Source organism: Entelurus aequoreus, linkage group LG05 (assembly GCF_033978785.1).
Source record: "Entelurus aequoreus isolate RoL-2023_Sb linkage group LG05, RoL_Eaeq_v1.1, whole genome shotgun sequence".
Classification (NCBI taxonomy): domain Eukaryota; kingdom Metazoa; phylum Chordata; class Actinopteri; order Syngnathiformes; family Syngnathidae; genus Entelurus; species Entelurus aequoreus.
Genome location: NC_084735.1, coordinates 46734628 through 46856523, shown reverse-complemented (window position 1 = coordinate 46856523; position 121896 = coordinate 46734628). Strand labels below are relative to the sequence as shown.

The following is a 121896-nucleotide window of genomic DNA, read 5'->3' as shown; positions in this document are numbered from 1 at the left end:
CAACTTTCACTGGAAACCATTAGATAAAGTGTAACCATTTTTGGAGACCATTTTTTAGTTTGCACAGTTGGACCTGATGTGACTTATAGCGTTATAATTTTGCCACACCTCGTGTGTGTGTGACAATCATTGGTACTTTAAGTTTAACTTTAACTTTATTATTGTGAAGGCCGTAAGTTCGGGTGCGTAAAAAGGAGCCCTTGACGGAGTTTGAGTAGGATCTACATTAGTCCAGATAAAGCTGTTGACAAAGAAAAAGTGCCTCTGGAGTTTTTGTTTGGCTTGCACTACATGTTACCTCATGTATCAAGCTTGGGTACGCACAAAAACGTATGTCCTTTTTCAAGGCAAAGTTGAGATGTATCAAAACTGATGTTGACGTGGAAACGTGCGTTGCCTCATGCCAACTTAATAGCTATTGCACACACATTTCTACAGGCTGTGGATACTTTGGTTACACACGTAAGTGATGTTGGGGAACAGTTCACGTAAAAAAGTGCCAAAATGTACAATATTTTTTCTATTTCCGCCTGTGTTCAGTTCTCGGAGACACGGTGGTATCAGGCTGACAATTGCTATGCCGTTTGCTCGTAAAAACAAAAAAGAAGCACCCCTACTGCCTTATGATTGGTCAGACCGTGCCGCGCTCAAGCACATGGCTATATTCGATATAGTTTGCATATGTATGAGGGGGCGTGGTCTGAGCATGCCAATCCACGCACGAGTTTGCGGAGTATTCCAAGTAGATTGCGATGTAACAAAGAAATATGCTTGGATTTGTGCATGCGAACACTTTAATATGTCAGAATTTTTACTAACGTACGCCATTTTCTGGATTTGATCAAATGTCCACACAGTACTGAATGGGAAAGCCGTGCAACTCTCTGTACATGAGGCCCCGCATATAAAGATTTTAAAAGTTAAAAAGTTAAAGTACCCATGATTGTCACACACACACTAGGTGTGGCGAAATGATTCTCATACCGTAAGGAGGGGTTGAAGACCCAGCAGCATCACAAGTTACAACTGAGAGACCAGCGACAAACATGAGGATGATAAGCCTTTGTTATCATCGGCTAATTTTATCGGTCGATTTGCCATTATCGATGTGACCTTATTATTTCTTTTCATCGGTCGAGAATTTTCAGCTGCTGATATTATTGTGCATCCCTATTATAATTTAGTTATTATTCTTTAGTTGTTCCTCAAAGTCCTATTTTAGGTCCTCTCTTTTTCATCCTTGGGCTATTCAGCTGGTTTGTTCAGTATATATGCAGATTATTCACACCATTTATTTTACCGTAGATTGTTACCTGAAAAGTGCGTGTTGTTATCCTGTTATTGATCAACCTACTGCATACGTCAGTGCAAAGATAAGTGAGGAGACGCCGACTGTTAATGTAGTGTTTTCAAATAACACATCCAAAATTCCTGTGTGACATGATGGCAAAAAAATTGCATTTGTGTCAAAATATCAGGGTCTATTTAAAAAAAAAAAAAGTTGAATATACAAGCGAGTAACAACCTGTGATTAATCAAGATTATTCCAAATTGACAAACACACACACACACACACACACACACACACACACACACACACACACACACACAAACAAACACACACATATATATATATATATATATATATATATATATACATACATTTAGCAGCACTAAGTCTTCACAGATGATAAGCGTCCTACATGCGCTGGTTGTCCATTTAGAAAAGGCATTGTTTAACTTATCTGTGTTGAAAGTAGATCAACTCAGCCAGCATCGTTTGTTGTTCTCGGTTTGCTGCCCATGTAGCATTCATGCATGTTCATGTTTCGTTTAAAGGGGAACTGCAGTTTTTTGGGGAATTTTGCCTGTTATTCACAATGCTTACTAGGAAACTTACTAGGAAATAAATGCAGTCAAAATGGAGCCTTTGGGAGTTGCTTTATTCCGCCCATAAAGCCCTTAAAAACATGCAAACACCTCCATGAAGGTTTTATATACATAATGTAAGTATATATGTAATGTAGTAACAGGCACATTTATAATACGATGTAAAATGTCTGTATTTTGCTAATTTTAAGCATAAGCGGCACATTACAATACCGACTGATTATTACTCAATGCAGACTTCATGAGAGCCGACAAACATAATAAAACATCACTTACTGTACAATGTCTGCTGTCATTAGGATGCTGACTGATAGAATTTTGTTATATTCCTGGTTAGATGTAGAATGACTCATAATCCTTGCAAAGACAAAGGGGGTGGAACTGTAGTGGATTGTCCGAAGCTTAAACAGGCAGCAAAAGTAGTTTAGTACAACAAATTTATTTACCCATTATCAGAAGTGCAGGTTGAATTAAGTTGGCCGTGCAGACAGACCACATGTTACTCCGGAGTAAACAAGACACACACAAGCCAAAATCACTGTCGAGTTCCGGTCTTCTGCCATTTTTTATATGTCTCTTGTGCGTCATTGTTTGTTATCTAATGCGTCACGATTGTTTTGTTTTGGTTTTGTCTGTTCCAAAACAACCTTGTATCTCTTAGTCATATTTGGAAATTCTAAACATTCTGTAGACAGGTTGGCACAACTCCATATTCACCTTTGTCCCACTGGCACAGAATAGAAGAGAAATTAAATGAGCGTACATTCTTATAGACATGCAATATAGGTCAAAGGTCAGAAATTCTACTACAGAACCAAGCGTCTTCTTGTGTCGGTCTCACCATTCTGTGTTTAAGTCGGCTGACAAAGTGTAGCAACTTGTCGGAATACAACCTCATCCTTCTACTATCAAAGTGAGCAGCATGATTTATGATCTTCTACAGTAAACTTTTATGATCACAGAGGCAAGGAAACAGCTCACCAGACGATGATGTCAACATAGTCACACAAGCTAGTGATCACGGCGCCGCTATAAATAATTTGTCTGCTTTAGCGCTTATAATAACAATATCACTAATACTTGGTTTATATTCAAGTCACGACATGTAAATGGAGTATTGTTGGCAGTTTTTCGATGTTTTTTTATTGGGTTTCATGGGCGGAATAGAGGACCTCCCATTGACTCCACTGTAAATGTTATTCATGCTTTGCATTTATTAAACTTACTGTGCACTGATGATAAGAAAGTTTGCCGCTGCAATACTAACTAATTAACTCAGTTTTATCTTAAGTTCCGTCTGAGTTTCTTCTGAAGGGCGCATACAGAGCACATTGCTTTATCAGCACAGTGGCGTGTGACGTGATAACTGCCTGTGCAAACAGCGGCACCTTCCGGAGGTCTAAACAAACACTGTGATAAATCTTCATTTATATATAGTAACCCAATAATTGTTTTTATTAACCAAATGCGTCAACGTTGAAATACCTTATATATATATATATATATATATATATATATATATATATATATATATATATATATACATTGGCGTTGTTAGGCCTATTTTAGGTGTTAAAAAAAACAACAAAAACAACTTCTTTTTTTTTTTTTTTTTTTTTTTACAAATACTTGCCGACATATAAATTATAAAGTGGCCCGAATATGACTTTAAATAAATAATCATATAAACTGTCATTATTCACTCAGTTTCCCCTCACTTCATAGCGTAAGGTAGAGAGCCCCTTTAGTGCGTTGGTATCCAATCCATTCCACTTGTTCATATAGAAAATGCCCACATCACTCAAAATCCAGTCCGCATTTTCTCAGCGACCTTGCTTGCGGAGCTGCGGTCCTGCAGGTGTACGAAGCACATTAGCACACAGCACTGCAGAACAAGAACGTGAACGGATGCAAAATGGACACAAGAAACTTTTTCAAGAAAGTAAGTATTCATCACTGCGTGTAGTAAAATGTATTAGCTCCACTTTAAACCAGGTCTGTGTTTGACAAAAAGTTAAATTCTCGCTCTAAAACAATGCTGCTGCTTAGTTAGCTAGTTAGCCTGAAATGCATCATAAAGGTCCTGGTTATTTATAAAGTTAAATGTGCACTCTTTTTTACCATTTGCCAGAGGTGTGGACTCGAGTCACATGACTTGGACTCGAGTCAGACTCGAGTCATGAATTTGATGACTTTGGACTCGACTTGACAAAATGTAAAGAGACTTGCAACTCGACTTAGACTTTAACATCAATGACTTGTGACTTCACTTGGACTTGAGCCTTTTGACTTGACATGACTTGCTACTTTCCCCAAAACCCAAAGATTAAAAAGTTATTTGGGAGCGCGCCGCTCTGTATTTTTCATTTTCTTCGTCTGTGTCTATCAGCGTGTTGTTCCTGTCAGCCGGTGTGCTCTCAGTACAACAGCCAATCAAATTAGATCTACGCTGTTTTCATCCCACAGCTCTCATCCAATCAAATTGCAGGACAACCAATGAAGAAGAATTGTCAAACAATGCGCCAGTGAGAAACAATTATGCCGAAGTTAATTTCGTTCGGGTATTAAAACTACGACTTTGTCAACAAAAAACGAATTGCCCAATGCAAATCATGCAGTTCGAATATTTTAGACGGAGACGGAGACGTAACAACTTCCAACTTCGTTTGACATTTGAAGATGCACAAAGAAGGGTAAGTTTTGAATGTAAGCTAACGTTTATTGGCTAAGTAACGTGACTTTTATTTGCTGTGTAGTTAAATCAGTGAGGCTGTAAACTCACTGCTAACGTTATAACCATAGACATCTTATAAGGGTACGCAGCATCGCAGTAGCCTACAGGCGCAGACGAGACGCGGGGCCGCCATCTTGGAGTGGTGATCCGCTCCACTAGTGCAATTCATTTGGCAGGAGCAATGAACTGTCAGCACATTTAATTCATCTTACCTCACTGAATACCACTGATTTTCACGCGCTTTTTTGTTATATGTGTAGCTATGATAAAGGACACATGTTTTGGCGTGTTTTATTATTCATAGTTTGCTTAACAGTAATATAATATTCTTATACGCTATAAGTGACCAGACGTCCAAGATCAAAACTGGGAATATAATCCCAGAGAAGGGGGAAAAAACGGTCAGCTATTTTTAAATTGAAGAAACAATATGATTAGGTTATATATACATGCGTATATCCTACATAAACAATGTATGAATACATTAGATATCTATATATCTTATAGACTGTAACTCTGTTGCTGCAGCAGCAGAGAGTTTATTCTGTCTTGACACTTTGTATTGATATTTTGTATTACATTCTTCCCTTAAATGATCATGTTTACAGTCATTGTTTTATATGTATTTTTTATGTATGTCGCTTTGGATAAAAGCGTCTGCCAAATACTTCAACATAAACATATATAAACACCTGTAAGTCTTTATATCAGCTAAAACCACCAATCTGTTTCACTGGATTCAGAATAAAACCAAATTCTGTCTTACCCAACAATGTTAGTATTTGAATATTGTTACTTGAAGACTTATTCCTGGTTACAATTATACTGTTAAGAAAGTATTGTCTTATATTTTGCCTAAAATGAGAATGCATCATAATCAGTGGCGGCTGGTGAATTTTGTTTTAGGTGGGGCTGAAAGTTTGTAAACCAAACCCCTGTAGGGGGGTCATCCTCCCCCAGAAGATTTCTTTGTGATTTTCACATACAAATATTAAAGATCTTTGCTCCTTCTCAACTCTGTGGTAATATTATTTTCATAAAATACAACCAATAGTACATTAATGTTAAATCTTACTTGTGAAAAGTAATCACCCCATTCCTATTTTCAAAAGTCCGCTCATTTGTGTAGGAAAATGCTGAACACCATCTTTGTTTTCTACCTGTCAACTGTCAGTTTAGGCTGCTCGCCGGCTCCTCATCACCACTTCAAGATGGCGGCCAAATTGCTCGTGTCACAGCAGCCAATGCTGCGTCTACTTATAAGATTTCTATGGTTATAACATCATTGCAAACACGGCAATATGTTGCGTCCACTGCAGTTCGCTACCTTATTCATACTTTTTGTCAGGTGATTTTTTTTAAGCAGGGTTGCATGAGGTACCTATACATAACGTTACGTTAGTCAATGTATCACACACAGTAACGTAACGTTAGACGGCGATCAGCAGCACCGCGTATTTTAGCCACCTACAAAAACACAAACATAGTCAAATAAAGGTCAGTTAAAATGTATATTATATTAAGAATATGTGAACATATTGCATAGGGCCCTGACATCTAAAAAGTACAACTCTGTTAATTGTTTTGTTCATGTTTTTGTTATGTTTTTCATATGTACGCACACATCAACACACATTCAGTATGAGATGAGATCAATGAGATAAGGTAAGAACAGGATAGAAACTGCTGTGGAACTAGTTACAATGCAATATGCCATGGAAATACAATGTTAACACTTTTGTGCAAATAAGTACAGTTGCACTTGTTTTTTCAAATGTGTTTATTCTGTAAAGGAATGAGTTAAATGTTTAAAATGACTGGATAATAGTGCTATTATGAAGTGCAATGTCAGCACTATTTTTTTTCCTGCAATTTCAAATGCACTTGTTTTAATAAATAAATACAGCGTTTTAAAAGCATACACAATCTGTGTAAATATATTAGTCTGTGGTTAAAAGGACTTGAAAGGACTCGAAATTCAAAATGCAGGACTTGGAACTTGACTTGAGACTTTCCAGTCTTGACTTTGGACTTGACTCGGGAATTGCCTGTCTTGACTCGGGACTTGACTCGAGACTTGAGGGCAAAGACTTGAGACTTACTTGTGACTTGCAAAGCAATGACTTGGTCCCACCTCTGCCATTTGCTATTACCCCTATTGACCTGTAGGAGTCAGGGCAGAGGAGCACAGAAAGTGAGAGGAGAGAGGCCTCTACTGGAAAGGTGAGTGGGAGAATAATGATACATATAAATAAATATTAAAACATTTTTTTTTTAAATGGCTTATCGATAAGCCATTTGTTTTATTTATTTCTGGGTGGATCATGTTGACTATTGGTCCTCCTAATTGTCAATCATTCTGGTGATGTTACGTAAGGACATATATATATATATATATATATATATATATATATATATATATATATATACAGTATATATATATATATATATATATACAGTATATATATATATATATATATATATATATATATATATATATATATATATATATATATATATATATATATATATATATATATATATATATATATATATATATATATAATTTATTTATATAATAGATTGTATTTGTAATCTACTTTACATTTGATTCCAAATCTCAAAGTGCTACAAAATTACAACCATTGGCGTTGTTAGGCCTATTTTGGCGTTGTAATAAATAAAAAAATAAAAAATGGCTTATCGATAAGCCATTTGTTTTATTTGATATATATATATATATATATATATATATATATATATATATATATATATATATATATATATATATATATATATATATATATATATATATATATATATATATATATATATATATATGTCCTTACGTAACATCACCAGAATGATTGACAATTAGGAGGACCAATAGTCAACATGATCCACAACATCCTCTAGTATACCTTTAAGTCTTTCATATATATATATATATATATATATATATATATATATATATATATATATATATATATATATATATATATATATATATATATATATATATATATATATATATATATATATATATATATATATATATATATATGTATGAAAGACTTAATATGTATATATATATATATATATATATATATATAAGAAAAACCCAGACACCATCTTTGTAGTCATTTTTCTCCTACGTGGACTTCCGTCTTCCTTTACAATGAGTGCAGCTGCACGAAACCTTGTGTCTGCAATTGTAAATAATTTAGTTTTTAAGTTTTGTGTTTCTTGTAGAATCTATATAAAGTAATATACATTAGCCTATTGTTAAAATAATGAAAAAAACATCATTAAATATATTTGTTTTATTGTATTGTTACATTAATAGCTGTTGTATTATTATAGGATGGCTTGTTAAACATTTCATAGGATTTTCAGAGGGAGGAAAAACCAAGACATTTAATATAAAATGTAAAATGAATAAATACATAAAAAGAAAAAAAAATGGTTAAAAGCCATCGTCCCGGGGGGCATTTAATTTCGTCTCGTGCATTTTTTTTCCGTCCCTGGGACGACGGGACTAGTTAATCTCAAGCCCTGGAAGTTACATTTTATTGTTTGCATTATTTGTTCCAGCATTGCACTTTGAAGATGGTCCCTCAGCTCTTTGACAGCTTTGGCCCTTTTTCAGATCAGCAGACGGACTCTAAGTCTTTCTTATTTACAGTATATATAAACCTTTCTCATTTCTATTCAGACTTCCATATATATTTAATTTCCTTAACGGCTTGCCATAATATATATATAAATATATTATATATAAGCCAAATTATCCCGATCCATATATTACTTTAATTCAAGTAATTAAGTAATATTTCCAGGGCTTAAATTTACAACAATTTTAGTCACATATGTGCCCAAAATGTAACCTGTGCAATTTAAAAATATTTGGGAACAAACAATTATTGTATTGTGAGCGAAAGTCGTGGCATAGCCTCTATGTTGTGAATGAATAACATAGAGGCTAATGCCATGACTTTCATTGTGTTTCAGTGTATCTTGAAGGATCATGCAAGTAATTGTTTCTTGTTGATGCTGTAAACAAAATGTCACTGTGCAAACCCATGTTTGTTGTTGTACTGAACACAGATTGAAAATAAACTCACTGAAATAATAATTATTTCTATAATATATAATATATGTAATAATAATATAATATAATATATAATATAATATATAATATAATATATAATATAATATATAATATAATATATAATATAATATAATAATATAATATATTATATATATTATATATACTGTATATAATAATAATTTGTAAGTCTTTGTTAGCCGTTTGTGAAGTTTTGTGCTTGTGCGCTACGTTCGCTCGCATCCTGTACATCTCCTGGGGGCTAAGCCCCCCCTGTCCTTAAAAGCTAGTGACGCCCCTGTGTATATATATATATATATATATATATATATATATATATATATATATATATATATATATCAGTGGCGTGCGGTGAGGTTAATGTCTGGTGAGGCACGACTGCATCATCACAGTCAGATTTACAAACATATGAACCTGCAGTGCAGGTGTACCTAATGTTGTGTCCCTGCGGTCATTCGCGGCTCCTGCAGCGCGAGCATTGTTGTTTTTGCACTTTTTGGCTTCTTGTTAAGTGACTTTTTTTGGGTGGATTCGGTCTTGCACGTGGAGGGTTTGGGTGTGGGCTTTGGTTGGTGTGGCCACGGCGCTCCCGTCGGGCGGTGCATTCTGCGGTGGAGGTGCTTGGCACCAGGAGGCGGGGTTATGAGACGAGCCTCACACAGTGTGTCTTCGCAGCAGAGTTTTATGAATGCTCAGCACTAAAAATACGTTACACACATACAGTTGTTGACAAAATACACTGTACATTACAGTGGCGTGCGGTGAGGTTCATGTCAGGTGAGGCACTGACTTCATCACAGTCAGATTTACAGACATATGAACCCTAAAGAGTATCTTATTCACCATTTGATTGGCAGCAGTTAACGGGTTATGTTTAAAAGCTCATACCAGCATTCTTCCCTGCTTGGCACTCAGCATCAAGGGTTGGAATTGGGGGTTAAATCACCAAAAATTATTCCCAGGCACGGCGCCGCTGCTGCCCACTGCTCCCCTCACCTCCCAGGGGGTGAACAAGGACATAGGTCAAATGCAGAGGACAAATTTCACCACACCTAGTGTGTGTGTGACAATCATTGGTACTTTAACTTTACACTTACAAACTGTAGCACACAAAAAAGCACATTTAATAAAAAAACGTTATTATGGTCTTACCTTTACTTATAAGTGCGGGAGCAGTGGTGTTCGTGTTGGAAGAGTTGTGAATGAATGAAATATGAAATTCGCGCTGCAGTCTGCAGGTGTACCTAATGTTGTGTCCCTGTTCACGGCTCCTCCGGCGCGCCACACGAGCATTGTTGTTTTTGCACTTTAAGGCTTCTTGTTAAGTGACTTTTTTTGGGTGGATTCGGTCTTGCACGTGGAGGGTTTGGGTGTGGGCTTTGGTTGGTGTGGCGCTCCCGTCGGGCGGTGCATTCGGCGGCGGAGGTGCTTGGCACCAGGAGGCGGGGTTATGAGACGAGCCTCCAGTTTTATGATCGCTCAGCACAAGAAATACGTTACACACATACAGTTGTTGACAAAATACACTGTACATTATATATACCTCAGCTAACTAAACTATGGAAATGTATAATATAATTCATATAGCAATACAGTCTCACTGCACAGCAGGCCAGCAGTTAGCCGAGTCATTGCGCACAATTCATGTTGAGGCACAACGCAGTGACGTGCCTCAACTGGCTGCTGATCACCGCACCGTCTCTTCTCAGTATTTGAACGGCAAATGTGAAAATAAAAATAAAAATAATCTAAAACTGGTGAAGTTAAATGGAAAATAACTTTAGTATAATCACTGGATACATATAACAATTTAATTAATTTTTTTTCTTTTTACTTTTTTTTTTCTTTCCATGATGGCAGGTGAGGCCGTGCCTCCCCTGCCTCTAGTGACTGCACGCCACTGGTACATTATATACCTCAGCTAACTAAACTATGGAAATGTATAATATAATTCATATAGCAATACGGTCTCACTGCACAGCAGGCAAGCAGTTAGCCGAGTCATTGTGCACAATCCATGTTGAGGCACAACGCAGTGACGTGCCTCAACTGGCTGCGGATCACCGCACCGTCTCTTCTCAGTATTAGAACGGCAAATGTGAAAATAAAAATAAAAATAATCTAAAACTGGTGAAGTTAAATGGAAAATAACTTTAGTATAATCACTGGATACATATAACAATTTAATACATTTTTTTTTCTTTTTACTTTTTTTTCTTTCCATGATGGCAGGTGAGGCCGTGCCTCCCCTGCCTCTAGTGACGGCACGCCACTGATATATATATATATATATATATATATATATATATATATATATATATATATATATATATATATATATATATATATATATATATATATATATATATATATATATATATATATATATATATATATATATATATATATATTTATATTGGGGTGTGGGGAAAAAAATCGATTCGAATTCGAATCACGATTCTCACGTTGTGCGATTCAGAATCGATTCTCATTTTTAAAAAATCGATTTTTTTTAATTTAAATTAATTAATTATTATTATTATTATTATTTTTTTTTAAATTAATCAATCCAACAAAACAATACACAGCAATACCATAACAATGCAATCCAATTCCAAAACCAAACTCGACCCAGCAACACTCAGAACTGCAATAAACAGAGCAATTGAAAGGAGACACAAACACGACAAAGAACAAACCAAAAGTAGTGAAACAAAAATGAATATTATCAACAACAGTATCAATATTAGTTACAATTTCAACATAGCAGTGATTAAAATCCCCTCATTGACATTATCATTAGACATTTATAAATAAAAAAAAAGAACAATAGTGTCACAGTGGCTTACACTTGCATCGCATCTCATAAGCTTGACAACACACTGTGTCCAATATTTTCACAAAGATAAAATAAGTCATATTTTTGGTTCATTTAATAGTTAAAACAAATTTACATTATTGCAATCAGTTGATAAAACATTGTCCTTTACAATTATAAAAGCTTTTTACAAAAATCTACTACTCTGCTTGCATGTCAGCGGACTGGGGTAGATCCTGCTGAAATCCTATGTATTGAATGAATAGAGAATCCTTTTGAATCGGGGAAAAATCTTTTTTGAATCGAGAATCGTGTTGAATTGAAAAAAAAAAATCGATTTTGAATCGAATCGTGACCCCAAGAATCGATATTGAATCGAATCGTGGGACACCCAAAGATTCACAGCCCTAATATATATATATATATATTATATATATATATATATATATATATATATATATATATATATATATATGTATGTGTGTGTGTATTCGTTAGGTCAGGAAAACACACAGAGGCTATGAGTTTTTTATATATATATATATATATATATATATATATATATATATATATAATATTATATATATATATATATATATATAATATAATATATATATATATATATATATATATATATATTATATATATATATATATATATATATATTATATTTAAATTATGCACTATGTTAAGTTGTTTTGTGTTAGGGTTTTTTAATCAGCTGACACCGATTTGTATGGTTTGGTTTATTTGTTTTAGTCATGCTTAAAAAGTTACATAAAGGAATATCACATGGTTACATTTACAAAATTCAACACTTCTTAATAGTAATCCTGTCGGAAGAAGCAGAGTTGATTTAATCTTACCCCTTCTCAATAACATACATTTGCATACTTACGTATATCAAGCATCGGCAAGGACATGAAAAACAAAACAATTAACATATTTATCATATGGTGTGTAATGGACCATTAAAATTGTGATATTATTTGCGGTTATCAAAACATTCTGTCGCGATGATAATTCTGAGCATTATTTCGTGGTCACAAGCATTCGCAGTGGTAAAATATCTTCCACCCATTGACCACCAGACTCCAACATCTTCTTCCACAATCTAGCTTCTCCCATCGTGGAGTCCATCCAAACCACATCAATTCCATAACTCTTCCCTGCACAGAAAACAACACAAAAACAACACAATTTATTTATGTAACTGTGTTTATGATCAGTGACGTGTGGTGAAATTAGGAACTGATGCCATTTTAGGTTCTTTTAAACTTTATATTCAAATGTTCTAATCCTGTGTTTTTTAACCATTTTGTTGGGCCGCCAGCACACCCTAGGGCCCCCCAAAAATATCTGTTTTTCAGCTTTGGTACCGATGGGCTGCAGCGGTTCTTAGTTGCAATACACTTTTCCACCACTTGTGGCGGTAATGGCAATATCAAACACACAGAAGAAGTCTGGAACTAAAGATAAAGTTAAAATACCAATGATTGTCACACACACACACTAGGTGTGGTGAAATTAGCCTCTGCTTTTGACCCATCACCCTTGATCACCCTCTGGGAGGTGAGGGGAGCAGTGAGCAGCAGCGGTGGGCGCACCCCGGAATCATTTTGGTGATTTAACCCCCAATTCCAACCATAAAGAAGTTTAAGTGCAAGAATTATGGCTAAAGTGGTGAACCTGTACTTTCATTTGCACTTTTATTTGATTAAAGGTTTATTTAAGAAATATAAGTTATTATTTATTGTTATTAGTTTAGTGAGAATATATTTATTTTAGCACTGCGTAATTGTATGTACATTTATTTTGTATTTGTTTATGAATCCCTTCACTTGCATTATTTCTGATTATATTTATTTTTGTAACTAACCCAAACTAAGCCTTGATAATAATCTTTGTGATCAAAAAATGGTTTCATATCATGTGACAATGTTTTAAACTGTAAGTAGGTTAGATATAAATATTGAATACAATTAAAATCAAGAATAAGACAGTGTTAACATTGGAGTGGGCACCGGGCCTCTCTGCAGTGGAAAAGTTGGGTACCTAAGTCAAAAAGGTTAAAACTCCACCTCTAGTCAGTGTTAATACAGGTCGCTTATTAATTATTATTATTATTCATTATCACCTGCATGATAATGTTATCAAACATGTTTTACTCCCATTTATTTACTTTTATAAAGTTCAAAAACATTTAACCTTTATACCGGTATTTCTCCAGGAAAACTTACTTTCTTGTAAAAGAATGTATGAGGAAATGTTCTGTATTTGGACCTATTTGAATTTTAGTTGATGACCCCTAATGTAGATATTGAAGCTATATCTGACTAGCAAATGTGCTGCTGCTTGCTGTCTGAATAGATGCTGTCAGGTTTAATCATTACTTATCTTAAAGAAAATGTACATAGTAAATGTACAGAGTGTGTTTCATTATACTGTACATCCATTTGTATTTTTTTTAAATTATATATATATTTTTTAATTTGTAGATCCTGCAATTTGGTGCCCCCTTCAACAGATGGCGCCCCAGTCTAGTCCCATTTCCTGTCTGCAATGCTGGCTCTGACTCTTACTTATAAGTGTGCCAGATTGCCACTGAATGTAGCAATAATTTAACTGTACAAACATTGACACCACTTTGACAATTCAACTCTATACAAAATAACATATTAAAGATGCATGATACCACAGTGACTACAATAAAGCATTCTGGGAAATGCCTCCTCCCTGAACTTGCCAATTCTGTCTGTGTGCACATAAGTTAGCTTTTTGCCAAGATTTGACAAAGATACAAGGAGACGGATGATCAACAATGAAACTAAAATGCGCAACCACTCAAAATCAGCACCTATTGCTTTTAAATTTTTAAAACTTTTACGTCTTCAAAGAATCAACAAACAAAAAGAAACTGCTGGCGTTTAACATAAACTGAGTTGGACATTTTTATGTTTTTATTATTGTTTTCAATGGATATTCCTTATTTTATTTCCATTTTATTGATTGGTTCGTTTTTCTGTGTAAAAAAATGTACAGTGTTCTGTACTTTTTGCGATTTTTCTTTCTTTCTTTTAGCTTTCTTTTTTAATTTATACAGTACTTTGGGGCAATAGTGCCTCTTTTAAAATTGTGCGATACAATTATTTGATTCCAAATTACCATTCCAGTTCTTCATTTGGATTGCGATTCGAAACGATTCTCGATTCTAATTCTTTTAGGAGGGGTCAAAAATGTACTCTCGTGGGGCATTTGCAAGCAGTATATAAATATCAATATGACATTTATTTCCACAGGAGTACACTTTCACAAAAGTTTCACTTTATTTGTGAAAATCTGATTAAAAAAAACATTTAGACATATCCTGTTGTTCATGTGTTAGAGATAGAGCTGTTCCGATCAGGGGTTCATACTGCAGATTCTGATCACCTGTGAGTGAAAATAGCCCTGATAACGAATTTTACAAAATGAATTATTCACAGTATTATTAACAGTGTAACAATGTCAACACCATATTTAAATTAGCCCCTTATTGCTTTTATTACATACAATTGTTTGATCAAAATGATTCCAGTTCCGTTCGGACATGTTGGATTGTGAATTTGTAAACGGGAGATTATCCCAATGTAACTTTATAAGCAAGTTTGAAATGAACTAAACAAAGTCAATAGTACATAGTAACTAAACGTAAGCAAAAACTCATATCTATTTTTTACTAAAATACTTAAGTTTTTACTCGCAAAGTTCTCCTGTGTCCACGGAATTATTCACCGAGTTTGTAAACATTAACCCAAACGAAATAGTTCCTACGGGAGACACTGTCTGCAGGCAGCAACTTTTCCTTTTAATGCTTCACATGGATCGTGATTAATTCTTCATCTAAAGTCTAAAGTCGTCATCGCAGTGAGAGCCGACATTGTACAGTAAGCGATTGTTTTATGAAGTTTGTAGTTTGTTTTTTTGATTAGCACTTAACCGTAGTGCTACATGATGATTAGTGTTTCACTATAGCTAGATCTGTTTAGCACACAGCTTCTAAAACTTGTAGTTCATTCTCCTTATAATCCGGCAAATATATCAGGTTCTGGATCATCATTTTTCACAAAGTAATTGTTGTTGGCCCTCAGAAAGACTGCATGATTAGCATTGTTGTTGGTGGGGAAGAGATCGGTGGTTCCCACCTCTACGTCACAGATCACAAGACTGGACTTGCTCATTATCTCTTAAAATGGCTCGGAAATCTTCGTGAGATTTATACTATTTTGATCATGTCTATTTACTCGCAAACTTTGTGAGTCTTTTGGTGTTATAGATAAGATATATCTGTTTATAGCTTCAATATAGAGACAACTTGCTTTTCCACTCTACTGGTACTATAATTCCGATGAGGAAGAACCATGGGAAGAACAAACAGCGATGTGGGCCAATGTTCCTCCTAATTTTTCAAGTGTCTGAGCAAACTCCCTGACCATTCCTTGGACCACATGTGAGCAGCATCAGACGTGCACACCAGCAGCACAGCTGTCCCCTACCTGACATCATAATAGGTTAAATGTTTTAATATAATAACAAACGCTTTTCATTTAGTTTTCGCAGCAGACCACTCTATGATGTAAACATAAGCACACAGGAAGTGATCACGTCGCCGCTTTAAATAGTTAATCTGCGTTAGCGCTTATAATACAAATATCCTAATACTTGGTTAATATTCAAGTCGCGAAATGTAAATGGAGTATTGGTGGCGCTTTTTGAATGGTTATTTATTGGATTTTATGGGCGAAATTGTGGAGCTCCCATGGGCTCCACTATAAGCAGACTTTTATTTATATTTATTTAAAATTTAGAATGCATTGAAAAAAATCCATCCATCGTCATGTCTTTTATAATGCTTGTAAAAAATAGGCAAAACTCCCAAAAAAGTGCAGTTCCCCTTTAAAACAGTGGTCATCAACCTTTTCGAAGCTCAAGATCCCTGGCCTTAGCCAAAAACCAAAAGCAAGATTTACCCCAGCGTCAACTATATATATATATATATATATATATATATATATATATATATATATATATATATATATATATATATATATATATATATATATATATATATATATATATATATATATATATATGTATATATATATATATGTATATATATATATATATATGTATATATATACATATATATATATGTATATATATACATATATATATATATATATATATATATATATATATATATATATATATATATATATATATATATATATATATATATATATATATATATATATATATATATATATATTCCTATGTATATATTACTATTATTAAACATTTTAATATAAAAAAATACATGTCATGTCTGTGATTATGTTTTGTTTTATTCATGTTCGGTTTTGGTTTTGGACTTTTTGTGCACTTTTATTTGTCACCATAGCAACCATTAGTTTCACCTGGTTCACATCGTCATGTCACGCACCTGTTCACATTTAGAGTCACGCACCTGTTTTGACTGATCATGTCACTATATAAGTTTTTCTGTTTCTGTTGTTCGTCCTGGCGACATCACACTCCTGTCACTCTGTTCACCCTCATGATCCATGCTGCTCTTTTTTATGCCCCTCTTCTCATGTCAAGTAAGTTTTGTTATTGTTCATAGTTTTTTTGCCTTTGTGCTATAGTGTTTTATTTTCATAGCCACGTTTTGTACTTCCGCCTTTGTGCACGCTTTTTGTTAATTCCCTTTTGAGTTAAAATATTAAACATGTCCTCACCTGAACGCCACGTATGGTCCAATTCATTTGCACCACTGGAGAACCAACCACGCCACAGACCAAGTCTTGACAGATGTCGCCAGCAAAAAAGTTCTCCAGCAAGTTTGGACGAAGGAACGTGGGAGGTCCTGCGCGCCATGGAAGCCGAGACACTTCGCTATTCCCCCATGGAGTGCAAGGACCTCATGTGGGGTCCGACCGGCAAACTGGTGCCGATCAGCTCCGTTTGGCCCGGGGACGTTGGCGTGTCATCCCTGTCCCGGAAGCGCCGCTCCAGACCAAGAACGTCAGGGAAGGTGAGCGGACAGCACGCGGCGCTCCCGCAAGCTCCTCCCCCTCCGGTCGGAAATGGGCCGCAGCCTGCCCGGCTTACCCAGGATGACATCACAGACCAGGATTTTTTTTTTTCTAAATTATTTTTCTTTTGATCACCCGCCTCCAACCAAGGACTCTAAAAACATGATAAGACATTACCAGGACGTATTTTTAGAAATCAGATCCTGTCAAGCCAAGCCACCCAAATTTCATGCCCCGCCCCCCCAAGACTCAAGCCACGCCCATGCCACATGTTTCTTTTTTTTCACCCACTCAATCCCAGGTACAAAAAGAAAGACATTTTGGACAATTTATAGGGGAGGATTTTACCCCCCTCCTGACCTCCCTCCACCCACCCAAGAAAACGGTTCCAGACCGCGTCTGGTATCCGCTCCTTGAGGGGGGGGCTAGGGCAGGCAATTGTTCAGGTGGGGTGGGTCAGCATCGCCATGCCAAGCCACAGCCTCCAGCTCGGCCACCACCACCCGTCTTTCTCACGCCAAGCCACAGCCTCCAGCACGACCACCACCACCAGTCTTTCGGCCTGCCAAGCCGCAACCCCAAGCTCCACCACGCCCAGCTCCACGCCAAGCGCCGCCAGTCGCAGCTCCACGCCAAGCGCCGCCAGTCGCAGCTCCACGCCAAGCGCCGCCAGTTGCAGCTCCACGCCGCCAAGTGCCGCCAGTCGCAGTTCCACGACGCCAAGTGCCGCCAGTCGCAGCTCCACGACGCCAAGTGCCGCCAGTCGCAGCTCCACGACGCCAAGTGCCGCCTGTCGCAGCTCCACGACGCCAAGACCCCCCACGCCAAGACCAAGTCCAAGACCAACCATGCCAAGACCAAGTCCAAGACCAACCATGCCAAGACCATGTCCAAGACCAACCATGCCAAGTCTAAGTCCAAGACCAACCATGCCAAATCCAACCATGCCAAGACCAACCATGCCAAGACCAACCATGGCCACGCCAAGCTTCGCCACCTGCTTCATCTGCAGTTTCCACGTCTGCCACGATGACGACGCATCCACCTCGTCTGCCATGGATGTGGCCAGTCCATGGGCGTCCGCCACGCCAGGTACGCCGCCCTCCTCGTCGGCCACGGATGTGGCCACTACCTGGTCGCCCACCTCGTCAGGTACAGCGGCGGTCTACGCGTCGCCGCCACCTGATCCTGCCCCGGTGGATTCTGGGACACCTGGTCTGGCGACCCACCGCCATGTCCCCCTCCCGCCCTCCCATGACTCTCGATCCTGCCTTGTTTTGTTTGTTTTGGACATCTGGGATCTGTCCGTAAGGGTGGGGCTCTGTCATGTCTGTGATTATTTTTTGTTTTAGTCATGTTCGGTTTTGGTTTTGGACTTTTTGTGCACTTTTATTTGTCACCATAGCAACCATTAGTTTCACCTGTTTCACATCGTCATGTCACGCACCTGTTCACATTTAGAGTCACGCACCTGTTTTCACTGATCATGTCACTATATAAGTTTTTCTGTTTCTGTTGTTCGTCCTGGCGACATCACACTCCTGCCACTCTGTTCACCCTCATGATCCATGCTGCTCTTTTTTATGCCCCTCTTCTCATGTCAAGTAAGTTTTGTTATTGTTCATAGTTTTTTGCCTTTGTGCTATAGTGTTTTATTTTCATAGCCACGTTTTGTACTTCCGCCTTTGTGCGCGCTTTTTGTTAATCCCCTTTTGAGTTAAAATATTAAACATGTCCTCACCTGCACGCCACGTATGGTCCAATTCATTTGCACCACTGGAGAACCAACCACGCCACAGACCAAGTCTTGACAAGACAAAGCTTTGTGGTTTTCATTGTGCTTCTTCAGGTTTTCTAAATTTTTGCTGTTTTCTTTTTTATTTGCAATGTGCCTGGCCAATGACAAACGAGTCACGAGCCACAGATGTCCTCTGTGCTGCACTTTGAGCACCCCTGCTGTAGAAGTTAACTGTTTAGACCCGAGTCATCTTACGTCAGCGCCGGAAGTAGTAAAATCAGCTGTTCACCTGTCGGGTTTTTTCCTTTGTCAAAAAGAGGGAATAAAGGGGAAAGTCATTTTTAGCTGCCACCTTGTTTATCACATATTACTGCCTTTGCATATATCAATGTTTACTTTTGTAAATAATAGGGCTGCAACTCACGATTATTTTAATATTCGATTAGTCAATGATTATTTTAAAGATTAGTCGGTTAGTAAATCGCATACATATTTAATTTTAGGCATGTGTTTACTAACAACAAAGATCACTAATCATTAATCATTAATATTTATTTTTACTGTACCTGCTGCTCATTCAGCTGTGACAAAAATTAAAATGACTTTTAAAATGTTGTCTATTTAAAAGAAAGGAAAGGCACACTGTTAAAAAAACAATTAACCTCGTCTATTTATAAATAAAATAAAAAACAGTTAAAATAGCAGCATTGAAAACAAACAAAACACAAAATCTAACTTAATAATAAGAGGAAATGTTCTCACACTTTACATGTTATCACTGGCGATGTGGTTGCGAGTGGCGGTGCTGTCCTATTTCCGCCCAGAAAAACATGAGTGATGAAATCATGACTATAAATAATTGTCGGCGACAAATTTTAGTCAACATTGTCGACAAATGTCGACAATGTTGACTAATTGTTGCAGCCCTATTATATAAATCAACACAAAATCCGTACAGTGGAGCAGTGTTCATGGACACTAACTAGTATTTGGCTTGCTGGCTTCCTGTTGCAGTCGAGCGATAATGAAAATGACGGTGAGCTCCGTGACCGACGGACGGGCCTTGGCCCGACAGCGGTGTGGCCCGACAGCGGTGTGTCCCGACGGGCTGCTCGCCTTTATGGAACCTTACAGTTTGTGGAAGACGTGCCAGAACTTCCATCAGAGCATCGCATTGCTGGAGAGAGAAAGCCGGTTGATTTCCGCCCAGAAAGTGGGGGTGCCTTTCTAATAATGCATCCCCAAAATGCAAGTCCTCGCATGCAGGAGGATGCTAGAAAATGTCCGATGTGTTCCAACAGTCAGCCTTCATGCATTGTTGCAGCTCGATGATCTTTGTACATGTAATGCCATGCGCGTTTGCGAAACGAGCGGGTGAAGCGCCCCGCCTTGCTCGGAGTATGTGGGCACAGTCTTGAGAGAGCAGGATGTGAGGCTTAAGAGAGAGAGGCAAGGTGTGCGGGCGTGTTTAGCGGTTAAAATGCGTGCCTGTCGGCGGGTCTGTTGGCCACTCTCCAGGTGGTGGTGTCAATGATGTCATATCAATACTTTTTTTTTTTCTAATATTGACCGGTAGCGTCCCAAAAATCGACTGGGTTGGCAACCCCTTCCTTAAAACATTCACATTTTGCACAATGAGATGTGCTGTAGCCCAAGCATGGGATACAGTGTACACATTTTTGTATGTAAAATACATAATTGCAGAGTTTTTTAAAATTTGCATTAAAGGAGCCATATGTAATAATTTCATGTCAAGTCATTATTAAATGGCCCTGATATGTCAAAAGGCATTAATAAACCATGTACTTTTGATGAAAAATTATACCTATCTGCAATTATTGCGATTCATTTTGAGTTAAATATGAACAAAATGCGATTAATCGCGATTCAATATTTTAATCGTTTTACAGTCCTAATAAATAACATTAAACATGGGGTAAACAAGTACCTGTTCCAAGTCCAAGTCTGATACCACCAATGCAGTGAGGGTTTCGCCGGTCGTGATTCCACACTGTAATCTCCACACAGGCTTCCCCGAGGTCATCTGGTCGTAAACCGTCATACGTCATAGTGTGGTTAAACATAGGGTTGACTGTTCTCTTCACCACACGGCTCTTTTGTTGGCTTTTGCCACTTACATCAGGAAGTACAGTGCTGCAGATGCAAATGACAGTATTGAGTTAGAAAAAAAAATTAAGTAACCAGTTTCCAATTTTAACTACAATCAGTCATAAATTGTAAACAAATTCTAAGTGGGCGTCAATGTAGGCACAGTAATGTGTTAGGGGAATATTTTCCAACTTAAAGCAGGGTGGAATGCATAGGGAGTCTCACTCTTGACTGACTTTGTTCTGTTCAAGGACAAAACATAATGAGTACACTCTTTGCAAATACGCGAGCATAGGGCCTGATCTACTAAGATCCAAAAACCACGTGCTAAACAGCGTGTACAAGCTATAAAATAGCATGTATTATTAGTTGGCGTGTTGCGTGAGGTCTCCTAACATCACACATACTAGTCATAATTGGTGCAGACTTCCTTATTTAAATGAGGCTTTTGTGCATTCTTGCGGCTTTCACCATGGAAACACTCATTTACAGCATGATCTTGTTATCATGCTCTTACCTGTGGCATGTTGCTGTTTTCAAACAAGCAGGAGACATGTACTACTTTTTGTGGGCATTTTAGAAGGATGGATGCATGGATGGATCTTTATTGTCACTGCACAACTACAACAAAATGTTGTTTTCAACACAAACCCGTTCAAGATTAGACAAATAAACATTGTACGGGGAACGGAACAGGAATGGTGATGGGTCGCCACATGGCGCCCCGTAAAAGGTGGGAACAAGGTTGACGCTGGAGCAGGATCAGTAAAAAAAAGTCTCTTTTTTCTGGCTTGGCACTTGGTGGAGGCGGTCGCTTTTTACTCCCTCTCTGTCTCTCCCTGCTTGCTCTCTATGTCTTGTATTGTCTATACTTCTTAGGAGCCTCTTCCTCTGTGCTGTCCTCTAAATCTAAACACCTAACATGGAATTGATAAGCTGGACTCTCAACTCAATTAACAAAATCTTCTCGACGAGGAAAAGAGGTTCTGGGGAGCCTGGCTGCCCTGACGGAACAATTGCTGCGGGGTACGTGAGAGACTCCTGGGAGAAATGGAGAATCATGTGCCTCTCAGTGTGCTTTCTGTAGAGGACGTGGAAGACATCTACCTATTTGGAACCGTGATCGCAGGGCATCTGCTGATTGGGCTGGGCCATACTTGCCAACACTCCCGAATTTTCCAGGGGACTCCCGAATTTCAGTGCCTCTCCCGAAAATCTCCCGGGACAACCATTCTCCCGAATTTCTCCCGATTTCCAGTCGGACAACAGCACACCCCCTCCAGGTCCGTGCGGACCTGAGTGAGGACAGCCTGTCGTCACTTCCGCTTGGCCTACGGTTTACGTTGTATTGCGCACCCTGACGGCAAGTGTGGGAGTCGGTTCTGAAGTATGAAGTAAAGAGACGTAACTTCATCACCTCGCCTGGTTATTGACTCCAAACCAGAATATTACATTGCCCATACCTATGCTCCTTCAAAGGCTTTGCTACTGGCTGCAAAGCATTGCACTTTCAAATACAACAATGAGTAGAGAGGAGTGTTATATGTGTGTATATGTGTAAATAAATGAACACTGAAATTCAAGTATTTAATTTATTTATATGTAGATATATATATAATAAAATATATATATACAGTATATATATAGCTAGAATTCACTGAAAGTCAAGTATTTATTTTATTTATATATATAAGAAATACTTGAATTTCAGTGAATTCTAGCTATAAATATACTCCTACCCCCTTAACCCTGCCCACCCCGACCCCACCCACCTGAACCCCCCCCCCCCCCCCCCCCCCCCCCCCCCAATCTCCCAAATTTGGAGGTCTCAAGGTTGGCAAGTATGGGCTGGGCATTGCTTTGGTGTATCGTCAAATTTGGAAGACAATGGCAGCCGTTCAAGGAGCCCAAAGGATGCCCGACGCAATGGAAGGCATGAGTCGAGCTGTGGGAACACAGACTGTGGCAATTTCTGAACTGAATAATAAGTTGGATCACATCATTGAGAGGCTTACTGAAATGCAAAAATTGATCTTGAGGGCCAGCACAGACGATTAGATCAGACGAGCAAAATGTCTGCTCGCTTGGAAAACAACAATCCTTATCTACGATTTGACTCCCTTAAATGGCCTTGACGCTGCTCATAACTGAAGAAGGCTGTTCTGAAAACATCCCCCGAGGACACTTTTGACCTCCCTCATTCCTTCAACAACACCTAGGAGTTGAACTTTGCTCGTAATCCCTGCAGAGCGACTCCAGGCCTATAGACACAACAACACTACACCCTGGACAATGGGCATATGCACACACATACCCCTAACCCCACCCCACGCCTTCACCACCGCTTGAATCCCTTAGGGGCGGTGGACGGCGAGGCAGCGCTTTAGATAGCAGCAGCCTACCACCGTAGCCCCCATTCCCTCCCCTCTGTTGCAAGTTTTGTGGATTCTATGTAACATGTTAATGTGTGCTTATGGCTATTGAGTTTTTTTTTGCTTGGCCTCAGTCCGGACCCTCTCCCCAGGATCCCAGTCTGAGACTTTTTTTTTTTTAATCATCCACCCAGTGTTTACCTTTTTCCCACCTTTCTAAGTTGGCTGACCCGTCAGCGGTCCTGTTATGTCTCCCTGTAATGTATGTCTGTTCTTGAATGGGATTGTGCGGAAAATCAGAATTTCCCCTCAGGGATTAATAAAGTATTTCTGATTCTGATTCTGATTGAGGGGGCCCAGTCTGGAGGGAGAAAAAACTTAATAGCAAAGCACATATACATATTACAACATACCAGTCAAGACTTGCAACAAAGGGTGAGGGGAAGGGCATCAGGCTGCCAGCCACTACGCTGATTTGTCTATCATACCACATGGGGTGAATCGTCAAAGGCGTGGGATGGGGGGTTGGGTACGCGTGTGTGTGGCGTGTATTTTTCATGTGTGTAAGCCTGCAGCGTGTCCGTGATCTAACTGCTGTCGCTAACGCGATAGCACAGCCAGTCAATCCGAAGTCAACAACAACAGGTGTGTGTCCATGAGAGACAGGAAAGGAATTTGTTGTGTCTTCACTGCACTGAGCTCTGGGAGAGTCTCAAAGCCAGGGAAACAATCCAGATTAAGATGTTTGTGTTTGCAAGCGAAAACAATTAGCTTTTCACTCTTGTTTATTTCTGGTCCTCAACTTCACCAACAGAGCAGTCGGCATAACCAAGATGTCGCCAAAAGTTTGCAATATAGTCCAAATTTGAAAAGACTGAGTGCCCACAATTTTGCTTACATTCTTCAATCATTTGTAGCAGCATTAGGGTACTTTGAATGGCTGCCAGCATCTTCAAATTTGTTGAACAATGCTTACTCCAATCAGCAGATATCCTGTTGTCATAATTCCGAATAGGTAGATATCTTCAACGTCCTCGAGTGTGTGTGTGTGTGTGTGTGTGTGTCCAAAACACACACTTTGGTTAACTTTCGGTTTTATTGGACAATGCCCAAACAACTCCACAAGGGAAGGACAGCAAGGAGAACAAAAGAGAACGCGCCAGACTTTGTACGGCACAGTCTTTTCACCAGCGCTGGTATTGCTACTGTTTGTAATCATTCCATTTGTAGAATAAATTATTGAACTTCAATTCTAGTCTCATTGCCTTATTCAGACCAGCCATTTGAACAAAATAACCAGGGAGGACGTTGCCCTTTAAAAGGGGATATACAAACAAATGCATTATCAGGAGGTTGGTATCTGCATAAACTGTACAGTACCGTCACCATAGTGTGTATGAGGTGACTTAGAAGTGTTTTTTCTTAGTGTTTGAAGGAAGAGAAGCGCCGTATAGTCTCAGTTTATAAAGACCAGCGCCTCATTTATAAAACTGCATGAATTCGATCCCAAAACATTGCATAATCAGTGAATAGCTCAGAATTTACATATGCAAGAACCTATATATAATCAATAAAACTTTGTGGCAAACAGTTTTCTCCTTGAAAGTCTCACCTGCAGTGAACATAACTATTTCCCGAATTGGATCATGCAGCTCATTTTTCAACCTTGAGCAGTAATATACTGATGAGTGAGTTTGCTCTCTGACACAAGTTCTCTTTCCTTGGCAGCAGCAGACGCTGCCAGTGTAAATATGTATGGTATATCCTAGGGGTGTGAAGATACACTAATTTCACGGAACGGTACACGTTATTGGGTACACGAGAACGAGACAATATTTTTCCATTAATTTCAAGTAGGGGGTGACGTGTAGGGTGGTAGAGTTGAGACAATTTCAGAATGCCTGACAGCGCCCATGTTTATAAGAAAACTACAATGAAAAGGCATATGACTGGATAGGAGACTCTTTTCATTTGGCTGGGTCATAAAACAAGTCTTTGACGTATGTTATAACTTTGCATGCAAGCCCTACTCCTGAGCTTTTAATTAATAAACTTCTATCCATCCATCCAACTTGATTCGACAAATAAAAACAAAAATGAAAAATCACAAAAGTTAAAATTAGGTACATTTGTGGGGTTTTCTGCATCTCTGATATTGCAGCTGTCAGGTATATCACTGATTCGGCTGTATTGTCTTATCTCTGGGCTGCAATACAGTGTGTCCGGAGTAATTTTCTGTTGCATCTTAAGAGTCCATAATTGACAGTTTAGCTGCTTCCGAGCAGAACGCAGATGAAGGAGAGTAACCTCTCCCCCACCATGCCCGCCTTTGCGGTCGAGTCACAGGGTACACAATGGCTAAAGGGGTGTTCACACATTGCCGTTTTACATGGTGGTTCAAATCGGTTCAGCAATTGACATGTCATCGGCATGCGACTGTCAATTGTTTTTGTTTGCGGATGACTCTGCCCTGCTGGTATCCGGCAAGGACAAGTCATAGGTGGAGAAAATCCTCAGTGCTGAGCTGTGTAGAACTTGCACCTGGCTCGCTGACAACAAGCTATCCATACACTTGGGTAAAACAGAATCCATCCTGTTTGGGTCCCACATCAACCTTAAGAAAGTCAATGACTTCACCAGAAAAGTGGGTGACATTGTTATCACCAGGAAAGATGAGGTCACCTACCTAGGTTCCATTCTAGAGGCTAACCTTTCCTGTGATAAAATGGCAACCAAGGTAATCAGAAAGGTTAACCAACGAACACGATTTCTCTACAGAATCTCCTCTCTGGTCAACAAAAGCACCTTGAGGATTCTGGCGGGAACTCTCGTTCAACCCTTTTTCGATTACGCATGCACCTCCTGGTACCCTAGCACCTCCAAAACCCTCAAAACTAAACTCAAAACATCTCAGAACAAGCTAGTCAGGTTACTTCTAGACCTCCACCCCAGATCCCACCTCACTCCTACCCACTTCTCTGAAGTGGGCTGGCTCAAGGTGGAGGACAGAGTTAAACAACTTGCACTGAGCCTAGTCTATAAAATCCACTACACCTCCCTGATACCGAAGTACATGTTAAACTACTTCCTTAACGTAAATGACCGCCATAACCACAACACCAGGGGGAGCTCCACTAACCACGTTAAACCCAGATTCCGAACTAACAAAGGTCTTAACTCATTCTCTTTCTATGCCACATCAATGTGGAATGCGCTCCTCCTTCAAAACCGCAATAAAAGTTCACCTCCAGGCAGCTACAACCCTAAACTAACACCTTCCCCGGATTGCTAATAATCAAATGTAAACCATCAAATGCAGATACTTTTTCTTATGCCTTCTGATCTCTCTCTCTCTCTCTCTCTCTCTCTCTCTCTCTCTCTCTCTCTCTCTCTCTCTCTCTCTCTCTCTCTCTCTCTCTCTCTCTCTCTCTCTCTCTATGTCCACTGTCATATATGTTGCATATATATGTATGTATGTGCTGCTGTTGCTTTAAGGACGTTGCGACAGCTGCCGTACAGGAGGTGCGTTGCTAGCGTGGTTGTTATGTTTTTGCGGTGAGTCGTAAAAGTGTTCGTCACATGTTTGTACCCTGCTATAATCTGAGTAAAGTTATTCATTGGATATACCTTTTGTTTTTTTGAACTTTATTACATGGTGTCAGAAGTAACAGACTATCACGTCGCTGCAAGAAAATGGCCAAGTTCAATCCTCCGGATAGTTTTGCGTTCGACCAACCAAATGAATGGGGAGATTGGAAACAACGTTTCCAACGGTATCGCATAGCAACAAAATTAGCAAAGGAGGACGGCGAAGTACAAGTCAGTTGCCTGATATATGCTATGGGTCCAGAGGCTGAAAACATTTTCAAGTCGTTCACGTTGTCAGAGGATGATCAGAAAAAGTTTGACATTGTGTTAGGAAAATACGACGAGTACTTTTATCCCAAACGGAACGTGATCCACGAGCGCGCATGTTTCTACCAGAGAGGACAGCGGCCCGGTGAGAAAGTTGAAATGTTTATCAGAGCTCTTTATGATTTATCCGAACACTGTGACTTTGGAGCAGCGAGGGACGACCACATCCGTGACCGCATAGTTGTGGCTATTGTGGACAAAGACTTGTCGCGCAAACTGCAGCTGGAGGCAGGTTTGACGCTAACCCAAACTATACAGACTGTTCGCCAGTCCGAAGAGGTGAATGCACAAGTGCACCAGCAACAAGGAGAGGCGTGCACGGCGGTGCAGGAGATCGCCCGCGGACGTGGGGAATTTGCATATAGAGGAAAACAACAGTGCAGAAATAAAAAGGAAAGTGGACAGCAAGAAGCACCAAAAATGCCTAAATGTGGCAGATGTGGAAAAATACAGCACAAAGACCATGAAAGGTGTCCAGCTCTGAAATCGACATGCCACAAATGCAAAAAGGTGGGTCACTGGGAAATTAAATGTCATACAAAGGCAGTCAGAGAAGTGACAGAGACAGAGCCTGTCTCACAGACTCCATACTTTCTAGGCGCAGTCAGCAATATAAACAAAAATAATGACAAGTGGACTGTAAAGATTGTAATTGGAGTGACACCAGTTACATTTAAAATTGATACTGGGGCAGATCTAAATATTATGGAAGAAGATACATTCAACATGTTATGCCCTAAACAGCAACTGGTGCAGTCAAATATCCCACTGATGAGCAGTCCTGGGGGTCAGCTGATATGTGTGGGGAAGTTTCAAGCTAATGCAAAGTACAAAGAGAAGCACTACTCATTCCCAGTGTATGTCATCCGCAGCTTAACTGCAAACAACCTGCTGGGCAGAGACTCAGCATGTGCAATGAGGCTGGTAAAGCGCATTGAAGAAGTGTACAGTGCATTTGGAGAACATGGAACTCTCAAAACAGACCCAGTTAAAATACTTTTAAAGGACAATGCTGAGCCATATGCACTGTATACAGCCCGCAGGGTACCACTGCCTCTCATACAGAAGGTCAAAGAGGAGCTACTGCGTATGGAGAAAAATGCTGTAATTGAAAAAGTGACTGATCCTACAGACTGGTGTGCACCGATGGTACCAGTTGCAAGAAAGAACAACAAAGTGCGCATCTGCGTTGACCTGAAGAGGCTAAACGATTCCGTAAGGAGAGAGAGGTACGTCCTCCCAACTGCTGAGGAAATAACTGCAAAGCTGAGTGGCGCTACAATGTTTACATCACTAGACGCTACCTCAGGGTTTTGGCAGATACCCCTAGATCCCGAAAGCAGTAAGTTAACTACCTTCATAACACCCTTCGGGAGATACTCTTTTAAGCGGCTCCCATTCGGCATCACAAGTGCTCCAGAAATCTTCCAACGGAAAATGGCGGAGACTCTGAATGGCTTGGATGGAGTAGCTGTTTACATGGATGACATCCTGGTGTATGGAAACACTCCAGAACAGCACGACCAGCATCTAACAAAGGTGCTGGAGAGAGTCAAGTCAGCTAAACAGAGACAAGTGTGTGTTCAGACAGAAGCAACTTAACTTCCTTGGCCAGGTGATTGACAAAACAGGTGTGAAACCGGATCCCAATAAAGTCAAAGCAATCAGAGAGCTACCACCACCACAGAACGTACAGGAACTCAGACGTGTCCTTGGAATGTTCACGTTCCTGGGAAAATATATCCCAAATCTGTCAACAGTGGGCCAGCCACTTTATGAACTGTTGAGATCCCAAACCGAATGGATGTGGGACCATGCACAGCAGGAGGCGTTCCAGCGCATCAAGGACATCCTGTCTACTTCTCCAGTTCTAAAGTTCTACGACGTGAATCGACCTACAACAGTGTCGGCTGATGCTAGTAGCTACGGCATCGGCGGAGTGCTGCTGCAACTACACGATGGAGACTGGAAGCCAGTCGCTTATTGCTCACATCGTCTGTCTGAGGCGGAAACCAGATACGCCTAGATCGAAAAGGAGTGCCTGGCAAGCGTCTGGGCGTGTGAAAGGTTTGAGAAGTACCTTGTGGGCCTTGAGAACTTTAGGCTAGTCACTGATCACAAGCCCTTGGTGCCGCTAATGAACAAGAAAGATTTGGATAATGTTCCGATACGGTGCAAGAGACTGTTAATGAGACTAATGAGATTCAAGCCAACCGCCGAATATGCACCAGGAAAGACTTTGACTGTAGCGGACACCCTGTCGCGTAGTCCACTGCAGAACGTGACAGAGGTGACCGACACTCACTCAGATGTGGAATGTTATATTGCAGCCGTTGTTGACAACATGCCAGCTACACCACAAAAGCTTGGGACCATAAGAGCAGCCACAGCAGCTGACAGCAACTTGCAGATGGTGCTTAAATGTGTCAAGTCAGGATGGCCGGACTATGTGGCTGATGTTGCACTAGCCATCAGAGACTATTACCCTATAAGGAGTGAACTGTCGGAGTACAACGGAATCATCACAAGAGGATGTTGCATGATAATCCCAGGCTCTCTAAGAGCAGATGTCCTGGATCGAATCCATGATGGAAATCAAGGACTGTCAAAATGCAGAGAGCGGGCTAACACTTCAGTGTGGTGGCCTGGCATCTCAGCTGAAATCAAGCAGAAAATCCAGACCTGGCGCTTCCGGTTTGGGCAAGATGGAGTAGACACGTGTTGAGTCTCCCTCCCACAACTTTTTACATTGCCACTCTTTTAAAACTCCATAAACAAAGCCAGCGAGCGGGTGAATATATTACTCCGGAGTTGCAACCGGCAAGAAATGCCAACTCACTCGACGAAGCGGAACGCCAGAGATACCGGGGCCGGACCTAGCTCTTCCGACGGAGGTGCCAGTGAAGTCAGCATGTCGGCTATAGCTAGTCTTCTGGAAGAAAACCGCCAGGCTTTCTACACGGACTTCAGGACAGCAATTTCTACACTCGAGACAAAGATTGATAAGGTACACACCAAGGTCTCTGAACACTCTCAGAAAATTACCTCACTCGAAGAAAATGCTACTTTGCAAGACGAACGCCTGCTAGCACTGGAAGCAACATGTGCTAAGCTAACGGACATCGAGGCTAAGCTACGGGCTAAAGTTAGCGACCTCGTATCCCGGAGTCGGCGAAACAACATCCAAGTGATCGGCATACCAGAGTCCGTGGAGGGGCCACGTCCAACTACCTTTTTTGCGGAACTACTGAAGGAGATTTTTGACGAGGATTTCTTTGAATCACCGCCGGAGTGCGACCGGGCCCATCGAACACTCGCTAGCAAGCCGAAGCCAGACCAGAGACCGAGGCCCGTTCTGATACGGCTACACAAGTACCAGGTGAAGGAGAGAATTATCCGCGAGGCCAGGGCCAGGAGAGGCAAGCTACAATACCGAGGGTACCCCGTCGCCATCTTCGAGGACTACGCACCTGAAGTGGTGGAACAACGCCAAAAATACCGCGATGTGATGTCGGAGCTCTACCAAATGGGCCTATGACCAGCATTACTGTTCCCGGCCAGGCTTGTCATAGTAACGAAGGATGGTGGTAAGAAGAGACTCGGATCGGTTACAGAGGCTGAGGACTTCTTGACATCAATCCGCACGCAAGATACCTGATGGGCTTGGACGGCTATTTACCACTACAATACGGCTGGACATGACAACAATTTGCACCTGGACTGTGCAGCTCCTGAAATAAAAACTGTAAGTTCAAACTTTTTCAGAGGCCTGACTTATGACAACTTTGCATTCACTGTGGACATTGTGGGCCTTTGTTTGTTTTGCTGTTCTAAGCCCTGACCACCATTTTAGACGTGTGCTCATAATAGGAAGCAATGTTTGAGTGTTGCAATTTACACACTGGCTAACGGTGGTCACATAATTTCCAACATGGATGGTCGTAACTATTTTTGTTTTGTTTGTTTGTTCCGCTCCGTACTGGGCGTTCTTTCTTCTTTTTCCTGAGGGGCCAAGCTATTTGTAACACATTTTGATTATGCATCCTAATTTGTTTTAATCTGAACTAGTCATTCATATGCACATTATGAGGCACTCCTTGGTCCAAAAAACATCACTAAAGCTACTGGTGCAGTGCACTGTACATTTTGGTATGTGCCTTGTTTGTTTATTTCGGTTTAATATTTCCTATATTACTATACACTCAGGTTGGGATGCGTCTCATGAATGTAGGCTCACTTTAAATTCTTATTTCGCTTTATGGAGTTCATTACTGCTACTGTAAGGGAGGAGACTCCGGAAGTTAATATTAGTCAAGTTAGGCTAAGTAAGAGCGAGAGAGCTCAGATAAGGTTCTTATTTAGGGTGGGTAGTAAGGGTAATTGCATTCTAATCTGTTGGGGTTTGTTGAAATGTGTCTTTCTGTCATTACTAGTTTGGTGTTTCGTACTATTTTGTTATTTTTATTTTTTTGCTGCTATGTCTTCCCTCTCTCCCTCCTGTCCCTCCCCGTGGGGTCTAAGGCGTGTCACACAGATTTACTGTTGGGGTCTAATAGATGGCGGATGCTGGTAGGATGACGAGTGGCGGAGTACGTATCATCTCTTGGAACACCAAAGGCATGAACAACGCTGTCAAAATTGGTAAAGTCTTAACTCGGCTGCAGCATCTTAAAGGGGACATTATGTTTCTGCAAGAAACACACCTGAAGACATCAGAAATTCTCCGTATTAAGAGGTCTTGGATGAGCCACTTATTCCATTCCAAATTTTCTGCTAGGGCTAGAGGTTCGGCCATAATTATCCATAAGCGTGTTATGTTTGAGCCAGCAGACGTTATAGAAGATAATGAAGGTCGCTATGTTGTGGTTTCGGGCACGTTACAGAACACACCCGTAATTTTAGTCTCTGTGTATGCACCTAACTGGGATGATGACACTTTTTTCACAAGACTTTTTGCTAGGATCCCCAACGTCCATAGCCACCGCATAATCGTAGGCGGGGATTTTAACTTAGTCCAGGATGCGATTCTTGATTGATCCTCCCATACTCGAAATACACTATCCAAAGCAGCAGAGGCTGTGTCATCTTATGCAAACCAAGTAGGACTTTCAGATCCCTGGAGATTCAGGAACCCGCATGGGAAGGCATTTTCATTCTTCTCGCACGTTCACCATTCGTTTTCCCGTATTGATTTCTTTTTAATAGATAACAATCTCTTGCATTGTATTAACGCATGCGACTACCACCCGATAGCCGTCTCTGACCACGCGCCAATCTCAGTCGACATTAAATTTCGCAAGGTGTAACCGGCCGCACAATGTGGAGGTTCAGCTCTCACTTGCTCTCGGACATTAAGTTCAAAGATTTTGTTGAAACAGAAATTCGTACCTATATTGAGTTTAATGACACCCCTGACATTGAAAATAGCATCTTGTGGGAAGCACTTAAGGCTACTGTCCGGGGACAGGTGATTGCTTATATTTCCAGGATGAGGAGGACTGAGAGGGCTAGGCTGACGGAAATTGCTAAAGAACTCCTCGACCTCGACAATGTATACGCTGTCTGTCCATCTCCAACCCTGTATAAAAAACGTATTCTGCTACATTCGGAACATGACCTGCTTATGACGCACATAGTAGAAAGACAACTGCGACAATCCAAACAATGCTTCTATGAACATGGAGACAAGGCCGGCCGACTTTTAGCTCAACGGGCCAGGGCTGCTTGCGCATCGCGGTCGATTCCCAAAATTAGACTACCCGATGGTAGTTATACTTCTGATCCAGTTGATATTAATAGGTGTTTTTCTGAATTTTACACTAAATTATATACTTCTGAATGTTCTTCTATCTCCGCGATTTGCCCCAACCCCCTCGATTCATTAACATATCCTTGCATTGATGTAAACATTGCCAGGGAGCTTGGTAGACCCATTTCCTCGTCAGAAATACAGGAGGCAATTCGATCTATGCAAAATGGAAAGTCGCCCGGCCCTGATGGCTTCACAGTTGAATTTTACAAGGCTTACTCATTACTGTTATCCCCCATTTTAGCAAGAATGTTCAATGATTCCTTCAACGCCGGCCGCTTACCAGGGACTCTGTCAGAGGCTTCCATTTCATTACTTTTTAAGAAAGACAGGGATGCTACCTCTTGTGGTAACTACAGACCGATCTCACTTTTGAACATGGACTGCAAGATTCTGGCGAAAGTTCTCTCTATATGTCTTCAAACCGTGATGCCCTCAATATTTTCGGCCGATCAGACAGGCTTCACGCTGGGGAGGCATCCATTCTTCAATACCAGAAGATTGTTGAACATAGTTCTCTCTCCGCCATCTGATACTCCGGAGGTTGTGGTGGCGCTGGATGCGGAGAAGGCGTTCGATAGGGTGGAGTGGGGCTATTTATTTTTTATTATGGAGAAATTTGGTTTTGATCCTAAATTTATTTCTTGGGTTAGAGTCCTGTACGAGACTCTGCTTGCCTCCATACATACTAACGGCATCCGTTCAGCCTACTTCCCTCTCCAGCGTGGGACCCGGCAGGGATGTCCGCTTTTACCCTTGCTGTTTAATATAGCCATTGAACCGCTTGCTATTTGGCTTAAGAATTCGGAGGAATTTAAGGGTATCACTCGTTTCGGTCGGGTTCATAAGCTCTCCCTATATGCCGATGATCTTCTGTTGTTCGTTTCGGACCCGTTGTCCTCGCTTCCCCATATACTATCGATTCTAGATCAGTTCGGTTGTTTGTCAGGGTACAAACTGAATATTCAGAAAAGCGAACTATTTTTTGTGAATAATTTGGCAAGGTCACTCCCGCGCTCACAATTTCCCCTTTAGGATCTCGGAGGACGGTTTTAAATATCTGGGCGTGTTTGTCTCGAATTCTCCCACAGAGCTGTTTCAAGCACTGTTAGACAAATGTAAATCGGACTTGTCCAGGTGGGCTGCCCTCCCCCTATCCCTGGTTGGCCGCATTAACCTCATAAAAAAGATTTTACTTCCGAAATTTTTATATCTCTTTCAACACATCCCTATATGTCTCAACAAATCATTTTTTGTTGGCCTTGATCAGCAACTTCTTGCTTTCATTTGGCAAAACAGGCCAGCCCGCCTTAGGAAAGCCATTCTACAGCTCCCTAAGACAGAGGGTGGTCTAGCACTTCCAAACTTTAGAAATTATTTTTGGGCCTGCAATATTAATAAACTTCTGTACTGGGTCCGCTGCGACTCCCCAGCCGCCTGTCCACCTTGGGCTCACATAGAGGTGGCATCGTCTAATGGTTCCCTGCACGCAGTGATTTGCTCACAGCTACCCTTATGTTCATTGGGGACCTCCCTAAACCCAGTTGTTAAAAATACTATTAAAATTTGGACTCAATTTAGGAAACATCATGGCCTACACAAAACTTCCAGCGGTGCTCCGATTTTGAACAATCCCGCCTTTATCCCTGCCTGCTCTGATTCCGCGTTTCGCACCTGGTCGACTAACGGCCTTAAAATTCTCAACGACCTGTACCACGATGGAGTGTTCTCTTCCTTCGCTTCTCTGTCAACAAGATACAATATACCTAATACACATTTCTTTCGATACCTTCAAATAAGGCATTTTATTAAAAAACAATTTCCTCATTTTCCCAACCGCCCCCCAGAAGCAGAAATTGATCGGTTTCTCTCCTTTGACTCTGACAAACGACGTTTGATATCTGTAATATATAATGAAATCGGCCTTCTGAATCCACTTAACACTTCACCTGCCAGAGAATCCTGGGATCATGACCTTGGGGCACCTATACCTGACGGGCGGTGGAGAGAAGCTTTGAGGCTGGTGCATTCATCATCTATATGCGCTAGGCATGGCCTAATACAATGTAAGATACTACATAAAGCACATTTCACTAATGCTAGACTGGCTAAAATATACCCCAACCATAGCGACGCTTGTAACCGCTGTAGACAATCCCCAGCTGACCATTTGCATATGTTCTGGAAGTGCCCAAAACTCTCAAGTTTTTGGTCGGCTATTTTTGACACTGTCGGGCAGGCCCTTGATAGGACAATAACACCTAGCCCGCTGACTGCCCTTTTTGGCGTTCTGCAGGTGGACGGTTAACCTGCAACCGCTCGTCATGTCATTGCGTTAACGACTCTGCTGGCTAGGCGTACAATTCTTTTTAAATGGAAGCTTGCGTCTCCGCCGAGCCATAACAGTTGGATACAAGATGTCTTGCGGTGTCTGCAATTAGAGAAGCTTCGGTTCTCGCAGAAAGCATCTGTGGCATCTTTCCATAAAACTTGGGGCCCCCTCCTGGACCTTATTAGGGACAAGCTTGACATCACCCCAAACGATTCGAGTAACACAACTTAGACAGAACTGACCGCTGAAGACCCCCCCCCCCCCCCCACCCTCATTCCTTGTGTTTATTTACTTTTACGTTATATTTTATTGTATATCTTATGTATTATTTATTTATTTATTTTATCTGATTTACTCTTTATTTACCTTAATATAGTTTGTTAGATTGAAGCTAAGTTTGCATATATTCATGTGTGTCTATATTTGTTGTGGGCACTAGGCGACAATTATCTTGGGAATTAAGTGGGTGGGTATTGTAAGGGATGGGGTTTATTATGTTACATATTGAAAAATGTGCAGATACTCCAACTTGCTGTTGCCATGATTCATCATGCTGCATTGTCTGCAAAATTCAATAAAAATATTTGGAAAAAAAAGAAAAGAAAATCCAGACCTGTCAGGTTTGTCATGAGATGAGACCCACACAGCGCAAAGAGCCCCTCATCTCGACCCCTCTACCTGACCGGCCCTGGAAGAGAATTGCTATTGACTTATGTGATCATAACAAACATACTTACCTCGTAGTGTCAGACTACCTTTCCAGGTTCCTCGAGATACTCCACATGCCTACAACCACTGCCTCACAGGTGGTGTTGAAGCTAAAAGCAGTATTTGCCAGATTCGGTTGCCCAGACCAAGTAATTAGTGATAATGGGCCCCAGTTCACATGTGAGGAGTTCCGAGAGTTCGCTAGAGAGTATGACTTTGAGCACATTACCTCAAGTCCCCATCATCCACAAGGAAACGGACATGCTGAGAGAGGAGTCCAAATTGCAAAGACTATTCTAAAACAAAAAGATCCTCTATTCGCTCTCATGTGCTACCGCTCTACACCCTGCACCTCCACTGGTGCAAGCCCAGCTGAACTGCTTATGGGCAGGAAGATAAAAACAACACTTCCAACACTTGAGAAAAACCTACTTCCTAGATGGCCTAACCTGAAAACCGTCAGGAGCAAAGATGCAGAAGAGAAGGAGAAACACGCGTTCTACTTCAACCTCCGACATGGAGCAAAGCCCCTGCCGTTGCTGAGACCTGGTGATCCTGTCCGCGTCAAACTGGACAATCAGCACGCCTGGGGAACACCCGCTGTCATCACCGCTGACTGCGCAACGCCAAGATCATACATCATCGAGACTCAACAGGGGGCGACATTGAGGCGCAACCGTCGTCACCTGCAACATGTTCCTGAGCCAACTGGAGACACAGCAACTCTACCTCCAGGTGGACAGCTACATGACACTGCTACACAGCAGCCTTCCCCTGTCATTACTACTGACACTGTTTCACCGACACTCAATGCCCGTCCACCTCCTGCAAAAGATGGACTGTACACACGCTCGGGCAGACTGATAAAACCTGTGGGCAAACTGTCTCTGTGAAATTGAGAGACTTACAAAAAAAAAAAAGGATGTGAAACAGATACGTTAAATGTTGTGCTTTGATGCTGCTGTTGTTTTGTTGTTCTGAGCAGATTGAATATTGCTTGATTATTATTATTGATTGATTATTGATGATAGGTGATCTTGTTTTCGAAAACATTGGAAAGAAAAACAAAAGTAAAAAAAAGGGAGATGTCATATATGTTGCATATATATATGTATGTGCTGCTGTTGCTTTAAGGACGTTGCGACAGCTGCCGTAAAGGAGGTGCGTTGCTAGCGTGGTTGTTATGTTTTTGCAGTGAGTCGTAAAAGTGTTCGTCACATGTTTGTACCCTGCTATAATCTGAGTAAAGTTATTCATTGGATATACCTTTTGTTTTTTTTAACTTTATTACTTGCTGTCCATATCCTACCCCCCCCCCCCCCCGCCCCCTCCACACCCCTGATTGTAAATAATGTGAATAATTCAACGTGATTATCTTGTGTGATGACTGTATTATGATGATAGTATATATGATAGTATATATCTGTATCATGAATCAATTTAAGTGGACCCTGTGGCAAATGCAAGAAACACAGCGTTGTTTCTTTGAGGTCTTTATTGTAAGACTGCCAACATAAGAATGCACAAACAAACACAATATGCACTTTTATAGTGTGCCCAAGAACGTACATAAAACCACACCCATTCTGCTGAGTGTGAGCATGGTCCTAGTGCCCGCCACACAGCCCCCCCCCGAACACCCAGACAGCAAGTTATGGGGAAAAAGAAAACCTGTCAGGGGGCCTCACTCGCCTGCCGTAACGGCTACAATGTCCATCCCGCGAAGCGGGTGTGCCTTGTGGAGCAGAACAAACATCAGGCGAAAGACATTCAACCCGAACAGATTTTGGGGGGCGACCTCGGCGGGGGACTTGGCCCGGCAGTATTTCTTCACCTGCAACACAATGCGCCGGTTTAAGTCTGTCCAGAGAAACGCATTCCCTGCGCCCGCCCATATCCAGCACAAAGTTTTTAGGACCGCGTTCCAGCACCCTAAATGGGCCATCGTAAGGCGGTTGGAGGGGCGAACGGTGGGCGTCGTGACGTACGAAGACAAAACGGGCAGATTTAAGCTCCGATGGCACAAACGACTTAGGGAAACAGTGGTGAATCGGGCCGGGAGCCAAGGACCCCCTCGACAAAAAGGGAAACGGTCGCGGGGTACAACCCTCAGGTAAAAATTCCCCCGGAACGCGGAGTGGCTGACCGAACACCAATTCAGCGGGGGCCGCTGCAAGATCCTCTTTAGGGGCTGAGCGCAACCCGAGCATAACCCAAGGTAAACGGTCAATCCAATTGCTATCAACGAGCGCCGCACGCAAAGCCGCCTTAAGCGACCGGTGAAAACGTTCACATAAGCCGTTAGCTTGGGGATGGTAGGCTGTAGTACGGTGCACCTGCACACCCAAGGACTGGGCCAACGCTGACCAAAGCTCTGACACAAACTGGGATCCCCTGTCCGAGGTGATATCAGATGGCGTGCCAAAACGCGCAACCCAGGCTGACAGAAACGCGCGAGCAACGTCTACCGAGGCAGTGGAGGAAAGAGGAACCGCTTCCGGCCATCTGGTGGTACGATCTACCATCGTTAGCAAATGTGTATAACCCTGCGACGGAGGGAGGGGCCCAACTAAGTCTACATGCACGTGGTCAAACCGCCTGACCGGAATCGGAAATGGTTCGAGGGCCGCCTTTGTGTGCCGGTGGACCATGGCGCGCTGACATGCCACGCATGCGGCTGCCCACTGCCTAACATCCTTCCTAAGGCCAGGCCAAACAAACTTGGCACCAACCAACTTGACGGAAGCCCGAACGCCAGGGTGCGACAGGGAGTGTATTGCGTCAAAAACCCGGCGGCGCCAGTCTACCGGAACAACCGGTCGAGGGCGGCCAGTGGAAACATCGCAGAGGAGGGCGGGACCGCCATCCTGAACTACCACCTCCTCGAGCACTAGCGCTGTACCGTCAGTTTTGAGTGCGCGGATGTCGGGGTCGTCGGGCTGGTCAGCGGCCATTCCCGAAAAATCTAAACCGAGCTGCACGGGGCACACGAGTACGCGTGAGAGACAGTCAGCCACAGGGTTGGCCTTACCGGCCACATGCTGAATGTCCGTAGTGAACTCAGAGATGGCCGACAAGTGACGCTGCTGACGGGCTGACCAAGGCTCTGTGACCTTTGACATGGCAAACGTCAGGGGTTTGTGATCAACAAAAGCCGTGAAGGACCGACCTTCCAACAGAAAACGAAAATGGCGTGTTGCAAGATACAGTGCCAACAACTCTCGGTCAAATACACTGTACTTCCGCTCGTTATCTCGCAGTTTACGACTGAAGAACGCAAGGGGCTGCCATACATTCGCCACCCGCTGCTCAACTACAGCGCCCACGGCGACATCAGACGCGTCCGTTGTCAAAGCCACGGGCGCCGCGGAAACAGGGTGGGCGAGGAGAGCAGCCTCTGCGAGCGCGGATTTAGCCCTATGAAAAGCTTGGACTCGCTGAGGAGACCATTCGAGGGAATCGCTTGCCTTTTTGTTCCGTAGGGCACCCTAAAGAGCCTGCAGGAGGTGGGCAGCGCGAGGAAGGAACCGATTATAAAAATTAATCATGCCCAAAAATTCCTGCAGAGCTTTGACAGTGGAGGGACGAGGAAAATCTGCCACCACTTGCACTTTTGAAGGCAAAGGGATCGCACCCAGCGACGAAATACGGTGACCTAAAAAATCAATCTCTGACAGCCCAAACTGACATTTAGGAGGATTGACGATCAGGCCGTGCTCGTCAAGACGTGTGAACACCTGTGTTAGGTGTGACTGGTGCTCCTCGGCTGAAAGACTCGCCACCAAAATGTCGTCCAGATAAACAAACACAAAATTGAGGCCACGCAAAACTGAGTCCATTAATCTCTGAAAGGTTTGTGCTGCCCCCTTCAGGCCAAAAGGCATACGCAGGAACTCAAAAAGCCCAAACGGGGTTATTACTGCGGTCTTGGGCACGTCCTCGGCACGCACCGGCACCTGGTGATAACCACGAACTAAGTCTACCTTCGAGAAAATGGCGGCGCCAGCCAGGCGCGCCGAAAAGTCCTGGATGTGCGGAATAGGGTAGCGGTCGTGCGTTGTGATGTTGTTAAGGCGGCGAAAATCCCCACAAGGCCGCCAGGAACCGTCTGACTTGGGCACCATGTGCAAGGGCGAGGCCCACGGGCTATTAGAACGCCTAACGATGCCTAAACGCTCCATAGTAGCAAACTCCTCTTTAGCAATGGTTGATTTAGCTGCGTCAAGACGGCGCGCGCGCGCAAAAACTGGCGGGCCCATCGTGGGAATGAAATGTTCGACACCGTGTTTAGTGTCCGCGGTGGAAAAAGCGGGAGTGATTAATGACGGAAAATCCGCCAGCAAACGTTGAAAAACGTCACCAGATACCAAATAATTAGCGTGTGTTAACGGTCCAAGTCCCCCCGCCTTACATGTGAAAGTTGAAAAAGACACAGCATCAATCAATTGGCGGTTAGCAACATCAACTAGCGGTCCATTAGCAGACAGAAAATCCGCACCAATAATGGGAACCGTGATGGCGGCGATGATAAAGTCCCACTGGAATTTGCGTCCATGAAAGCACACGGTCACCAACCTGGAGCCGAAAGTGTCGATCGACGAGCCATTGGCGGCATTCCGTAGCCGGTAACAGGCTGACTTGCGAACCGGAGTCCACCAGGAAACGTCTCCTTGACAACGAGTCAGCGATGAAGAGCAGCTCACTTGCTTCGCCGGCGCCCACAGCTGCTACTGAACGCTGGCGTTGGAGTTTCCCGGGGCCGTAAAGGAGCATGGAGGGACACACCGTCGAGCTTTGGCGCCAAAACGTTGATGGAAGAAGCATTGGCTCGCTTCGCGCCTTTTCCGGGTAGCGACTCCCGCCACTACCGCTGGGTCCGCGTTCTCCATCGTCTGCAGGGGGGGCGCTTCTACGCTCTGCACGGCAAACCGTCTGGAAGCCAGAAGCACCCGGTCAGCTTCTTCAGCCAAGCCCCGGTAGTCGCCGGAGGCCAGAGAAGCGGAGTTAGCCAACACCGCACGGGCCGCAGGTGGTAGCTGCCGCAAGAAAAGATGCGGGAAAATGAACCCGCCCTCCTCGGAGCCCAGCAGCGACAGCATACTGTCCATCAGATCCAAGGCGGTGCTATCGCCCAAACCGGGCAGGGAAAGAAGTCTATCTGCCCTCTCAGCGTCAGTTAGAGTAAATCTCCGAAGCAGAAGATTCTTGAGTGCAGCGTACTTGCCGCGCTGTGGAGGCGTTCGCAACAGCTGCATGGCGCGGCGAGTGGTCGCCTGGTCGAGGGCTGTTACGACCAAGTAATACCGGGAGTCGTCGCCGGCGATTCCTCGCAGGTGGAAACGTGCCTCGATGTGCTGGAACCATGATGCCGGGTCGCTGTGCCAGAACTCCGGAAGCTTTGTCCCCGCGGGGGTTGCAGGTTGCTGGAGTTGGGGCGACATGGCCGATGAAGACACCGCTTCCTCTTCTGCGTGAAACATCACGTCGGGGTCACCAATGTGGCAAATGCAAGAAACACAGCGTTGTTTCTTTGAGGTCTTTATTGTAAGACTGCCAACATAAGAATGCACAAACAAACACAATATGCACTTTTATAGTGTGCCCAAGAACGTACATAAAACCACACCCATTCTGCTGAGTGTGAGCATGGTCCTAGTGCCCGCCACAACCCCGACTTAAACAAGTTGAACAACTTATTCGGGTGTTACCATTTAGTGGTCAATTGTACGGAATATGTTCTTCACTGTGCAACCTACTAATAAAAGTCTCAATCAATCAATCAAAAATTCGCCGTGCCCCGCCAAAGACCAAGCTCAAAATTTGGTCATCCGTCACTGATCTGCCATGAACCCTAATAACCGCGGAGAACTAACAAAAAAAAATTAATGATGTTCAAATTTATGTGGCGGCCTCTGTGGTTGGACATGGAGTGTGTGCAAAGTGCCTTTCACGGTGTAAAGAACGACAGCATCTGTATTTGCACCGTAAGATCTGTGATATTATGTTAACACCACCATAATCCGCCTGTCACATTTTCCTCCTGAACCTTCACGATATGAACACGGTAAGTACGTGGAGGAGGCAGAGTTAAATACAGATGCATCACACTCTCATCAGGAGGCACTGCGTGTGGATGATGTGCAGTAAATGGTGGATAACCAGGCCGCCTTTCAGGGAGAATTGTGGTATGTTGTGATTTGGACCATGTTTTGATGTTTTGATTCACTATACTCTTAAAATAGCTTGTGCTTTTAGAGCAGCTCATTAACTATTCACACATAAAGATTAGCTGAGAATGCTTATTAATATTCATGCTCAACATTAGATCCTTAAAACACCTTTTGTATGATGATGCTTATTTGAACATTAATGCTTCACATAGATCAGAGTGAAATGTATTGTGCGTCACTGAACCTCATGACCTGCTCTTGACCTGCTGGTTTTTGCAGAAGTGTTTAAGCAAGTCCTATTCTATCAAAGAGCATATAAAAGCGTGAGAGGAAAGAACACCACTGCTCTATTCTGTAAAAGAACATATCAAAGTACAAATGGAAAGAACACGGGAGCCCAGATGTATGGCCCCTCCCCAGGGGACTTCATCTTGTATGAGCTTAAAAGAGAATGATTTTGAGTAATGGGATTCTTGATTAAATAACGAACACGCAGCGAGGTGGGACAGAGCCGAGGGAGTCACCCGCCAACAAGGTACTACTGGGCCAATCTGCATTGGCGCTGTGTTCAAAACCTGCTGAGAAAGCCTCTCTGCCATCATTGAGACATGGTTCATGGCAATTTAAGAAAGAGAACCACTATACAAACCGCCCCTAACCCTGTTTGCTAGCTCTTGGTTAGTGTGCGCTAAGCACTTGATGTGCAGTTCTAATCCTTTGTGCACAGCCATACGGATTTGCTTCTGACTAAAAAAATAACAACTTCGGACTGCTTTATGTGCGCGGGAAACCTTTTCTCGAAACAATAATTATTGTCCCGCGTTCGTAACAATAGATCTCATCACACCCCAAGTAAATCCCCATTGAATCTCTAAGAAAGTAAGACACTGATTGGAGAGACGGGCAAAATATTTTACGGTCATGGAAGCTGAGCTTCTCTGGGTGTCTATTGGGCAGTGGGTGAGCCTTGGCTGGCCTGGATGCTGGGCTTCTGCATGATGATTAGGTAATCCCTTTCTGATTGACAGCGAAATGAGTGAATCAGCTATCTTGACATATAAACCACCACCCTATGCATACAGCAAAAAGCTACACCGAACTGTCTCAAAGACATCATGGTAAATTTTCTAGACAGGCCAAGTCAAGCCTAGATCTCAATCAAATTGAGTATTTGTGGCTGGACTCAAAAAGAAGTGTTTACACAAGACCGACAAGCAAAATTGCAGTGTCCTTATGTGCTGGCATGTTTGACACATATCCTTGCAGATTGTACTTGTAACTGTAATTGCAGCCGAAGGTGCATCTACTAAACACTGACCTGAAGGGTTGATTTTACTTACACTATATATAACAGATTATTTACTTACATTATTTATTTGTGGCACCAGTTTGCAAGCATCTGTTTTCATTTAGACAAAAAAAGGATATTTTTGTAATACTTGTCAAAATAGCCTAAATTAATTGACCATGAATTTGTATAGAGAAGCAATACAAGGCTGAAACATCCAAGGGGAGTAAATATTTTTGCCAGGCACTGAACATACACACGAGTTCAGGGTGTTCAAAACTGTTTTCAATATTGTCCTTGCCCAGTGTAGCTATATAGAATCTTACCCCAAGACTAATGGATTTACTTTAAATATGTGAACATGGTCCCAATAGTTTACAATATCGTACCATTTGACAAATGGATCCATTGTAGGTCCTCTCTTTGAAGTTAGATTCTTACAATCTTTCACCCAAATTTGCACCTTACCGGTTTCAATTGTAGATGTTTTTTTACCTGAGGATACATTCAAATCTCAATTAGTGATGAAGACTGCACATTTGATTTGAAAAGTTGAGTTAAATGTGTTCTTACTGTGAGATGTTTGTAGTAGGAACCTCAATGATACTCTCATCAGTCCTCTGCTGTCTGGCAAACTTAAAAAGGAAGGTATTGAGGTCTGTCCTGACACCTGCACAATCAAGTCATTACACGCTATTCAGACCACTTGTTCATGATACACACTGGATTTTATAAATCATATCAGAAATCAGTTTACCCTGGATTTTAATGTATATTCATGTATTTGTGTGTTGCTTAAGTCCCATCCTGACATATCCTGGTCCACTTCACCTAAGAAGGTGTTCCTACCAAAGGTGTTGTTGTGCCACACAGAAACGTAAAGCCTCTGAGTTTTCAACAGCTCCAATTTGGTTTTAAACTATTAAGCAGAAAATGGAAATATTTAAAAACAAATGTGATGTTTAACCGGTAAAAGAAACTCTAACAAAAAGTATGTACTAACCTTAAGGATTTCATTGAAGGTTGGGTTTAGGGTGTGCTTTTTAACTTTAGTTTTTCTCTTTCCCAGCTTTATTTTGTCAGGGAGAAGGTAACATTTGACATACCTGCAAAATACAACAAAGCTACATTTCCTTTGTACGTGCCAGTTTGAGTTTTAAATCAATGCCTCACAAACTTACGTGTAACAACACTGAACATTTTACCATTTTAATAACCATGTGTTATATTGCAGGAACTTACGGATCAGCAGAGTGCCTCTTGGTGTCAGCCGCAGCCAGGTCTTTGCAGAGCACTACAAATATGTGGAATTCTTGAAGTCTTTGAATGTAGTTCACAGCATAGTGTATGCTTCCTTGGACTTCAACTCCACTAAAATCTACAGTGCATATACTCCTGGTGCTGTCACTGACCTGCTCAACAACAACAACAACAAAGTTATTACCATCAGGATATTATGAGAAAATGATTTTAGCAAAAATGTTGGATTTTTTTAGGCTATGGTTTTAGGGCCTGGTCTACAAAGATCCAAATACCGTGTGCTAAACAGCATGTGCAAACTATTAGTGGGCGTGTTGCGTGTGATCTACTTGCGTGTGTACAATTGATAACCAGTACAAACCACCTTATTTTAATGAAGATTTTGCGTGTTCGACCGGCATTATGTTCCAATAAAAATACTTAATTTTCCTTCACAATGTTTTTGTGCTCTCCAGCCTGTGTGGTTGTGCAATGCTAAACAAGCAGTACAAATATTGAATCTGTAACACCTTTTCTGCAATATAGAATCGCAATCTAGACTACAGGAACTATTTTTAGTGCACCGATGTTGCGCTGTGCTGGGAGGCGGTGGACCATCACAACACCGCAGTGCATTTATGTGTCTGGAAAGACCCAAATGCAAGAAAATGCATATTGCAAAACATTTTTTCATATTGGAGATATATTATAATATATTAGACCCTAAATAAAGACATTGCTTCTTTTATTAGTGTATCGCACAGCTTTTTACTGCACAAACTATGGAGAAATAACGTCACTACTGGGAGTGTTTTGTCCTACATTCAGCTGACTTTACACTGTAATAACAATATAATGTTGTATACAATGTTCAGTACATTATATTTAAAATTCTATTTAAAATCAATAAAATGATATATTACGTGTAAAATGATGTGCACATTATATTTAAACTCAATATAATTAGTAATAAAACTACTTCCTGACGGCTTCGAAGCGATTCTGGACCAACATCCGCCGCCTCAGGAAGGGGAAGCAGTGCAATGTCAACACCGTGTATGGTGGGGATGGTGTTCTGCTGACCTCGACTGCGGATGTTGTGGATCGGTGGAGGGAATACTTTGAAGACCTCCTCAATCCTACCAGCTCGTCTTCCTATGAGGAAGCAATGCCTGGGGAATCTGTGGTGGGCTCTCCTATTTCTGGGGCTGAGGTTGCCGAGGTAGTTAAAAAGCTCCTCGGTGGCAAGGCCCCGGGGGTGGATAAGATCCGCCCGGAGTTCCTTAAGGCTCTAGATGCTGTGGGGCTGTCTTGGTTGACAAGACTCTGCAACATCGTGTGGACATCATGGGTGGTACCTCTGGATTGGCAGACCGGGGTGGTGGTTCCTCTCTTTAAGAAAGGAAACCGGAGGGAGTGTTCAAACTATCGTGGGATCACACTCCTCAGCCTTCCCGGTAAGGTCTATTCAGGTGTACTGGAGAGGAGGATAGTCGAACCTCGGATTCAGGAGGAACAGTGTGTTTTTCGTCCTGGTCGTGGAACTGTGGACCAGCTCTATACTCTCGGCAGGGTCCTTGAGGGTGCACGGGAGTTTGCCCAAACAGTCTACATGTGCTTTGTGGACTTGGAGAAGGCATTCGACCACTCAGAGAGTATGGGGTATCGGACTGTCTGATTGTGGTGGTCCGCTCCCTGTATGATCAGTGTCAGAGCTTGGTCCGCATTGCCGGCAGTAAGTCGGACCCGTTTCCAGTGAGGGTTGGACTCCGCCAAGGCTGCCCTTTGTCACAGATTCTGTTCATAACTTTTATGGACAGAATTTCTAGGCGCAGTCAGGGCGTTGAGGGTAACTGGTTTGGTGGCTGCAGGATTAGGTCTCTGCCTTTTGCAGATGGTGTGGTCCTGATGGCTTCATCTGGCCAAGATCTTCAGCTCTAACTTGATCGGTTCGCAGCCAAGCGTGAAGCGACTGGGATGGGAATCAGCACCTCCAAGTCCGAGTCTGTGGTTCTCGCCCGGAAAAGGGTGGAGTGCCATCTCCGGGTTGGGGAGGAGATCTTGCCCCAAGTGGAGGAGTTCAAGTACCTCAGAGTCTTATTCACGAGTGAGGGAAGAGTGGATTGTGAGATCGACAGGCGGATTGGTACGGCGTCTTCAGCGACACTGTATCGATCCGTTGTGGTGAAGATGGAGCTGAACCGGAAGGCAAAGCTCTCAATTTACCGGTCGATCTACGCTCCCATCCTCACCTATGGTCATGAGCTGTGGGTTATGACTGACAATGACTGGTGACAAAAATGGCGGCGCATGGGAAATGCTGCGGCTCACTAATGCTCTTGGGAGTGTAGAGCGATTTGGCAAAAAACACCCGTCATTTCTGTCAATTTCATGGCTGGCTCAAAGCGTGAACACTCTGTGATCACATATGACCGACAGACAATTCTGGATGTGGATGGATCGGGTCGTTATAGACTGAAAGATGCATGTACGGTGGACCTCCTCGCTAGCATGGGAATACTTCGTGGGCTACATCGAGCGGCCTTTGTAGGAGCGGAGTCTAGTGCTAGCGGTGACCGCCAATGGAGACGACATAGGCGGTGCGAGCGGAAGCAGAAGCGGGGATGCCGAGCTGGGCTAACAACAAAGAGAAAAGCTAACCAAAGAAACGTGGAATCTCCGGGTAAGAAGCCATTTAAACTAGAACTAGCCGGCGTCAGGCTGGATAATCCCTGCACACATAGCAATTATTTTAGAATAAAACACAACTCACGTAATGTTTTTTCTTTTGTGACCGTGTCAGAGGCAGACATACATTGTACTGAGGTAGCTAACTATGATGCGTTCAGTTTATCGCAACATCAAGCAAACAATCTGAATATCCCCGTCGTATCAATTCCTAGATATGGTCGAAACTATTTAAAGTGCAATACGCATAATAAACGCAACATTATTAATATTGCTACTTCGGATAATTTCAACAAACAATCCTCAAAACAGCCCACTACATATAATATGGGCATTTTAAACATAAGATCATTATCTTCCAAAACGTTATTAGTTTATGAAGTCATTAGAGACAACAAACTTGACGTCGTTGGTCTCGCCGAGACCTGGCTCAAACCAGACGATTTTTTTGCGCTAAATGAAGCATCTCCTCCTGGCTATACCAATACACATGTTGCCAGACCTCTTAAAAGGGGAGGGGGTGTCGCACTAATATACAATGAAAACTATAATCTTACACCTAACCTAAATAATAAATATAACTCGTTTGAGGTGCTCACTTTGAGGTTTGTCACACCGCTGCCTCTCCACCTGGCTGTTATCTACCGCCCCCCTGGGCCCTATTCGGACTTCATCAGTGAATTCTCAGAGTTTGTTGCCGATCTAGTGACGCACGCCGACAATATAATCATAATGGGGGACTTTAATATCCATATGAATACCCCATCGGACCCTCCATGCGTGGCGCTCCAGACTATAATTGATAGCTGTGGTCTTACACAAATAATAAATGAACCCACGCATCGCAACGGTAATACGATAGATCTAGTGCTTGTCAGGGGTGTCACCACCTCTAAAGTTACGATACTCCCGTACACTAAAGTAATGTCCGACCATTACCTTATAAAATTCGAAGTTCTGACTCATTGTCAACAAACTAATAATAATAATAATAACTACTATAGCACCCGCAACATTAATGCTGCCATAACGACGACTCTTACTGACCTACTGCCTTCGGTAATGGCACCATTCCCAAATTATGTGGGCTCTATTGATAACCTCACTAACAACTTTAATGACGCCCTGCGCGACACCATTGATATTGTAGCACCGCTAAAGCTAAAAAGGGCCCCTAAAAGGCGTACCCCATGGTTTACAGAAGAAACTAAAGCCCAGAAATTATCATGTAGAAAGCTGGAACGCAAATGGCGTGCGACTAAACTTGAGGTTTTCCATCAAGCATGGTGTGATAGTTTAATAACTTATAAACGCATGCTTACCTCAGCTAAAGCTAAATATTACTCAAATCTCATCCACCTCAACAAAAATGATCCTAAATTTCTGTTTAGTGCAGTAGCATCGCTAACCCAACAAGGGACTTCTCCCAGTAGCTCCACCCACTCAGCAGATGACTTTATGAATTTCTTTAATAAGAAAATTGAAGTCATTAGAAAAGAGATTAAAGACAATGCATCTCAGCTACAATTGGGTTCTATTAACTCAAATACGACTGTATATACGACGGACACTGCCCTCCAAAATAGTTTCTCTCTCTTTGATGAAATAACATTGGAGGAATTGTCAAAATGTGTAAATGGGACAAAACAAACAACATGTTTACTTGACCCAATTCCTGGGAAACTTATCAAGGAGCTTTTTGTATTATTAGGTCCATCAGTATTAAATATTAAAAACTTATCACTTTCCTCTGGCACTGTTCCCCTAGCATTCAAAAATGCGGTTATTCATCCTCTACTCAAAAGACCTAACTTCGATCCTGATCTCCTGGTAAACTACCGGCCGGTGTCCCACCTTCCGTTTATCTCGAAAATCCTCGAAAAAATTGTAGCACAGCAGCTAAATGAACACTTAGCGTCTAACAATCTCTGTGAACCTTTTCAATCCGGTTTCAGGGCAAATCACTCTACGGAGACAGCCCTCGCAAAAATGACTAATGATCTATTGCTAACGATGGATTCTGATGCTTCATCTATGTTGCTGCTTCTTGATCTTAGCGCCGCTTTCGATACTGTTGATCATAATATTTTATTAGAGCGTATCAAAACGCGTATTGGGATGACAGACTTAGCCTTGTCTTGGTTTAACTCTTATCTTACTGACAGGATGCAGTGTGTCTCCCATAACAATGTGACCTCGGACTATGTTAAGGTTACGTGCGGAGTTCCCCAGGGTTTGGTTCTTGGCCCTGCACTCTTTAGTATTTACATGCTGCCGCTAGGTGACATCATACGCAAATACGGTGTTAGCTTTCACTGTTATGCTGATGACACCCTAAAGCTGACCAACACGCCGGATTGTAGTCAGCTGGAGGCGTGTCTTAATGAAATTAAACAATGGATGTCCGCTAACTTTTTGCAACTCAACGCTAAGAAAACGGAAATGCTGATTATCGGTCCTGCTCAACACCGACATCTATTTAAAAATACCACCTTAACATTTGACAACCAAACAATTAAACAAGGTGACTGTAAAGAATCTGGGTATTATCTTCGACCCAACTCTCTCGTTTGAGTCGCACATTAAGAGTGTTACTAAAACGGCCTTCTTTCATCTCCGTAATATCGCTAAAATTCGTCCCATTTTGTCCACAAGCGATGCTGAGATCATTATCCATGCGTTCGTTACATCTCGTCTCGATTACTGTAACGTTTTATTTTCGGGCCTCCCTATGTCTAGCATTAAAAGATTACAGATGGTACAAAATGCGGCTGCTAGACTTTTGACAAAAACAAGAAAGTTTGATCATATTACGCCTATACTGGCTCACTTGCACTGGCTTCCTGTGCACCTAAGATGCGACTTTAAGGTTTTACTACTTACGTACAAAATACTACACGGTCTAGCTCCAGCCTATCTTGCCGATTGTATTGTACCATATGTCCCGACAAGAAATCTGCGTTCAAAGAACTCTGGCTTATTAGTGATTCCCAGAGCCCAAAAAAAGTCTGCGGGCTATAGAGCGTTTTCTATTCGGGCTCCAATATTATGGAATGCCCTCCCGGTAAAAGTTAGAGATGCTACCTCAGTAGAAGCATTTAAGTCTCATCTTAAAACTCATTTGTATACTCTAGCCTTTAAATAGACTCCCTGTTTAGACCAGTTGATCTGCCGTTTCTTTTCTTTTCTTTTCTACTCTGCTCCAAACCCGGGGTGGACCGCTAGCCTGTTCATCAGATGGGGACATCTCTACGCTGCTGACCCGTCTCCACTCGGGATGGTTCCTGCTGGCCCCACTATGGACTGGACTTTCGCTGATGTGTTAGACTTTCACAATATTATGTCAGACCCACTCGACATCCATTGCTTTCGGTCTCCCCTAGAGGGGGGGGGGGGGGGGGGGGGGGTTACCCACATATGCGGTCCTCTCCAAGGTTTCTCATAGTCATTCACATTGAAGTCCCACTGGGGTGAGTTTTCCTTGCCCGTATGTGGGCTCTGTACCGAGGATGTCGTTGTGGCTTGTACAGCCCTTTGAGACACTTGTGATTTAGGGCTATATAAATAAACATTGATTGATTGATTGATTGACTGAAAGGACAAGATCACGGTTACAAGCGGCCGAAATGAGCTTCCTCCGCCGGGTGGCAGGGCTCTCCCTTAGAGATAGGGTGAGAAGCTCTGTCATCTGGGAGGAGCTCAAAGTAAAGCCGCTGCTCCTCCACATCGAGAGGAGCCAGATGAGGTGGTTCGGGCATCTGGTCAGGATGCCACCCGAACGCCTTCCTAGGGAGGTGTTTCGGGCACGTCCGACCGGTAGGAGGCCACGGGGAAGACCCAGGACACGTTGGGAAGACTATGTCTACCGGCTGGCCTGGGAACGCTTCGGGATCCCCCGGGAGGAGCTGGACGAAGTGGCTGGGGAGAGGGAAGTCTGGGCTTTCCTGCTTAGGCTGCTGCCCCACGACCCGACCTCGGATAAGCGGAAGAAGATGGAAGGATGGATGGATAATTAGTAATACATTGCATGTACAATTAAGCTTACATTATATTTAAATTCAATATATTGATCATGACCTAAGAGGTCATAGCTCATATTATGTTTGTTGTGGTTCTACCGAGGTTTGTGTCTAGTTCTGTTCCAGCGTGTTTTCCCTTGGTTTACTTTTGTTGTTGCTTTGGACACTGATTAGACACTCCTGTTTCGGTTTAGTAATTATTTTCCTCACCTGTTGCCTCCTCTAATCACACCCCTTTATATTCTGTTGTCTCCCAGCCTTAGTTGCTGGATCAATGCTCGCTTCAGGTGACAGCTTGCGATTGGGTAGTCATCCTCTGATTCCTGTACATGTAAGTTTTATGATTGATCGCTACTCCTGAGCTAAGTTCCTCTTAAAGCTTTTCCCCTACTACATTTTTGCTTTGATTTTTGGAAAAAACATTAATTCCTACCTGAACGCCGCTCCTGCTGCTTCCTGCTTGTTTTCCGGAGTATATGAGAACACGACCACCGCAGCTCATTAAAGTGGAATAAATGACACACCACTAATAGTTTTAAGCCACATACCTCTCTTCTCCTACCGAAGGGTGCAAACTGGATGTGTAATACCCTCATTGAATGACGACGTGTAAATGACCTCGAGCCAACTGCACTCAGTAACGGAACAAACACGCTCACATAAATATTGCACCTATTGCAACCATAGACAGCAGAACACTTCTATTTTAACTTTTATACACTTACTTTAGTTATCTGCTGCACTGGCAAGATGTCTGCTCGGTGTGTGTTGGCGACTGTGGCGAAACTGCTGTGTAAAAACTGGCGTGTGACTTCATGATTGACCTTTTTCTTTTACAGGGCGCAACAACCCGGGAACATAAAAACCAAAATAATCGTCTCTGTTGGCCACTTGCTTAATAAAAATACAGGACATAGTGCGTGATTATGATTTACATAACTGAGGCGTTCCTCAAGGCACCCCTATAAGTCCTCCCCTTTTTGGCAGTTACACATTTACACTTTTTTTCCCCCTTATTGTGATTTATTTACAGTAACTGTGGTGTTGCTGTAGCATGTTTACTTTAGATGCAGTCAGTAGTCATTTGTTGATGGAGGCCCACAAATTCAGTTCAGAAAACATATTTTACTCAGTAATTCAAACAAGGACACTTTCACTGCTGATTTGCTGTGTGATAGTTTTTTTTCATAGGTTTATATGGACAAAGTCAATAAAATGTGTCAAAAGGACATATTCTTTGTTATGTAATAAAACGACAATGACCAAGTACTTACATTTGGCATGGAATCCATCCCTGAGGAGAAACTAATGTTTGATGCGGAGCTTCCTGTGTTTCTTCTACTGTCAAATGAGGTCTCCAAAAGGCTGTCACTATCTGCCTAATAGTCATCAACATATATAGAACAACAGAACAGAAATATTATGTAACAAACAAATACATATATAATATGGTTCCATTATGTTTTCACAATAGCCTGTACGAGACTGGCCGATACTGATCCATACCTGTCAACAGTTGCAATTTTAAAATATGGGACATCTTCCAGGAAAGTGTTTAAAATGTTGAACAACTTAAGCTGTACATCAAGCAAGAATGGGAAAGAATTCCACCTGAGAAGCTTAAAAAATGTGTCTCCTCAGTTCCCAAACGTTTAATGAGTGTTGTTAAAAGGAAAGGCCATGTAACACAGTGGTGAACATGCCCTTTCCCAAATACTTTGGCACATGTTGCAGCCATGAAATTCTAAGTTAATTATTTGCAAAAAAAAAAAAAAAGTTTGAGTTTGAACATCAAATATCTTGTCTTTGTAGTGCATTCAATTGAATATTGGTTGAAAATGATTTGTATTCCGTTTATATTTACATCTAACACAGTTTCCCAACTCATATGGAAACGGGGTTTGTATTAACAACTTAATACTACAATGTTAGCATGTACTTGATTGACGAGGTAGCAACACATGTAGCTTCCCCGTAGGACAAAAACAGTCGCAAAACTTCCCCAATTGTTTCTTTAAAAAAACTAAAAAACTGTGAATGTGGTAAAAAGTAATATTTGAAGTCAGATCACTAAAGTATAGGCAGAAAATGTTAGCTAGCTAGCTAGCTAACTGCTGCCACGCCGAGGCAGTCACAGCTGCTAAGGCAGAACTAAAAGATGCCAGAAAAGTCGAGCCGCAATGAGTTTGACAGGTGAGTGATCAGTCACGCTGGCATCCATTGGCTTAGCCTGTTGCAGACTGTTGTGAAGCTATTGTCATTCAAAATAATCTATTGATATTTTACAGAGTATTTTTATTTGGAATGTTTATAAATACACAACCCAAAAAAGTGTCCCTTGACAGCGCAATACAGAACAAGTACTTTTGTTTCAAAATATGGGTCAATTGCCTTTTTTATGGAAGTTGGCAACCATATCGGCCACTGATCTGATTCGGCCGTCTTTCTTGAAAAAGTATGTGATCGCCATTGCCGATTAATTCCTTTCAATGCTGACCACAAACGCAGGTCTCCTCTGGCTAATATTGTATTTGTTTTTAGTTCCCCGGCTTACAAACTAGCAGCTAATCGTGTATCTCCTTACACAGTTTAGAGCTGCTCCCCTAAGTTAATAATAATCATCTCAAATATGGCAAATTAACTGAATTTCTTAGTACATTTTATGTCTAATTCGCAAGTATTAGTACGAGGCTAAACATGTTACACAGAGAGCAAGTGGGAGCAGACATGCTAATGGCTAAGTTAACCACTAAGCCAGCTAGAAAAAAAAAGAGTAAATAAGTGCTTATTAAACTTTAAGAAGTTTATATGGAACCGCATTACAACAAAAAGTAAGCAGATATTAACATGAAAATAATAAGTAGATTAATAAAGTCTAGAGAGAGGATTATATAACAGTAACTGTTGGTGTTTCAGCATTGTCCAAGCCAGAGAGAGCAGATGTATCCATAAATCGGCAATGTTGACACCAAGGGTAATATCAGTATATAATTCATACTAGAATGACTAGATCAATATTTTAATAAACTCAGAAAATAACTCCCTGGATACAGATGGACTGTGAGGGAAAAAGTAATTTCAATGAGTAGTGGATGGTAGTTTATTTTGTTTCGTTATTTTGTACTATTGATTTTGTTTTGCTCAAACAATTGTATGTAACAAAAGAGGAGAAGGAAGTAGTTTAAACATTGTGTAAAACTCTCAATAGCACTCACCATAATTACAGGTAAAACATGTATAGTTAATACATGTGACCAGCATTGGTGTCGGCCGATCCCACTCATGGATGATGGGAATCGGCAGCATAAATCCGTGATTGGAACATCCCTATTAATTAGTCTCCTATTTGTCTCCCCCAACCCAGTGTTGCGAGGCTTGTTGGCTTGTGTATTCCCAGCAAAAATGGGAAGGTTGACGATCACATAAATTAACATTTTCATTTTCGATGTATTTATAGTAAATGCTGTTGACAGTTAATTAATATCAACACTATATTTAAACTAGTTCCTTATTTTCTTTAAAAATAAAATAAAATTGATCTGATCATTTTAGTATTGATCATATACTGATACTACTCTTGGTATCGACACTACCAATATATGGATCAATCAGCCCTCTTCTTACATGTACAATGTACATGTATTTATTTAGCACACACAGTGTGATTTATCAAGACTGATAGCTAGATCTTGATAGATCAGGTCCATAGTGTCAGCCAGAGGGGATTGATTGGCTTTTGTGATCCGCATAGAAAGTTGTGGCTAATTGCGTACTTTTCAAGGAAATCAGCAGGTACTGATCGATCAGCGCATTTCTATTTATGACAGGATTAGTTCTCATTTTCTTTGAGCATTTGTAGTGTAATCAGGAAGGTGGTGTAAAGTAGGTGGTTTTAACCATTTCAATGTACAACAATTTACCTCGTTCTGCTGAAGGACAGGCAATGACAGACTGGTTTGGACCCACGTTGATCTGATTTGATTTTGTTTGATTGAAGAGATTGATGGTGAAAAAGAGGAAACTGGAAAATACATGATGTAATCCTTAATTTGCAATTGTGAAACATGGTGTCTTTAAAAAATGTAGAATAAGAGGAACATATAACTACCATCATTCACACTTTGATTAATTTCTTCTCTTGAGTTGCTGTTGCTCTTTTCTTCTCCTAAGACAAGTTATATGCATACAAAATATAACTCATTACAAAAAAAAACATTTATTGCCTACAGACTCTAAATACTGTGGACATACAGTATTAGGGTATTGTCTGATGGAAGACGGGTACAGTAAAATGCTATCTTACTGCTTTTTTGATATAGGTCCCTCAGGCTCTTTGTTGATGACATGAATCTTGGAGATTTTTTCAGATTGCAGAAGTTAATTAGATGACATTCATCACCAGAACCTGCATAAACAAAAAGCCAGTAACATTTCTAGTTTCCTATGCATTTATGTGCCAAATGATTTGAATATTTGTATTCAAAATATTGCCAGCATACACATACATGTAATGAAACAATATATTGATATTGCCATCATATTTCTGCATGTTAACCATCATATGGTTATTATAGTATATCATTGGGTATTACTGTGAATTGTACGTTTTAAAGTCACAAAGGTATTTGTGAGCGGCAATTCTCATCAAGATAAGCCAGCAGAAGAGCAGTTTCCATGTAGTACCACCGCAGTCAAATAGGACAAAGACAACCCAACCTCTCTTTGGAAAATAATATCAGTCCTTGGGGAGAAGGAAATGACAGACATTTTCCAAAGAGCCAGAGAAAGCAGGATGTCTCCCTTTTTCCTACTTGTGGCCATGAGGGAATTGAATTTCTTTGTTTTGCACCTTTCAACTCTTTGCACCTATCACCATTCCGCAATTAGGTGTATTTAGGCTACCTGTCAATGCGAGGTGCTTTATCATCCGCATGCTGCAAGTGACATTCCTGTAATTTTTGATGTATCTTATCTCAGCTACTTTACCTGTTTTTTCCTGCCAGTATTATTTAGTTCCTGCTTTCCATCCTCCTAGCCCCTTGATGCCCTCCTACTCACCTGTGAGTTTGGAGTTTTGGACATGCCTATATTTCCGATGCCGTCTATTTGTATAGCCTTTTTTGCACCGTCTTCCTCCGTTAATGCCAAGCATCATTTTTGCATTGTGCTGTTTCTTTTACCCAGTGTGCTGCATATAATTAAATACTTTTGGTGACTGTAACCTTTTGGACTTGCTGTGAATCTGGGAGCAATGGGCATGTCACAGAATCTGAACCTCTGCAACTAGCCTCTTTTACAGCAAGAAAAATATGTCTGGTAAACATAAGCCATCAGGTATATGTCCATCAATCCAGTCCATCTCCACAAATGAGGGTCAGCTAATCAGCCTGCTGTCAGCCCTTCCTCACCGGCACCCGTTGGTACCATGGTTGCTTCTCCTTAGCTGCCGCTGACCACCACTCACCCCTCTCCTAGTGGCATAAAGAAACCTATTATTCATCACTTTGTGAGGTACTCATGCTACCATGGGAAGTGCAATTAATTTATTTATCTCTGTCAATTGGAATTCCACCAGCAACTACTCACTCACACAAACTGCTGAGCTAGGCTAGTTTGTTGTCTGAAAATGTTGGGCACTGGCTATTTTCAGGAGAACCGACCCGAGTTATGTAATTCATTTTCAGATTTCCTACATAGAGTGTTTGGTCACCCCTAGAGGAGGGGCTATGCAGTTAGACGCCTGCTGGCTCAACGCCAAAAAAAGGCTTCCCGTAGCTGACATTTTGACTTCTGCATTCTGGCAGCGAAGAGTACCGTATTTTTCTGACCATAGGGCGCACCGGATTGTAAGGCACACTGCCGATGAGCAGGTCTATTTTCATACAAAAGGCGCACCGGTCATATTGTCTACTGACAAATATAAGTTACAACTGTACGCTACTGTATATTAGAAATGGCAACAGCAGAGGATGAATGTCCCATAACAAGAAGATAGATAAAAAGAAGAAGCTTATTGACTACGGTGTCGTCACAGACTACAATGGCGGACACACACACATTTTCAGGACTTATGCAGTTCGCAAAAAACACATCAGCAGGTACCAGAAGGTAAGAAAAGTTGGTTTTGCATAATATCGCGAAACAAAACGCCAGATAATATGTCTGCTAATAGGTGCCATTTTGCAGTCTTTACAGAGACCATGATAATACCGTATGTTAAAGCAGAGTGTGTCTGACTACGATAGCTGTAATGCGCCGACAATCCATCAAGCGGTGCGGCTTCATAGCTTACCAAAGTTGTACTAAAACATTTTGACGTATTTTAATCGCTGATAGAGCCCTGCATGGTCTCTGCGTGTAACCTCTTCCTCCTACTGTACTTCTGTATGTCACCACTTTTCAAACATCTACTCATAAGGACATCTCCATGGAACCCAAGTGTGACCCAGCCAGCGGTGAGTAACCCATGCAAGATGTCTCGCTCCCACCGACCAGACTCGCTGTTTGCACCTGCATCTTGGCTTGTACTCAGCCCAAGCTGGTCACATAATCTTTGAGTGCCCTTTTCGACCCAGAGGACGTCAGGAGGCATATGCAGCCTGGGTCATTTAACTCTCGAAGCCTCGCTTAACTACTTCCAACTGTCAGGTACTTTTACCTGGGAGGGAATTATTGGCATTACCACACTTATAGACTCTACGGTTGTTAGATTATTGGTACATGTATTCAAATGTTGTTAACTTGCATAAAATCCTTGTTTTGTCTTTCGACGGCCAAAGAGGTTTGCTCACTCGACCGGTGCCTCCTGGCTCATATGCAGAAATATCCAGTAATGATTTTGTAAGACTTAGATTTTTTATTTGTAATTTTGTCACCCGCCGCACCCATTGTTCTTGGCCTACCTGGCTTAGAATACACATTTGTCATTCTCAAACTCTCCGTTCCGCATCCAATCGTTCTACCATTGCTAACATGTCACCACCGGAACAAACTGAACTTTTACTAGTCCCCAAGGACTGGCATTACTTTAAAGAGGTATTCAGGGAGGACAGAGCAGGAGTGCTTTTACCCCATAGACCTAATGGCTGCGATATTGCTCCCTTTATTGCTGGCCAAAAAAAGGCTTCTTCAAAATATGCAGTTGTATCAGACAGCGCAATGCCACGGGTGTTGCAAGTGTTGAAGGAGCCTGCAATAAGCATGCTTCTTCTTCATCGTGTCTGGCCATCTTCGTAGCTGGTCCCTCTAGTGGTTGGCATAAGCGAGTGCAGCTGCGCTTGGTTATGCAAGGTCATTTCCAGTACACTGGGACCTGGCTGCAACTCATAAGGCGCTCCATGGTTTAGAGTGCTCCACATGTACATGAATCTGATGCTGCCAGCTTCCACCCATTAATGGACGCTTTGCAACGCTCCTCTCCAACGCACAGGTGGTTCAGGGTTTTCCATACAGCCCAAAGTTGATCATGGGCTGAGCTGTGATTGTGACGAAATCCTGAGGCCCATTCTTGTGCCATTTATGCACGACGATCATCTCATGTTGCAAAGATATATGCACAATTTCTGGAAGCCAAAAACATCCAAGTTCTTGCATGTACAACATACTTTACCAACATGTGACCCACTGAGCATGTTAAGGGTGCCCTGGATCAGTAGATACGACAGTGTGTTCCATTTCCTCTCAATATCCAGCAACTTTGCAAAGCCCTTGAAGAGGAGTGGACCAACACTCTACAGGACAAAGTCAACAACCTGACCAAATTGATGCGCAGGTACACCTGTGCAATAATCATGCTGTCTAATTAGCATGATTATATGCCGCACCTGTTAAGTGGAATGACTATTCCAGCAACAAAGACAAGAAACAGGCCTTTTTTATACATAGAAACACTTTTGGATCTTTTGAGTTCAGCTCATGAAAAATGAAAGCAAAACTAAAAGTGTTGCATTCATATTTTGCTTGATGGTTGGTGTTCACATCACCTAAACTGGACACTTACATATAGCAAAAGTGTGTAAAACAATTCTACATTATAAAAAAGCGGACACGATCAGATGTACTTGAAACTATTGTCAAAGATGTATGCAGAATGTTTTTTTTTTTAACTCACCTCTTAAACTTTCCAGAGACAGAGACCTGAACCTGGTTAACATTTGCTGGTTGCATGTTTTATCTTTACTTTGAATAATCCGAATGCCTGAGTGAATTGGATTGTCTCCTTTGTCCTCTTGGTATCCCACAGTGATTATCTTAGACTCTCGAGCAACTTCATCACTTTGAAAAGGTGGGATATGGGCTTTCTCATGGGGCCCAAGGTAGTATTGATAATCCTGAGGGATAGCAGACCTGGCAAGACTTTGTGAATCTATTAATTGCTCTAAATTATTAAAGTAACTTACACCTCTTTGATGAGACCTTTCATTCCGAGAGTTAGCCTCTTCAGTAACTGGCTTTACTATTTGTAAAGGAGAAAAACAGTTTTCCACAGTAAGTTTGGGATCCTTCTGGAACGTCTGCTGTATCCTGCAAACATTTTTCTTCTGTCTTGGCACTGGATTTTTAGGTTGCTCATTATAATCAACTTTAGTTTGTGGGTCAATGTCTATTGCAAACGTCCTCAAGGGAGAGCCTTCCAAACTTGATACATTCGGAGAGGGCAGTTTTCTTTGTAGGACTCTAGGGTGACAAGTTTTAGTTGAACTACTCCTGACTTCTTTTGCTTTTGGAGCTTGGATTTTGCAGAGACGAATGGGAAATGCTTGTCCTGTGACCAAATCTACTGTGATGCCAGATTCGATCTGTGAGGAGGAAACCACATTTTCTACAGGGTTTGGGGCAGTTTTCTCGACCAATATTTCCATTTTGCTTCTCTTGATGGTGTATATCTGAGCATTCTGAGGACTGTGTTGAACTTCTAATACTGTCATGGTACGGTCTTCATTTACATGCTGTTCCATTGATATTCTTTTGCAGGTGCTATTATTTATCTTCCATGAGGCCTCAACAGGCTTTTCCTCCACGTTGTTTTGGTGATGTCCTGAATCACCTGTGCTAATAATGTCTTTGAGCTTCTCTCCCGTAAATTGTAGTGTCGCGGTCTCTTTCATCTTGAGAATTTCAGCTTGTTCTTTGACAGCTATAAATGTTTCCATAATAGATTGTGCTGTTTCAACTTGTAGCCTAAAAGTATTAACGGGTAGATTTATTTGAGGCGTCGTCACCAAATCCTGCAGTCTTTCTGCATTATTTTCCTCAGCACTTCTAATGAGCAACTGTCGAGGCTTTGGTAAAACACTGTTTGCCACTGGCTTGATTTCTCCATTCGACTTGACATAATTGATGGTGCTTGGTTGAAGAACATTCTCTTCTGGCCAGTCTGTGACCTGAGAATGATGAGCCTCTTCAAAGGCTAAGTCGATAGAATTGTCTTGCTGAGGTGCAGATGAAAGTGTGGGCACTGATAAGGTTAGGTAATCACCCTGTTCACTATTCTTGGTGAGATCTGTAGAAAAAACAACATCCCGCTTGATCAGTATAATTTTCATTAATAATTTTGGTGTATTACAGTGTAATGCTTTGCACAATATTGTATACATGACTATTCGACATATTTCACAGATATATTATTATGGGCCTAATAAACACATTATATTTGAATTACAGCAAACATTTTTCATTGACAATGTATAAAACAGATAATTTAATTGGCTGTATTATAACTTTCAAACAATGGAAAATGGTGGAAAAATACTTAAATTCACAGTTATCTTTATTCTAATATTCAAAATGGTTGCCTCACCATTTGATTACATTTGTTTGAAAGCCTCTTTGTTAATACATTTGTTGTTCAGAGCTATTTTCCACAAATAAGTTTGTGACAACCAGACAATGGAAAAGGATAATAGACCTAAAAGTCCATCTGTGTTGGACAGAAACATGAGGTAAGTTTCATGCCAGGTGAGGCACGGATGCCATCAGAATTTATTTAAAGGGGTTATATTATGACTTATTTCTACATTTCAAATACTTCCTTGTGGTTGAAATAACATGCAGCGGTTGTTCTTTGGTCAAAATTTTGCATTGATTTTTTCTTTTTACAAATAATCTTCAAGCCACTTTCTGCTATCCGCTGATGGCACAAAATAATGCATTACATGTAATGATTCTCTACTTTGTGTATTGACATGGTAGTCTATACGATTTATTCGTAACGTGGTTTTTGCGTAATGTGGGTTGGCTTACAAAATTGCACTCTGCACTGAAAGATGGTGATGTGCGTACATGGAAGAGAATGCAGTGCCTCAGGTTGGATGCAACATGGAGTTGTGCTGAACAAAATTTGGCAGTAATTTTACTGTTGGCCTAGACTTGCCATCAAAGTAGGCCTATGCAATATATAATATATTATATATTATTATATATAATTATTTCGATGGTGGTCCGTGCGGTCAAACTAGACATTTTAGCAGGGTAATGCCAACAATCTGTCCCGACTACCGCCAAAATAATTGCTGCGTAACTTTACAAATACATTTGGCTAATCAACATCAGTAAAATGTGGCATAATTACTTAGTAAACCATCTTGCAAGAAGCATAAACAAGAGAAACCAACAGCTTAGGACTCCTCAATTGCCATTTGAAGTTCCTTGGAGTAGGATTCAGCTGCGTATCTGGCAACGTCAGTCATGGAGAGTGGGAGGAGACTACATAATTTAAACCGTGATTGCAGTACCATTTTTGGCCACATTACTATGAATGAATGAATGAAATAAGTTTACTACATATGACACATTTAAAAGGGTGCCTTGAGGAATGTCTTAATTGTAAAAACACAAGTTTCACAGTGTTCTATGTTTGCTAGCAAGGATCTGCCAATGTGTTTCCAGTGGTCCAAGTTCCTCTATACAACAGAAGCACTCCAGTGTTTTTAGGATTTTGCTACAAAAAGTTTGTCTCCAAATTTTTTTTATTAAACTCGGGGCCCGGTATGGCGCCCTTCCCGGGCCGGATTAGGCCCCTGGGGTCACCATTTGGACAGTCCTCCCATTAATAGTAGGTACTATGGCCTGACCTCTCTAAATGTAGGTTCTGGGAAAACCCTTATGCATACTGTCTTCAAAGGGGTTCGCATGCACAAAGAGATTTTTTTGTAGTTTTAGGCACATTGCTACAAAACACAAAAGTTAACGCGGAACTTCTTACTTCTTTTGATGAGGCTGGAGGTAGGTGTAGTGACCTGGGCTGGTTAATACAACCAATAAAAGAGCATTTTCCGTTTTAGGTCCCACCTTGGACATGCTGTATTTTTGTATGGACGACAAAAAACGCTACGAAAAGTAAAAATGGAGAACTTGTGCAAGCCTCAGCCAGAAAACATCTACGATGTATGGAGCTATCCGGTGACGTCACAAGTTGACATATGTCACATATGTTACATGTCGGGGCAAATCTAAAACGGTTCAGTTTGGAACGAAGCAACATTGTTTTATAAATATCTACTCCATAGTTTGAATTAAAATTTTCGGTGCTCACTTACAGTACGAGGATCCCAAATACACAAAAAACAGAGCTTTCAGTCAAGAAAATTGGGGTTTGCGTAATATGATGCCTAGATCAATTGAAACATGATGGATTTGATTTAAACTGTTATGATCCGCTGCCCGGATCATACTCGGTTTGCGTTTTCGATTCACTTGTGTTTTCAGCACCTTTGAGTTTGTGTGTTTCAGTTGCCATAACGGCAGATTACTCTCACCTGCCTCTGGTTAGTGTTCGGGACGCTCACCTGTTTCCCTGGCACTCATCAGAGAGCTATTTAGTCTATGCCCTGGCCTCACTCGGTCTGGTAGTTTTGTTTGCTCCCATGCAACAAGTTACTTTCTCATTTACGCTCTTAGTCTGTATTGTTACTAGCATCTTTTGGCTATCTTTCTTGTTTTCTGTGCCGTGGGCACCGTGCAGTATATTTTTGTCTGCAGCTAGAATAAATAATTTCTTCTCACCTGGTAGCCGCTTCCTGACTTCCCTCTGCATCTTGAATAGATGACCACCGGCATCATAATGCCACGACAGCGTAACATAAACAATGCTTTTGTAGACATCCAAAGCACATTGAACCATTGTTCATTCATACATCTGTACCAATAACCTAGGGCACGATGGGGATACCACCACAAATTACTGGTGTCAACATATTTTTTGGAGTGTTTGAAACAAGTTAGGCCAGTGGTTCTCAATTATTTTCTGTCATAGTCCCCTACCGCAAGGCCATTCACCTGCCGGCTCGATCACTAAATCCGGCCTTGGAATGACCCCGTACCGGGCCCCCGAGTTTAATTCAAAACATGGGAGACAAACATTTTTGCAAAAAATTCCTAAAAAGACTAAATTCGTCCTGTTGTATGGAGGAACTTGTGCCACTGTAAACTAACTGGCAGATCCTTGCATTGATATGTTAACTTTGCTAGCAAACATAGAACAATGGGGTCCTAACTTGTGATTTACATAACTGAAGCGTTCCTCTAGGCCAGGGGTCGGCAACCCGCGGCTCTAGAGCTGCATGCGGCTCTTTAGCGCCGCCCTAGTGGCTCTCTGGAGTTTTTCAACAATGTATGAAAAATCGAAAAAGATGAGGGGAAAATTTTATTTTTTGTTTTAATATGCTTTCTGTAGGAGGACAAACATGACACAACCCTCCCTAATTGTTATAAAGCACATTGTTTATATGAAACATGCTTCACTGATTCGAGTATTTGGCGAGCGCCATTTTGTCCTACTAATTTTGGCGGTCCTTGAACTCATCGTAGTTTGTTTACATGTATAACTTTCTCCGACTTTCTAGGACGTGTTTTATGCCACTTCTTTTTCCGTCTCATTTTGTCCACCAAACTTTTAACGTTGTGCATAAATGCACAAAGGTGAGTTTTGTTGATGTTATTGACTTGTGTGTAGTGCTAATCAGACATATTTGGTCACTGCATGACTGCAAGCTAATCGATGCTAACATGCTATTTAGGCTATCTATATGTACATATTGCATCATTATGCCTCGTTTGTAGCTATATTTGAGGTAATTTAGCTTCCTTTAAGTCATCATTCAATTTATATCTCATGACACACTATCTGTGTGTAATATGGCTTTTAATTTTTTGCGGCTCCAGACAGATTTGTTTTTGTATTTTTGGTCCAATATGGCTCTTTCAACATTTTGGGTTGCCGACCCCTGCTCTAGGCCCCCCTTTAAGTCCTCTGCTTTTTGGCGGTTACAATTTTTTTTGTAATGTGATTTATGTAACTAAGGTGTTGCAGTAGCTTGTTTACTTCAGATGCAGTCAGTAGTCATTTGTTCCACTTTCTTTTTAGTTACACTAGTAGTGTTCCTCCAGGTTCCATATTAGGTCCTCTCTTTTTCATTATTTGGGTTATTCAACAGGTGGTCCGCAAGTTCAGTTAGAAAAAAAACTTGTGAGAGACTCACATTTGAGCAGATTTTTAAAAACATGAGAGTGCTGTCATAGCTTTTTTGCATAAGGTCCTTAAAAACTGTAACTCTGACAAAATAAATAGACCAAAATCAAACGTTTACTGTAGAGGAAGCTGGTTCTCCGGAATATACAAAATAAAACATAGTGAAGGAAAAAGTTTGCCCCCCCTGTCCTTAGCATTCTGAAAATGTGGCCCCCAAAACAATTTATTTGAATATCCCTGTCCAAAAGGAAATAATTCTATTGACGCACCCCCAAATTTCTTGCATCCAGCCAGTTGTTGATCAACATTTGCTCCGAATAATTATTCTCCATGAATATATTGTATATTATAATCATCCTCATTACCTACAGTAGTCACAGTAAACTCTTATACTTTGTCAGATTTTTCTAGTCAGCCTGTTGATTATTTCAAGCACTGTTGCTCCCTAGCTGGAGGCTTATGTATCGTTCAAACATGAATAAAGACGTAAACACTGGAAGTCGTTCTGCTTCTCATGATCCCCCCTAATATGGCACGGGGTCTCCCCGCCCCACTATGTGGAAAAAAACTGAGTTTATGCCTTTGCCCACTCCATCTGTTTTCTTTTTTTTTTAAACTTACCATCGTGTGATGTTTTGATTTCATCAGTTTCTTCCTCAAAATTGCAGCTGGTTTCTTCAAGAGTGTGAGGGGTGAGGAGCTCACAGTTAAATGGGTTGTCCCTTTTCTGAAAACAAAGAATAAACAATTGAATCATTTATTTTAGGAAGGGTTTACAGAACGACCTTTACTATGTTTTCATAACACATACCTTTGAGGGTGGTTGTAATGATGATTTTCTATGTCGCTTTTCAAGAGGATTCTGGCTTTGAAACCTAATGGAAAAAGCACAACAAAATCCAAAAACATGTCAAGAAACTTCCAGGATTATAAAGGGTCCTAAAAAATATATTTTATTCGGATTAAGAAGACACATTTTTATTTTTTCAAAACCACACTTCCAGTGCTACACATTTGCCAAATGTTTAATGTATTATATTTATATATTTATTTTAAATTAAGTTTAAAACGGCAAAATAGTTTTAACACAAAGGATTTGAAATTCCATCTTAAAATACATTTTACATGTGTATGACTTACATGATATCTGCTATTGTTAAAGATGAAGAAAACATGTAACACATGACCATATAAGAAGATTATTGAGGATTTCAAAGGATCAGTCATGTGCATGACTACTCTCCAGCAGTCACACCCAATTAATCTACTTGACTAGCCAAACATGTGATACTTCTTAAAACACACAGCCCGGATTATAATACTCAATGTACAAACCAGACTGAGGATTTATTTTTTTTGTAAATATTTCTGTTTAACTCTATACTAATTGTATATGTATATTTGGCTAACCAGGCAAAGCTAAAAGTGTTCTCCAAAACAATATAATAACTGTTACCAAAACTGTAATTCCTCACCTTGCATGGCCAATTTGTCTGTGTGGCTCCCAATGACCATCAGCAAGAAGAGGTTGAAGAAACTCTTCATTGTTCTTTACACGGAAAAAACTGTCGCTCACTACAACAGAGAGCAATCATTTTACACAAAGAACTTAATCATAACATACACATTTTTAACAAAGCACTTAGTTATGTCATCCACTATTTATCGACAGATACTCAAAAGAATACAAGACACATGTAATGAAAATAAAGGGTCATGCATCTGAGATGTTGAAAAAGAACATCCTTAGTTGTGACGTTTATGCGTTTTTTTCTGTTAAATTTGGGACATTTGCATCGAAACAAGCCTTTTGGCTGGTTGAATTTTAGGTCCGGTCTTGATCTTATTGTATTTGACCATTCAGAGATTGCTTCTTCCTGTCTTTGTTAAATAAACTATAGGCATTGTAAGTTAATATAGCAAGTGTAAAACACGACCATACCTTTGTGTAATAACAGCATTATACCATGGGATTTAACTATGTGCCTTCCAGTTATTATTAACACAGCATAAAATAACATATTTTATGGACTATAAGCCCCATTGGTACATAAACCACACCCACTAAATTTGAAAAGAAAAAATAAATATTTTTCCATGCATTAGCTGCACTGGACTATAAGCAGCAGATATATACTGGTACTTTGTGAAATTAGATATTTGCATAGAAAAACTTTGTAAATGATTATTTACAGTCCTTAATTGTTTTTGAATGGTGCCTGTAACACGGCACCATTCAAAACAAAGCAAAAAAGTAGTTGATGTCTTTATTCATCCTTTATGAGATAAATAAGATGTTCTCATTTTTTAATAAGGTTCAAGATGTTTATCAGGATTCTTCTTCCTGGTACTTTGTAAATACTTTGAGTTTGAACAGTTTCTAAAAGTAGATTATTTTAGTACATTGTTTGATTTATTTGCTTAATCCATTTCATAGTTTAGCCCTTAGCAAAGAAAAATCCATTGATTATCCGCACCTATGTATAAGACGCAGGGTTCAAAGCGTTGAAAAAAAGTAGTGGCTTATAGTAAAATATGGTCAAATTAATACATAGACATGAATGACATTTGATGACAATACCACTTGAGTTTATTAGTCTTATTTTATTCATACAATTATTATTTTTTTATTAATACTTTTGTTTGTATTTATAATTTTGTACTGTTATTCTGTTATTATTTGAAAAATCTGCAAGTAATGTCTGTTATTTTATAAAAAATGTGTATTGTCAAATTAATCGATGCACAATAATCGTGAAACCGTGATTGTTACTCAGACTAATCATACAGTCAAGACCTATATCCTAGCATACCTAGTTCTCATACACTCATGTATTAAGCAGTACTGAACTCACATTTATAAAGTGGTTTACTTGTGTGCTTCATGGAGGCTCTGATAATATCGGCGGCATGGATGCGATCCTGATGGCGGTGCAGTTTCGTCTCGTAAAACCATTCTCCAGTCAAATACCTGAGATGGCTCTTGCCTCTCAATGTCTTCTTTAAGTTTCTGTTCACAAACACACAGACACCCATACACATTTACTTGTCTTCCAATTACACCTACATTTCAGACTTTTCCAAATAGGTGTAACAAAATCTTTTTTTAAATTGATGACAAAGATGAACTTACTGTACACGCTGCTCCTCGGCTTTCTTCAGCTCTGCATCTCTTTTTAACACAGTCAGGATAGTCTCCTGTTCGCCCTCTGTGAGAAAACTCAGGTCGATCATGTTGATTGTTTCATCACCTGGAACCTCATCCTCTCCTTTGGATTTGAATTAAAATTTAAGTGGGAAAACACAAAAAGTAGTTGTCACTTACTCGTTATTTCAAACTCAAAATGAAGCAGTTTCAAGGTGAAGACTTCAGGGTTCAAGAAAAATGAAAAATGAAGATGATGAAATACAGGTGTTGCAAATAGGAAATCCCCCCAGGATTTTAACAGCTAGAATTCATATTTTAATAGTGAAATTACTCGCCCAAGTTTTGCATCTGTTAGTTGCAGAGGTAGGTAGAGTAGGCAGAAATTGTACTCAAGTAAGCTGAGTACTGTTACTTTAGAGATTTATTACTCAAGTAAAAGTAAGGAGTAGTCACCCAAATATTTACTTGAGTAAAAGTAAAAAGTATGTAGTGAAAAAAGTACTCAAGTACTGAGTAACTGATGAGTAACCTGTTCGTTTAATGATGACGGCAACAAATAATGCACAAAAACATAAAAATAGCAATGAGCAAATTCAGAGCCAGGAATATCTCTTAAGCAACTAAAACAATAATATATATAAAATAATAATACATCAAAATAAAAAAAATTAAGGCAAATTGAGCCACAATAACTTAACAGCACCATAGGCTCAGTAGGCATTCATTGTTTGATTGATTGAAACTTGTATTAGTAGATTGCACAGTACAGTACATACTCCGTACAATTGACCACTAAATGGTAACACCCCAATAAGTTTTTCAACGTTAATCAATTCATGGTAATCACACTGTGCACTTCTGATTGCTGTTGCTATGCATGTGTGTGTGTGTGTGTGTGTGTGTGTGTGTGTGTGTGTGTGTGTGTGTGTGTGTGTGTGCATGTGCATGTGTGTGTGTGTGTGTGTGTGTGTCTGTGTGTCTGTGTGTCTGTGAGTCTGTGAGTCTGCAGTGCGTTAATAAATGTCCTCCCACGATGTACATTTGACAGTGATTCATAGCAGGGAAGCTAACATCAGCCTACGGTGACAGCCAAAATATCTACTAACGTTACTTACCGCCATGTGCTTCCTCAAATTTGACGTTGAGTTCATGTAAGCCAGGGGTGCCCACACTTTTTCAGCAGGCGAGCTACTTTTTAAATGACCAAGTTGAGGTGATCTACCTCATATATACATATACATATACTGTACATACACACACATATCATATATATTTATCTATATATTAGGGCTGTGAATCTTTGGGTGTGCCACGATTCGATTCAATATCGATTCTTGGGGTCATGATTCGATTCAAAATCGATTTTTTTTTTCAATTCAACACGATTCTCGATTCAAAAACGATTTTTTTTCCCGATTCAAAACGATTCTCTATTCATTCAATACATAGGATTTCAGCAGGATCTACCCCAAGCAGAGTAGTAGATTTTTGTAAAAAGCTTTTATAATTGTAAAGGACAATGTTTTATCAACTGATTGCAATAATGTACATTTGTTTTAACTATTAAATGAACCAAAAATATGACTTATTTTATCTTTGTGAAAATATTGGACACAGTGTTATAAATGGGTTATACTTGTATAGTGCTTTTCTACCTTCAAGGTACTCAAAGCGCTTTGACAGTATTTCCACATTCACCCATTCACACACACATTCACACACTGATGGCGGGAGCTGCCATGCAAGGCGCTAACCAGCAGCCATCAGGAGCAAAGGGTGAAGTGTCTTGCCCAACGACACAACGGACGTGACTAGGATGGTAGAAGGTGGGGATTGAACCCCAGTAACCAGCAACCCTCTGATTGCTGGCACGGCCACTCTAACAACTTCGCCACGCCGCCCGTCAAGCTTATGAGATGCGATGCCACTGTGACACTATTGTTCTTTTTTTTCTTTTTTTTTATAAATGTCTAATGATAATGTCAATGAGGGATTTCTAATCACTGCTATGTTGAAATTGTAACTAATATTGATACTGTTGTTGATAATATTCATTTTTGTTTCACTACTTTTGGATTGTTCTGTGTCGTGTTTGTGTCTCCTCTCAATTGCTCTGTTTATTGCAGTTCTGAGTGTTGCTGGGTCGGGTTTGGTTTTGGAATTGGATTGCATTGTTATGGTCGCGACTTGTCCAGGGTGTACCCCACCTTCTGCCCGAATGCAGCTGAGATAGGCTCCAGCACCCCCGCGACCCCGAACGGGACAAGCGGTAGAAAATGGATGGATGGATGTTATGGTATTGCTGTGTATTGTTTTGCTGGATTGATTAATTAAAAAAAAATAAAATAAAATAAAATAAAATAAACACCAGTGACTGCATCTGATTGGTGAAACGGAGTCAAACGTCACCAGTGACTGCATCTGATTGGTGAAACGCAGGCATGCAATAGACCCTATTTTGAAGGTCTGTCTGACGGACCAAAACAAACAAAGCGTGCATTAACAGATCGATAAAAATCAGTAGCGAGTAGCAAGCTGAATGTAGATAAATGGAGCGGAGTAAAAGTAGCGTTTCTTCTCTATAAATATACTCAAGTAAAAGTAAAAGTATGTTGCATTAAAACTACTCTTAGAAGTACAATTTATCCCAAAAGTTACTCAAGTAGATGTAACGGAGAAAATGCAGCGCGTTACTACCCACCTCTGGTAAGTTGTACCTTTATTGTCAAACATATTTGAAACGAACGCGAACATTTGTTGCTGCTGTTTTGCTTTTTTTTGTTTTAAATCAAGGAATGAAATAAAGTGTGTAGTGGATAGGAGTGAATTTAACATTTCACTTCCGATACTGATACCAATATTGATATTGCAGTATTGAGTATTGGTTGATATCGGTATTGATCTGATACGATACAAACACTTTTGATATTTTGTGAAATGCTGAATGACTTAAGCCAGGGGTGCCCATTACGTCGATCGCGAGCTACCGGTCGTTTGCAGACTATGTGTCAGTAGATCACCAGCCAGGCATTACAAAAATAGACAGAAAATGTAGCGATCATCAATCTTCACTATGACGTCACTTTCGTCACTTGATTGACATTCGCGGCACCTGAGGATCGTGTGAGATGACGCTGGGTGCTGCGATCTCAGTATTCAGAAAAAAACGACTGACAGGAAGGCAAGAAACACTTTTTATTTCGACAGACAGACAGCTGTAAAAAACCTAAAGACCGACTGCACAGTTCCTGTCTTTACAATAAAAGTGCTGCTCCATCCTGCCTGTGCTAACAAAATAGGAGTCTTAGAAAGCTTGCGCACACGAGCAATGTATTTCTTGTAAAATATTTAAAAACATGTTTGTAAGCTGTACAAATAGGATGCCAAAAACCAACCACTTTCATGTGGTATTGGCCAGAAAGGAGGACACAATGTAAATCCGAAAATGTGGAAGTTATCAGCACTACTGTGAATCATGTCTGATTGCAATCAATGCACGTCATCAGAATCAGGTAATAGACCAACTTATATTTTTGTCTTCATGAAAGAAATGTATCATTATGTTATGGTTATGGTTTGAGATTATTTCGGACATGCATACAATTACAACATGATACATGTGTTAAACATGCAAGATTGTTTGTATCGGACCTCTAATATATCGGGTTTTTTTTATGCGAGCCGATATAATCTGATACTTATCATTTTGCTGGTATTGGACGGTGTTTAATAAGGAATGGACAACTAATTACTTTTTCATTGAAGTCCAGTCAAAAGCAGTATGTCTTATTTGCCAAGAAACCGTCGCGGTTTTGAAGGAATACAACGTAAGTCGTCATTTCTCCACCGAGCACGCTAATTATGCAAACAACCAGTCAATGCAAGAACGGACCACTCAGAAGTTGGAAGCTAATTTTGCAGGCTCAGCAAAACAACTTTATCCGACGCACTACCATCCAAGAATCAAGCACAAAGGCAAGTTATGTACTGGCATTCAAATTAGCCAAGACGAGTAAGCCTTTTTTCCAAAGGAGAGTTTCTAAAAGAGTGCATGGTGGTGACAGCAGGTGTTTTGTGCTCTGAGAGCAAGAGCAAATTTGAAAAAAATAGCTTATCACGCAGGACAGTGACTCGCCGTGTGGAGCTAATTGACAAAGACTTAGTTTTAGTAAGCTCAACAACAAAACAGAGTCATTTACAATATATTCATTGGCACTGGATGAAAGTAATGACATACGGGACACCGCTCAGCTTTATATTTTCATCAGAGGGATTAATGACAATTTTGAGATAACGGAGGAGTTTTTGGCCATAGAATCCCTAAAAGGAAAAACGTGAGGAGAGGATTTATTTAGCTTGGTGGAAGTCGTCATGAAGCACAAACTGCCTTGGAGTAAGCTAGCTAACGTTACCACAGATGGGTCGCCAAATCTCACAGGAAAAAAACTCAGGTTACTAAAAGGAATCCAGGAGAAGGTGAAAGAGTAAAACCCTCAACACAAGGTACTTTTTTTTTATTGTTTTGCAGCTTGACCACTTAGTGAAGCCAGATAGAAAGCTTGTTAACTTTATTCGTGCGAGGGCACTTCACTGATGCCGACCACCAGGACTTGCTTTATCATTCCAATGTCCGCTGGTTAAGTTTGGGTAAAGTATGTCAATGTGTGTGGGAGCTAAAATAGGAGATTGTCTCATTTTTGGAGCAACTTGAAAAAGCTGACACTTTCCCTGAGCTGAGTGACACCGATTGGCTTTGTGATTTAGCGTTTGCTGTGGACAAACTGGCACACATGAATGAGCTGAATGTGAAGCTACAAGGCAAAAACCAGTTGTACATGAAATATACACAAATATTCAACTAAGCTGACTTTATTTTCAAAATAAATGTCTAGCAAGCCATTCACTCACATTATTTATTTTCATGTACATTATTTTATTCAGTGAAAAGGCTGTAAAATTCCATGCAGTTTTTTGAGGTGGTCTTTCATATTATTTTTTTAAAACTTTTTATCAGTCATATTGTGAGTGTTTGTATTGTGTGTTTAGCTTTTACTACTGCATTTTAGGAATTTCTTCCACTAATGCTGAACAACCTACACATGTTTAAAGTGTTCCTTAAAAAAGGGAGCCAGGCACACATACAGCAGAATGTGTGACACCTTTTACAGCTAAAATATTGTGTCAAAAAAACACAGACAACCTCAGTGTCATGTGAAACAACAAAGCTTGTTTATTGGAATTTTTCTTCATTGAAAGCAACTGCTTTGTATCTTAAACTGATATTAAAAAGTGAAGACTTTGTGTTTTTACATTATTTGTGTTTTTTTTAATGTCAGAAAGTTCTTTAAAAAAGCAGTTTATGTGACAAAGCACTTTGTCAATGTTCTGCAGTTCAGATAATTTGTCACATATTTCTGCTAAAACTATTTATGGATCTGTCAGGTTTCTGATGTATAAATCTCATTCCTACACCTTTGAACACAAGCAAACAAACAGGGAGCATTTGACTTTGCTTGTATGCTGTTTATATCAAAGCATTTCTCTTAGCAGTAAAACCCAACCAACACACATGGTAAACATTATTGTTCCAAAAAGGCTCTTCAGAAGTAAATATTAAACTGACAACTGAAACTAAAAATTGAGCAATGATGATGAAAATGAACATATTTTCAATGTCTAATGTTACATTGAGCTTGGAAAATTAAGAATGTGATGTTTACAGACTACAAGTGTAATATAGACAAAGCATATAATAACTTGTGAAATAGTGTTGACAATACACAGCAGGAAAAAATATTATAATATATGTATTACACAAAACAATAGTAGTATGTAATAACTTAACATACCTTTCTCTGTTGCTCCTTCCTGAACAAAAACTAGCTTACAGAAGGCGCCAGAGGAGATGGATGTGGGAGGAGCTTATCTGGAGGTAGGAGGGGCTTAAAGCATTCTTTGCAGAGAACCACAATACAACCTCGGGGCACTTGTGCAAAACCGCTGATCTGAATTAGCTTGTCCGTATTTATATTGTATTTTCCTGCAGTATTTTTCATTTGCATAAGCAGCATACAGAAGATCCCTGGATATTTTTAATGCAGCATTTGACACTACACAATTGTGCGTACAGTATTTTTGCAAAATTGTTTATTCTTTTAAATGAACATTTTTCCCCCCCTTCAAAATATGTTGTTTTTTTCCCGCAGACAATACTCTCATTTGCTCTAAGTCAGAAATACTTTAGACAATGCGATAATATATTTACAGAGTTTTATTACAGCATAATCTTGCTACCAGGGTTGCATGGCATAGAAGAGATAGGATATACATTTGGTCAACATGCAATACTATCGCCATATTGTGATAATGTATGTTGATGGCCCTTTCGAACTGTGTCCTGCAAATTTGAAAGCGACAAGCCAACGACCGCATCCACAACGCAATATAGTAGGGGTGTGGGAAAAAATTGATTCGAATTCGAATCGCGATTCTCACGTTGTGCCATTCAGAATCGATTCTCAATTTTTAAAAATCGTTTTTTTTTTTAATTACATTTTTATTTATTTTTTTAAATTTAATTAATCAATCCAACAAAACAATACACAGCAATACCATAACACTGCAATCCAATTCTAAAACCAAACCCGACCCAGCAACACTCAGAACTGCAATAAACAGAGCAATTGAGTGGACACACAAACACGACACAGAACAAACCAAAAGTAGTGAAACAAAAATGAATATTATCAACAACTGTATCAATATTAGTTACAATTTCAACATAGCAGTGATTAAAAATCCCTCATTGACATTATCATTAGACATTTATAAAAAAATTAATACAAAAAAATTATAAAAAAGAACAATAGTGTCACAGTGGCTTACACCTGCATCGCATCTCATAAGCTTGACAACACACTGTGTCCAATATTTTCACAAAGATAAAATAAGTCATATTTTTGGTTCATTTAATATTTAAAACAAATTTACATTATTGCAATCAGTTGATAAAACATTGTCCTTTACAATTATAAAAGCTTTTTACAAAAATCTACTACTCTGCTTGCATGTCAGCAGACTGGGGTAGATCCTGCTGAAATCCTATGTATTGAATGAATAGAGAATCCTTTTGAATCGGGAAAATATCGTTTTTGAATCGAGAATCGCGTTGAATTGAAAAAAATCAATTTTGAATCGAATCGTGACCCCAAGAATCGATATTGAATCTAATTGTGGGCCACCCAAAGATTTGCAGCCCTACAATATAGCATCCTCGCTAGTGAGATAGCGGCTCACTAATCTCCGGAAAATTTACTTTTTGGGTTTCTTACATCTGTCATTATCCCTGGAGGACATGAGGACAAGCAATAGCTAAACATGCTACACTACACACCATAGGAGAATACAAGAAGCCATGCTAATCACTAAGCTAGAGCTATTGAATGTAAACAGGGGTGGGCAGATTGATGCAAATATCAACAGTAACCATACCAAATATAGTATCAGTAAAGAGTTGATACTACAGTGATTACATCAATATTTTTTATGAACACGTGTGTTTTGTTGTTGTTGTTGTTGTTGTTGTTGTTGTTTACAAACTCAGAAAAATAAGTTATTGGACACAGGAGAACTTTAAGGGCAAAAATATAGGATTTAAATAAGAGGCAAAAAAAGTTATTTCTATTTTTTACTTAGCAAACAAAGACTGACAAATGATGTTTAATTCCTATTACTACAGTCTCTCTTTTTTCAAAACTGTACAGTACAAACACTAACATCATCCATCCATCCATGTTCTATCGCTTGTCCCTTTCATATTAACAATGATTAAGAATATATTTTTATTTGCCTATTGACAATGGATAATGTTATTCACAAAAAAAATCACCATATTTCCATCTATTTCCATCTTCATAAACAATACCTCCAGTATTTTGCGAGGAAACAATTGCGCCAAATTCAACCAATCGCTGTGAACATGCGCAGCCTCTCAACTTTGTCCAATGACCGCAACTTCCCCACATATTTTGGCCAATCAGCGTCATTTTGAACAATCTAATTCGTCTCTGAGCGGCACTCAAACACGCACGTCAACGGTCGAATCAAAACATGTTCGTTTCTTGTGTGGATGAAGCAGAAACAGCGACGTGTAACAATGTATCAACTTTTTATTGCTCAAACGACACAATTGTCGTCCTACCGCATCGCTCAGACTTGCTTCTTGTTCCTGTCCACAGCGCTAACCCTTCTGGGTAATGTGGTATATGAATATTGTAGCGTTGAACGGGTTTGACAAATGTCTTTGCTTGAAGATGTCAAGAAATGCTGACCCAATGAACGATCGGTTCAACTTTTAATGATCAAGCCAATTTTTAAACACACCACACAAGTGAAAGCACAGCATACTTAGTCAACAGCCACACATGTCACAGTCAGGGTGGCCGTATAAAAACAACATTAACACAGTCACAAACATGCACCACACTGTGAACACACACCAAACAAGTAGACAAACACATTTTGGGAGAACATCCACACCGCAACACAACATAAACACAACAGAACAGATACCCAGAATCCTTTGCAACACTAACTCTTCCGGGACGCTACACAGCCCCCACCTAGCTGGGTTCGTTGTCCCCAACAGCCCATGCGTTCATCACAAAGTCCCGCAAGTGCTGAGGCAACCGGCGTCGTCGACGCCCCTCTGATGGCGGCTGGCTGCTACCACTGTCTGCAGGTAGGTCGGAAGGGGGTATTACCTCAGCATCCTCATTGCTCCCTGGGGGTATCTCCCTCTCTGGCAGAGTGGTTGACTCCAAGTGCCCCCGGCTCTGGTCCAATGGCTGGTATGGGGCCAAGCGGTCTCGGTGCAGCACCACCAGCCGGTTCCGAGGTGCCAGTCGTATCCGATAGACCACGTCGGACAACTTCTGGAGGACCTTGCAGGGTCCCACCCAGTGGCTAGTGAGCTTTGGGGAGAGTCCTTTCTTTCTCACCGGGTTGTAGACCCAGACATGCGCGCCTGGTTCAAAGTCCTGGCCTCGACTGCGGAGGTCATATGCCCGCTTCTGTTGGGCCCCAGCCTCCGTCAGGCTGGTGCGGGCAAAATCGTGGGCCTCCCGCAGCCGCTCCACAAGGTTGTAGTAGTAGTCCAGGCCCGGCGCTCCTCTCACTTCTGGTTCTGGGGCTGGGCCAAAAACCAAATCAACAGGCGTGCGTAGTTCGTGACCAAACATCAATGATGCAGGGGTGCAGCGTGTTGACTCCTGCACCGCTGTCCTGTAGGCCCAAAGAATGAGTGGGAGGTGTAAATCCCAGTCTCTCTGCCGCTTGTCGGTGAGAATGGCAAGTTGTGTGGCCAAGGTTCTATTAAAACGCTCCACCAACCCGTCGCTCTGAGGATGCAGCGGCGTGGTGCGAGTCTTTTTCACACCCAGGCGACGGCACACCTCCTGGAATACCTGGGACTCGAAGTTCCGTCCCTGGTCGCTGTGCAACTCCTCTGGAGCTCCGAATCGGCAGAACATCTCCGAAACCAATCTCTCTGCCGTTGTTGCAGCGCTCTGGTCGGGTACCGCATACGCTTCTGGCCACTTCGTGAAGTAATCCATGGCCACCAAGATGTAACGGTTTCCACTATCAGTGACCGGAAATGGGCCTAGAATGTCCACACCCACTCGTTCCATGGGGGCCCCCACCTGGAACTGCTGTAGGGGAGCATGGGAGCGGCGTGTGGGGCCTTTCTTTGCTGTGCATGCATCACAGCGGTGGACGTGCATCTCCACGTCACGGCGACAGCCCGGCCAGTAAAAACGCTGCCTCAGTCGGAGCAAGGTCTTGGTCACTCCAAAATGGCCAGTCCCTGGGAAGCCATGCATCACTTCGAGGACCTGAGGCCGCAGCACACGGGGCACCACGAGTTGGAGGGCAGCATGTTGTCCTGTCGGAGCTTCCCAGCGACGATACAGCAGGTCGCGAGACAACAGGAGGCTGTCCCACTGGGAGTACAGTGCTTTGGTCTCAGTATCCAAGTGCACCACTGTGGTCCATTCCGGCCGCTGCTGTGCCCCCACCCAGCTGCGAGCTCTCTCAAGCACTGGGTCTTGTCTTTGATGGTCGATCAATTGTTGGGGGGTGAAGCTGTCCAGGTCGACTGTGATGTCATGTTGCCTGACTGCAGCTACTGATGGGTCTGGCATGCACCGCTCTTCCGCCCGCTGGCAGAAACGACACGCCTCCTCACAGGGCCGTCTGGACAGTGCATCAGCGTTGCCGTGCAGGCGGCCTGGTCGATGAGAAATCGTGAAGTCATATTCCTGCAAGATCTCGACCCACCTGGCCAGCTGCCCCTCGGGTTCCTTGAAGTTCAGCAACCAGGTGAGGGAGGCGTGATCTGTCCGCAACACAAACCGTTGACCATAAAGGTAGGGTCGGAAATGACGAAGGCCCAGGACAATGGCCAACAATTCCCGACGGGTGACGCAGTAGTTCCGCTCTGGCTTGCTCAGCCCCCGACTGTAAAAGGCCACGACCTGCTCGCCGTGATTCCCTTCCTGTGACAGCACAACCCCCACACCGACATCACTGGCATCTGTATCGACCACGAAAGGTCGGCTGGGGTCTGGGTAGGCCAACACTGGGGCTCGGACCAAGGCCTCTCGCAGCTGTGCAAAAGCCTCATTGCAGCTGTCAGTCCATTCATATAACTGTCCCTTGTGTGTGAGCTGGTGCAAGGGGCCAGCAATCGTTGCAAAGTCCTTGATAAATCTCCGGTAATAGGATGCCAGTCCCAGGAAACTCCGCAACTCTTTAACATCTCTTGGCGCTGGCCAGTCACGGACAGTGGCAACTTTGGTTGGATCAGTAGCAACACCTTGCCCACTGACGACATGCCCCAGGAAGGAAACTTCACGCCGAAGCAAATGGCACTTTTTGGGGTTCAATCGCAGCCCAGCCTGACGAATGGCCTGGAACACATGCTGGAGGTTCTGTAGAGCCCCTTTAAATCCTGCAGCATGCACCAGGAGGTCATCCAGGTACACCACACAGCGATCACGGGGGATGGATGCCAGCACTCTCTCCATCAACCGTTCAAACGTGGCAGGTGCGTTGCAAAGCCCGAACGGCATCACCTTGAACTGCCAGAGTCCTTGACCTATTGTGAACGCTGTCTTTGGTCGAGCTTCGGCGGCCAACTCCACCTGCCAATAGCCACTTCGGAGATCCAGGGAGCTGAACCAGGAGGAGCCAGTGATGTAGTCCAGCGCATCATCTATGCGCGGCAACGGGTAGGAGTCCTTGCGGGTTACATCGTTGAGCCGTCTGTAGTCGACGCAGAACCGCCACGAGCCGTCCTTCTTTTTGACCAGAACTGCGGGTGCTGCCCATGGACTGCTGGAGGGCTCGATGACGCCCGCCTGGCGCATCTCCTCGATTTTCTCCTGGGCAGCCACTCGTTTGGCAAGGGGCAGACGGCGTGGGTGTAGCCGGATTGGTCGTGCGTCTCCTGTGTCAATGTCGTGGAGTACGAGACTGGTGTGCATGCAGTCTTCATCTTTCGCTGCAAAAATGTCTTGGAAGGCATTCAGTAAGCTTTTCAGTCGCTCCTGCTGGGTGGTATCCAGGCCTTGACTGCTTCGCTCTAACAGTTCTGCAATAGCCTGCTGGGTCTCTATAGTAGGCAGTCTATTAGTAGAAGGGTTAGGTTGAGACTTCTCCTGGTCCACCATGAAGGCCGTAGCCGGGGATGGCTCTGTGGGGGCTGTCACTCTGCAGGCGCCTGGCTCATCAGTACCCTGGAGGGCAACTGTTTTCTCACCAAGATGAAGCGTGGCCCTAGGCACATCGACCACAGCTCCCCACATCTCCAACAGGTCAAGCCCAACAATGCAGGGGTCTTGAATGTCAGCCAGCCAGAATGGGTGTCGTCTCTCTTGGTCCGCCACCTTAATGCACACTGTCCCTTGGCCCAGCATGGCAGCCTTGCTACCGGTGACGGTTGTAATTCGGGCGTTGGTGATTGTCCAGCCTGATGGCAAGCTGCGCTGCAAGTGGGGAAGGACACCCGGCCGGATGATGGAGATAGTGGACCCCGTGTCAACCAGGGCTCTGCAGACTGTTCCATCAAGCTCGCATTCCAGGTATAGCCCCCGGGCCCTGCCCAGGCGGCCCAAGCGCTGTGCGTCACATTCGGGTACAATGGAAACCATCCCGGGTGTCAGTTCCCCGACACTGACACCCCTCTCTAGTTTGACGACACCTCAGCGGCAACGTCAATGGGGGCAGGGGCTGGACAGTGTCTTGCAATGTGGCCAGGGACACCGCAGCGGTAACAGTTCACTTCGGTCTGCCTTCTCTGGGAGAAGCGTGGCCGGGGCCTTGCAGTCACTTGGTCGGTTCCCTCTCGTTCGGTCTCGTCCCATCCAGCCTGGCGGACTCGCGGAACATCACGGCGGCCATCTGGAAACAGGACGTGCTCCACACGTTCGGCTTCAGTCAATGCGGCAGAGAGAGAGTGTTTAGCAAACAGTCTGAGATGTTCCCGAAGTCGTTCAGGCTGTAGACCACGGACAAAGGCTTGTACGGTGAGCTCTTCCTGTAATACTTCTGGGAACGCTGGGTGACCCCTTCGCACCAGATGGCGAAGGTCCGCAGCATAAGCTCCGAGACTTTCTCCCAAAAGGCGTCGCCGCTTATACAGCTGCTCTTGTGCTTCGTCTGCATGGATTGGTCGCCCGTAACGTCGTTGAAGAGCCTCGCGCATGGCCCCCCAATCAGCCAATTCCTCCTCTTGTAAATCGACCAAACACTGTAAGGCTGGGCCTTCCAGGGACAGCGCCACATGCCCTGCGGTTGCCACATCAGACCAGCCATTCAAACGTGCTGCTAGCTGGACCTGGAGGAGGAAGGATTCAATAGAGCCTTCTCCACTATAGTGAGGAAGCTTTGGAGTGGCGATGCTTGGCCTGTAGTCATCTCGCAGGGAATTTGTGTCCACCATCACCGCAGGAGAGGCACTTCTTCGCCAGGCACTCCTTCCAACACGAGGCGCACTTCTTCCATCTGGTTGAGCTTCCAATCTTGTCCCATCATATTGAGCTTCCATTCTTCCTCCAAGTGGATGGGCCTCCCGTCCACTAGGGCGGCGCAGGTTCCTCTCATTTACTTGGTGGTGAGGTAGTTGAGCCTCCAATCCACCAGGGCGGCGCTTGTTCCTTTCCTCTTCCTGGTGACGAGGTAGTCGGTCTTCATCCGGAAGTGCATTCTCCCAGCACTTGATGAGATCCTCAAGCTTCTTTGAGAAAGCCATCCCACTTCTGACACCAATGTAGCGTTGAACGGGTTTGACAAATGTCTTTGCTTGAAGATGTCAAGAAATGCTGACCCAATGAACGATCGGTTCAACTTTTAATGATCAAGCCAATTTTTAAACACACCACACAAGTGAAAGCACAGCATACTTAGTCAACAGCCACACATGTCACAGTCAGGGTGGCCGTATAAAAACAACATTAACACAGTCACAAACATGCACCACACTGTGAACACACACCAAACAAGTAGACAAACACATTTTGGGAGAACATCCACACCGCAACACAACATAAACACAACAGAACAGATACCCAGAATCCTTTGCAACACTAACTCTTCCGGGACGCTACAATATTAACGTCGTAGTTTACACTAATTTATATGTTTATTTAAGTTGTAATTATCCTAATTAGGGCAATTAAAAACATATTTTCATGAGAAATGTGATGATGATCTGTTATTGTCTCTCATTTACAAACTAACATTACCGCTACATATCGCTCTCAACAGATCACACATTCTCCTAAAGAACTGGGGTAAATGTGTTTGAACATAGATGAATGTTAATGACGGACAAATTATTTTTAAGAGTAAAACATACATAGAGCATGTCTGCAACTTGTGTACGACAAACCAGACAGCGGATAATAAGGAATCCTTTTTTGGTGTTTCTTTCTGTAATATAGTTATTATGATTTACAATGAATTTAAACAGTACAGTACTTTGACCATGAGCTCTGAGTATGTGCTTTTACTGCCACCTAGTGTCTAGTTTTAAGACTGCCGTATACAATTAGTAAAACATCAATACAGCGTTTGTTTTCCAATTTGTAATGAAATCCTGTGGTTTTTTGTAGTTCAAAGGAACACTTAAAACAGTGATAACAAATTCATAAAATCACAAGTTGATTTAAAGGGTCCCTGTCATGCAAAACCAACTTTCGTTACCTTATGGTAACTTCTAATGTGTATTTTGGATCTGCATAAGTCACGAAAAATAGAAATCAAACCGTGGAAGCATTGCAGAGATATTTATAAAACAATCTTGCCTTCCTTCCTACCAAGTGTGAGGTCAGCAGATTATCCATATATGTTAGACATTTACCCAAACATCCTTGCGTGGCTCAGCCAATTTAAATGTACTGTATGTAAAATCTGCTGTGTTACATCATGCTGACGATGAAACCCAATGGAAGAAAATGCTGTTGTTTGTTTGCTTTAACCAGCGCAAGTCACTGTACTTTCAGCCTCATTTTAAAGAAAAAAGTGCCTTACTTTTAACTTTTATCATTTGTGGCAATGTGCCTTCATCTGTGAAAAAGTCGCTTCGAATGTGTGCAAAGAATAGTCCTGCTTCAACCAAAAACTTTCACAAAAAGATGTATTATACCGAAAAAATAAGTTTAATGGGGTAGTTGGTGACTACTATTTATGGCAATGAAGGAGACAATGAAACGGTAAGTATTAACAGTAAGTTAGAAATGTTTGAATGATATGTTAGCATTGTTAGCTCGTGTTGCTGTGTAGCAAACTCAGCTTTCTAATGTAAGACATTAACGTCACCGTCCTGCGGCAAAATAAAGAATGATTTTCCGAAAAACTACGTTTAATGGCGGTCAGTGACTATTATTTATGGTAATGGAGGAGACGGTAAGTAGTAACAGTAGGCTAGAAATGTTTGAATGATATGTTAGCATGAGTTGTTGTGTATCTAACTTAGCTCTGTAATGTATGACATTAACATCATCGTCCCCCGCAAAATAAATCTTTTTTTTTTTTTTCTAACTATTTTTATTTTGATCAGTGCCTACTGTGTTTGGCAATGGACCAGTTAGTAATATAATGCGTTATTACGTTCGCGATGTCGCTAGTAGCGGACAAGTGCTCATAGCGTACCTTGAAGCCTTGAGCCTCTATTCGATGGCTGGCAGCAGTCATCGATGTCCAAATTGCACAATAAAAGCAAGAGAGTTAAAAACAACAAAACATTTCTACCCAGGCGGGGGCAAATGCACACTCAGCGTGAGGCGGCGTTGTGAGAAGTTAATTTGCATCAAACAACTTCGCCTCTCAGGGAGGAACAAAATAGCTTAAAAGTAGGTCTGTAAAACAAAATCTATGACATTTTTTCACCAAAGAACCACCACGACATTTAATGTAGACCACAATGAATAAAGTAGAAAAAAAATCATGATATGATCCCTTTATTGTTATCGAAAAGATTAAGCTTAAAAACATCACAACTTTTGCCCTAACTTTCTGGAAAAGCTGCCACAATTTCATGCATTTTAGGCCAGAACAATAACAAACAAAGCCCATGGAATCCTGGAGGACTGCATAATAAGCTAAACTTTTTAACAATTGTTTGATACTGTTAGAATATTTTCACTTGTTTTACTTCAGTTGATGATTGGGATAGAAAGTCTTCACATGAGGGTTCAGCAACTCAAAATGTTGAAAGAATATAAAACATTTTGTTTTTTGAATCTGTCTGAAGCCACAAAAAATTAAAAGCCTCATACAAGTCTTATAATGAATGCAACACATGATGTGTCTATATTATCTATAAAAGCCTACTATCAAATGTGTCGCAGGCTGACGCAAATGTTCATTGACAGAAATGTAATATTTGTTCTACACATTTTTACAACATTGGAAAACATTAGTAAGATGGAGGCTTCTCAGAGGGTGACATAGTTCCTGGAAATTACTGGCTTAGAATGGCCAAAGGTATAGATGTGTGTCCAAGTTAAAGGAAACGCCGCAATTGTGACCAGGTGCGGGGATCGCGCACCTGGTCACAATCAGCTAATCCCCTCGCAGTGTTTGACGGGAAAGAGAGAGGTGGAGAGCCAGCAGCAGATGCGGCGCGACACAGAGCGAGAGACAGACGGCGAGCAGTGGATGCAGAGCAGAAGCGACAGAGAACGAGACGAAGACGCGGAAGGCTGAAAGCAGACGGCGAGGCGAGCAGCAGAGGGAGGCGCAGCTGAAAAGCGACCCGAACTAAGCTTCGGCTTTATTGAGAAATAAAGAATTCAACCATGCTCGAAGCAATGTCCTTCCTTGATGGTCCTGCGAACCCGGACGACGGTCAGAGTCGTTCACAGCATGTTAGCATCGATTAGCTTGCAGTCATGCACCGACCAAATATGCCTCCACTCAAGTCAATAACATCAACAAAGCTCATGTTTGTGCATTCACGCACAGCATAAACAAGTTTGGTGTTCAAAATGAGACAAAGAAGAAGTTGCAAAAAACACGTCTTTCTGTGGCAGCGTCGGAGAAAGTTGTACATGTAAACAAACTACGGTGAGTTCAAGGACCGCCGATGTTAGTAAGACAAAACAGCGCGCATGTTTAGTATAAACAGTGGGATTTCTAACAATTAGGAAGGTTCGTTTCATGTTTGTCCTCCTAGAGGAACCATATTAAAACAAAAAATATATATTTTTCCCAGTCTTTTAGCATTTTCACACATTTTTTAAAAAGCTCCAGAGAGGCCCCACCTTCACACATGCCCTGTCATATCATAAAGAAATTGAGGAATTGAACACGTTCACTTAGGCTCATTTTATTTCATCGGCGTACTCAGACATAATTAGTGTGTTTTAACAACATAAGTTAGAATAAAACTGTCTAGATAATTATTTATTGCTCTGCCCAGATAATTATTTATTGCTCTGCCCTGCATGTTATCTTGACAGGAAGTTGACAATTGTATTGCACCAGTGTGCTTTATTTTGACAGCGTATGTGGAACTGCATGATGGGAAACTAATCTTCTGTTTTGTCATGCCACTGAACACACAGTGAATGTCCGTCACGTGTCGTGTCTTTAGCCTTTATACCAGTGGTTCTTAACCTGGGTTCGATCGAACCCTAGGGGTACGGTGAGTCGGGCTCAGATAAAAACTTCTTCCTATCGGTGTATTACGGATACGGCAACAGCAGAAGTCACACTGATTTGCAGGTGTGTAATTTGTTGTGAGTTTATGCACTGTGTTGGTTTTGTTGTTTGAACAAGGTGATGTTCATGCACGGTTCATTTTATGCACCAGTAAAAAAAAACATGGTAACACTTTAGTATGGGGAACATATTCACCATTAATTAGTTGCTTATTAACATGCAAATTAGTAACATATTGGCTCTTAACTAGTCATTATTAAGTACTTATTAATGCCTTATTCGGCATGGCCTTATTATAACCCTAACCCTGTAATCCTGGCCCTAACCCTCTAACCCTAACCCTAACCAAATAACTCTAAATTAAGTCTTTGTTACTTAGAATATGTTCCCCATACTAAAGTGTTACCAAAATCAAATAACTTTGTCTTGAATTTGAAAAACAAAAACATTTTATTTTTCACTAAAGAAGGGTTTGGTGAATGCGCATATGAAACTGGTGGGGTTCGGTACCTCCAACAAGGTTAAGAACTACTGCTTTATACACGTCAGAAAGCAAAGATTGTAAGTAAATAATTTGTTTAAAGTTAAAGTGACAAGATTATGCCACTTTTAAGAGTGTTATGTGTAGGGGTGCAACGATTAATCAATTAAATGAATTAATTTGATTAGAAAAAAGTGGTGATCTTATACTGTTTCCTTTTGATTAACCGTTTGAGTGATGAAAATGTAAAAACGAATAATATAAGTTAAATACAAGGTAAAGGTGATTAAAAAGGTAAATAAGATAATAGAAGCTAACTAGGAGGTAAAGGAAGGTAATATCACGTCGGGGTCGCATTTTACTGCGTGGTCGTTCTCCCAGGATGCAGACGGAAAACTCTGGACGAAGCGTGCAGGTAAGAAAACGATTTATTGCCCATTATTCATGCAAAACACAAAAATACAGAACAGTGTTCTGATAGCACGTGAACTAGAAAACATAGAAATACCCAACAAAACGTGTTGCATACAGCAAACAAGGACGCCAGACCAAGTGTGGCGAACAGTGGGAATAAGTAGCTCTCTGATTAGTGCCCGGCAGCAGGTGAGCGTGCCGAACACTAATCAGAGGCAGGTGAAACCAGTCTGCACCCATGGCAACCAAAACACAAACCCAGTGGTGCTCAAGACAGGAACTGAGGGAGTCCAAAACTAAACAAAACATGACATGATTCAGGCAACAGATCATAACAGGTAAAATAAGATTAATAAAAAGTAAAATGGTGGTCCAGCCAGCGTTAGTTCTGGGGTACTAGGCGCCAATTAGCCTTTCTCGAAAAAAAATGCCTTATGCTTGCGTTGGTTTCAGCTGTAGGAACCGTTCAAATCGCGAAAAGGATACACGTTTCTTCAGAGTTCCTAGAGAGATAATCAAGAAGGGAGGACGAGTGCAAGATTTGACCGACTACGAGAAATATGGCACACCCTCCAGTCCAAGGGAGCAGAGTCAAAGAATGCAGCGATCACTACGTTAAAGGTTTGTTTGATGTACTTTTAATGTTTAGTGTTTCCCATTTAAGTATTAACTTGATATGGGGAGTCTAAATAAAAGAAAAGAAAATGTGAGCAAAACCCAAAAAAGGTTTCACCAAAGGCAGCAGTTATAAATGAAGCTTTCAGCACATACACAATGTTTACATCTATAGTTATATTTTGATAGAGACGGGGAAAGACACGCTACTCGTAACTAGCGCGTGCAAGGCAAGTAAACATGGAAGTAAACGCAAATTTAAATGGTGAACTGCAACATTATCCGAGCAAGAACGATGCATATTTATCCAGGAGAGTCTTAAAAACACAATTTCCTTGACCCAGCCACACACAAAGAAGCCTCCATGCTTTTCCAAGTTTTCATCTGTTTTGTCGTACATAATGACATCTGCAGTACCAGATGGTTCGATATGTCTGGGAAGTCCGACAGATAATCCTTGGTATCGCGCGACAAGTCTTTTTTTGATAAAGTATGTGGATCTATTCCATTGCATCATTTAATTTTTGTTCATATCTGCTTTTTGCAGGAAGATCTAGGACCATACTTGCCAACCCTCCCGTTTTTAGCGGGAGAATCCCGTTATTCAGCGCCTCTCCTGACAACCTCCCGGCAGAGATTTTCTCCCGACAAACTCCCGGTATTCAGCCGGAGCTGGAGGCCACGCCCCCTCCAGCTCAATGCGGACCTGAGACTGAGTGGGGACAGCCTATTCTCACGTCCGCTTTACCACAATATAAATACGCTTGCAAGTTCCAAAACGAATGGAAACAAGAATGTCAGTTCATCCAGGACAGTTCGAAGGGGAAGGTGTATGTTGCCTGTAAATATGTAGAACAGACTTCTCCATTGAACACGGTGGCCGAAATGATTTCTCAGTCATGAACAGAGAAGTTAAACAGGACAATACTGCCCTCTAATGGATAGATAATTCAAGTATTTCTTTTATGTAAATAAAATAAATATATATATATAGCTAGAATTCACTGAAAGTCAAGTATTTCATACATACATATATATATATATATATATATATATATATATATATATATATATATATATATATATATATATATATATATATATATATATATATATATATATATATATATATATATATATATATGAAATACTCGAGTTGGTGAATTCTAGTGGTAAATAACCACGCCCCCCGCCCCCAACACCCCCCTCCCCCCACCTCCCGATATTGGAGGTCTCAAGGTTGGCAAGTATGTCTAGGACCCTTGCATACTTTTAGAGTGTGTGCACCGCTTGCAGCACAACAGCCATCCTGGCTTGGTTGACCACCACTTTTTTTCACTTCTGAGAAGAAGTCATGTGACGGTATGCAAGCAATAAAAGGTCAAGAACGATATTTAGAAGGTAAATGAAGATAATACAAGGTAAACAGGGGGTTTAAAAAAGGAAAATTTATAGGTGAAAACAATAAATGGAAGGTAGAGAAAGATAAGGAAAAGATAAAAGAACATAATATATTGTAATGAGGTAAATAGAAGGTAAAGAAAATGTAAGTAGAAGGTAAAATAAGATAACAAAAGGTAAACGAAAAAGGTAAGAGGAGACAAATGACAAGGTAAGAGAAGGTGTAAAATGGTAAAATAAGGCAAATAAAAAGTGAAAAGAAAGTAGAAGAGGGTAAACAAGTTAAATAGAAGGTAAAGGATGGTAAATAGAGGCAAACCAAGGTAAATAATGTGAATTAAAGTCAAAATAAGGTAAATAACAGATAAAGTAAGCTAAATGGAATGAATAAAGGTTATGGCAAGCAGAAACATCTTTGCATTTCAACCATTTGCCCTACAACACACATCGGGGCTGTAAAGTATGTTTTATCCGATTAATTGAACAACTAATTGATTATTGAAATAATCGATTCAAGTTCGCTGCGTTATTAGAGATTCTTTTTGTGACTTGTCGACTGCTGCTGTGTGAAATAGTGACTGTATCAATCTGTGTTTGTCGCCATCTAGTGGTTATTTTGGGTACAACAATCTGCCGGTTTCTCACAGATTCAGTTGGAACGTGATGCTACAATTGTTTATGCAATTTATAAAGCCGTAGTATTTGAGTTTGAATACAAAATAATGCATAATGTCAGTCATAATTTATATTCCGCCAGGTCCAGTGTAGTTCAACACACCACGCTGTGAGTTCATCCAACAATAAAAGGAATACAATGTATGATAAGGACAAATGAGTCCTGATTGACTACCATTATAATGACATGTACAGTCATTACAATGTATTCATGCATCTTCTCATTTCAGGGTTTCATTTGGAAGCAAAGGCGAGTATTTGTCGGGCCAGTCTCTCCACGTGTGCAGCACACATACACGCACGCCACAAAAAAAAGACGACAACAAGGAACTTTGTTCGTGCTCCTAATAATTTATTTTGCTTTTCATTGCAAGTCGAAAGCGCCATGGCCATCAGCGACTGTTACGTCATTACGTAGCACCCCTCCCCCACCGGAAGCCAAGGTCCGGTGTCCTGTGAGAAAGACTTGACCCAAAATGTCCCATATTATTCCAAACACCAATAAATATGACAAAGCTTACTCTTTTTATCCAAAATAAAATGTGTAATTATATTGTGTACGGACTGTACAGTGAAACATTGTAATTACAATGGTACTCAACAGGACTTATTTGTCCCTATGATACTACACCGCTAACACATTTTTGGAATCTCACTCTACAAAAATATATTAACGCATCAAATATAATTTTATTGCTAATCCTATGTGTATTTAAGCCTGATCTTTACACAAGTACATATGCCCTATTTACTCGGAAAAGACAACTTGATCAAATGGACATTCAAAAGGGCTAGAACTTCCAAAAATGTTTGCTATTTTTATTTAGGACTGAAGTCAATTAAGAGATTTGAGCAAAAAAAGTAGAACAAAATTTGAATCCATAGTGTTTTTATTCACACTTAACTCCCTGAGGACTTTTTTGTCCTTTAGCTACTCATTGTTGAAATATGGTGTTTGCGCTTCCAAGATGCGGAGGACAGCAGGCAGCTTGCAGGTAAGAATTATATATTTTATCCAAAAACAAGGCAAAAAAACCCCACAGTCTTGCCGCTGGGAAGCGCACATCAAGCCTAGCATGGCATGAGCAAAAACATGGACTGCAAACAGTAGCGTAACGCTAGCATGCAAAACATAATAGTATCATCAAGCGAACCGACTTAACAGTCGCCAGTGGCGACCAAGAAGCATGTATCAAAATGGGCATGATTGGGATTGACAGCAAGTGTGTCCTAATCACCAGAGGCCGGTGTGTAATGCTTAGCTCTCCTAGCATTTGGAAAATAAACAATGCAGGACTAGGAGCACTGGAAACATACTGTAAAAATACACTACAATAAGAAGAATAACAACAAACACAACACAAGACACAGGTCATGACATAATCAGACTAACACAAACAAACGTATGGCCAAAAATAATCAAAAATTTACCCCCAAGGACAAAATTGGCATGATTTATGTTTGGTAGTTTTCCATTTTTAGTCTGTTTCCTGGGTGCACCCTCTTTCCCTGTTTACTGTTGGTTTCAATGGGTACTGATTCTCCTCACCTGTCTTTGTTTAGCAATTAGTGTTCCCACCAGGTGTTTTGGTTGATCACTCCCCTTTATAGTTTTCTGTCACCAAGCACTAGTTGCTGGGTCAATGTTTGCTATAACGCAACAATTATGTTCTCCTGGTTCTTCTCCTCGCTCTAGTGATTTTTCTACACACTAGTATTCCTCGTTTTTCACCCTTGGTGACATTTTGGTTTTTTAGCTCCACGTTTGTTAGCGTCCTCAGTTTTATATTTTTGATCCTGCCTTAATAATAATTAAAACCAAAATCCTACTTAGACGCGGCTCCAGCTTGTTTTCTGCGTTGGAGGGAACACTACCAGCGCAGCCAAGTGACCCCAACGTAACAAAAATATTTAACTAAACTACGTAATTAATCATCTTAAAGCTATACCGTTATTATGAGCCTTTATAGTTATATGACTATGCAATTAGTAGTGTGTGATCAGTAATGAGGTAACAAACACCACGTTTGAATTACAGTAATGCATTTAATAAGACAACACATACTTAATAAATAAATAAAAGCCTATAAAACTACACTTTAAGACAGGGGTCCCCAAACTACGGCTCGCGTCCAAAATCAGGCCCGCGGGAAGTCCCAAGTATTAAAATTTTTTTTTTTTTTTTTAAATAAAAATTCTGTCTTTTCTTATCCACTTTGTGCCGCTTGCTACTCACGGTGTTTCCTAGCAGCTCAGGCAAATCATATTGTCTAAAAATGCATTTTCTCATCGATCTTCTTTCGTGTATCGTCTTCATATGTCCATCTTCGTGTCGTGTAGCCACTCCCTCGTCTCAGGTCCCACTTGGAAGAGGCCCTCCTCTGAAGTGAAGTGAAGTGAATTACATTTATATAGCGCTTTTTCTCAAGTGACTCAAAGCGCTTTACATAGTGAAACCCAATATCTAAGTTACATTCAAACCAGTGTGGGTGGCACTGGGAGCAGGTGGGTAAAGTGTCTTGCCCAAGGACACAACGGCAGTGACTAGGATGGCGGAAGCGGGGATCGAACCTGCAACCCTCAAGTTGCTGGCACGGCCGCTCTACCAACCGAGCTATACCGCCCCTGAAGGTGGTCTATGCCGGGGACAGGTGGTGATGATGTGGTCGGCAGTCTGCTCAGGCTCCCCGTACTCACACGCTGCACTGTCTGTTAGGCCCCACTTTTTCATGGACGCTTTGAAGCAACCAACCTCTGTGCGAAGGCGGTTCAGGAGGGTCCATTGCCCGCGAGGTAGATCTTCTCCCTCCACGCCACCTCCAGGATCCTGGATGTAAAGGTGTAGGCATGTCTGTCCTGCTGACTCCCACTCCTGCTTCCATTCCGCTGCCAGCCAGGCTTTGGTTGTCAGATCTTCCGGGATGGAAATAAGCATCTCTTGTGCGGCCTGATTGTATGGGTGGCGGGACTTGAGTCTGCTTGGAGGTGTTGCCATGGTGGTGGTTTCATGGAGGAGGTGCCATCTGTGTTCCTGGGCTTTACTTGCCAGGGCGAGGGTAGCGGCCTCTCGCCGTAGGCCGGCTGGCGCTATCCCTGTTAGGACTGGCAGGTAGAACACGGGGGTGGGTTTCAGGCAGCCACTTATGATCCGGAGGGCATTGTTGATGGCCGTATCGACCTTCTTGGCATGTGAGCTTCTACACCAGGTTGGGGCACAGTACTCAGCTGCAGAGAATACGAGGGCTTGTGTGGAGATACGTAGTACCTTGGCCGAGGCCCCCCAGTTTGTACCAGCTAGGCGCCGGATGAGTGAGACCCTTGCTGTTACTTTAGCCCTCACTTCATCCAAATGTTGTTTGTAGGACAGTGTCCTGTCCAAGCGTACGCCCAGGTACTTTGGGGCCTGCTGGAACTCCAGGGGTTTGTTGTCCACTAAGATCTCCAGCTCCCTTCTTGCTTCCCTGTTACAGAGGTGGAATGCTGCTGATACAGTCTTTCCCTTACTGAGCTGCAGTCGCCAGCTTCGAAGGTAGGCAGCCAGGACGTCCATGTCCTGATTGAGACCCTCTTCAACCGCCTTCCATGTGGGCCGGTGTAGCATGATGGCTAGGTCATCCGCGTATCCATACCTTCTAGATGTCGTCACCGGTAGGTCAAAGATGTAGATGTTGAAGAGCATCAGTGAGAGGACAAACCCTTGTGGGACCCCGTTTCTCAGCCTCCTGAGCCTGCTGCGCTGGCCATCACTGGTCTGGAGAATGAAGCTGCGGTTTGACAGCATCTCCATGATGAAGTTGACCATATGACGGTCCGGGATTGTTGTCAGCAGCTTCAGGTGGAGTCCGCCGTGCCAGACGGTATCGTAAGCAGCAGTCAGGTCCAGTAGTACACCCCCAGCTTTGGTTTTGGCCTGGAAGCTGTCCTCGAGATCTTGTGTGAGAAGGGTTACCTGGTCCACTGTAGACCTGCCCCGACGGAAGCCAGCCTGTTCCCTTGGAAGTTGTGAGTCAACTACTGGCTCAATTCGGCTGTGTATCATCCTCTCCACACTCAAAAAAGTGAATGAGGTGTGTTGTGCACTATATATAATTTTTATGTTTTCAGTTTACTTAAAATACATGTCTTTGTTATGTTAAAATATTTTTTTCTAATAAAGTCCATGTAATTGTGTCTTTGGTTATGTGTACAAAATAATTATGCGTTGGTTGATCACAAAACATTTAATTGAAGTGAATTATGATTGAAATACTTATTACATCCAGAAGGTGGCAGTAAGAAGAAAATTCAAATGCTTCACACTACACGTGCGCAAACTCTGAATCAACTTTCTTGTTTTTGCCGGTGAACTTGCCAACGGTCGTCACCATTTGTCTGCGTTTCTGGCTTGAGAGGTAGGAGGGCATTTTTCATCAATACTTATTGTATTATTTACATATTGAGCATGATTTAATTGTGTGTTTGTGATATAACACTTCTATATTTCCGTTGTGTTTGTGCTTCAGAGAGCAGTAGCCAGTGCATGATAAAACTACACTACCTTCGGTCTGCTTTTACCCCGTCCACCCCCAGGCAGGTAGGTTAGCTACTAAAATAAAGCACCAGTGGCATTTGTCAAGGGTAAATGTCACCAACAACGGGAGCATCTGGTTATGTTTAACGAGCAGTAAAGCCGTTGTGGTGAGCTGGGAAGCGGGTGTTAGCCGCGAATGCTAACCGCTAGCGCTAGCCGAAGTTAAAGGCCTACTGAAATGAATTTTTTTTATTTAAACGGGGATAGCAGATCTATTCTATGTGTCATACTTGATCATTTCGCGATATTGCCATATTTTTGCTGAAAGGATTTAGTATAGAACAACGACGATAAAAGATCGCAACTTTTGGTATCTGATAAAAAAAGGCTTGCCCCTACCGGAAGTAGCGTGACGTAGTCAATTGAACATATACGCAAAGTTCCCTATTGTTTACAATGATGGCCGCATGAAGTGAGAGAGATTCGGACCGAGAAAGCGACAATTTCCCCATTAATTTGAGCGAGGATGGAAGATTTGTGGATGAGTAAAGTGCAAGTGAAGGACTAGTGGGGAGTTGAAGCTATTCAGATAGGGAAGATGCTGTGAGAGCCGGGGGTGACCTGATATTCAGCTGGGAATGACTACAACAGTAAATAAACACAAGACATATATATACTCTATTAGCCACAACACAACCAGGCTTATATTTAATATGCCACAAATTAATCCTGCATAAAAACACCTACGTGTTTGTTATGCTAGCTCCTAGCTCCTCTGCTAGCTCCTAGCTCCATAGAACACGCCAATACAATTCAAACACCTGATCAACACACACAATCACTCAGCCCAAAAGACCGTTCACCTAACCCAAGGTTCATAAAGCTTATATATTTTTAAAAAGTTATGTACGTGACGCGCACATACGGTCAAGCTATCAAATGTTTAGCAGCCAAGGCTGCATACTCACGGTACCTGATATTCAGCTGGGAATGACTACAACAGTATATAAACACAATACATATATATACTCTATTAGCCACAACACAACCAGGCTTATATTTAATATGCCACAAATTAATCCTGCATAAAAACACCTACGTCTTTGTTATGCTAACTCCTAGCTCCTATGCTAGCTCCTAGCTCCATAGAACACGCCAATACAATTCAAACACCTGATCAACACACACAATCACTCAGCCCAAAAGACCGTTCACCTAACCCAAGGTTCATAAAGCTTATATATTTTAAAAAAGTTACGTACATACGCTAAAAAAAAAGTTGCGCACATACGGTCAAGCGATCAAATGTTTAGAAGCCAAAGCTGCATACTCACGGTAGCACGTCTGCGTCTTTGTCATCCAAATCAAAGTAATCCTGGTAAGAGTCTGTGTTGTCCCAGTTCTCTACAGGCGTCTGTGTATCGAAGTCAAAAGTCCTCCTGGTTAGAGTCTCTGTTATCCGAGTTCTTCCATCTTGACTGCATCTTTCGGCAATGTAAACAAAGACGCGCCGGCTGTGTACTGTTGTTGCTGACTTCGTTCGAAAAATACGTCCGTTTCGCACCGACAACTTTCTTCTTTGCTTGCTCAGCTTCTTTCTCCATAATGCAATGAACATAATTGCAACAGATTCACGAACACAGATGTCCAGAATACTGTGGAATTATGAAATGAAAACAGAGCTTTTTTGTATTGTATTCAATGGGGAAGGCATACCTCTGTTCCCCGGGCTACGTCACGCGCATACGTCATCCTCAGAGGCGTTTCGAACCGGAAGTTTAGCGGCAAATTTAAAATGTCACTTTATAAGTTAACCCGGCCGTATTGGCATGTGTTATAATGTTAAGATTTCATCATTGATATATAAACTATCAGACTGCGTGGTCGGTAGTAGTGGGTTTCAGTAGGCCTTTAAGGCCCCTACACATGATACGCGGTAAAACACTTTGAACCGGCCGTTCCATTCAGTGCCTATGGAAGAGGCGGTAGCGGGGCGCACCGCTGTGTCCGAGTTTTCCGAACTATTTAACGTTGCATTAAAGTCGTATCCAGATGTCTGAAGAAAACGTAATGCTTGGAGGTTAAGATGTAGTCACCAGCTAACGGTTGTTAGAATACTAAGGTCGATTTAGCCGTTTACTGGCACTCTGCTCCCAACCTCGCGGTGAGCCCAGAGCAAAAAGCTGATTATGAGAATCGAGCTAGCTCAGCACTACAGCCCACATACTTGTTACCAGAGAGAGATATTGTAAACATCCAGGACAGCTAACTTACTGGGGCCAGAAGCCCTTATTCCTTATTCTTCCTCCTGTCTGCCCATAGCACTGTACTCATAACAAGTATGATCACAACTAGTGATTTTAATACAGTGAATTGTGTTGCCAGTATTTTTATTTTAATTAACATTTATCAGGTAACAGATTAATTCTCTTGCTCTCGTTCTTAATGTGTTTTTATTTTTTAGATTTCTAGTTCTCTTTAAAACAAGTAATGAACTACATTAATGTATGGATCCACATGAATGGATGGATTTATGGATTAACATGATGAATTTCAGATCCTGGATGTGATAGCTGTTTCCTAACTCATCGATGTGGTTTAGACGGCACTGCTGAGCTTGCCCGTGGTATGTTAACAGTCAGACTTTTCTTTCTTAATACTGTTTTACAAATTGAGTTTCCTTTACCAATATATCATTTTTTGTTTTTTGCCTCCCAGATTTGAATGTGGCAGTGTAAAGGTTGCAGTTCAAAGACCTCAACTAGAGGCCAGTTGCTTAAACATTACGGATTAAGTCATCCACATTATGGGCGCAGGCACCCATATCCTTGTCAAGAAGAGACATAATGATAAAGTTGTCAAAGAAAAGATGGCTAAGACCTTCGCATACAGAAGGCAAGAGGTCGTCAGAGACAAGCCCATGATCATGGAGTTCAAGATCAGATGGCCAGGACTCTTCACTGTCGCAGAGGTATGAAATGCTTTTTAAATCGGCTATAGTCAACAATTTCAATTTATTTATTTTTTGCAATTCTGCTATATTGCATAGTGACAGACATGGAGGGCAGGGGAGAGAGAGTTGTAATGGCTTCCAGTCACATGGGAATGTTAATCATTTTGTGTAAAATGTAACACAGGAAAGGCTGTTATACTACAGTACAACCTGTTTTTGTACATTGTTGTGAAAGTATTTCTGTTTTAAATGTTAAATGCTTTAATAGGTACCAATAATATGTTGTTTGTGGACATTATGTTTTCAGGTGGAAGCAGAATTTGTGAGGATCACTACTGGTCCCCTTGTCTCAAAGTTCCATGCACAGCTTGACCAACACACTGCCCAGCTCATCAAAGTGTTCAAGAAGAAAGGAGGCTCTGCAGGGACTACCATCAGAAGGATTTTGGTCCCAATCACACGGGTATGTTTTGCTATCGCTACAGATATGAGATGGGGTGAGAGAGAAAGGGGGAGACATGCAGCAAAGGGAGTCGAACCCGCGGCTGCTGCCTCGAGGACCTTCGGCCTCTTTACATGTGGCGACTGCTCTAACCACTGTTAGCCGCCCCAGCGAGTCAGTTTTGACAAGTTAACAGTCAGAATAATATCTCTGTATTTTTTTCTTTCTTTAGAATGAAACTGTTGAAAAGAGGAGGGAGTGCATCCTCAGGGCGCTTTGTATCTACCTCAACGAAGACCCGAACATCCTCTTCAAAGAATACCTGGTTGGTAATTTTAATAGTTTAGTTTCTACCTGTAATAAATAATTTTAAATTTTAACCTCTGTGGGGGTGGTACCAAAGCCACTGACGTTGATGGCTCGTTGGTGCCCTGGGTGAAGCTTCGTTAGTGCTCCATTTTGCTGTAACAACAGCCAACTCTAAGAAATATATATATTAGATTAAATAACTCAGGTGACAGATTCATTCTCTAAAATTTTGCTGGAATCACTCAGCACTGCTTTATCTTATTTTTACACAAATAGCACTTTCTGAAGTATCTAGTTATTTTCATTAAAAGGAAACCTAAAAGGCAAAAGTTAATCTTTGGAATACCTACAAAATCTGTGATTTCATAGATTGGTTGTGTCCTTTCTTTCTCCCCTATGTAAAGGATACTGCTGGCACCGCTGCACAGAGGGAGCTTGAGCAACTTACCCTTGGCATCTACATCATCAAAGTCGAGGGAGGTGATGCCACCACTCCTCCAGCTGATGTTGGAATAGTGATCGAGGGTGTTGAAGTTCTTCATGACCTGGGAGACGTCACCTCTGCATGTGCACTCTTAATGGGTGTAATATATGCACTGAGCCTCAGTTATCCTAAGGAACTGAAGACCTTCTTTGAAGGACTTCAAAAGCTCTTCCTTCAGCTGGATGCTGGCAGACTCTCAGCCAAGGTACAAATGCTCAAGAACAAACTATGAATGAACCAAACATTGATTTGGATGCTGAAGTGACAAGTTAAGTGAGAGACCATGCAGCACCAAATTTGTTGACAACTGAATGGAAATAGAAATAGCAAATCTTGTAGCTGAAGTTATTGTTTACGTAGATATTGAAAACTCTTTCATAACCAGAGGACCATAAGAACTTCGTGTAGTGGCTGCAACACGAGCTGACATGCTTGTAAAAATGTTTTCCTTCCACACTACTAAATTAAAGGTTGACAGCAGCACATGTTGTTATAGTTTGACTATTATGCTGTTTAAAAAAAAAGAGAACTACAAGTTTGTTATATTGTCACACAATAATATTGACAAATCAGGGATGTTTTGTTTGTTTATGCTGCATCAAGGTAGTTTATAATTGTTACTGTTGGGTAACGATGCAAAACAAGTTGACATGTTTGTCAATATAATTACATTTCAGGGTATTCCCTCCACAATATTAAAAATGGTTAGATTACAATGCTTTTACAAAAACAAAAAATTGAGAACTGCAAGCCTGTTGGATTGTTGGATTGCATAAAAGCAGTTTGCAACTGTTGGTGTTGAACCATGCTGCACCCTAATATCTGTTAGGGTTTTATTTTGGACCAAGTGGCAACAACATGTTCAATAAATATCGCTTAATAAAGGAAATGACAAATATATGTTGGGTGTACGAAATTCATTTGTGTGGAACCTGTTGACAAACTAGAATTAGGTCACACTAATTAGTATAAAATAAATTGGATGAAAACCTATTTTTATACATTGAACTTAAATTTATTATTTTACTTCTATAAATAAAATATATGTTTAAAGGACAAATGTAAAACATGTAGCCTGTATATATATTATTTATGTCCATATAACATAACTGAATTCGATTGGATAAACTTAAATATCTCTTGTTGAACAGAAGTCATTTTATCTAGTTGGGTCAATTAGCATTGTGTTAATGTAATACAAGTTCATAAAGTTAGATGAACTTAACATTTTTGCTTTTAACTAGCATAATACACTTATGTGGAACCTGTTGACAAAATAAATTTAATTAAAGTCAATGTTTCAATTTTTTGAGTGTGGATACCTCGTGGGATGTTGAGCGGGCAAACTCTTTGTCTGCGTCTGGGAAGCGGCCATTTTTCAGGAGTTGGGCTGCGATGGAGTTTGCTGTCACAGGGCACTTGGGAGGCGGTGTACTTCTTCCTGAGAGCTGGTTTATGGTCTGCCACGCTTTACGGCTGGAGTAAGTAAAGTCAATCGACTCGACGACCTCTGTCCATCTAGCCCTGCGAGTGGCGTCCAGCTTCTCAAGCAGTGCCGTTGCTGTCACATCCACTTCAGCTCTTGAGCTAGCCTGCTGGTGGGCTCGCAGGAGGTGGTTGCACTCCTCGTTCCAACCCGGGATGTAGTTTGCATTGTAGCCTCGTGGTATGGTTTTCTTCGCTGCCCCTGTCAGCACTAGGCTGCATATGCAGCATCCACATTAGGAGTGTCTGGGTCCGGGAGGGTGACAGATCTTCTCTCTGTGTCAACAGAAAAAGCATGCCAGTTGGCCTTCCGGAAATTCCATCTTTTGACAGGCTTCCCTGCGACCGGCTGCACCAGTGATGGTATTCTGATGACAGATGGTCGGTGGTGTGATCGGGGGAACCTGTCAATGACCCTTCTCTCTGGCATCGGGTCATTACTGTGGAACACAGCAAAGGCGAGGTCTGGGTTGGTGAAGGTGTTCCATCTGGAGGAGTAGAAGCTTGGTGGCTCTTTGGGGTCAAACAGGAGATGGGCGTTGGCATTGGAGGCCCACTCGCTCAGCGTCTCCCCATCCGGTGTTGTGTGGGAGTATCCCCAGTCGGTGTGCTGGCAGTTAAAATCCCCGGCGTAGATGGTCGGGTGCCGGGGTAGTTGGGAGGGCCGATGTGGACAGTACAGATGGTGGGGGCTTGTACACGTTCACAACCGTTGTTGTCTGTATCCTCGTGGACATCCACTCGAGACTAGCGCCTGGAGGGGATTGGCCTGTGGCTGTCCAGCTGAGGTTAGACCTGACAAAGGTGGCCATCCCGTGCTGCCTGCTGAGGATGGAGCCGGCGAGGTGGAACCCGGGCAACCTGAGACAGTCTGCTTTTCCACAGTGCGTCTCCTGAAGGAGGACGGCCGCGACTTCATGGGAGTCGGCGAGGTGGCGTATGATGTCCAGTTTGGCGGTGGTGAGGCCCTCAACATTTAGCTGGAGCACTGTCAGGCCCTGGCGCTCGATGGTCGGGATGGCTGCCCGCCCTGACGTGAGCTTGCGTCCCCCCGGCCTCTTGCGCCCTGATCTGACAGCGTGACGATTGGGTGGCGACATTCGTTTCATGAGCTGGTCTCGCACCATATCTCATTACTTGCAGGGGAGGCCGCGTGGAGGCTGTCGTCTTCTCTCCCGTCTTCTCTTCTCATCGATAACGTGACATCATCGCGTGCACGGAAAGTGCGCTATATATATATATAATATATATATATATATATATATATATATATATATATATATATATATATATATATATATATATTAGATATATATATGTACATATTAGATATATATACATATATATATATATATATATATATATATATATATATATATATATATATATATATATATATATATATATATATATATATATATATACATATATATATACAGCCCGGCCCCCGGCCAAATTGTTTTAACCCAATGCGGCCTCCGAGTCAAAAAGTTTGGGGACCCCTGCTTTAAGGTAAACAAATAAGTTAAGACAAAATAAGTAAATGATCTAAAAATCAATCCCAGGTAAAACAAGTTTACACACAAAACACAGCAAATAATTGAATAAATGAATAGCAAAAAAAAAAAGGACAAACCATAATTTCCTTCTTGGGTGACAGTGACACATGAAAAGAACATAACACTCTTTTTGGTCTTGTGCAAATGACCCAAACTTGCGATCTGATTGCAGTTGTAAGAGTAGGGTCTGGTTGCAGGACAGGCGGTTGGCTGTACTTTTTGTGCAAGCTAATGTCTTGAGTTACAAAATTGTACATTTATTCTGCAGCCTCCGGCGAGCAATAAAACAGGATAGGAATGTTTGGATCAGGACAGGGCACTGTGATACAAAGTTGAATACAGGAGTCATTGCAGTCACTAATAACATGAGCACCTAAAATTGCATGTAGGCGATTAGATGTCCATTTGGTGCCAGATAAGTGCTGCTGCTTCTGGCTTGATAAGCGGGGTGGTGCTGGCAGCAAAGGGTGAGGCCTGTGAACAAACCATAAGCTCAGAAAACAAACATACAACATGACATTTGTGTTTGGCAAGTAGGCGTCAGGTCAATAAAAGAGTAATACAACAAAAACTGCTGTGAACCAGGCATGTCAATAAAAAGGTTAGCTAATTTAAAAACATAAACAGGTAAGTTTGATGGTCTACAATTATTAAGGCTGTGTTCAATTAAAAGCCTACTGAAACCCACTACTACCGACCACACAGTCTGATAGTTTATATATCCATGATGAAATCTTAACATTGCAACACATGCGAATACGGCCGGGTTAACTTATAAAGTACAATTTTACATTTCCAGCCACACTTCCGGTTAAAAACGTTTTATTATGCTGACGTATGCGTGTGACGTCACGAGGGCAAGGGAAGTATTCGGAGCCCGTAGAATCCTATACAACAAGCTCTGTTTTCATTTCATAATTCCACAGTATTCTGGACATCTGTGTTGGTCAATCTTTTGCAATTTGTTTAATGAACAATGGAGGCTGCAAAGAAGAACGTTGTAGGTGGGATCGGTGTATTAGCGGCTGGCTGTAGCAACACAACAAGGACTACTTACTTGGATAGCAGACGCCTAGCCGATGCTAGCCGCCAAACCCACGGATGAAGTCCTTCGTCGCGCCGTCGATCGCTGGAACGCAGGTGAGCACGGCTGTTGATGAGCAGATGAGGGCTGGCTGGCGTAGGTGGAGCGCTAATGTTTTTATCATAGCTCTGTGAGGTCCGGTTGCTAAGTTGCTAAGTTAGCCTTAGCGTCGTTAGCAACAGCATTGTTAAGCTTTACCAGGCTGAGAATTATTAACCGTGTTGTTACATGTACATGGTTTAATAGTATTGTTGATCTTCTGTCTATCCTTCCAGTCAGGGATTTATTTATTTTGTTTCTATCTGCATTTGAGAACGATGCTATCACGTTAGCTCATGCTAAAGAGCTTCGTCGATGTATTGTCGTGGAGATAAAAGTCACTGTGAATGTCCATTTCGCGTTCTTGACTCTCATATTGAAGAGGATATAGTATCCAAGGTGGTTTAAAATACAAATCCGTGATCCACAATAGAAAAAGGAGAGAGTGTGGAATCCAATGAACCAGCTTGTACCTAAGTTACGGTCAGAGCGAAAAAAGATATGTATTTCACTGCATTCTAGTCCGTCACTCTAACGTCCCTCATCCACGAATCTTTCATCCTCGCTCAAATTAATGGGGTAATCGTCGCTTTGTCGCTCCGAATCTCTCTCGCTCCATTGTAAACAAAGGGGAATTGTGAGGAAAACTAGCTCCTGTGACGCCACGCTACTTCCGGTACAGGCGAGGCTTTTTTATCAGCGAGCAAAAGTTGCAAACTTTATCGTCAATTTTCTCTACTAAATCCTTTCAGCAAAAATATGGCAATATCGCGAAATGATCAAGTATGACACATAGAAAGGATCTGCTATTCCCGTTTCAATAAAAAACATTCATTTCAGTAGGCCTTTAAGAACTGTCACAGTCAAATCTGATCCATTAGATTTTGCCTATCGTTGATGATCAGTAAAATCTAAAGGCACTTATAAGAGGAATATAGTCTTTCATTAAAGTGAGCAAACCAAATATCTTATTTGCAACTTTTCCCACCTCAAAAGAAGGCTAAAGAACAGTTTGTTAGGTGTGCTCTGGCGCAGCGCCAAGAGGACATTAAGGCCCCTTCTTCACTAAGCCGGCTAAGGTTATCCAGGCTATATCCCACCTAACCTTATCCTTGTCCACACACACACAATGACACCGTTTAAGACCCCTTCCGTCCGCCGGCGCAACGCGACCTAGTACGCAAGCGCCCATTTTTTTTTGCGCGTGCGTACTACGTCGCCAAAATAGTTACCTTTGACCTGCAAGTGTATTCTTACCCTGAGTTTCAATGTAGCCTATTGCCACATTTCTTTTAACAGTAAACCTTGCTTGCCTCACCATCAGCAGCTGTTAGACTATTGTAGTGAATCACACAACCGACAGGACACTCACATAATTCCGTTTGGATGAAGATTAAATCACAATCCTCATGAAGGGTTAAAAAAGTTGCAGCAACTACCCTATTTTTCGGAGTATAAGTCGCTCCGGACTATAAGTCGCACCTGCCGAAAATGCACAATAAAGAAGGAAACAAACATATATAAGTCGCACTGGAGTATAAGTCGCATTTTTTGTGGAAATTTATTTGATAAAACCCAACACCAAGAATAGACATTTGAAAGGCAATTTAAAATAAATAAAGAATAGTGAACAACAGGCTGAATAAGTGTACGTTATATGACGCATAAATAACGTGCCTGGTATGTTAACGTAACATATTATGGTAAGAGTCATTCAAATAACTATAACATATAGAACATGCTATACGTTTACCAAACAATCTGTCACTGCTGATCGCTAAATCCGATGAAATCTTATACGTCTAGTCTCTTACGTGAATGAGCTAAATAATATTATTTGATATTTTACGGTAATGTGTTAATAATTTCACACGTAAGTCGCTCCTGAGTATAAGTCGCACCCCCGGCCAAACTATGAAAAAAACTGCGAGTTATTGTCCGAAAAATACGGTAAGTCTTTTTTGCCATCTGGGGATGTCAAAGTCGACCAGCCTCTAGGTCCATGGCCACATTTGTCTACGGCCAGGTGAAAGATGTAAGAATTATATTGTAGAATTAGCTTTTTTGCATGTTTGAGACGAAGCAGAAGCAGCCGTCGGTTCAGTGTGTCTACAATAGAAGCATAAGCTAGCATTAGCTCACTGCTATCAATGCGTGGCTAAAATAGGCCGTCTGCGTTGGCGCTTATAATAACAATATCACTCATATTTGGTTCATTTTCAGGTCACGACATGTAAAAGGAGTATTGTTGGCGGTTTCTGGATGTTTTTAGAGAGGGTATAATGGGCGCAATAGGGGACCCTCGATATGTTGACTCAATTGTTAGCTATTTATTTACGATTTCGAATGCAGAAAAAAAAAAAACAAGGATATGTATTCTTGTCTTACATAGGGATTGTGAATGATGAACAGCACATCTCTTTCCAGTTTTTGCATATTTTTAGTCTGGATAGGTTGATTGAAAACACTAAAATTGGGCCTAGTGTGTGAATGTGAGTGTGAATGTTGTCTGTCTATCTGTGTTGGCCCTGTGATGAGGTGGCTACTTGTCCATGGTGTACCCCGCCTTCTGCCCGAATGCAGCTGAGATAGGCTCCAGCACCCCCCGTGACCCCAAAAGGGACACGCGGTAGAAAATAGATGGATGGATGATCTGATAATATGAGAGTGCAGAAGCATTCCTGTCATGATGTAGAATCTACGGAAGTTGCAGAAGATATTTGGAGCGGAATATTCAAAATAGCGAACTGAATTTGTGGCATTTTGTGACGTTTAGATGGTATTTTCACATAATTGCGGATTGTAAGTAAAATTGTTTAATGTGTACATCCATCCATCCATTTTCTACCGCTTGTCCCGTTTGGGGTCGCGGGGGGTGCTGGAGCCTATTTTAGCTGCATTCGGGCGGTAGGCGGGGTACACCCTGGACAAGTCGCCACCTCATCGCAAATTGACAACATTCACACTCACATTCACACACTAGGGCCAATTTAGTGTTGCCAATCAACCTATCCCCAGGTGCATGTCTTTGGAGGTGGGAGGACACCGAAGTACCCGGAGGTAATCCACGCAGTCACAATGAAACATAATTAATAGGGGTGTGGGGAAAAATTGATTCGAATTCAAATCGCGATTCTCACGTTGTACGATTCAGTTTCGATTAACATTTTTCAAAAATCGATTTTTATTTTTATTTTATTTTTTGTATTTATTTTTTTATTTTATTATTATTATTTTTTAATTAATCAATCCAACAAAATAATACAAAGCAATACCATAACAATGCAAACCAATTCCAAAACCAAACCCGACCCAGCAATAAACAGAACAATTGAGAGGAGACACAAACACAACACAGAACAAACCAAAAGTAGTGAAACAAAAATGAATATTATCAACAACAGTATCAATATTAGTTACAATTTCAACATAGCAGTGATTAAAAATCCCTCATTGACATTATCATTAGACATTTATAAAAAGAAAGAAAAAAAAGAAAAAAGAACAATAGTGTCACAGTGGCTTACACTTGCATCGCATCTCATAAGCTTGACAACACACTGTGTCCAATATTTTCACAAAGATAAAATAAGTCATATTTTTGGTTAATTTAATAGTTAAAACAAATTTACATTATTGCAATCAGTTGATAAAACTTTGTCCTTTACAATTATAAAAGCTTTTTACAAAAATCTACTACTCTGCTTGCATGTCAGCAGACTGGGGTAGATCCTGCTGAAATCCTATGTATTGAATGAATAGAGAATCGTTTTGAATCGGGAATATATCGTTTTTGAATCGAGAATCGCGTTGAATCGAAAAAAAAAATCGATTTATAATCGAATCGTGAACCCAAGAATCGATATTGAATCGAATCGTGGGACACCCAAAGATTCGCAGCCCTAACAATTAAGCATATAATGTCAATTTTTTTTTCTACTCTACTGGTACTTTAAAGTAGGCTTACTGTATGTCCTTTGACAATATTAAACATGAGTGTGTTTTTGAGCACATACTGTGGAGACTTGAGATAAGCTTTGGGCATCTATTCCAAAACAGGGTTCAACTTATCAGTTTAAAGCAGACGCTCAGCACAAGATATTTCACCTTTCAAACGTCACACAGCATCACAACTTTAGAAACACATTGCGTATCACATTTCTCACACCATCCGCACCACTAAAAGGAATTTTCATTTTTTTGTAAATTGCTGTCTGAAATGACTTTTCTGGACTATCTTTTTCTGCACAACTGAAGACAAAGTCAATTTGAGGTAGGCAGTTATGTTATGTATATTGTGTTACACTTACACAGGTTCATAGAGTAAAAAAAACAGCTTTCAATCCATAGTATAAAAAAGGAATCAAGAGTGTATTACCGATATTACGTTTTTGCCATTTCTCACTTTGTTACTTTTTTTCGTTAATGTCAAACACACTATTGACTTCATTGCTAGTATTGCTGCAATGGCATTTAGTAAGATTGTTTACTAATGCATAGGAGAGAGTAGCGCTGGACGATTATGGTAATAATGATATTTTTTTGATTGATATTGAAATAAAATTATTAACACAATTATTCAATATAATAAATTGAAAGTCATTTATGTACCCCAAAAATCAACTTTAAATATAACTTCAAAGAATAATAGATATAGATTAGTAACAAATAAACCACAACAAGTAAGCAAATAATAAGAGAAACAACAATAAATTAAAATAACAATAGCAATCTAATTCTTTTAATTCTTTGGAATTCTGTCTTTTTATACTTTCTACACCTATTTTACCACCGTGGAGTGTGTGCTTTTTGTGTCATTAACATTTTTATAAAATGTTTGTTAACTGAATGACAATGACAGTCACTTACATTTATGTCAATTTCCGTGATATTCTGCTTTTAACAGCGGATTCCGTTTTTTGGCCATTTCTGTGATTCCATCCACGGTTACGTGAACACGGATATCATATGCCTTACTTTTTTTGTTGAATTGAGTGATTATTGATTAGTCATACTAGTGCTGTGTCAAAAACAAAAGTAGCAACCATGGTGAGATCCCAAACGTCTAGTAGATATGCTCTTTTTAAAAAAAAAATTTACTAATTTGCGCCTTATCTGTTTCATTGTTAAAAGCTCTGGAGTTTGCATGCATGTTGCGCCGCCTATTTATTGTTTTTTTCCCAATTATAATATTTTTATGATTGTGGGAAGCCATGAAAATCAAAATTTGATTAATTGTCCAACCCTACTTGAAAGTTGTTGACCCCTTTTTATTATTGTTTTTGTATTTACATTTTTAATGCACATCTTTTTAGAGGTCAGGTAGGTAAAAGATTACCAAAGCTTTTAACATAAACTCTTCTGTTTTATGTGGTGGAAAAGAGGATGTTGGCAGTTAAGGCCCCTTTATACTGAAAAAAAAAAATAGGAAGAACAAAGGTCTATTTAGATACAGACTATTAGTTTTTCACAATACCATGTAATATTAGTACACTGTTGTGAAAGTAAATTTAGAGTATGTTAGGGATACAATGATCATAGATTTTGACTGTACGATTGTAGCCTGAGTAAATGCCTTGATTAATTTCACAACAAAAAATTTACAAAATCATTAATTTTAGATTTTGATGTTATTTATTATAGTCGGAAAACAGTAATCAAATATTATAACTATTATAACAGTACAAAATAATAAATATAATCAAAAAGTATGATTATTAGTAGATAAATGCATTAATTGTATTGGTAATACAATTAATAAGGTTAACCTTATTGTTCCCCCAGGGGAAAATGTTACCCACTTGTGTAATAAATTCAAGATTGTTATTGGTATCGTCATTAACGGTCATCCATGCCTATTTATTCCTTTTAAAGAAATTAAAGTGTTAATAACGTGTCAATAACTGGAATACACTTAATTTGAACCCACGGTACAGTGCTGTTATTCTACAAGCTACTGGTGTTATTTTAGTGTTTTACACTTTCTATACTAAATTACAATGTATAAATAGATGTTTATTCACCACAGAAAGGAAGAAACAATCTCTAACATTAAATGGTCACTGAATGAAGTACCTGTTGCTGTTTGTTTACACTGAACGGACTCAACACTAAGCTACTGATTGTATGCTTTAAGTCATTTCTTCATTAGGTAACTTGCCACAAACATAACTGAACTCAGTTACTATGTCTTGCCTTTACTTTGGCGTGTAAAGCTGGGTGGTGATCCTGAAAATGCTGCACTATAATGGGTGAGCCATCGTCTTCAATGACTCCCTGGTAATATATTAAATACCCAAATGTTCCCAGTCTGCCAACTTTCGCTTTTCTTTGGGTGGGAACAGTTCGCCGCTTTGTCCTGCTGCAATTTTTAAGCTGATTTTGAAAATGTGTGTCTCTCGATACGTGCATGTCAGCGCGTACAACGCTAATGTTACTTTATTGTTCCATGCAGGTTGTGCCAAAAATAACGTACCAGCATAATGTCCGCATAAGGAGGACTGAAACATTCAATGTAGAGGAGCCTTTGTGATTAAATAACGGTGATGTTTTTAACTACGGTTAATAGTAAAACCTGTTAATCGTTGCATCCCTAGAGTGTGAGTGTGAGCATTAATAAAAAGAAAGTGCTCTTATTTAAGCTCCGTAAAGAGATTACGAACATAAGTAATGAGCTAGCGTTTGGCTACAATTATCAATTTAGTATAGGAATATAACATATTTTTTCTCCCTTATAGCACTGATGGAACAACAACAAAAAATGAATAAAGGATTAACAGGTTAAGAAAATTGTGCTCCACCTTACTTTATTGCCATTGCTGTCAAAATTGGCACCAATCACCTTGTGACCCCATTTCTGACGCAATACGGCACATTCAGACTCAGTTTTGTCATAGGTAGGAGTTAAGAGTACTCAAAAGTAAAGCTCAATTTGTTTCTTTTGAGGCTCAATTGGTGCAAGAGTCTGATTGGCCGAGGGCATAAGTAAGTGGGAATTGGTAACGTGAATAGGGTTGAGGATACTCTAAGGCAGAGCTATTCAACTGGTGGCCTGGGGGTCAAATCCGGCTTGGGAATGACACCATAACAGCCCCGGAGTTCAATTAAAAACTTGGGAGACAAACAATTCTGCAGCGAATTCTTAAAAACAAGAGAGTGCCCCTGTTGTATGGAGGAACTTGGATCTCTGTAAACACATTGGCAGATCCTTGCATTGATATTTTAACTTTGCTAGCAAACATAAAACACTAGGTCCAAATGTATGATTTACATATCATTTAAGTCCTCTCCTCTTTGGCAGTTGTTTTAATGTTTTTTGTAATGCGATTTATGTAACTAAGGTGTTACTGTAACTTCTTTAGTTATACTAGGGTTTCCACTCGATTTTCAAGATACCTGTGGCAGTGGGGGCATGGTTAGCGGCGTGGTCACCATGATGTCATAGAATAATTTGGATAATGTGCTATGATGATAGGATTTTCTTTTAAAAGCTCAAAAAATGTATACTTACATTAAAAAACAAACGTGTTATTAATTAGTATTAACATACAATTGTATATTGTTTTGTCATATTTTCAATTGTTGCTGCTTATTGTACAATGTACTTTGTTAATACTTTTTCAAGTGTCTAGTGACTTAATTTGACTATCCATCCATCCATTTTATACCGCTTTTCCCTTAGGGGTCGCGGAGGGCGCTGGAGCCTATCTATTTTATTAAAAATGACTGGCAACACATCAATAATCTTTTTCTGGTGTTATTAGAGACTATACTTGTGTTTAGAGACTGTACTTCTCTCCCTCGTTGTCCCCAATGAAAAGCAAGCTGCAGCGAGCATGTCACACTTGCTTGGCACTGCTGCTCCAGTTGGACTTTCGCTCCTGAAAAGCCTCCACTGTCCTTTTAATATTTGCATTTTGTAGATTGCTGTCCGCAGGTATATTTGGGATACATTAAAGCTACGTCCACATCGCAGACATGCTGACGACGCTCCAGACAATCGCATGCGTCTTATTAACATATGGTTTCGGCAGAGCTGTTTTCGGTGATCAAAGCCTTTTTTCGCTGGCGGACTTTTCGGTGGATCACAAGTCAATAATGCACACATAATAGGCTATACATATCAATTCATACTGTAACTATCTTCTTGTGGTATGTTTTATGTTCATGTGGTTTTGATTTGATGTTAACTTTTCCCACGATCACAAACACACCGTCCGTGCCTGAAAGCAGGTTGGCGGAGAATGATGAAGTGTTGTGTGTCTGGGGGAGCACAAAGACGGGAGGTAAAACATTTTGGAATTGTGCTGGTTGTTAAACCATGTAAACTAGTGGTGTTGTTCAACGTTCCATTTGAGCTCCTCTCTTTTTCATTATTTGGGCTATTTAACTGATGGCCGACGATTTCAGCTCACTCACATTTTTGCAGCAGATTTTTAAAAACACTTGACTGTTGTGATTGTCATAGATGACCTTTGAATAGTTTTTTTTTGCAGAAGGTCCTTAAAAAAAGCTCAGCACTCCTGCAGCTCTGACAAAATAGACCAAAATCTAATGACTGTAGGACCCTGCTTCTCTGGAATTTACAAAGTAAGACTAATAGTGAGGGAGAAGTCTGGTCCCCCGGTCTTTTACTTTCCCCCATAAACAATTTAGTCGAATATCCCTGCTCTAAAGTCAGTATGATAGCAGAGTGAGCTGATGGGGTCAAGTTAGGGCACACTATTCTACAAAATGTATTCGAATTTGTATCACTATCCATTTTTCAATGTCTAATATGGACATCGTTTGTTTTGTAGGACAAACAGGACTGAACAGCAAGATGGCCCAAATGGATACCAAGCAAAGAAAAGAACAACAAAGAAATACTGACATGAAAACCCAATCAGAGCTTCTTAAAAGACAGACAACAAGGATTTGTCATGAAATGCATGATTCTGGACGTTTTTGGAAAAGAGCACAAGGGGGTGAACATGAAATTGAATTCCTGAGGACAAAAATATGGAAACAACATGGGGAAATTGAAAGACTAAAATCTGAAAAATATGACCAGACCCTATGTATAAAAACTTTGAGATTGCAAATGGAATATTTTGCTAAGAAAGTCAAGGAAAGCTTAAAGACAGCCATAAAAGAAAAACATTTCCTTCAGAACTCTTTGACTTTAATTAACAAAACGACACAGCTACTGGGGACACAACATAGTGCAATTAAAACCAAGCAAAGCAGATTAGAATCAATTATCCAAAATTGTAGGACACAATCACAGAAACATAAGGAAGTACTCAAAGAACCTAAACCCCAGAGACAACAGTGGTTGATTGAAAATCTAGTGAAAAATAGTAAACAAACAGTTATTGTGACAAAGCAGACCAAGGAACAATTGGAAATAAACATGGGATATTTCAAACAAGAATTACACAGACATGAAGAAAATGTTTCATACCTTAAAGATCAAACTAAGCACATCAACAACAAGATGATTATGATTGTCAATCTTATGAAGCAACTTTGGCCTCAATTACAAACACATACTAAAACAAAAACAGCTACAGTCGCAGGATTTAAACAAAGAACAATTAATGAAAGAACTAAGTTTTTTCAATCCTTTGTGCTGGAAAACCGTGAACAAATATTTGGAAACATAATGAAAGATACTGTAGATAAGGGAAAGGCAATTGAAGAACGCTTGAAAATGTATCCCATTCACAAAGTGACTGCTAAAATGTACAGAATGCTTTCTAAGGTAAAACAAGTTAGAAATAATATGCACATGGAGAAGAAACAGAATGCCAAGAGCATTGCAGAAGAACGAAAAAAAAATAAGAGAATGAAATATAAAACACAAAAAATAAATCGAGAACTTGACCAACGACGAGAGACAATTATGCAAGAGAGGGATGAGTTAGAAATCCTCAAGCTCAAGGTATATAAACAACTAGATACACTTGAAGACAAGGGTTTGATGCAAACAATGCCTGTGATGAACACTCTTCTTTGCTGTAAAGCGGAGCAACACTTACAAGAAGAAGTACACCTTCAGAAAATGACAAGGATATCAGATGAGACGGTAAGCAAATAGACCATTATCTGCAGTATATGTACAGTATATGTATGTAAAATGTATGTTGTATTGTATATTTTAGCACATCCTCAGTTGTGAGAGTTACATATTAGGAAAAAAGAGCATTTGTATTCATCTGTCAATTGTTTTCAATTGTACCCAGTACATTAGTTTAAAAGCCTATGATGTCAGGAGAAATCTGTGTCCTTTATATGAAATTGAACCATCAGACTTTAGGCAGAACGGCTATCAAACTCGTGATGTGTTGCTCGGGAATGAGCCGTCTCAAAAAGATTACGCTTTGCAGTAGGGCTGCACGATATAGACGATATACTGTAAATAATATAAATTAGGCCTATGACAGGACTTTCAATACTATTGTCATATTGTGATAATGCAATTCGGTGACACATTCTAGCTGTGTCCCGCAAATTGGACAGCGACAAGCAAAAAAGGGTCCATTACAAAATGTAGCGTCCTCACTAAGGAGCTAGCGGCAACCATTCCTCTTTAGTGCAGCTTCGGCAGTAAATCACTAATCCTCGCCTCCATTGCGGAAAATAAACAATGTTTTTTAGGATTAAAGGCCTTCTGAAACCCACTACTACCGACCACGCAGTCTGATAGTTTATATATCAATGATGAAATCTTAACATTGCAACACATGCCAATACGGCCGGGGTAGATTAGTAAAGTGCAATTTTAAATTTCCCGTGAAATATCCTGCTGAAAACGTCTCGGTATGATGACGTTTGCGCGTGACGTCACGGATTGTAGCGGACATTTTGGGACAGCATTGTGGCCAGCTATTAAGTCGTCTGTTTTCATCGCAAAATTCCACAGTATTCTGGACATCTGTGTTGGTGAATCTTTTGCAATTTGTTTAATGAACAATGAAGACAGCAAAGAAGAAAGCTGTAGGTGGGAAGCGGTGTATTAGCGGCTGGCTACAGCAACACAAACACGTAGCCGATGTTTCATTGTTTACATTCCCGAAATATGACAGTCAAGCTTTACCATTGGCCTGTGGAGAACTGGGACAACAGAGACTCTTACCAGGAGGACTTTGAGTTGGATACGCGCTACCGTGAGTATGCAGCTGCGGCTTCCAAACATTTGATCGCTTGCCCGTACGTGCGTGCCGCTATGTGCATGTCACGTACGTAACTTTGGGGAAATATATGTGCTGTATGAACTTTGCGGAGGTGAACGGTACTTTGGGCTGTGGGATTGAGTGTGTTGTGGGGGTGTTTGATTTGTATTGGCGAGTTATATGGACGGGAGGGGGGAGGTGTTTGTTATGCGGGATTAATTTGTGGCATATTAAATATAAGCCTGGTTGTGTTGTGGCTAATAGAGTATATATACTCTATTCGCCACAACACAGTAAATAAACACAAGACATATATATATATATATATATATATATATATATATATATATATATATATATATATATATATATATATATACATATACATATACATATATATATATATATATATATATATATATATATATATATATATATATATATATATATATATATGTCTTGTGTTTATTTACTGTTTTGGTCTTTCCCAGGTGAATATCAGGTCCCACCCACCTCTCACAGCATCTTCCCTATCTGAATCGCTTCCACTGCCCTATAATCCTTCACTCTCACTTTCCTCATCCACAAATCTTTCATCCTCGCTCAAATTAATTGGGTAATCGTCGCTTTCTCGGTCCGAATCGCTCTCGCTGCTTGTGGCCATGATTGTAAACAATGTGCAGATGTGAGGAGCTCCACAACCTGTGATGTCACGCTACTTCCGGTACAGGCAAGGCTTTTTTATCAGCGACCAAAAGTTGCGAACTTTATCGTCGATGTTCTCTACTAAATCCTTTCAGCAAAAATATGGCAATATCGCGAAATGATCAAGTATGACACATAGAATGGACGTGCTATCCCCGTTTAAAAACGAAAATCTCATTTCAGTAGGCCTTTAAGGTTAAATTTATTGTCATTACACGTGCATAAAAAAATACAGGGTAGCAAAATGTGGTTTAACATCAATTCCAGAAGTGTAGTCATTGAGTAGTAGTTTAAGTCTTGAGGCAGAAGTGCCTGCCTGAAGGCAGGAGGGTGATGCTCTCTATGCTCTTGAATGTAAACATGGGTGGGCAGATCGACATTAATATCAACTGTAACGCCACCAAGTTTGTATCAGATTATGGTCGATAATACAGTGATCAGATCAATATTTTTTATTTTTTTAAATCACTTTTTGTCATTTTTGTTATTGTTTACAAACTCAAGAAAATCTCAATTGTAGTTTATGCCTTTGTTCAGTTATTTTGCACTATAGACTTCATTATACATTTGTATGCAATCAAGGGAATACATAAATACTTTTAATATGATTATTATGGCTGTCAAACGATTACAATATTTAATCGTGATTAATCACATTTTGTCCATAGTTAACTCAAAACGAATCGCGATTAATCGCAGATAGGTATATTTTTTCACCACTAATAAGTGTACCCTAGACAGATCATTTTTAGGGGGGGTACCTTCATATTGCTGCATGACAATGTCTATTAGTTAATAACATGTAATATTCAGCCTGCTAATCATTCTGTAATTGAGAACTCAATTACAGAACATGTTATAAAATAAATTAAGCAATATTTCAGTCAGCCAGAAAAATCCCCCCCGCTCCCATATTCCTCAACTGATGTACTAGCATTTCTTTAGGTGAAAATATCACAGAATAATATTACAAAACATCTCTGACAAAGTATGATCGTAATTTAAGACATTTACATTTTTTGTGTGTCAGGGTTTCCCCTAAATTGCCAAAATACCTGTGGCGCTGGGGGCCCGGTTATGAGCGTAGTCGATATGACATCATTGCATGATTTGCTATGATGCATATATTCTTTAAAAAGGGATGTGAATATACATTTAAATCAAATATGTTATTATTAAGTATAGTATTAACATGTATATTTTCCTTACATAATATTGTTGTGTTCTATTTTTAAATTGTTGCTGCTTATTGTACAATGTACTTTGTTGAGAATTATTTTTTTTGAGATTTCTCCAATCCTTTTAGTCACTTTTTCTGTAATAAAAAAGACTGGCAACAAATCTAGCATCTATTTCTGGCGACTGTACTCGTGTTTAGAGACTCTGTTTAAATACTTCTGTTGCGCCATGTCTGTGACGAAAAGCTAGTTGCAGAGAGCTTCACGTCACACTTGCTTCGCGTTGCTGGGAGCCTTTCTCTCGTTAAAAACCGCCAGTGGCATCTTAAATTATGAAGATCGCTGTCCGTGGGTATATCTCGAATATATTAAAGTACGTCTACCGCCGCTCCAGACAACCCGGTACGTATGGCTGGTGTTAATGTGTATGTTAAGTGTGTTTGAACACACCGTGTCGGCAGAGAATTAACCAGCACGGAGGCAGATGTGTGTGCACGGAGGAAATACTTGCTGGAATTAGGCCCAATGTTAGCATAAAATTGGCCATAAAAGCTAAAAAGAGCCTCATACTTTGTTTGTTTTCCTCTGGACTTTACAATACATTATATGACTTTATTTTGTTAGGTGTGGCGATTAATATGGAGCAGTGCATTAAGGAGAAACCCTAAACATAGTTAAACTAGATGTATAGCGTAGCACTTTTATTTTGAACACAGAAAAGTGTGTGATTGGTTTGAGAAATGGTCTTGACATGTTTTGATGTCGGATCGACTGTTTGCAATAAAAAAAAAGTCTCCTTTTGACATCCTGCCGACTGTCTTTCATTTCTGTTGAGCTTTTATGTCATCTTACTTACTAAATCAGTCACAGTAACAATCTAAATGTTATGTTTTTACTGCACCTTAACCGTAATCTGAACACAGAAGTCAAACACCACCCACTTCTAGAACGACATGCGCAGCAGGCGTTTGCTGCAGGGAGGTTGTCTCTTCTCACGACAAAAATAGTCCTTTCTTGTCTGGAGACCAACATGTTATGGCTTTGAACCTGATATTTCCAAATTGTGCCCTTTTCTTTAACAATTTCTGCTCGCCTGTGGCTCATCAGTACCAAGTGAACTGCAGCAAAGTGCCCTTACTATGGCACGGCAGGAGTGTCAAAAAGGAAGTTTTCGCATGAATCGCCCGTTCAAAAATAAAGTGCCGTAATTTAAATATATAGTTAATGCGTTATTATCATGTTACTTTGACACTACGAATTACTATATATGAATACAATAAAAATCTCTTTGAACATTTTGGGGGAAACAAATCCCCCAGTAACTATAACAACACATATTTTCTTGCTAAAATGGTGACTCCTATTAGTTAAAATTTGTATTTTGGGGTTTTAAGGAGGTTTGTATTTTCCTCTCAAAGTTTTCAGATGTAATGTATCTATAAACACAGAGAAATCAGGTCATATCTTTTATAATTGAACAATGAATGCTTCCAATCTACAATCAATACCTAATTGGTTATTTATACAGTGTAATGAAGCAATTACAGCAAATACAATGTTTTCTCTCTTCATTCATTTTTAATAAAACATGTATCCTTTTTGGCTTACAGATTACTACTCAGAACATCGCATGGGAATTTAGAAGCTCTTCAATCAAAAATCCCTTTTCTGCAATTCCATATGAACTTAAAGAAGACCTGTGTAAGACAAACAAAGACTCCTTCAACAAAATAACAAATAAAGTTGAACAAGATGACATGCCAGTAAATTGGAATGAAGTGGATGACAAAACAGGTATTGTTCGTGATTTGATAACAGATAAGGATCACATTGACAATGAAATACATAAACTGATGGAGCAAGAACAACAACTGCAAAAGACAATCAATCAATCAATAGGGGACATGGGCACATTTTATTGTGAGATTAACAAAATCATAATGGAAATAAATCACCTGCAAGGCCATATGCAAAAGACTAAAAATAAAGCACATAATCTATTAAACACAGATCCAAAGGAAGAAAAAAGTGTTGCTCAAAAAGAAAATCAGGGACAAAGTAAAGAAATTGATATTTTAAAAGGATTTGAAACTAAGCTAAAAAGGCAAGGCCTTGAATTTCAATCATGTTTCATTGAGAAAAGAGATGACCCAAATGTATCAAATAACTTAGGGCAAACGCAAGCAACAAAATCTATCAGAAAAGAAAATGATAAAAAAAGAGAGGAGTCTAAATCTGCCAAGATAAAAAATAGAACAGATGTGGAGAAGCTACATACAAGTAAGACTAATTCTGAGATAGAAAGAATACTGCAGGACAAAGACAAAAAGACAATGAAAAAACTGCAATCCGAGAAGAAGGTGTTGCAATATCCTTTTAGAACTTGTATACAGTCAATGGAAAGAGTGGCAGATGACTTGAAGACAAAGTTTAAGAAGAAACTTGAAGACGTTGACAAAAAAGTTGTCATTATAGAAGATAAAAATAAAAGTATGCCAAAAATGTTGCTTGAATTGAAGCACATGCTGGAAGAATGTAATCAAGGAAGGGATCATATTTTAATCAACAACAAACTAATACTGGGAGGAAAGATCTGGCTGAACAACTTGCTTTCAAACATAATGACAGAAACAGAAGAAATAAAGCATCTGAAGACAAACCTCTTGGGAGAAAAACAAGACCTGGACAAACTGAAGAACGATGTTAAACAAGAGAAAGAATACATGAGCAAAGCTAATAGGCTTATGAGTAAAGACAAACTGGAGCTGAACTTGATGAAGTCAGATATGCAAAAACAATTGATCACATTGAAAGAGAAAGAAAGCTTGATTAAACGGAGATACATTGACCTTGAAATAAAAGAACAAGAGGTGATAAAGAATACAACAGGATTGGACACAATAGGTGAAAAGTTGAATAAGGGCATTGAACAAATTCATCAACTAAACATTGATATTATGTCAAAAACAGATGAAGTCAATGATAACAGATGTGCAATGGAACAGCAAAAGTGGGACTTACATGATAATAGACAAGAACATTGTCGAAAGAGTAAAGAGTTTCAATTTGCCAGAACCAAAATAAGTGCAGAGCTGGAAAAGCTACTCAAAATTAAGGCTAATTTTGAAACTGAAAAATTACTGCATGCCAAAGACAAGGAGACAATGGAACAACTGCAATCTGAGCAGAAGGTGTCGCAAGATCACTTTAGGTCTTGTATCCTGTCAATGGAAAGAGCGAATGAAGATTTAAAGGCAAAGTATAAAAAGAAACTTGAAGACAATGATGAAAAAGTTGTCAATTTAGAAGCGAAAAATGTAGGTATGCCGAAAATGTTGCTTAAAGTAAAACACATGCTGGAAGATAGTATTCAAAGCATAAATCAAAAATCAATCAACAACAAACTACAAATGGGAGAAAAAATTCAGCTCGACAATTTGCTTTCCAATGTAGTGAAAGAATCAGTAGAAATAAAACATCTAAAAACAAAACTTTTGGTGGAAAAACAAAACCTGGACAAACTGAAGAACAACATTAAACAAGAGAAAGAAATCCTGAGCAAAGCCAAAAAGCTCATGAGCAAAGAAAAACTGGAGCTTGTTTTGATGAAGTCTGAAATGCAAAAACAATTGATCGCATTGAAAGAGAATCATCGCATGACCAAAGAGAAATACAGTGACCTTAAAAAAAGAGAAAACGAGTATAGAAAGAATAAAAGAGGATTGGACGGAATAGCTGAAAAGATGAAGAAAGAGAGGGAACAAATTCATCAGCTAAACATGGACGTTGTGACAAAAAGAGATGAAGTCAATGATAACCGATGTGCAATGGAACAGCAAAATAGAGACTTGAGTGTTCTCAGACAGGAACATTGTCAAAAGAGCAAAGAGATTGCATTTGCCAGGACCAAAATAAGTACAGAGATGGAAAAGCTACTCAAAATGAAGGCTGATTTTGAAACAGAAAAAATACTGCATGCCAAAGACACAGAGACGATGGAACAACTGCAATCTGAGCAGAAGGTGTTGCAAGATTACCTTAAGTCTTGTATCCTGTCAATTGAAAGAGTGAGAGATGATTTAAAGGCAAAGTATAAAAAGAAACTTGAAGACATTGACAAAAAGGTTGTCAAATTAGAAGCGAAAAACGAAGGAATGCCGAAATTGTTGCTTACAATAAAGCACATGCTGGAAAATGGTAATCAGGGCAAAGATCAAATATCAATCAACAACAAACTAATAGTAGGAGGAAAGATTCAGCTGGACAATTTGCTTTCGAATGTAGTGAAAGAATCAGAAAAAATAAAACATCTGAAAACAAATCTTTTGGTGGAAAAACAAAACCTGGACAAACTAAAGAACAACATTAAACAAGAGAAAGAAATGCTGAGCAAAGCCAATGAGCTCATGAGCAAAGAAAAACTGGAGCTTGTTTTGATGAAGTCTGATATGCAAAAACAATTGATCGCATTGAAAGAGAATCAACGCATGACCAAAGAGAGATACAGTGACCTTAAAATCAGAGAAAACGAGTTTAGAAAGAATAAAACAGGATTGGACAGAATAGCTGAGAAGATGAAGAAAGAGAGGGAACAAATTCATCAGCTAAACATGGACGTTGTGACAAAAAGAGATGAAGTCAATGATAACCGATGTGCAATGGAACAGCAAAATAGAGACTTGAGTGTTCTCAGACAGGAACATTGTCAAAAGAGCAAAGAGATTGCATTTGCCAGGACCAAAATAAGTACAGAGATGGAAAAGCTACTCAAAATGAAGGCTGATTTTGAAACAGAAAAAATACTGCATGCCAAAGACACAGAGACGATGGAACAACTGCAATCTGAGCAGAAGGTGTTGCAAGATTACTTTAAGTCTTGTATCCTGTCAATTGAAAGAGTGAGAGATGATTTAAAGGCAAAGTATACAAAGAAATTTGAAGACATTGACAAAAAGGTTGTAAAATTAGAAGCGAAAAATGAAGGAATGCCGAAATTGTTGCTTACAATAAAGCACATGCTGGAAAATAGTAATCAAGGCAGAGATCAAATATCAATCAACAACAAACTAATAGTAGGAGGAAAGATTCAGCTGGACAATTTGCTTTCAAATGTAGTGAAAGAATCAGAAGAAATAAAACATCTGAAAACAAAAGTTTTGGTGGAAAAACAAAACCTGGACAAACTAAAGAACGACATTAAACGAGAGAAAGAAATCCTGAGCAAAGCCAATGAGCTCATGAGCAAAGAAAAACTGGAGCTTGTTTTGATGAAGTCTGATATGCAAAAACAATTGATCGCATTGAAAGAGAATCAACTAATGACCAAAGAGAGATACAGTGACCTTAAAATCAGAGAAAACGAGTTTAGAAAGAATAAAACAGGATTGGACAGAATAGCTGAGAAGATGAAGAAAGAGAGGGAACAAATTCATCAGCTAAACATGGACGTTGTGACAAAAAGAGATGAAGTCAATGATAACCGATGTGCAATGGAACAGCAAAATAGAGACTTGAATGTTCTCAGACAGGAACATTGTCAAAAGAGCAAAGAGATTGCATTTGCCAGGACCAAAATAAGTACAGAGATGGAAAAGCTACTCAAAATGAAGGCTGATTTTGAAACAGAAAAAATACTGCATGCCAAAGACACAGAGACGATGGAACAACTGCAATCTGAGCAGAAGGTGTTGCAAGATTACTTTAAGTCTTGTATCCTGACAATTGAAAGAGTGGGAGATGATTTAAAGGCAAAGTATGAAAAGAAACTTGAAGACATTGACAAAAAGGTTGTCAAATTAGAAGCGAAAAATGAAGGAATGCCGAAATTGTTGCTTACAATAAAGCACATGCTGGAAAATAGTAATCAAGGCAGAGATCAAATATCAATCAACAACAAACTAATAGTAGGAGGAAAGATTCAGCTGGACAATTTGCTTTCAAATGTAGTGAAAGAATCAGAAGAAATAAAACATCTGAAAACAAAACTTTTGGTGGAAAAACAAAACCTGGACAAACTAAAGAACAACATTAAACGAGAGAAAGAAATCCTGAGCAAAACCAATGAGCTAATGAGCAAAGAAAAACTGGAGCTTGTTTTGATGAAGTCTGATATGCAAAAACAATTGATCGCATTGAAAGAGAATCAACGCATGACCAAAGAGAGATACAGTGACCTTAAAATCAGAGAAAACGAGTTTAGAAAGAATAAAACAGGATTGGACAGAATAGCTGAGAAGATGAAGAAAGAGAGGGAACAAATTCATCAGCTAAACATGGACGTTGTGACAAAAAGAGATGAAGTCAATGATAACCGATGTGCAATGGAACAGCAAAATCGAGACTTGAGTGTTCTCAGACAGGAACATTATCAAAAGAGCAAAGAGATTGCATTTGCCAGGACCAAAATAAGTACAGAGATGGAAAAGCTACTCAAAATGAAGGCTGATTTTGAAACAGAAAAAATACTGCATGCCAAAGACACAGAGACGATGGAACAACTGCAATCTGAGCAGAAGGTGTTGCAAGATTACTT

The 121896-nt window shown here is 40.8% G+C and overlaps 2 protein-coding genes across 3 annotated transcripts; one reads left to right on the top strand and one right to left on the bottom strand.

Annotated features, from left to right (window-relative positions):
* Positions 1-12316: 12316 nt before the first annotated feature.
* Positions 12317-99612, bottom strand: sytl2a (synaptotagmin-like 2a). 2 transcript variants are annotated; one of them, XM_062048263.1, is made up of 18 exons: positions 99481-99612; positions 68634-68769; positions 68356-68510; positions 66976-67075; positions 66312-66375; positions 66122-66227; positions 60143-61534; positions 56336-56437; positions 56141-56197; positions 55953-56053; positions 53307-53411; positions 45329-45498; positions 45090-45192; positions 44844-45005; positions 44660-44756; positions 44476-44581; positions 21332-21537; positions 12317-12740 (listed from the first exon to the last, which is right to left on the bottom strand). In XM_062048263.1, exons 2-18 carry the CDS (start codon positions 68732-68734, stop codon positions 12604-12606), a joined length of 3264 nt encoding a protein of 1087 aa, XP_061904247.1. In that variant the 5' UTR covers positions 68735-68769; positions 99481-99612; the 3' UTR covers positions 12317-12603. The 2 variants fall into 2 exon arrangements, with proteins under 2 accessions (XP_061904247.1, XP_061904249.1); XM_062048265.1 differs by lacking the exon at positions 21332-21537 and having other exon boundaries at positions 12588-12740.
* Positions 96792-98390, top strand: LOC133649942 (uncharacterized). The gene is made up of 4 exons (XM_062046659.1): positions 96792-96941; positions 97231-97386; positions 97598-97690; positions 98079-98390. Exons 1-4 carry the CDS (start codon positions 96840-96842, stop codon positions 98388-98390), a joined length of 663 nt encoding a protein of 220 aa, XP_061902643.1. The 5' UTR covers positions 96792-96839.
* Positions 99613-121896: the final 22284 nt, after the last annotated feature.

What these genes read in the sequence shown, in the direction of transcription:
- sytl2a (XM_062048263.1), bottom strand. Translation starts at nt 68,734, where the DNA reads ATGATCGACCTGAGTTTTCTCACAGAGGGCGAACAGGAGACTATCCTG. An exon ending in CTGTCCTTCAGCAGAACGAG is followed by an intron (nt 53,412 to 55,952) that starts GTAAATTGTTGT and finishes GATGACTATTAG; the next exon opens with GCAGATAGTGACAGCCTTTT. An exon ending in CCTACTACAAACATCTCACA is followed by an intron (nt 44,582 to 44,659) that starts GTAAGAACACAT and finishes ATGTATCCTCAG; the next exon opens with GTAAAAAAACATCTACAATT.
- LOC133649942 (XM_062046659.1), top strand. Translation starts at nt 96,840, where the DNA reads ATGGCTAAGACCTTCGCATACAGAAGGCAAGAGGTCGTCAGAGACAAG. An exon ending in GACTCTTCACTGTCGCAGAG is followed by an intron (nt 96,942 to 97,230) that starts GTATGAAATGCT and finishes TTATGTTTTCAG; the next exon opens with GTGGAAGCAGAATTTGTGAG. An exon ending in TTTTGGTCCCAATCACACGG is followed by an intron (nt 97,387 to 97,597) that starts GTATGTTTTGCT and finishes TTCTTTCTTTAG; the next exon opens with AATGAAACTGTTGAAAAGAG.